Raw genomic sequence first — 132,642 nt, 5'->3', positions numbered from 1 at the left:
AATGCAGACAGAAAACCAAAAACAGATCTAGACAAGACAAAACGCCATAAAGACAGATCGTGACAAAGGCAACTTTATTGACTTACAGAAGGTAAATGTAAAGTAGTAGGCAACCATAATAGCCGCTTTCACACCAAGTATTACTGACATAAATGACATGGATATGGTGCCACCTTGTGTCATGTTTACAATGCAGATTATTGACATTAGGTCTGGCAATACAGTCAATCATTATCCTGGTGATTATTTCGCAGATAAACCTAGTAAACCTGCCCCCTCAACTGTAAACTGCTTTGGCTTAGTGGAAATGCACACCATGTCACTCACTCTGCCTGGTTTCACACCCTATTAATTACACAAAATAATTGTCAAATTAATTGAAAAGGTCGTTGATGCAACATACCAAATCAGCTCTTGGCACAAAAGAAATACTCATTATGTTGTAAATTAACCTTGTTTTCTTTAGTGTGCGTTGTATCGTTTGTGTTTTTTGGTCGGGCATATTTGGGGACAGCTGGAGTGGGCAGCTGCGGGTCCTCGAGCGGTTTGTTTACCATGTGCTTCAGTGAAGAAATTATGCAATCATTCTACATTCATTCATGATTCAATACTGCTATAGCTGTTGTAAGAAGCATTCAAGCTAATTAAAGTCCAAAGACTGTATTCCTTGTCTCCGTGTGAACTCTCTAACCGGAGTGCTGTTTCTGGATGAAGCGGCTCCGGCGCAAACATCGCACAACATAAGATTCCCCAATACATTACACCGTGGATTGGTTGTGAACACATACTGTACTTACCATGGTTCTTGGCTTGTGCCATCACTGCTCTGTTTCAGTGCAGCTAAGGACGGTAACGGCCCGTCTACACTACAGCGCCGACAGCGTCGAAAACTCCAATCTGCCCATTCACTTTCAATGGGGTGACGTCACGTAGCCTCGCTTTTTCGCCGAACTGAATTGTGGGTAGCAGAGCGGTCCGTCTCCGCCATCTCCGGCGTCAGAAGTTGAACATTGTTCAACGCCGGAGTAGCCAGCGCCAGCCAATCAAATCCAGTTTCCGAAATTCTGGCAGCTGAAGCCGTAGCCAATCAATGGAGGGAGGTGGCAGAGACAGTGGGTGAAACTGGTAGGTTTTCGCCTGTTTGGGGAGTTTATATATATATTGCTCCCATACAATCCCCGGGGTTTTTTGCTTTGTATGTCGGGGGCGGGAGATTCATGTGATTGGTTGTTGGCCGTGTTGCTTGAATAAAATCCCCAAGCTCCAGACACGCCCAGCTCCAAGCTATTTTTGAAGCTGTAGTGGACGCTCCGTAAGTGCGGTCTGGAACAGCAGTGCAACATTGTGGTCGCAGAGTAGGCCTACTGTTCCAGCTACACAGGAACACTTTGCCACTGCAATCTCCACAGGTGAGCAGTTCTCAAAGACAATCTACACATTAAAACAAAATGTCAGTTATTTTACATTTAGGACACTGCTTCAATACAACACAGAACAAGGAGAAAGCTGAGGGCAGGCTGATCAGGCAAGTAATAGGTGTGGGAAAAGGCTAAACCATGTCAGGTTGTCAGTCACATCACATACCAAAAAAAGATCATGCTCCAAATAAGTGGGGGTACGGCGTACCCCCGCGTCCAACGCCCACTACACCACTGGCCTTACATTCATAATTTCAGCAGAGGGAGGGGAACAGCAGAACAGCAGAGTGGCGAGGGAGAGCTGTCTTCTTCCCCTTACAAGCTTCAAAAATGTATTTATCGTGTGATTTTGGAAATAAAAGTTTCATATTCTGAAAGCCAAGACTTTGTTTATTTAAAAAAAACAAAAAAACATCCGAAATAAAAAACCTTTTTTTAGCCCAGGTCAGCCCGTGCATTAAGGCGGCCCTGCCCATAGACACACACACCCTCTCACATACAGAAACACCTCCGCTCAGCCAGATTTCCTATACATTCACAGTCCATGATATTGACAGAAATTGACTTAAACCTCTCCTACCAGTATTAAGACCAGAGGCCAGTTATTGTCGACAATTAATATTGTGTCTCACACACAAACTCTCAGTTCAAAACATTTGAAAAAAGTGTTATCTTAATATGCATGTTGTTGCTTCTTTGAAACGTGCAGAGGATGTGGAAGGGGCTCAAATGCATGAAAGGGCACATTTGCGATTTTTGTTAATAATTTATTAAAAATATGCCTGGAATTTTTTCTCCCTGTCTGTATCCAGCACACAGATTCAGTTATTTAAAAATAAATGAAGTGTATTTGAGTTAATTCTCCACTTTTTTTTGTTTTAAACCTTTATTTAACCAGGTGGTTCCATTGAGATCATCGATCTCTTTTTCAAGAGAGACCTATCCAACAAGGCAGCAAGTAGGTTACAACATGAACATAAAACAACAGAACACAAAAGGACATCGTATTTACAGGGCTACATTTACACACCCAGAGACATTGACAAGTACCAACAGTATATTTATATCTCGCCCTGTCAATAAGCCTCACCTTCTTGGCAAAAACGGTATTGTTGTTGAAGTGGTGGAGAGACAATGCACAGTTTGACCCACTGCTGTCACCCATGGCCAATGCATATCTCTCCGTCCCACTGAGGTGGCGTTAGACTTTTTCGCTGTCCGTCATTTTGACAGACAGGATCGTAAAATGTCCGTCATAATCCCTTATTACCCGTCGGGTCTGAACAGTTCACGAGAGAGCACGCTCGTGAAATGTCAACGGGGGGGGCGGTGTTATGCCGTGTGTGCATGCACCTCGCGGCAGCGCGCACAGCGTAAAGCAAAACCTCTCAGACACGTATTGATCTGTACGGCAAAGTACGGTTTGGAAACTATATAATTTCCTTTTGGAGGGCATGCATAACACGGCATAACACCAGAGCCTCGCTGCGGGGAAACGTTGGCACTGTTCCGAGTTTGTTCTAATCTGTCAAAATGACTGACTGCTTTCAGATTTTTCCGTCATTGTTAAATAAAATATTCGGTTAACGCGGCCACTGCTGTCCCAGCAACATCAGTACCAAGCGAGAACGTTTTTTGTGCTCAAAGTGCACCATATTGATGCATTTAACTTCAACATTTAAACAAAATATTTCCCGGGGGTGCATGCCCCCGGACCCCCAGAGAGGATGTGAGGTCCAATAAAGCAGGTTAAAATAATTAAATTGCATGTTCATCAGTGGCCCTCTACCGCCAATCAGAAGAGGAGTGGAGAGATTCAGCAGATTGTTTGCACTGAACACGTGGCTTTCAACTGTGTGTACTGACCATTCTGTCAATTTTATTGACAACTTTAACTTTTTCTGGGACCGCAGACATCTTTTAAGGCAAATGGAGTTTGCCTGAGTCAGGAAATAATGCATAAGAGAGGAGGTGGAGTTGCTATTCTGTTCAATGACTCCCTTCAATGCAGGAAGACATCTTATGGGAACTTTGCTTCTTTTGAATATGTGGCCCTTCAGCAGAAATGCTCCTCTTGAGCTCTGTTCCTAAATATCTATAGACCACCCAAATACTCTGCAAGCTTTTTTGATGATTTTACCGAACTGCTGTCTATAGTGTGTATTGACTTTGAGCGTCTAGTCATTGTTGGTGATTTTAACATTCATGTTGACAACCCCCAGGACAGAGGGGCAAAATAACTGTTTTGTGTTCTTGATAACTATGGACTGACTCAGCATCTGACGGAACCCACGCACAATAAGTAGGGATGCACGATAATTATCGGCCCGATAATTATCGGTCCGATATTAGGAATTATGATGTCATCCCGATAAACCGATAACAGTATTAATAGCCCCGATAATATACAATATATTTTTTGGGTAAAAAAAAAGAAAAAAATACTGGGGCGCTTGTTTTTCACTCGGCTCCTCCCGTGTTGCCAGTACTGTGGTGTTAGTGGTTTAGGAAGAGGGGAGTTCTTCACAAATCCAGCGCTCCCTAATACTTCGAACCTGATCAGTCACCTGAAACATCGCCATCGCTACGATGGTGTGTTAAAAGCGTACGAAGACAATAATACAATACAGTGTGTGTGTGTGTGTGTGTGTGTGTGTGTGTGTGTGTGTGTGTCTGCGCGCGCGTGTTGGAGCTATGTGCAACTCAAGGCATATGCTCGAACCGGAGCTGCCTGGACGCTGCAATCATGTTGCTGAGTGTGCTGACTTTTCGTACAATGTCCCGCTGTCTGGCTTCCTGCATAAAGTCAAGTGCTCGGCGCAGTTGTGTGAATAGAGCGCTCCTCTGTTTTCATTTAAACAGCTCCTTATATCCGTTAGCGCAGCTAGCTAGCACCAGATGCTAACAACAACAATGCACGTAAGGTCTCTCTCTTGCTTGCTCGGACCACACGTACACACACCCTCCCGGTCCTCCAGATGGCCAGTCGGTGCCTGCCGGTGAGCGTGGAAGTGTGGTCTGCCACAAGCGGGCGGCAGGAGCTGGGCTGTCAGCATCAGCTTGTAGATGGTATTTTAAACTCGATGCGCTCTGAAACTACGGGGCGGCCGAGGAAAAAAAATACACATGCGTTAATCGCGTTAAAATAATTAGTGGCGTAATTTTTATTTGTATTATCGGTTATCGGTATCGGTATCGGTCTTCAGAAGCAGGAAGTTATCGGTATCGGTTTCAAAAAACCAATATCGTGCATCCCTAACAATAAGGGGCACACTCTGGACTTAATTGTCTCAAAGGGTCTGAATATCTCTAAGGTTGTGGTGACTGATGTTGCGCTCTCATATTTCATAGTTTTTTATTGTTATATCAGTCAAATACTACTTTTTTGCATTTATTAGGCTATTTATTACATGATATAAAACTGTTAACCTCTAATAAGAAACAAAGAACTCTTATAAGGAGAATTAAAAAATAATACACAGGCCTACTTTAAAATAAATTAAACACAGCACTTGGGGAGTCCTCTGCACATTTGAAGGAAAAAAAAATATTATTAAAATGGGCCCACTATGAAATAAATAAAACATATAGCTGCACCCTAAAAAGAGTTAACGGTAGGGTAGGTAAGAATGGAGAAACCAGCTCGAGTGCGCTAGAATTTGAAAGTACACAACCGGAAAAAATATGCCTCTTCCTTCAGACTTTCTTACAGAGTCCCTCCTCCAACACACACAAACGCGCCCATGACCAATGAGGGCACGAGATAAGTTTGTGCCCAGATGGAAGGCTGACAGGCAGGTAGGCCATCCAGTTATTTTAGCCGGGCCGGCTCAGATGATTGGTCGTGCTTTTTACAGCGCTACGGTTTCCAGAGATTAATTTTTGTATGTATTTATTGTCAAAGCATTTAATATATTCATTGCTATCGGGACGTTAAGAGCATTCCATGGAATATAACAAAAAGTGTTTTCTGAAATAAATTATATACCCCATTGAATTATGACTGAAGATCGTCAGCTGTCTTCCTCTCCCTTGTTGTTCCTCGATACGTAAAGGCTGCACCACCGTTGACAACTTCTCTCTACATATCAAACATACCGGTAAACCAGCATTGTTTGCTGTGAAAGCATACAACTCTGTCCACGCAGAATTAAATCCTGTGTTCCTCCGGTACTTTTCTTTGATTTATGCATAGTTTGCTCATCGAGCCGGGGGTCAGGTTATTCGCCTCCAAGAAAATGCGCTCGCGTGGGACCGTAGCAGGATGTGACGCATATTTTAGTTGACCTAATTAAAACCGTTTTGTTTTTTATTTATGTGTCACAGTATCACCTCAAAATACAAGATACGAAACATTTTCAACCATGCAACAAAATATAAATAGTCCTACAAATACTTTTATTTTATTTCCTTCTTATTTTTGTTTAAGCTCAAGGGAGCCAGAGCAGAGGGCTTAAAGGGCCGCATGCGGCCCGTGGGCCGCGGGTTCCCGACCCCTAAGCTAGTAGATCATTTTAATTCAAAAATTAAAAATGTTATACAGTAGATGCCATTGCTCCAACTAGGGTAAAAGAAGTGACTGGGAAGAAAATATATCCATGGAGAAAGGCCATGACCGTGAGAACAGAGAAAAAAGAGTGTCGAAAACCTGAACGAAGGTGGCGAAAAACAAATCTCCAGGTGCACTTTGAAATCTATAAAGAGAGACTTGGCCTTTATAATTTGGAATTGAAATTTGCCCGACAGTGTTTCTTCTCTGATATCATTGCCAAAAACAAAAACAACGCACATGACTTGTTCGCTACCGTCGACAGACTAACTAACCCCCCAGTGTCAGTAGCCTCTGAATTTCTATCCACCAGGGCGTGCAATAATTTTGCCTCATTCTTCACTGACAAAATTCAGGAAATCAGACAAGCAGTCAGTGCCTCTGCATCAGGAACAGCAAATGTTTTGTCTCTGTCCACTTAAAATCCATTCAAACACCATGACACAATTCCATCAAATTAATGATAAAAACCTAGAGGACATTATACAACTTCTGAAATCCTCCTCCTGCTGCCTTGATATTATTCCAACAGGGTTTTTCAAAAATGTTTTTCCTTGCATGGCCTCAGATCGACTTCATAGTAAACAAGTCTCTTCACTCAGATGTTTTTCCACAGGCCCTGAAAACTGCAGTCATTAAACCGCTCTTAAAAAAGCATAATCTAGACGCTTCAGTAATGAACAATTACAGGCCCATATCAAACCTTCCATTTCTAGGTAAAATCATTGAAAAAGTTGTTTTTCAACAGTTGAGTAATTTCTTGCATTTAAATAACTGTTTTGATGTGTTCCAGTCAGACTTTCGTCCAAACCACAGCACTGAGACTGCTCTTGTAAAGGTCTTCAATGACATCGACTTAAACACAGACAGGGGCAGAACTTCAGTGTTAGTATTATTAGATCTCAGTGCTGCGTTTGACACTGTTGACCACAGCATATTACTAGACCGACTAGAAAACTGGGTGGGACTTTCGGAAACACTTCTAAATTGGTTTGAATCATACTTAAAGGACAGAAACAACTTTGTTTCTATAGGTAAATACAAATCTGAGTTGACAAATATGACATGTGGGGTTCCTCAAGACTCCATCTTGGGGCCTCTTCTCTTTAACGTCTACATGCTACCACTGGCTCAGATAATGAAAAACAACAAAATAAGTTACCATAGCTATGCGGATGACACACACATTTACATAACCATTTCACCAGGAGACTATGCTCCAATTCAAACACTGAGTAAGTGCATTGAACAAATCAATGACTGGATGTGTCAGAACTTTCTCCAATTAAACAAAGATAAAACTGAGGTAATGGTCTTTGGAGCCAAGGCAGAACGTATAAAAGTGAGCGCTGAGCTTCAGCCTGCAATTTTCAAAACAACAGATAAAGCCAGAAATCTAGGTGAAGTCATGGACTCTGGCCTGAGTTTCAACAGTCACATTAAAACAGTTACTAAATCAGCCTACTATCACCTAAAGAATATATCTAGGATTAAAAGACTAATGTCACAGCAGGATTTGGAAAAACTTGTCCATGCTTTTATCTTCAGTAGACTCGACTACTGTAATGGTGTCTTTACAGGTCTCACTAAAAAAAAATCTATTAGAAAGCTGCAGCTGATTCAGAACACCGCTGCTCTAGTCCTCACTAACACTAAGAAAGTGGATCAAACCACTCCTGTTTTGAAGTCTTTACACTGGCTTCCTGTATGTCAAAGAACAGATTTCAAAATACTGCTGCTGGTTTATAAAGCACTGAATGGTTTAGGCCCAAAATACATTTCTGATCTTCTGCTAAATTATGAACCATCCAGATCTCTCAGGTCTTCAGGGACTGGTCAGCTTTCTGTCCCCAGAGTCATAACTAAACATGGTAAAGCAGCGTTCAGTTATTATGCTCCAAATATCTGGAACAAACTCCCAGAAACCTGCAGGTCCGCTGCAACTCTTACTATTTTAAATCCAGGCTTAAGACTTATCTTTTTGTCGCTGCTTTTAATTGAAACTGAGCCGTTGTGATCATCAGTAAAGTGGAACTTCTGTGTGAACTATTCATATCTTAAACTGCACTGTAACTTTTTATTCATGTAGTTTTTCTTTTAATGTTTCTTTTATTATCTTTTACTGTTTTTAAATGCCTTTGTCTGAATGTCTTTCATTTTTGTAAAGCACCTTGAATTGCCTTGTGTTGAAAGGTGCTATATAGATAAACTTGCCCTGCCTTGCCTTGCATTTTCTTTTAATAAACACTGAAAACGGGTCCCACAGACCCAAACAGCACACAAAGTATAATGTTAAAATATATAAATATATAAAACATATATACACTGAAAAAAAGAGAAGTAAAAGTAGCTCACTACTTTTTTGAAAGTAGCTCTCATCCTAAAAAAGGTTGGAGACCCCTGCATTAGAGCGTAAACACTGTAACTATAAGTATCTGAAATAAATATGTGTACTGAAACAAATACCAATAACTGTATTGCATTGTTTTCTTATGCACAATTACTTCATACTGTCTTTGTCTTTTTCGTCCCGCATTTATTGTGCCCCCCTCAGAAAATAACTGGCCCCAGCCTGGCCCCCCCAGTCAAATTGGTCTAGAACCGCCACTGCTCCTCACATGACATCTCAACTTGTACCTAACCCTCTGACTGACAGAAGCTCTGCTGACAGAGATGCACTTTCTCTCTTGTTTATTTCTTTACCACGAATCACCAAATTCGGGAGTCCTTCCGTGTCAGTTTCCAGCTTTCCGATAGCAGCCAGGCCTTCTCACATACACACATACAACTGCCGGTTGATACCGTTTTGATTTGACAACATTATATTGAGTTATTACGGTTTTATCTGAGTTATATTTCTGTCGATCGGAAGCAGATCTCTCCCTTCACTGTTACATCGCGAGAGCAGTAAAGCCCGCCTCCAGTTCTGCAGGATCTGCATTCTGATTGGCTGAAGCACTTCTTTGTTGAAAACTCTGTGTAACGATTGGGCTGGAACTTGTGTGTTGTTAATTCTTTGTAAACTGGGATACATATGCGCAAAATTGTAAAAAACTGTAACTCTTCAACTGATTTAAGTTCATCCTCCCTCTCTCTCTTATCCTCCCTCTCTCTCCCTCTCTCTCTTAAAGGAATGGTCCACTCATTAGATAATTAATCAAAACTTCAGTATTTAGTGAAACGTTATGTTTAAACCATACCCTGAAGAAATCAGCGATATTCCCCGGTAAATAATGATATTATAGCTCTTTTTTATCAAAACCTGTATATTCCGTCTGGCCGCCGCCATGTTTGCCATTTTCAGTAGTCACGTGATGGTCGTGACGTCATCCATGCGTTCACTTTGTCAACACACAGAAACATGGCGGAGTATTTCAGTTCGGACTCGTCAGCAGAGGAACAAGTTTTGACCAATGTGAAGAGATTGGATGGGGGAATTCAGCCATACATATCAGTATGACAATACGACACCCTCTGTCCTAAGACCCTCACATCGTACAAGGAAAGACTTCCGAAGAAAACCCACAGTTTAAAGGGAACATGGGAGAAACCTCAGGGAGAGCAACAGAGGAGGGATCTCTCTCCCAGGACGGACAGACGTGCAATAGATGCCGTGTGTAAATTGAAAAGATAATACATTTGCAACATAGGTAGTCCAAATGTTTGGAAATGCATGTGTGTATAATAGGAAGATGATATAAGATACTATATGTATGCATGTAGTACCACCCTTGAAGCGATTCCCTCTCTAGTTTAGCATACTCAGCTTCGTTGTCCCTGGCCATAGAATCACGATTTTATGGGGCCGGAAAAAACTGGGGGAAAATACACACTAGCCGGTACTACGCTATATGGAAAGGCCACCAAAAACTGTCCTGGCCTGGACGCTAAAGGACGTTAAAATGCTGCAATGGAAATGCGCTATAACATACCTTATTCTTACTCCGAGCACTACTTCTGCTCCTCCGTCGCTTCACACTTGCAGAGGGCGATTTCTCAACTGGCCGAACTGGTGTCCTGGTCGGTGATGACACCAGAAAGACCGATGGTACTGCATCTCCATTAAGTAATGGTTGTTCCATAAATCCCATGTTATGTTTTATCATAGAGTAGTCGTCCGGACATTTGAAATGTTCGCTGCATACATGAGCCTGTGAATCTTTCGGTTCGGGCCGGCCACATTTCGCTAGCCACTGCCTCCGAATGTACTTCTTACGCTTACCTTTTGGCAACAGATGGAACCGAGCATTCCGTGGATTGTTCCTATCAGAATTGTGGCAATATTTCGCGATACAGTGAGGCATATTTGAAGAGAGAAACTACAGTAAATAACATGGAGATCAACGTGTCTTCGAAAACCAAACGCATGGTTTACGTTACGTCCGGAAAATGGCGGCGCCCACAGTGTTGATGTTATTTCGGTATATAATCAGTTTAAAATCACTGATAATGTCATCGGATTAAAAAAAAAAAAAAAAGAGACTGGCAGAGACTGGTCTGTTTTATCGGATGATAATTATTTAAAAATGAGTGTCATGAGCATACCATTCCTTTAACCTCCCTCTCTCTCTTATCCTCTGTCTCCCTACTCCTCTTGCTGCTGTCCATATATACATTGTTGTTATAAAAAGTTCTCACATGAAGACTTTTTCTAGTGCTTACATCCTGATTGCTGAGTCAGCAATAAAGCAGTTTGGTGTTTGCGGTCATGTGGCATGTGTATTTGTTGCTTGGTTCATGTGTGTAGCATTTTTAATGGCAGTGTTTTGAAAATGGCAAACAAGTGAATATGTCAGATGGCTGTGTCTTACTGAGAGAACCGTGTGCAGTGTTTTGCACAAAGTGCCGAGTTGAACTGCAAACTGGGTGCAGAGCTGAAAGTGTGTTTAGAGATTTGGAGATTTGAGCTGAGGTTTTGCTTTTTGAGTGAGAGTTTAAATGAGTATGCTTTATGTGAGATGTGTATGTTAGCAACTGAAAAAAAACGGTAACTGGACATTTTCTGATCAAACACATTTTATTAACATCAAAGTTCCTCATTTGTTAGTCGATTTGGAAACAGCAATAACATTTAATCTGTGAAAATACACGTCATTATAAATGTGTCTTCTTTTTTCCAGAGCAGTGAGAATAAAATATCTACAATGAAAGAAGCTCTGCTGCTTTCTCTCTAAAGACTCAGGCATTCAAAGAGAAAGAACTCAATATAAATGCATCAATGGAAATATTCAACAAATATTTAGAGCAAACTTTACATTTCCATGCAGAGAAATATGAGTTGAGGTGAACAGAAATCCTCCGGAGCAGTGACAGCCTCCATGGCTACACAGACACAGGAAGGAGCGCCGCCTGAAGAAACTCCAGCATCTACAGAACAACTCACGAGAAGAAGTTAAAGCACATCCCATCATGTTTGATTGACAGCTGATCTCAGTGCAGTGAAGACATGAACACTCAGCTCTCAGCAACAATGATGGACACACAATGAGTTTAAGAAGTACAAGAGTTCCTCAAATGACTTCAGGCTATTTCAGTTTACACAACTCAACTGTGGCTCCAACATAACAAAGCCGAACTCCAGAATGCAGCGGCTGAGTGAACGTGGTCTGGACTCTGTGGAGGAGAGTCATGGTTTCAGAGACGCTGTAGAAGGACAGAACACCTGCTCTGTGATCCAGGTACACTCCTACTCTGGAGGACGGAGGACCTGAGACGGGAGTTTGGATATTGTTGTAACAAAATGAATACCTGTTTAGGTAACAATCTAAAGACCAAGATTTGTCATTGTTTCCAAATCCACTTTCATCCCCCCCCCCTGATCTGCTGATATTCTTGTCTGCGACTGCTACACAAACTGCTTCCCCTCTCCACTCCACCTCCCAGTAACAACGTCCAGTCAGACTCTCTCTACTCAGGACCTGAGGATATAAAGTGAATCTGTCTGGGTGACTAGAATAAGAGTGATGTGGTCCCATGAGTGTTGCTTTTCTGCTCCCCTCAGATAATAACAGCTGTGTGTGTGCTGTGTTTGGATCCAGAGTGATCTCCTGTGAATATTGTAAGAACCCAGCTCTGGAGGCGGGCTCTGCTGCTGACAGTAAAACATCCACTTCAGTCGATGAGACGTTGGTCCATTCCTCTCTCAGGGCGTCCTGTAGTTTGTCTCTGACTGCTGACAGGCCCGCCGTCACGTCCTCAAAGTAGCTCAGAGGCCGGATGTTGGTGCTGGAGGAGTGTGTAGCTTCACTGAGGGGGGCTGGCAGTGAGGGGTAGCTGAGCAGAAACTGGTTGTGGTCCTCTGTGTGAGACAGCAGCTTGAGCTCAGCGTCTCTCCTCTTCAGCTCCCTGATCTCCTGCTCCAGCTTCTCCTGGAGCTCTCTGACTCGACTCACTTCTCTCTCCTGCTGGGATCTGAGCTGCTGCTTCACATCAGAGCTTCTCTTCTCCATGAGACGGATCAGCTCAGTGAACGTCTTCTCACTGTCCTCCACTGCTTTATCAGCAGAGCCATTGACGGCCTGCACCTCCTGCTGAAGCAGCTTCACCTCCTTCTCTCCGTCCTGGATTCTCTGCTGGATGTTCAGTCGACTCCCCTCCACCTCTCTCTGCCTCTCAGTCCTCTCTGCTGCAGCTGACACCGTGTCGTGGCCTTTGTGTTCGTCCACAGAGAAGAGAGAACAGATACTCTGCTGATCAGTGCGGCAGAACAGCTTCTTCACCTCGTCGTGACGAGAGCAGATGTTCTCCTGGAGCTTCTTGGAGGGCTCCACCAGCTTGTGTTTCTTAAAGACAGCTGATTCATAATGAGGCTGGAGGTGTTTGTCACAATAAGAGGTCAGACACACGAGGCAGGACTTACAGGCTCTCAGCTTCCTCCCAGTGCAGACATCACAGGCCACATCTCCAGCTCCAGCATAGCAGAGGTCAGCAGGAGCAGCTGGCGGTCCAGTCTTCTTCAGCTCCTCCTCTAAAGCTGCTAACATGGTGTTCTTCAGCAGGACAGGCCTCGGTGTGAAGCTCTGCCTACACTGAGGGCAGCTGTGGGTCTTCTTCTCATCCTCTCCGTCCCAGAAGCCTTTAATACACTTCATGCAGTAGCTGTGTCCACAGGAAGTCGTCACCGGATCCTTCAGTAGATCCAGACAGATGGAACAAGAGATTTTGCGGCCCAGCTGAACTCCTTTCTGCGCCATTTCAGCTCTCAGTGGGAGCGAGTGTGTGAGTTTCACTTCCTGAGAGCTGAAACTATGAGCTGTGATCTGAATACTTAATAGGAGCAAAAAAAAGGATTCAATATCTTACTGCAAAAGCTAAAATATCTATAACTGCTAAATTCAGTATTCAAGGATCTGTAACAAAAATATCTCCATACTGTAAGAAATTCCTTGAAATAAAAGGATAATTGAGAAGAGAATAATTCAGTTATGGCGCATTTCCACTGCAGCGCTTAGCACGGTTGAAGCGTGCTGTGCCAAACCCGCAGGGGCGCGGGAAGGGGGGGGTGCTAAGGGCGCTGCAGCACCCCCTAGCGGCAGGCAGGCAGTGCGGAGCTCCCCTGTCTGCACATGTATTTTATATATATTTATTTCATTTAATTGTGCCTGAGATTATATTTGATATTATGTGTTATTATTCAAATGATAATTTAAAACTATATAATAAATAATTTTGCTTCAGGGAAGAAAAATAAAAAGATGTGGAAAAAAAGTTTTTTTGTTTTTAGTTGGCTACTTTTAACGTGACGCACAACACCACAAGTAACTGACATGGCGCAAAAACGTATCTCGGAATTTTTTTCTCTAAAAACGCTAAATCTGCAAAATCATGTGCATAATCTGTATACTGGTTAATATCATGTTTGTGGTGTTTGAATTATTATTTTATTGTTATTGCTGCTGCAGCTGTGCATAATCTGTGTAATATGTAACCAATAAATTCCACATTGTTGGTAAAATAATATTTTACATCTTTGTAGTGTGTGTGCTAGTGCTTTTGGGCATGCTCTATAGTGCCTGTAATAGTGTTCACTGGAGTCCATTGTTATGCTGTATGTGTGGTTTTGCCAGCCACACAGTGATATATATATATATATATATATATATGCCATTTTCCTGGAGGTGCAAATATCCTGGGGCTGCTAATATAAACAGCTAGCTAAAGTAGCCAGGCAGAGCGCACTAGTTTTTTTTTCTAAATTAACGACCGAAGAAATCGCTGCATGTCTTCGGATTACATCTCTGGAATTCAGGGGTGTGCTCTAGGTCGTTACCAGCGTAAACTAGAGCTGTGTGGGTTGTCGGATTGCCCTTACAGACAGATGCAGATGTATGGAAAAACGACAGTGGCCTTCGTCGATTTTGGCTGCATCTACGTCTAATTTCTGGAAACACCAGGTGAATACCCCACTTGTCACAATAATATTATCATGCCATTGCATATATGTGGTATTTTAGAGTTGACTAGATATTGATTAAGGCAATAGACTATGATATTCTGTACAGGAAGCTTAGCAAAACCTAGATGGTTTACGGTTGCTTGCACCTCGCGTAATATGGCGGATACCGGAAGTACGGTGTCGCGCTCGGCCCAATACCCGTATGTGTGTGTGTGAAAGAATGCTAAGCTAGAGAGAGAATCGCTGGCAAGGGAGCTACAACTACAACAAAATGAACATATTTGACCGTGATTTAATTGTAATACACGTTTCAAAATGATGCCGAAGTAACAACATACTGATACCGGTTAGTAAAAACCATGAATTAATGCTTTGACAAGTCTGAAGACGGACGGCAGGCGAAAAACCCTTTTAAAATGCGTGTTTTTTTTGTTTTTTTTTTTAAATGGAGTTCGGCTAAGCTAACGCAGTATATGCTCCGACCGTCCACACTCACAACAGCGGCCTACAGACATGAATAAAACAGCGACTGTATTCGGCGTGACACAGGCAGTCTGTGGTTTGTACTCGTTTAACTTTTGTCTAGTTTCTGAACAGATATGAGGAGCTGTGAGCTCTGAGGGCTAAATCAAATCTCTATAGCACATTTAAAAACGATTTTCGGTCGAGCCAAAGTGCTGCACATGCAGATAATAAATAACACATTACTACCGATGTAAACAGAATACAATACATTACAACAGCAAATATAAAAAACACAGGGAAGTGTCATGAGTCGTGCTCTGCTATGATTAGAAGGCCGGGGTGAAGAGTTAGCTAAGAGCTAACGGCTGATGTTGTAGTGATATGTCGGTCGCGAACGAGCCGATTCTTTTGAACGGCTCTTTGGTACGAATGAGGGGAACCGAGTCGTACTTGGAGAGAGCTGTCCTTTTTATCGTTCAATCGTTGGTCTGCACTCACTGCCTGCCAAAATCCACTCGCCTTTTAAAAAGCTTGATTTTGTTCCCCAAACGTATGCTGTGAAGACCAGCCCCTACTCTGGTAGGTTTCAGCCATAGGTTTCAGCACGAGGAGTGAGATGGGATGGTGGGTCTTAACGGAATACGCGCGAGAGAGAAGTCATAACAAGTGACAGGACAGGTAGACGATGTGTTTTTCGGATGGAAAATGAGCCAAACGCGAAAACGCAGCAGCACTTGGATGCACTTCAACCAAAACCCAGGCAGTGTTAAAGCGCACCACTTGTAAAGGCAAAATATCCTTTAAAGCAGGGTCAACAAATAATCTCCATTGCCACTTAAAAACACAGTATCTAATATTAAGAGTTGCGTGAATTTCATTCAAGGCAAGACTGTTATGGTGTGTGCAGGAAGCAGGACCCAAATGCAGATTAAAGTGTCAAAAATATTTCCTTTATTTCAAGGCTAAAATATAAACTAATACAGAACAGAACACTCACCGAAGACCAGGTCATGACACAAGACGAACCGACAAAGACAGACAGAAAAACCAGAACCTAAATACACACAAGACTAATCAAACAAACAAGACACAGGTGAGGAGGGAGGAGAAAACACAGGGACACCAGATGAACACAATCGGGTATAAATTAGACACACCAGGGAAAATAACGACAGGAAACCACAGACAGATTTTAACAACACAAAATGCAGACAGAAAACCAAAAACAGATCTAGACAAGACAAAACACCATAAAGACAGATCGTGACAAAGGCAACTTTATTGACTTAGTAGTAGGCAACATTAACAGCCGCTTTCACACCAAGTATTACTGACATAAATTACATGGATATGGTGCCACCTTGTGTCATGTTTACAATGCAGATTATTGACATTAGGTCTGGCAATACAGTCAATCATTATCCTGGTGATTATTTCGCAGATAAACCTAGTAAACCTGCCCCCTCAACTGTAAACTGCTTTGGCTTAGTGGAAATGCACACCATGTCACTCACTCTGCCTGGTTTCACACCCTATTAATTACACAAAATAATTGTCAAATTAATTGAAAAGGTCGTTGATGCAACATACCAAATCAGCTCTTGGCACAAAAGAAATACTCATTATGTTGTAAATTAACCTTGTTTTCTTTAGTGTGCGTTGTATCGTTTGTGTTTTTTGGTCGGGCATATTTGGGGACAGCTGGAGTGGGCAGCTGCGGGTCCTCGAGCGGTTTGTTTACCATGTGCTTCAGTGAAGAAATTATGCAATCATTCTACATTCATTCATGATTCAATACTGCTATAGCTGTTGTAAGAAGCATTCAAGCTAATTAAAGTCCAAAGACTGTATTCCTTGTCTCCGTGTGAACTCTCTAACCGGAGTGCTGTTTCTGGATGAAGCGGCTCCGGCGCAAACATCGCACAACATAAGATTCCCCAATACATTACACCGTGGATTGGTTGTGAACACATACTGTACTTACCATGGTTCTTGGCTTGTGCCATCACTGCTCTGTTTCAGTGCAGCTAAGGACGGTAACGGCCCGTCTACACTACAGCGCCGACAGCGTCGAAAACTCCAATCTGCCCATTCACTTTCAATGGGGTGACGTCACGTAGCCTCGCTTTTTCGCCGAACTGAATTGTGGGTAGCAGAGCGGTCCGTCTCCGCCATCTCCGGCGTCAGAAGTTGAACATTGTTCAACGCCGGAGTAGCCAGCGCCAGCCAATCAAATCCAGTTTCCGAAATTCTGGCAGCTGAAGCCGTAGCCAATCAATGGAGGGAGGTGGCAGAGACAGTGGGTGAAACTGGTAGGTTTTCGCCTGTTTGGGGAGTTTATATATATATTGCTCCCATACAATCCCCGGGGTTTTTTGCTTTGTATGTCGGGGGCGGGAGATTCATGTGATTGGTTGTTGGCCGTGTTGCTTGAATAAAATCCCCAAGCTCCAGACACGCCCAGCTCCAAGCTATTTTTGAAGCTGTAGTGGACGCTCCGTAAGTGCGGTCTGGAACAGCAGTGCAACATTGTGGTCGCAGAGTAGGCCTACTGTTCCAGCTACACAGGAACACTTTGCCACTGCAATCTCCACAGGTGAGCAGTTCTCAAAGACAATCTACACATTAAAACAAAATGTCAGTTATTTTACATTTAGGACACTGCTTCAATACAACACAGAACAAGGAGAAAGCTGAGGGCAGGCTGATCAGGCAAGTAATAGGTGTGGGAAAAGGCTAAACCATGTCAGGTTGTCAGTCACATCACATACCAAAAAAAGATCATGCTCCAAATAAGTGGGGGTACGGCGTACCCCCGCGTCCAACGCCCACTACACCACTGGCCTTACATTCATAATTTCAGCAGAGGGAGGGGAACAGCAGAACAGCAGAGTGGCGAGGGAGAGCTGTCTTCTTCCCCTTACAAGCTTCAAAAATGTATTTATCGTGTGATTTTGGAAATAAAAGTTTCATATTCTGAAAGCCAAGACTTTGTTTATTTAAAAAAAACAAAAAAACATCCGAAATAAAAAACCTTTTTTTAGCCCAGGTCAGCCCGTGCATTAAGGCGGCCCTGCCCATAGACACACACACCCTCTCACATACAGAAACACCTCCGCTCAGCCAGATTTCCTATACATTCACAGTCCATGATATTGACAGAAATTGACTTAAACCTCTCCTACCAGTATTAAGACCAGAGGCCAGTTATTGTCGACAATTAATATTGTGTCTCACACACAAACTCTCAGTTCAAAACATTTGAAAAAAGTGTTATCTTAATATGCATGTTGTTGCTTCTTTGAAACGTGCAGAGGATGTGGAAGGGGCTCAAATGCATGAAAGGGCACATTTGCGATTTTTGTTAATAATTTATTAAAAATATGCCTGGAATTTTTTCTCCCTGTCTGTATCCAGCACACAGATTCAGTTATTTAAAAATAAATGAAGTGTATTTGAGTTAATTCTCCACTTTTTTTTGTTTTAAACCTTTATTTAACCAGGTGGTCCCATTGAGATCATCGATCTCTTTTTCAAGAGAGACCTATCCAACAAGGCAGCAAGTAGGTTACAACATGAACATAAAACAACAGAACACAAAAGGACATCGTATTTACAGGGCTACATTTACACACCCAGAGACATTGACAAGTACCAACAGTATATTTATATCTCGCCCTGTCAATAAGCCTCACCTTCTTGGCAAAAACGGTATTGTTGTTGAAGTGGTGGAGAGACAATGCACAGTTTGACCCACTGCTGTCACCCATGGCCAAAGCATATCTCTCCGTCCCACTGAGGTGGCGTTAGACTTTTTCGCTGTCCGTCATTTTGACAGACAGGATCGTAAAATGTCCGTCATAATCCCTTATTACCCGTCGGGTCTGAACAGTTCACGAGAGAGCACGCTCGTGAAATGTCAACGGGGGGGGCGGTGTTATGCCGGTGTTATGCCGATGCGCTCTGAAACTACGGGGCGGCCGAGGAAAAAAAATACACATGCGTTAATCGCGTTAAAATAATTAGTGGCGTAATATTTATTTTTATTATCGGTTATCGGTATCGGTATCGGTCTTCAGAAGCAGGAAGTTATCGGTATTGGTATCGGTTTCAAAAAACCAATATCGTGCATCCCTAACAATAAGGGGCACACTCTGGACTTAATTGTCTCAAAGGGTCTGAATATCTCTAAGGTTGTGGTGACTGATGTTGCGCTCTCATATTTCATAGTTTTTTATTGTTATATCAGACAAATACTACTTTTTTGCATTTATTAGGCTATTTATTACATGATATAAAACTGTTAACCTCTAATAAGAAACAAAGAACTCTTATAAGGAGAATTAAAAAATAATACACAGGCCTACTTTAAAATAAATTAAACACAGCACTTGGGGAGTCCGCTGCACATTTGAAGGAAAAAAAAATATTATTAAAATGGGCCCACTATGAAATAAATAAAACATATAGCTGCACCCTAAAAAGAGTTAACGGTAGGGTAGGTAAGAATGGAGAAACCAGCTCGAGTGCGCTAGAATTTGAAAGTACACAACCGGAAAAAATATGCCTCTTCCTTCAGACTTTCTTACAGAGTCCCTCCTCCAACACACACAAACGCGCCCATGACCAATGAGGGCACGAGATAAGTTTGTGCCCAGATGGAAGGCTGACAGGCAGGTAGGCCATCCAGTTATTTTAGCCGGGCCGGCTCAGATGATTGGTCGTGCTTTTTACAGCGCTACGGTTTCCAGAGATTAATTTTTGTATGTATTTATTGTCAAAGCATTTAATATATTCATTGCTATCGGGACGTTAAGAGCATTCCATGGAATATAACAAAAAGTGTTTTCTGAAATAAATTACATACCCCATTGAATTATGACTGAAGATCGTCAGCTGTCTTCCTCTCCCTTGTTGTTCCTCGATACGTAAAGGCTGCACCACCGTTGACAACTTCTCTCTACATATCAAACATACCGGTAAACCAGCATTGTTTGCTGTGAAAGCATACAACTCTGTCCACGCAGAATTAAATCCTGTGTTCCTCCGGTACTTTTCTTTGATTTATGCATAGTTCGCTCATCGAGCCGGGGGTCAGGTTATTCGCCTCCAAGAAAATGCGCTCGCGTGGGACCGTAGCAGGATGTGACGCATATTTTAGTTGACCTAATTAAAACCGTTTTGTTTTTTATTTATGTGTCACAGTATCACCTCAAAATACAAGATACGAAACATTTTCAACCATGCAACAAAATATAAATAGTCCTACAAATACTTTTATTTTATTTCCTTCTTATTTTTGTTTAAGCTCAAGGGAGCCAGAGCAGAGGGCTTAAAGGGCCGCATGCGGCCCGTGGGCCGCGGGTTCCCGACCCCTAAGCTAGTAGATCATTTTAATTCAAAAATTAAAAATGTTATACAGTAGATGCCATTGCTCCAACTAGGGTAAAAGAAGTGACTGGGAAGAAAATATATCCATGGAGAAAGGCCATGACCGTGAGAACAGAGAAAAAAGAGTGTCGAAAACCTGAACGAAGGTGGCGAAAAACAAATCTCCAGGTGCACTTTGAAATCTATAAAGAGAGACTTGGCCTTTATAATTTGGAATTGAAATTTGCCCGACAGTGTTTCTTCTCTGATATCATTGCCAAAAACAAAAACAACGCACATGACTTGTTCGCTACCGTCGACAGACTAACTAACCCCCCAGTGTCAGTAGCCTCTGAATTTCTATCCACCAGGGCGTGCAATAATTTTGCCTCATTCTTCACCCACAAAATTCAGGAAATCAGACAAGCAGTCAGTGCCTCTGCATCAGGAACAGCAAATGTTTTGTCTCTGTCCACTTAAAATCCATTCAAACACCATGACACAATTCCATCAAATTAATGATAAAAACCTAGAGGACATTATACAACTTCTGAAATCCTCCTCCTGCTGCCTTGATATTATTCCAACAGGGTTTTTCAAAAATGTTTTTCCTTGCATGGCCTCAGATCGACTTCATAGTAAACAAGTCTCTTCACTCAGATGTTTTTCCACAGGCCCTGAAAACTGCAGTCATTAAACCGCTCTTAAAAAAGCATAATCTAGACGCTTCAGTAATGAACAATTACAGGCCCATATCAAACCTTCCATTTCTAGGTAAAATCATTGAAAAAGTTGTTTTTCAACAGTTGAGTAATTTCTTGCATTTAAATAACTGTTTTGATGTGTTCCAGTCAGACTTTCGTCCAAACCACAGCACTGAGACTGCTCTTGTAAAGGTCTTCAATGACATCGACTTAAACACAGACAGGGGCAGAACTTCAGTGTTAGTATTATTAGATCTCAGTGCTGCGTTTGACACTGTTGACCACAGCATATTACTAGACCGACTAGAAAACTGGGTGGGACTTTCGGAAACACTTCTAAATTGGTTTGAATCATACTTAAAGGACAGAAACAACTTTGTTTCTATAGGTAAATACAAATCTGAGTTGACAAATATGACATGTGGGGTTCCTCAAGACTCCATCTTGGGGCCTCTTCTCTTTAACGTCTACATGCTACCACTGGCTCAGATAATGAAAAACAACAAAATAAGTTACCATAGCTATGCGGATGACACACACATTTACATAACCATTTCACCAGGAGACTATGCTCCAATTCAAACACTGAGTAAGTGCATTGAACAAATCAATGACTGGATGTGTCATAACTTTCTCCAATTAAACAAAGATAAAACTGAGGTAATGGTATTTGGAGCCAAGGCAGAACGTATAAAAGTGAGCGCTGAGCTTCAGCCTGCAATTTTCAAAACAACAGATAAAGCCAGAAATCTAGGTGAAGTCATGGACTCTGACCTGAGTTTCAACAGTCACATTAAAACAGTTACTAAATCAGCCTACTATCACCTAAAGAATATATCTAGGATTAAAAGACTAATGTCACAGCAGGATTTGGAAAAACTTGTCCATGCTTTTATCTTCAGTAGACTGGACTACTGTAATGGTGTCTTTACAGGTCTCACTAAAAAAAATCTATTAGAAAGCTGCAGCTGATTCAGAACACCGCTGCTCTAGTCCTCACTAACACTAAGAAAGTGGATCAAACCACTCCTGTTTTGAAGTCTGTACACTGGCTTCCTGTATGTCAAAGAACAGATTTCAAAATACTGCTGCTGGTTTATAAAGCACTGAATGGTTTAGGCCCAAAATACATTTCTGATCTTCTGCTAAATTATGAACCATCCAGATCTCTCAGGTCTTCAGGGACTGGTCAGCTTTCTGTCCCCAGAGTCATAACTAAACATGGTAAAGCAGCGTTCAGTTATTATGCTCCAAATATCTGGAACAAACTCCCAGAAACCTGCAGGTCCGCTGCAACTCTTACTACTTTTAAATCCAGGCTTAAGACTTATCTTTTTGTCGCTGCTTTTAATTGAAACTGAGCCGTTGTGATCATCAGTAAAGTGGAACTTCTGTGTGAACTATTCATATCTTAAACTGCACTGTAACTTTTTATTCATGTACTTTTTATTCATGTAGTTTTTCTTTTAATGTTTCTTTTATTATCTTTTACTGTTTTTAAATGCCTTTGTCTGAATGTCTTTCATTTTTGTAAAGCACCTTGAATTGCCTTGTGTTGAAAGGTGCTATATAGATAAACTTGACCTGCCTTGCCTTGCATTTTCTTTTAATAAACACTGAAAACGGGTCCCACAGACCCAAACAGCACACAAAGTATAATGTTAAAATATATAAATATATAAAACATATATACACTGAAAAAAAGAGAAGTAAAAGTAGCTCACAACTTTTTTGAAAGTAGCTCTCATCCTAAAAAAGGTTGGAGACCCCTGCATTAGAGCGTAAACACTGTAACTATAAGTATCTGAAATAAATATGTGTACTGAAACAAATACCAATAACTGTATTGCATTGTTTTCTTATGCACAATTACTTCATACTGTCTTTGTCTTTTTCGTCCCGCATTTATTGTGCCCCCCTCAGAAAATAACTGGCCCCAGCCTGGCCCCCCCAGTCAAATTGGTCTAGAACCGCCACTGCTCCTCACATAACATCTCAACTTGTACCTAACCCTCTGACTGACAGAAGCTCTGCTGACAGAGATGCACTTTCTCTCTTGTTTATTTCTTTACCACGAATCACCAAATTCGGGAGTCCTTCCGTGTCAGTTTCCAGCTTTCCGATAGCAGCCAGGCCTTCTCACATACACACATACAACTGCCGGTTGATACCGTTTTGATTTGACAACATTATATTGAGTTATTACGGTTTTATCTGAGTTATATTTCTGTCGATCGGAAGCAGATCTCTCCCTTCACTGTTACATCGCGAGAGCAGTAAAGCCCGCCTCCAGTTCTGCAGGATCTGCATTCTGATTGGCTGAAGCACTTCTTTGTTGAAAACTCTGTGTAACGATTGGGCTGGAACTTGTGTGATGTTAACTCTTTGTAAACTGGGATACATATGCGCAAAATTGTAAAAAACTGTAACTCTTCAACTGATTTAAGTTCATCCTCCCTCTCTCTCTTATCCTCCCTCTCTCCCTCTCTCTCTTCACCTCCCTCTCTCTTATCCTCTGTCTCCCTCTTCCTCTTGCTAATGTCTATATATCCATTGTTGTTATAAAAAGTTCTCACATGAAGCCTTTTTCTAGTGCTTACATCCTGATTGCTGAGTCAGCAATAAAGCAGTTTGGTGTTTGCGGTCATGTGGCATGTGTATTTGTTGCTTGGTTCATGTGTGTAGCATTTTTAATGGCAGTGTTTTGAAAATGGCAAACAAGTGAATATGTCAGATGTCTGTGTCTCACTTAGAGAACCGTGTGCAGTGTTTTGCACAAAGTGCCGAGTTGAACTGCAAACTGGGTGCAGAGCTGAAAGTGTGTTTAGAGTTTTGGAGATTTGAGCTGAGGTTTTGCTTTTTGAGTGAGAGTTTAAATGAGTATGCTTTATGTGAGATGTGTGTGTTAGCAACTGAAACAAACTAACTGGACATGTTCTGATCAAACACATTTTATTAACATCAAAGTTCCTCATTTGTTAGTCGATTTGGAAACAGCAATAACATTTAGTCTGTGAAAATACACGTCATTATAAATGTGTCTTCTTTTTTCCAGAGCAGTGAGAATAAAATATCTACAATGAAAGAAGCTCTGCTGCTTTCTCTCTAAAGACTCAGGCATTCAAAGAGAAATAACTCAATATAAATGCATCAATGGAAATATTCAACAAATATTTAGAGCAAAGTTTACATTTCCATGCAGAGAAATATGAGTTGAGGTGAACAGAAATCCTCCGGAGCAGTGACAGCCTCCATGGCTACACAGACACAGGAAGGAGCGCCGCCTGAAGAAACTCCAGCATCTACAGAACAACTCACGAGAAGAAGTTAAAGCACATCCCATCATGTTTGATTGACAGCTGATCTCAGTGCAGTGAAGACGTGAACACTCAGCTCTCAGCAACAATGATGGACACACAATGAGTTTAAGAAGTAGAAGAGTTCCTCAAATGACTTCAGGCTATTTCAGTTTACAGAACTCAGCTGTGGCTCCAAGATAACAAAGCCGAACTCCAGCATGCAGCGGCTGAGTGAACGTGGTCTGGACTCTGTGGAGGAGAGTCATGGTTTCAGAGACGCTGTAGAAGGACAGAACACCTGCTCTGTGATCCAGGTACACTCCTACTCTGGAGGACGGAGGACCTGAGACGGGAGTTTGGATATTGTTGTAACAAAATGAATACCCGTTTAGGTAACAATCTAAAGACCAAGATTTGTCATTGTTTCCAAATCCACTTTCATCCCCCCTCCCTGCTCTGCTGATATTCTTGTATGCGACTGCTACACAAACTGCTTCCCCTCTCCACTCCACCTCCCAGTAACAACGTCCAGTCAGACTCTCTCTACTCAGGACCTGAGGATATAAAGTGAATCTGTCTGGGTGACTAGAATAAGACTGTTCTTGTCCCATGAGTGTTGCTTTTCTGCTCCCCTCAGATAATAACAGCTGTGTGTGTGCTGTGTTTGGATCCAGAGTGATCTCCTGTGAATATTGTAAGAACCCAGCTCTGGAGGCGGGCTCTGCTGCTGACAGTAAAACATCCACTTCAGTCGATGAGACGTTGGTCCATTCCTCTCTCAGGACATCCTGTAGTTTGTCTCTGACTGCTGACAGGGCCGCCGTCACGTCCTCAAAGTAGCTCAGAGGCCGGATGTTGGTGCTGGAGGAGTGTGTAGCTTCACTGAGGGGGGCTGGCAGTGAGGGGTAGCTGAGCAGAAACTGGTTGTGGTCCTCTGTGTGAGACAGCAGCTTGAGCTCAGCATCTCTCCTCTTCAGCTCCCTGATCTCCTGCTCCAGCTTCTCCTGGAGCTCTCTGACTCGACTCACTTCTCTCTCCTGCTGGGATCTGAGCTGCTGCTTCACATCAGAGCTTCTCTTCTCCATGAGACGGATCAGCTCAGTGAACGTCTTCTCACTGTCCTCCACTGCTTTATCAGCAGAGCCATTGACGGCCTGCACCTCCTGCTGAAGCAGCTTCACCTCCTTCTCTCCGTCCTGGATTCTCTGCTGGATGTTCAGTCGACTCCCCTCCAGCTCTCTCTGCCTCTCAGACCTCTCTGCTGCAGCTGACACCGTGTCGTGGCCTTTGTGTTCGTCCACAGAGCAGAGAGAACAGATACTCTGCTGATCAGTGCGGCAGAACAGCTTCTTCACCTCGTCATGACGAGAGCAGATGTTCTCCTGGAGCTTCTTGGAGGGCTCCACAAGCTTGTGTTTCTTAAAGACAGCTGATTCATAATGAGGCTGGAGGTGTTTGTCACAATAAGAGGCCAGACACACGAGGCAGGACTTACAGGCTCTCAGCTTCCTCCCAGTGCAGACATCACAGGCCACATCTTCAGCTCCAGCATAGCAGAGATCAGCAGGAGCAGCTGGGGGTCCAGTCTTCTTCAGCTCCTCCACTAAAGCTGCGAGCATGGTGTTCTTCAGCAGGACAGGCCTCGGTGTAAAGCTCTGCCTGCACTGAGGGCAGCTGTGGGTCTTCTTCTCATCCTCTTTATCCCAGTGGGCTTTAATACACTTCATACAGTAGCTGTGTCCACAGGAAGTCGTCACCGGATCCTTCAGTAGATCCAGACAGATCGGACAAGATAAGATTTCCCGGTCCAGCTGAACTCCTTTCTGCGCCATTTCAGCTCTCAGTGAGAGCGAGTGTGTGAGTTTCACTTCCTGAGAGCTGAAACTATGAGCTGTGATCTGAACAACACGTGTGTGAGCGGTGAATGTGGCCTATCAGCTCTTGTACTTTACGTTTGGGTTACACCCAGCCTCCTCAGTGTGGATCTAAAGGGAGTAACCAGGACATACAGAGTGGAGCTGGCTGTGTCTGAGAGCAGGAAGAAGAGGGAGGGCTCATCAAACTCTGACTCATTCCAGGAGGAGGAGCAGACACTCTGAACTGTTTCCTCATTCACAAACGCAGCCTCGCTTACAACCTGCTCTACATTTGAAAACAGTCTTCAGCTGAAAAATATGTCCTGTCCCCTCAGGCTTTTGTAGCAGACAGCTCCGAACTACTAGAAAAGGTGTTACGGCCCGTCTACACTACAGCGTCGACAGCGTCGAAAGCTCCAAGCTGCTCCAAGCTGCCCATTCACTTTCAATGGGGTGACGTCACGTAGCCGCGCTTTTTCGCCGAACTGAATTGTGGGTAGCAGAGCGAGGCGTCTCAGGCGTCCCAGGCGACCAGAAGTTGAACATTGTTCAACTTCTGGTCGCCTGGACGCCGGAGTAGCCAGCGCCAGCCAATCAAATCCCGTTTCCCAAAATCTGACAGCTGAAGCTGTAGCCAATCAAACCGCGTCTAAGCTGGGAGAGATATCCCGCCGTTCATTTCTATATTTCAAAAAAAGTCGGAGGAGAAACTAACTATCGCCGTAGCAAATCACCCGGTTTTGTATGACCAGACCCTCTTCACCTACCGGGATACAAACCGGAGGAACCAGGCATGGAGGGAGGTGGCAGAGACAGTGGGGGAAACTGGTAGGTTTTCGCCTGTTTGGGGAGTTTATATATATATTGCTCCCATAAAATCCCCGGGGGTTTTTGTAGAGATGGGCGAGTTATTCATCCGGATCATTAACCCGGATCCTAGTAATGAGCCGGTCGTGACGAGTCTCCCTCTCAATTAACCCGAGTCCTTTGAGTCCTACACCTGATGTGACGTAACAATTAAAACTATAAATTGCGTCACTCTTTACTCTCTTTATAACGTGTACAATCACATTACAACGTTGTTGTATCCAGAGATCCAGCAGACTCGTCGCCATGCACGAATCAACAGCAAATGCAGCCCCTCCTCCGGCTCCCGCGAGAGTCCCGTGAGCCGTGAGTGAGCCGTGAGTCGTTGGACTCGCGGGAGCCGTGAGTGAGCCGTGAGCCGTGAGTGAGCCGTGAGTCCGCAAATCTCTGAGTCTGCTGCGACTCGTCGAGGGAGCCGTGGGACTCGCGGGAGCCGTGCGAGCCGGAGGAGGGGCTGAGTCTGCTGTAGATTCGTGCATGGGGACGAGTCTGCTGGATCTCTGGATCTGCTGCCTGCTATATGTTATGGCTCTGAGTCCTCGTAGGCTACTGGTCTCTCTCGATCATTGACCTGGATTCACGGATCCCGCGATTTTTCCGGCTCTAAATTAAGTTTCAGTGTAGACTTCTAACAAAATGGTCATGTTGTGCAACAGTCTCCTGTAATAATATCTGCATTTCCAATAAGGATCTTACTTGGAAACTCGTTTATTTTGAACATGGCACACAAAAAGAAACAAATGATAGAAAATTGCAAAACAGTTAGAATATATAAAATGTAATTATACAATTATTATTATTATTATTATTATTATTAAATGAAAACACAATTGTGCAAAATTAGCTTAAGTACAGGAACATATTAAAATAACTATTGTAGCGCCAGGAAAAGGGAGTCGGAGGCGGTGTATTCAGAACGGAGTTCCAATCTTTATTATCCATTTAGTTATAGAGAGGTCAACACATCGTCTGCTCTGCTTAACGAGCTAGCAGGAATGAGGGCTAACTCTACAGGTGTTCCCACTAAAGGGTCCGTGTGGCAACACAATAAGAGAGGTGAATTATGTCCCATGACGTGTCACCACACTATATACATATAATGCAAAACACTTATTTTTTAAAATGCACACACACACACATGTTTTATTAAAGCAAAAGACACTGTGTAGCGGAGGTTAATGTAACGTTAGTTTAATATGCTGGTTAAATGCAACAACTTTTCGGTTTCACCGGTCTTGGTCATGCTGACTCATATGCTGACTCATATGACTCAAATGACTCAAATGACTCGTATGATCCGGATCTCTTCAATGATTGACTCAGAAGACTCCGAGTCCATAAAATGATCCGGATTTGCCATCTCTATTTGTATGTTGGGGGCGGGAGATTCATGTGATTGGTTGTTGGCCGTGTTGCTTGAATAAAATCCCCAAGCTCCAGACACGCCCAGCTCCAAGCTATTTTTGAAGCTGTAGTGTGGACGCTCCGTTACAGTTTGTTTCAGTTGCTAACACACACATCTCACATAAAGCATAATCATTTGAACTCTCACTCAAAGAGCAAAACCTCAGCTCAAATCTCCAAAACTCTAAACACACGTTCAGCTCTGCACCCAGTTTGCAGTTCAACTCGGCACTTTGTGCAACACACTGCACACGGTTCTCTAAGTAAGACACAGACATCTGACATATTCACTTGTTTGCCATTTTCAAAACACTGCCATTAAAAATGCTACACACATGAACCAAGCAACAAATACACATGCCACATGACCGCACACACCAAACTGCTTTATTGCTGACTCAGCAACCAGGATGTAAGCACAAGAAAAAGGCTTCAAGTAATAACTTTTTATAACAACAATGGATATATGGACAGCAGCAAGAGGAAGAGGGAGAAAGAGGATAAGAGAGAGAGGGAGAGAGAGGGAGGACAAGAGAGAGAGGGAGGACAAGAGAGAGAGGTAGGATAAGAGAGAGAGGGAAGATAAGAGAGAGAGGGAGGATAAGAGAGAGAGGGAGGATAAGAGAGAGAGGGAGGATGAACTTAAATCAGTTGAAGAGTTACAGTTTCTTTAAATTGCTAAAACAAATGTTTTGCTCATTTTGTCAAAACCCTTAACACAATTCACAAAACCACACACCCAAAGAGCAAAACACCTCATGCATCTTTCAAAATGAAGCACTGCTCCCAGAACTACATAAACACTTACCAAAACCAAACTTCTGCACCAAATGGCACACACTTCACTTATAGTACACGACCAGAGCCGGCCCGACCCATTAAGTGACATAAGCGGCCGCTTGGGGCCCCTCAGCCACTAAGGGGCCCCTAGCAACAACAACAAAAAGATGAAAAAAAAGAAATGATCTCAGTACACCGTCGCCGTGATAAGTATGTTTAATTAATGTTGTTAATATGCCTAGATTGCCTACTCTCAAAGTCATGTATTATATTATTGAGTCAATAATATAATACATTAACCGTGCTTTACCTGAACCTCATCATGACACTAGAGAGGACGGCAGGGATGTAATTTCCCGTGTTCAGTGAATGCAACAGAGGCAAGACACCAGACCAACCAGAGAGTTGAATGGAAATAAACATCCGTCTTATTGGCTGACAGGTACCTATCTCAGCGGCTGATAGCATCGCCTCTAAGGTAGCAAGCCACCTGGGTTCATTCAGTGGTAACATAAGGGCAAACATAAAAAAACCTTGGTGTAATTTTCGATCAATCTATGCTACTACACAAACACATAAAACTTCTGACCCGTACCTGTTTTTTCCATCTCAGGAACATTGCCGAGCTCAGGGGGGTTCTATCCAACGCAGGAATGGAGATGGCTATCCATGCCTTTATTTCATCCCGGCTTGATTTGATAATGTTCTGTTCTCCTGCCTCAACAAAACCGGTTACAACAGGTCCAAAATGCTGCAGCCAGATTACTCACTCGGTCCAAAAGAACAAGCCATATCACTCCGATTCTTTCTGCCCTGCACTGGCTCCCTGTCCATCTCAGAACCCAATTCAAAGTATTGGTCTTCACATATAGAGCTGTCCATGGCCAAGCCCCAGCCTACATCAATGACCTGATCCACCCTCACATCACAAACCGGGCCCTGAGGTCCTCTGAGCAAGGCCTCCTAAGGGTGCCCCGAACCATGCAGGCTAAAGACTAAGCGGGACCGTGCCTTTGAGGTGGTGGCCCCAAGGCTTTGGAACAAACTCCCCCAGATAATAAAAACCTCTGCCTCAATAGAGATTTTTAAGGGGCAGTTAAAGACCCACCTTTTCCGACAGGCTTTTGGGTCGTCTGAGGAGGTGAGTTAGTAGCTGTCTTTTATTGGTGTTTTATCCTATGTTTTATCCTATGTATTACCTGCTGCTGTTTTATGCCTTTTATTCTACATTTTATAGTTGTACTTTGAATTGTGTCCTGTGTACTGTACTGTAAAGCACTTTGTACATCTGTGTTGAGAAGGGTGCTATATAAATAAAGTTGTATTTACTTACCTATCCTATGAGCTGTGACAATGTATAAACTGTCAGTCGGACTCAGAGTTTTTGAAGATGGACATAAGAACATTTTTTCTTAAAAAAGACGAAAATTCTCACCACTTGAGAATTTTTGTCTTTTTGAGCCAGGTAAACAAAATATGTAAATGTCAGTAAACTTCCAAGTTATGCGAACATGTAAGCAAAGCATAAATTACAGCTACGTTGACGTTACTTTGAATCGTGGGGTAAGCTAAAGCGTTAGCAAGTAGCTATAGCTAGCCAGATATATTAAATAAACACTTTGTCATACAATCTAAATGTTATGTTTTTTAGCGTTACCTGGTGATTTCAAAGGAAGCTCTCTGGGAAATGTTGACTTACTGTTCGACATGAAGCTAGAAGCTACCTTAGAGTACACAGTTGATCCAGAGTCCTGTCAGTTAAAGTGTTTCATAGTTAGCTTAGCTAAGCATCAACCTAGCACTGAAATATATGGATGTTATGTGACAGTATTTCTGAGGAAAAGTCAGCTGAAATGGTGGCATAGTTTAGGGTGACCATATTTTCCAAAAAAGAGGACTTGCTGCCCCCAGCCTCGAGATACTCAACGTTTACTCAAAGATGCCTTATTGTTTTAAAGTATGCCTCCTCTGTATGGATATACAATTATTATTTATATTATTTTACTGTATATAACACAATAATATCTCTCTATAACCAAAGACACACCAAACCAAGGTTACTCAACAATCAACTTTATTATGCCTAGAATTATCTCTGACAAATCTCAAATGCACAAGAATAACTTAAACATCAACCTGTAACAAAATAATAGCTCTCTTTTCAAGTCTTACTGGACAAAAATAAATAACAAAATATATGAAATAGTAGAAAATAGAAAATCCAGCTTTAAAAAATAATCTCTTTGTATCTTGTCAATGTAAACAATAAAACAGTAACCTCACAAAGATACTAATCTAATTATTTTAAAAGTGCACTATGCAGTTTTGGATTTGACATTTGCATAATTGCCATTAGTGAACATAACATAACATTTGATTACCTAAATCAAACCAAACACATTTTGAGGCACCATGAACCAAATATAAGCCTACTTTAAATGTTTGTAAACACAATTCCAGGCCCTGTCATTGTAAACAACAACAGTGAAACGACAACTTCTCACATATTTCTAGCTTCAAACAGTTTTCTAGGGTCCCAATTTAAAATTAAAAGTTTAAAGTTTCTCTCCCACAGCTACATAGCTTTCTTTCTCTGCATAGCTGCATACTTCAATCTTCTTCATCCTGCTTTTCTTCTTCATCCTCCTCGTCTGCCCATCGATATTTAACTGTGGAGCTGATCTTTCCCAGCTGTTTTCGGTTGCTCAACAAATAAGCATGAAAGTAATTTGAGATCCGCTGCTAGGCTGCAGCGGGGAGAAGAGGGGGACAAAAAGAGATCTCCGTCCCCCGTGTTTTATTCTTATAGAAGTAGAAGAGAAGTAATGGGGCAGAAACCCTCCTTTTTACGCAGCGGTCCAGACATAGACATCAAACGGCGACACATATTCAGTGTGCAGTTCATTTGGCATCAGGGCAGGGATATCTAGATACTCTCCAAGGTTTGACATAATGAATTGTGCTACTTTTAAAGCAAGCAACGATGTTTTCAACTCTGTAATCAAAAAGCTCCTGAAAAACACTATCGAAGCAGTTCCTGCCGTTGCTACGTTAGTTCAAACAGTAACAATGGACTACTTTTCTTAGCGGATGCATGTCAATTTAAATCAATACATAAAACTATTTTTTAAATCAATAAAATTATTTTCTAAATCCATAAAAGCATTTAAATTAATATTGGAAGTCATGTCGTTACTTTGTTGAGAATGTGGCCATGTGTAATAAGCGGGATAATGTGCACATTGCATAATGTGCCTTCATGCCAATCTAGATCCCTCCGCAAAAACAAAACAAAAAACGGCTCGTTCACGGGCGAGAGGCGGCTCCCGGGGACCTATCATGCAAAATGCACCTTTGTACGTCTTTTATACATGAATATGTGTCCCCGGTGTTCCAGGGAACTCACCAAGTGTCAGAAAACACAACCCTCTCTATTTCCTCCTTAGCCAAATCTCTAAAAAAAAGGGGCTGCAACAGATCTGAAAAAAAACGGATCCAGATTTCAACACTTTTCTACGTCACAAAGAGGTGCTCCGCTTATTGGTCAACTCTCCACCTATCAGGGGAATGAGCCACGGCCACGTGCATTGCCAAACCTCTCATTCGCATATAGGCTATCGGTAGGCTAAATCAACCCCAGTCACATCTGTGTTTTTGCCTGCTCTTGCCAGGATGTCTAATCTCAATCAATCTCAATCTTTATTTATTTATATAGCACATTTAAAACAACCTTCGGCTGACCAAAGTGCTGTACAGGGCAGGCATTAACTACAATAGTGAATAGCCCAATGGGAGTACGATAATAAAAACAATAATTAAAAACATAATAAAAAGCACAATAACTAGAAACATATAAAAAATAAATAAATAAAAAACACATACAAATATAAAAATGTAATGCTCAACTAGTATTAAAAGCCAGTGCAAAGAGGTGAGTTTTTAGCTGGGATTTAAAAAGTTCAATAGACTCAACAGTCCGGATATGTGCTGGGAGGATGTTCCACAGTCTGGGAGCTGCAACACTGAAGGCCCTGTCACCTCTGGTTTTTTTCCTGCTCCGAGGAACCACCAACATATTCTGCTGAGCTGAGCGCAATGCTCTAGCAGGAGTATGGGCATAGATATGTCTCATAATTATTTGTGTGAACATAAAAATAATTTGTGTGTAAATATGTGATTTGTAAATGTAAAACAACATCCACAAATGCATTTAAAAGATTTGCAAACTCACAAATACATTTGCAAGTGTAAAACGGATCTGCAAATACGCTAAATATGTTCACAAATAAAAAAAAAGATCTGTGAATATCTCTTTAACATTTATGAAGAAACACACTCCTCAATGTCAGTCTTGGTACTTTATTGACAAAGATGACGACACCCTGAAACAGAGCAATGCCGCAGGATAAGCTGACAAAGTATTACCTACATGCATGTCATGACCAATACACATATATTAAATTACATTTATTAAAGACACACTAAATAGTAGTGGAAACAGTCTTACATGAGTGAGTGGATGAACGTCTCAACTCGAGGCGGAGTGAATGAACCATAGACATATAAAGAGTAGACGCCGCATTGGCTGCTGGGGCGCAAGAAATACGGCCGCCATCTTGGACCGGTCATCCTACAGACATTCTACCCAGAGACAGCAGAGGTTTCAAGATGCCAGAGCACTGTGCAGCATATTGCTGTGCAAATCGGCGGACGATTGCGAACAGGGGTCGGGGGATTACTTTTCACAAGTAAGATTCAACATTATAATTGGTTGTATTTTGTAAATAGAATATTATTGTACTGTATTGATGTCCGCCAGCGAAATCGTAGCCAGCAAACATTATGTTCATGGCCAACTGAGACTTTATAAATCGCTGCTGTAACAAGTGAATTTCCCCGTTGTGGGATGAATAAAGTAAAATCTAATCTAATCTATCTAGGAAGAAGAAGGAAGAAAATAAGCTTGACCTCCTTCTTAAAATGTTTTTGTGTTGACTCTCAAATCTCCCGTTTTTATTTTGAAGGTTTCCCAAAGACAAAGATATGAGAAAGAAGTGGGAAGTTGCTTTGAGGAGGGAAGGGTTCACTGCAAGCGAGTAATCCGTGATTTGCAGTGAGCATTTTAAGCAGGACGAGTTTGACAGGACAGATTGTCCGACTCAGAGATGGTGTTATTCCCTCCATCTTCAGCTTCCCGGTTCACCTCCAAAGAGTAGGTGTATCATCATAAGGTTATTAGCATTCATAAATGTAAATATTCTATTATCAATAACAGGGCTGTGTGTGTGTGTGTGTGTGTGTGTGTGTGTGTGTGTGTGTGTGTGTGTGTGTGTGTGTGTGTGTGTGTGTGTGTGTGTGTGTGTGTGTGTGTGTGTGTGTGTGTGTGTGTGTGTGTGTGTGTGTTTCAAGTATTATGCTTTTTCATTTTAGCCAGAAAAGGGCAGGACTACGTCTCCTTCCAGAAAAGCTGAAGAGAGCCTGTCTGTGGCCCCTCAGGACGACCCAGAAGCTTCAACCTCACACTCACAACCTCAGCCTAATGATGTGAGTATTTCTATTTTCAACATCATATCATAATGGTCCTAGACAAAGTAAAATCTCTCTTGTTTGCTGCCACTCATATTAAACACACTCACAAATAAACACATACACACACAATTGAAGACATGTTGAACATGCATTCCTGGCACACTCACACACGCGCACACACACACACACACACACACACACACACACACACACACACACACACACACACACACACGCATGATGCTGGCAGTGGCTTTGACAGGTGATGACTATAAGAAATAATGTGGGCCATACTCTAGTTGTGTCAAAGTGATGTGTGTGAAGTGAAACATCACTCAAACCATGTTCATCCCTCTTTCTAGGATCATAGCTATGTCTCGCCTGCTTCTCCTACTGGCCAGAGTCAATGAAGCTTTAGCAAGAGTGGAGAGTCTCGAGCGAGAGAGGAAGAATGCCATGGCTAGAGAAAAGAGGGCAGAGACCACAGTGAGGACTCTTTTGGGGGATTTGAGGGAAAATAACCTCATTAATGAAGAACTCAAAGAGGCTTAATTTCTACTCAGGTAAAATTAAATTAGCACTTTGAAATTCATGTACATCTTACTCTTACACTCTTTATTAAACTCCTTTGTTATTATATGAAGGGGACTTATTAATTTTTTCTCATACAATTTCAGATCTTCAAATAGACTTGAAGGCAAAGCAGGGCCATGAGTACTCCAAGGACCACAGAGAGCTTGCCCTCACACTCCATCTACATGGTCCAAAGGCATACAAATACCTCAGAGAGACTACAACAAAAAGGTAGTCTTAATGTTGTTCAATTTCATTTTTGGAAATTACGGTTGCAAGTACGTTAAATAGCTACTTCTCAATTTTTTTACAGGTGGCTGTGTTCGGTGGATGGAAAGCCTGGCCTGAACAAGATGATGCTGGATATGCTGGAGAGAAGATGCCAGGACGACCAGGCTAAATATGGATGTGTTTCACTCATGTTGGATGACATGGCCATCAGAAAACATGTGCAATATAATCCACATAACCAGTCAATGTCTGCTTTTGTAGACATGGGTGATGGAAACAATGAGACCGATGCTGCTACTGAGGCTCTTGTGTTCATGGTGGTTGGCCTACACGGACATTGGAAGGCTCCCATTGCATATTACCTGACGAAGTCTTTGTCACCTGAAACACAAAGGGTCCTAATCTAAATCTAAAATCGAATCTAATCTATCTAGGAAGAAGAAGGAAGAAAATAAGCTTGACCTCCTTCTTAAAATGTTTTTGTGTTGACTCTCAAATCTCCCGTTTTTATTTTGATGGTTTCCCAAAGACAAAGATATGAGAAAGAGGTTCTCAGTCATGCTTTGGAGGAGCCGCATGCACGGGGCATTCGGGTGTCATGAGCAACTTTGTGTAAATATGGTTTGGGCGGGGTGGTGTCATGTTCTTGTGTTTAACTTGAACATTTACATTTTTTATATAGATGTAGAAGTACATTTTAATTTTTTATGACATAGATATTCATTTTTACTGATATATAACTTCTGTCTATGTATAATGTATTATTGTTTCTTCATTTTTCAACTTATTAAAATAGCTGAGTATAGGCCTACACAATATGCTTCTCTATCATATATAGACCATTAGTGTTTTTTTTTATGTGTGTGTGTGTATATATTATATATCGTGTGTCTTTTGCAAAATACCTATCATACATAACATAGGCTATCAAATACCAGAATATTCTATTGCTGTTAAGCCTACTATGAATATTAAAATACGCCGAATCATGTGTCCGGTATCATGCCTACATATATGACGTTTGCAGAAACCCCCCCCCCGTGAAAATCAGTTTTGTATTCAGCGAGTTATGATTGATAAAATGCGCTGACACTTCATTGCGCCTGCCAGACAGATTACACTGAGTGGAGCGGGTGACCGGTCCAAGATGGCGGCCCCACGGCTCGTCAGCGCCAATAGGCAGCAGCGGTCGATGCGGTGTCTACTCTTTATATGTCTATGGAATGAACAACATGTGAACTAAAATGGCCGCTAAGCACTACCGGGTCAAAGCACGGCATATCCGGGCAGCGACAGCAGTGACGCTGCCCTCTTGTGGCCGGCGATAAACTCTTCATCCCCTCCAGACCGGAAAGCTATGGGACGGAATAGGTTAACGGTCTAAATCCAGCTGCCGGACTCGGGCTCGTAACGTGCAGGCGGCCTCCTCACGCGGCCTGGCCGAGTAGGCTGGGGCAGCATCGGCGGCGACTGCGGCACCGGTGCGCCCAGGAAGGCACCCGTAGGAACGGTGAGGTCAGAGGACGCCTCACCGGCAGGTGCCGGTGGGGAAGTGCCCATAGCCGAGTCGCGGGGTCCAACAGCCGGCCGCTGAGCGATCCCCTGGGGCGTCGCCCAGCCCGGGTGGATAGGTGGGGGCTGATGGTCCAGAGCAGCGGGCGGCGGCAAGGGCGCAGCCGGCTGCTCACGGGCGCAGGGTGTGGCCGGCGTATAGGCACGGAGGAAGCGCCGGTTGCGCAGTGTCAAACGTCCCGAACCGTCAACCCTGATCCGATACTGGTCGTGGCCCGGCGACTCCACCACGATCCCTGACCTGTCCCATTTATGGGGGCTTGGGCCTTGCTGGTTCTGGAGGAATACACTTTCGCCGAGTGCCAATGGGCGGAGCGGTCTTGAGTGAGTCCCCAGAGACTCGGTGGTACGGGACATACGGGTCCGAAGGGCGTCCTCCTTCGCCGCCCATGCCTCGCGCCATAGCAGGCGGATGTGCGGGTTCGAGAACTTCTCGAGGCGGTTCACGAAGGAGAGCGAGCCACGAAGGGGGCGGCCGAAGATGATCTGCGCTGGCGAGAGGTTGCAGTCGGGGTCAGGCGTGTTTCGCAGCTGCAGCATAGCACGCAGGAAGCGGTCCTGATCAAGGCCCCCTCGATGGATATAGGGGAGCGGTTGGCGGCTGACAGGCTGAGGCTGACGGGTCGCAGGTCGTCCCGCGAGAAACCGCAGGCCAGGAACTCCTTCAGCGACCAAAGGTCCGACTGCGCGCCAGTGTCCGCGACGGCGGATATCCGAGCTCCGTCGGCCGAGCCCCGGTTGCCGGTGCCATCCCTCAGCCCGACTGGCATGTCCATCTAGATGGTGATTAATGCTCGGGGGTGGTCTCTCAGCCTGGCCCGTCTCCATTCGCCCTTGGAGAAGATGTGGTGCTCGAGTCTGATAGGTGCTTGTCTGTTGACACATCCGTGCGACGTCGGGGCGCAGCGTCGGCGATGGCTCCTGTGATGTCGGCCAGGACGGGCCCCAGCTTGCACCGATGAGACCTGGGAGACCGGCTCCGACCCCATGGCGGCCTGTTGACTGTCGGACGACGGCTGTTGACGCCTCTGTCGTCGGCGGGCCCTATAGCAGCCGATGCACACCTGGTGAGGCTTAGGATTCCACCCGCGAGGCCCCTCCGTGAAGACGTTAAAGACGCTCTTACATTCCGGGCACGAGGCACGTTTAGCCCCGTCCGCAGGGCTCGGGGCGGGGCTCGGGGCGGGGCTCGTCTGTGGAGTCGTCTTCAGGCGCCGGAATGACGACATGGCTGATAGGGAGGACGACGGGAGAGCGTTACGGGCCATGACAGGCGCTGCGTGCTGGTGGCTAAATCCATGAATCGTCAATATAGCAATGACGAGTGCTTCAGACAAGTCTTGGGATTCGAACTCGCAGCCGGGGACAGGGCATCCAACAATGACCATGGTGTCGTCATGAAGAAACACACTCCTCAATGTCAGTCTTGGTACTTTATTGACAAAGATGACGACACCCTGAAACAGAGCAATGCCGCAGGATAAGCTGACAAAGTATTACATACATGCATGTCATGACCAATACACATATATTAAATTACATTTATTAAAGACACACTAAATAGTAGTGGAAACAGTCTTACATGAGTGAGTGGATGAACGTCTCAACTCGAGGCGGAGTGAATGAACAACATGTGAACTAAAATGGCCGCTAAGCACTACCGGGTCAAAGCAAGGCATATCCGGGCAGCGACAGCAGTGACGCTGCCCTCTTGTGGCCGGCGATAAACTCTTCAATTTACAACTTTCGATCAGGCATTTGTGAATCCATTTTGTATTTGTGGACCAAAAATGCGCTCGCGGATCTCAACTCTCTGTTCACGGATCTCAAATCTCTGTTCGCGGATCGTCTTTTTACACACACGGAATTTTGAGACATATTTTCCGCCGGTCTCGGCTAAAATCTACTCGTGTCACTCGGTTATTTTCGGAAACCACGTGATGGCCAGCTGATGTCTGAACTCCTGGATGGCTTTAAGAGTGTACTCGGCCCCTTTGCCTCCTACAGCCGTCCCTCTGTCAGAAATCTTGGAGTCATCTTTGACAACTGTTTTACATTTGACAAACAGATAAGCTCAGTTGTCAAGACAAGCTTCTTCCAGCTGCGGCTTCTGGGGAAGGTAAAAGCCTATCTTCCTAGTAAGGAATTTGAACAGCTAATCCACTTATTTATCACGTCTCGTTTAGACTACTGTAACTCCCTCTATATTGGTGTTGACAAGTGCTTGATCCGTCGCCTGCAGCTGGTCCAAAATGCGGCTGCACGCCTTCTTACTGGGAAGAGACGTTATGACCACATCACACCCGTTCTGGCAGACCTTCATTGGCTTCCTGTCAGTTACAGGATCCAGTTCAAGTACTTACTTGTTGTTTTTAAATCATTGCATGGACTGGCACCACATTACCTGTCTGAGTTGTTGCACCGCCATGCTCCTGTATGGGCATAGATATGTCTCATAATTATTTGTGTGAACATAAAAATAATTTGTGTGTAAATATGTGATTTGTAAATGTAAAACAACATCCACAAATGCATTTAAAAGATTTGCAAACTCACAAATACATTTGCAAGTGTAAAACGGATCTGCAAATACGCTAAATATGTTCACAAATAAAAAAAAGATCTGTGAATATCTCTTTAACATTTACAACTTTCGATCAGGCATTTGTGAATCCATTTTGTATTTGTGGACCAAAAATGCGCTCGCGGATCTCAACTCTCTGTTCACGGATCTCAAATCTCTGTTCGCGGATCGTCTTTTTACACACACGGAATTTTGAGACATATTTTCCGCCGGTCTCGGCTAAAATCTACTCGTGTCACTCGGTTATTTTCGGAAACCACGTGATGGCCAGCTGATGACTACATTTCCGCATGATTTCAAAGTAAGAGCATGATGGTTTGTTTAATGCTCTGTTTTTGTATTATAATGAACAGCGGAACGTTAGATGCATTCTTCATCACCATCACCCTCATCATCATGTTATAGTGATACAGTTAGTTTGTGTTATTGGTCAATACAGCATATCTCGAGCACTTTCGTTGATGTTGAAGTGCAGGCGATACGCCACTTCCGGGTCCCGGGGGGGAGCAGCTGTCTGTCTGTCTGCCTACCTACCTACATACCTACCTACCAACTAGTTGTTTTGTTTGGAAAGGTTTAGTCATTGTATTGCTCTTTACCAGCACCTGCAGAGTACAGGACTTTACATTGTAAATATTATATCAATCCATTGGTTTCTAGCATATATCATTTGCAAGTGTTTAAAACAAATGTGGGATACTGATTTCATAAAAAGAAAGACATTCATGATTGTCATATTTTATTATGTAGGATACAGGACTGGAATTATTCTTACTTTTTACTCCACTTCATTTATGCAACAACTTTATTTAATTTTATGATTAGATTGTTTTGCTTGTATCATCCTTTGCAAATACATAGTCACAATGCTGGGAACAGGGCTGTTTCTCTGAGAAACGTAGATAATCACTTATGAGAATATAATGCATTGGTGTATATTAAACTAGCCAACAGTATGCAAAGCACTACAAAAGTTTGTCAATATTAACCATAAACATTTACATTAGTGAAATGACACATCAATCAATGTTTATTTGTATTTAATTTTTCACATCACATACACATTAATGCAGCTATATAATCAAAAGTGTTAACACATACAGAGAACCTTTTAAAGCATAATGAGTACTTCAAATGTAAGTCCATTTGGCTAGTACTTACATACCTTTACTTAAGTAAGACTATAAAGGCAAGACTTTTACTTCAGTCAAGTATCTGAATACTGTGTCTGCTGGTAGTCCATGGATCCATTGCTCTTAATTTCCAGTCGTAAAGAGAACCAACTGTAATGTGTTCAAGTAGATGTCCTTTCCAAATGAATCTGATGGTAACATTGGGTCAATATTAGCATTAAGGTGTTCCATCTGTTGATCACTCAGAGGACTCCGGGTGACAGGAACAACTATTCCCGAGTGTTCCTCACGCAGATGACCACTGGCCTCCCAGTCAATGTAGGGGATCTGTAATCTCTGTCACAAAAAACAAAACCGTTTTTAAAAATATGTATACTTTTCTTCCGCTGTTATGTACCGTTATAATTGTATACAAAAGAAGAATAAAGAAGTATCACTACATTCCTATGCATTAATATAATTACTTATATTGACTGTGCGTGGGCCTGACAGTGGGAGATTAATTTCAGGCAAAAGTGTGCACAATCAACGGTAGGGCATGTATTTTAATTGTTTTAATAATTTATATGGTTATAAAATATAACATTGAAACACTGACGCAAAGAACAATTATGTGGAATGTGTTATTAAGTAAGTTTGCTTGACTACAGTCCAGTTCTGTATCCTACATAATAAAATATGACAATCGTTAATTTCTTTGTCAATTAATTTTATCAAATGAATATCCCACATTTGTTTTAAGCACTTTAAATGTTAGAAACAAATATTATAGGATTGATATAATATGTACAATATTTAAGTCCTGTACTCTGCAGGTACAGATAGATAGATCGATCGATAGATAGATATATGGATAGATAGATAGATAGATATATGGATATATAGATGGATATCATATATAATAATAATAATAATAATACTACATTACATTTATAAAGCGCTTTTCCTGGTGCTCAAAGCGCTTACGAGCAAGTAAAACAAAATAACAACAAAAGTAGAAAGTGCTAAGCTCGGAGGAATAAGGGCAAGGGGTTATATAGATACTTCATTCATCCCAAATTGTGAAATGTGTGGAAACAAGTATAAACACAATAACATTAAATACAAATGAAAGCAATAGACAGGAATATATCAGTGGAAAGGACACGATGAATATTATAACATTTAATGTAGCCTTACTATGAAGGCTGTGTATGTGAAAAATTAAATACAAATAAACATTGATTGATGTGTCATTTCACTAATGTAAATGTTTATGGTTAATATTGACAAAACTTTTGTAGTGCTTTGCATACTGTTGGCTAGTTTAATATACACCAATGCATTATATTCTCATAAGTGATTATCTACGTTTCTCAGAGAAACAGCCCTGTTCCCAGCATTGTGACTATGTATTTGCAAAGGATGATACAAGCAAAACAATCTAATCATAAAATTAAATAAAGTTGTTGCATAAATGAAGTGGAGTAAAAAGTAAGAATAATTCCAGTCCTGTATCCTACATAATAAAATATGACAATCATGAATGTCTTTCTTTTTATGAAATCAGTATCCCACATTTGTTTTAAACACTTGCAAATGATATATGCTAGAAACCAATGGATTGATATAATATTTACAATGTAAAGTCCTGTACTCTGCAGGTGCTGGTAAAGAGCAATACAATGACTAAACCTTTCCAAACAAAACAACTAGTTGGTAGGTAGGTACGTAGGTAGGTAGGCAGACAGACAGACAGCTGCTCCCCCCCGGGACCCGGAAGTGGCGTATCGCCTGCACTTCAACATCAACGAAAGTGCTCGAGATATGCTGTATTGAACCAATAACACAAACTAACTGTATCACTATAACATGATGATGAGGGTGATGGTGATGAAGAATGCATCTAACGTTCCGCTGTTCATTATAATACAAAAACAGAGCATTAAACAAACCATCATGCTCTTACTTTGAAATCATGCGGAAATGTAGTCATCAGCTGGCCATCACGTGGTTTCCGAAAATAACCGAGTGACACGAGTAGATTTTAGCCGAGACCGGCGGAAAATATGTCTCAAAATTCCGTGTGTGTAAAAAGACGATCCGCGAACAGAGATTTGAGATCCGTGAACAGAGAGTTGAGATCCGCGAGCGCATTTTTGGTCCACAAATACAAAATGGATTCACAAATGCCTGATCGAAAGTTGTAAATGTTAAAGAGATATTCACAGATCTTTTTTTTATTTGTGAACATATTTAGCGTATTTGCAGATCCGTTTTACACTTGCAAATGTATTTGTGAGTTTGCAAATCTTTTAAATGCATTTGTGGATGTTGTTTTACATTTACAAATCACATATTTACACACAAATTATTTTTATGTTCACACAAATAATTATGAGACATATCTATGCCCATACAGGAGCATGGCGGTGCAACAACTCAGACAGGTAATGTGGTGCCAGTCCATGCAATGATTTAAAAACAACAAGTAAGTACTTGAACTGGATCCTGTAACTGACAGGAAGCCAATGAAGGTCTGCCAGAACGGGTGTGATGTGGTCATAACGTCTCTTCCCAGTAAGAAGGCGTGCAGCCGCATTTTGGACCAGCTGCAGGCGACGGATCAAGCACTTGTCAACACCAATATAGAGGGAGTTACAGTAGTCTAAACGAGACGTGATAAATAAGTGGATTAGCTGTTCAAATTCCTTACTAGGAAGATAGGCTTTTACCTTCCCCAGAAGCCGCAGCTGGAAGAAGCTTGTCTTGACAACTGAGCTTATCTGTTTGTCAAATGTAAAACAGTTGTCAAAGATGACTCCAAGATTTCTGACAGAGGGACGGCTGTAGGAGGCAAAGGGGCCGAGTACACTCTTAAAGCCATCCAGGAGTTCAGACTGTCCAAATATTATAATCTCTGTCTTCTTTTCATTAAGAATCAAGAAGTTGATTTCCATCCACGATTTTATGTCTTTCAGACAGCTAAGCAAGGCAATCCTAGATTCCTTATTTGCTGTTATAGGCAGGTATACCTGCAGATCATCTGCAAAGCAATGGTAAGAAATGTTGTGCTTTTTAAAAATTGACCCCAGAGGTAGTAAATACAGACTGAACAAAATGGGGCCCAGGACAGAGCCTTGTGGGACCCCATATGCTAGTGGGGCTGCAGCTGAAGAATACTGGCCAAGATGCACAGAAAAGATCCTTTCTGACAGATAGGATTTAGCTAGCGTCTAAGCCAGTTAAACGTTGTGCTGTTGACAAACTAATGCTAAACCCGGGATCAATACCAAACATCCGGGACCAGACCAGTGAGGACACATCCAATTTTGAAGCTGTACGTTTTTATTTAGCGGTGTTTTTCCTGATAAAGCTATCTCTAGCTTGTAGTATGTAGCATGTAGCTTCGCCGTATCAATGTCGCCTCAAACCCAAATAGTAATCGGTTAGGTGTTCATATGTTTTTGTAACATTTTATTTTGTACGCTCCGCAGTCTTTGCTTTGTCTTTTATTTTAATTATCAGGCATTTGCTAACATGTTCAGACCTACTGCCGTAATGGCGATCTGTGTGAAGGCTGTAAAGCCACGCCCTAGCCGATAACACAAGTATTTATTCTCCTATTTATTAGTATTTTGTATCCTCTAAAATCATATTGAGTAAGTTATAATAACGAACGTAATCTTCTGTAGGTAAGTGCTGTTTTTTCCAGCGTTATATGTAAAAGCTTTTGTGATTGTAGTCTGTAAGAACGATCAGATATCATCGATCTGTAAGCTAAGCTACGCCACGCTAATGAGGCATGCCGTTTTTTGCAGCGTTATATGTAAAAGCTTTTGTGTGTTTACTTATTTGCGCACATGAATATAAATGGGGATGTGTTAGGATACAACACTGTATGTATGCGAGGGGGGACACACACCACGGGTAAAACGGAGCTAAAGCCCCGTTGGTCTGTTGTTGTTGACGAGGCCTTACCTCTAGCAACAGGCTAATTAGTGGCTAGCACTCATTACAGTCAGTCTACTGAGCTCAGCCCCTCTCCAACACATCATCTGTATTGAGTCAGAAACACAGCATGCACGTTACGGTTCAAAACTAACTCAGATTGGAAAAGGCTAAGCAAAGAGCTTTGCTAAATAGAGAGTTTTGCTAAATAGAGAGTTTTAGCCCCATCTTTTGGGATTTCAGACTATATTTATCCAAATAGTATTTTCTCATCCTGAATACTAAGTTGAGATGATTTTGTTCTAACTATGTGTTCTTCTTTACAGGCCAGCACCTCACATACTTACTAAATAGTGACAATTTGTACATCCTTTGCTATTATTTACATTTTTTTTTTCTCATGGCGGAAATGAAAGACTGTACCTGGCAGCCCTGCACTACAATGAAAACGCTGAGCGTGCACAAGCCACTACATCCACTGGAAACCCTCTGTATAAACTGCAGTTCCCAAAGGCCAGTAAGGGAGAATGCAGAGCAAAACCAGTAAAGACTGACCCCACATTCCGTAACGGCCCCTACACACGGTGGCGTGCGTTGCCGCTTCAACGCTTCTACCCATTCACTTTGAATGGGGTGACGTCACGATTCGCCGAACTGCATTCTGGTAGTAAAGCGTAGCTTCTCTCGAGGTGCTCGCTGCAAAAGTAGAGCAATGTTCTACTTTTGCCGCCTCGACGGAGGCGTCAGCCAATCAAATCCCTCGTATGTAAATCTGACAGTACAAGCAGTAGCCAATCAAACCGGGTGTATGTTGGGAGAGCCAGACCGCAGTTATTTCCCATATGTCAACAAAAGGAGGAGAAAATTATCGTGGCGGTAGGGAACATACAGGGATACAAACCGGAGGAGCCAGGCATGGGGGGAGGTGGCAGAGACAGTGGGGGAAACTGGTAGGTTTTCGCTTGTTTGGGGAGTTTATATCCAGTGTATTTCGTTTGAATGGACAGCTAGCAAGCATAGACAGTATATTTAGCCAGCATGGATGTAGCTTGAATGCTTTGCTTTGTATGTCCGGGGCGGGACATTCATGTGGTTGGTTGTTGGTCGGGCTGCTCGCGTTGATTCCCCAAGCTCAAGACACGCCCACCGCCAAGCGGCAACGCACGCCGCCGTGTGTAGGGGCCGTAAGTGTTTAAAATATGTATTATACAACTATTTACAAATATAAAATAAAAAAATGTGAAAGAACTTTCAGTTTTTTACATGCATATACTAATCTAAACCACATTTTTTGTTGTGCTTTTTTTAACATTGCACAGGCTACGTGGCCAACTTGATGGACCTCATCTTCGACCAAGTCTTTGTGGACCCTGCACCATTATGAGCGACCTGACAGGGAGGAGGTCATCGCCGGGTATGCTACACGGTTCAATTTGGCTGCTGTCTGAACCCAACATAGACATTTTGCGGATCAGGAAACTCCCTGCGTACAAGGGAGAGGACAACGGACAACGCATGCCGGAATTACCACTCTGATCCTGCGTCCAAGGAAGCCCCAGCACCAGCTCACAAAGCTTCTGTAGGCTAGATACCTGTGATGCCTGAAATCATTAAAAAATATATTTATTGTCATTTATACAAAATACAAGTACATTTAGTTTTTTTTTATGGGTTCAAAGAACCGTTGACTTTGACAATAAAGTTCCGAGTTGATATCAAATGTGTCGTGATTATTCATGTTTGGATGGGTAAAGAATAGTCTGATTTCAAAAGCATAAGGTTGTGTGTGGACTTTTGTTGTCATACACATGGGTGTGTTATGCCATTGCTGTGTAGTATATAATATAATGGTACATGTACAATGAAAGATTGCATAAAGCCATATACACCAGTATTTATTTCCATGAACAATATTAGCATTCGTTTAACAATTTCAGTCAAAACAAACAAACCACTCACTGCTCTATTTGCCTCAACTGTAGTCCACCATGTTCAGCTCTGTAAATATTCAATGCATTCTGCAGGGAGAACACATTTAGGCACACAGGCTCCAATCCAGGATGGTCCACCATACAGGTTACAGAGTCCTCAAGTTCCTGCATCCGTCTTGAGACCTCGTGTGATAAACATATATTGAATGACATGTGAAAAATGTATTCTCTAAATAGACTTAGTGAAGCTATCAAAAATGTTACCTGTGGTATCTCCATGCAGCACACATTCTCCGTTCAGAAGGCATCGTGGCGCAATTTGCACAAAGAAGTCAATAACTGAGCTTTTAAAAACACATGAAAATGCACACATTGCTGACAACTGAGGTGTTGGAGTTATACTTTTTATCATCCTAAGTTATTCAACTTTCCAACGGTTGTTGCACGATGTTGGAAGAAAAGGACTGGAAACTATTAATAAACGCAATGAGGTCATTGTATATAGGCTATGCTGAAAATATGAATGTCTCCCTTTATAAATATATATATGTATCGCTGTTTTTGCGTTACAAGCTCTAAGTTATAAACTGTACACATTGCATTCTTGCTAATTAGCCAAAATATGAACGGAATAAGTAGCAAGCATCGTAAAAGAGTAAAATAAATAGGGACAACAGCTTGTCAGCTAACCATTCAGAAACGTCCTGCTGCAACCGAGATGTTTGCACCTCCACCAAAACCTCCGCTGCTTCAGGGTCAGTCTCTGGATCAAATTGATAATATGCTTGAACACATGCATTGCTCTGAGATGACATGTTTATTACACACTCGTAATCACAGCAAGCATGGTAACGTGACTCTCGCCGGCTCTGCAGGGGGGCTTGGTCAGCTGCTGCTCAGAATTGTCAAAGACGGGCTTGGAATAGAGCGAAAATGAGCGAAACGAGGCATGGCTAAAAAATTATCTGTTTGGTATTTTGAAAAATAAAATGCGGAAGCGAAATGCTTGATGGGAAACGGCTCGCTGGTATCTCGAGCTGAGCGCTCATTGGTGGTTTTTACCACGTGCTGCTGATGAAACTCTCCAATTGGCTGGCAAAAGTTTGTTGTTGTTTTGTGTCAGTTTTACGTCGCCACTTCCATTCCCATTTTTCATCATTGTTCCACAATGTTTATCATCATGAAATTAATATCTATATATTTTATACTATACTGCTTACCGTTTTCATACTTTATATATCTTAGCATATTCATACACACTGTTCATACTGCTCACAGGCTGATATCTAGTGTATTCATTCTTTTATTCTGTAGATTGTGTACATTACTTTTCACTTTACTGCTTGTTGCACCTGGTTAGAAGCTAAACTAAATGTGCAATAACAATAAAGTTTCTCTTTAAGTTAAACCAAATCATTAAAATAAAATCTATTGTAATGTAATGATTTGGTTTAACCTTATTTATTGAATACATCATTTAAAATGGCAAGATTAAATCAAATTACATCCATGTTGTACACATCATAAAGCTTAAAGTGGCAGCTAAAGAATTAACACAGCAGCTGGTATGTTCAATTCATGCTCATTAAGCTTCATGTGTTGCGGATCTGAAGGGACTGATCATTTGTAGCCTGTCCACCTATTAGTTTTGCAAACATTAAGAGGGAGGAGCATTTCTAATTATGGAACCCAGTCACTGGTGTGGTTCATCATCATGACTGAATTAACAAACCTATATAAAGCAATGGAGATCACCTTTGTCTACAGTGGGTAAAATAAATGTTCCGCCATTGCAAACCCAGCCAGTCAAGCCGACTCCGAGTCCGAGCTGTCCGACTTAAGACGAGCTTTTTGACACCTCCCCCGGCTGCGATCGGCTACTCTCGTCTACTTTCGAGGCGAGCCGCAATGTGTCTCAAACAAGCCTAATATGTGCGGGTAGCGGGGCGGGTTCGGTATTGCACGTCGCGGGTGCGGGGCGGGAGCGGGTCTTGAAAATCAGACCCGTGCAGGACTCTGGTAGGAGGTAAGGGGGTAAGGGGGTAGGAGGTGCACACATCTCCAGTTTGATGCAGACTATTGCAACGTTGGCTTTAAAACAGTGATTTATTAGCTGACGTCATTTTCTCCCTGATAATAAGCATGTTTGAATACACACACAGAATCCTGCAGATGAGGAATAACGTTAGCCTGCAAAGCTAGCTGCAGACAGACAGTTCACCTTCACCAGCCTCCATGCTGCAGCACGTCCTGAACCCTGCGTGGAGGAAAGGCTGACTTCGAGTTAATAACCTAGTTCAAGTGGGATTCAGAATGCATTTTAGCGTGCATTTGGAGAGAGAAGTGGCGTTAGATGTCAATAAATACACAGACAGCGTCAGAGAGGTCTTCCCACAATGCACATGTTCAGACCCGTCAAAGATCGTATATTGGAAAGATGGATTTTGGAAAAAACATGAATTCATATTTTGATACAACAGTTCTGGCCTTTTTGTTTTTCCACTATGAAGAGGAAATTCTAATTCCCTTACGAGAAACTGATAAATGAGTCTTGGACAAAGTGTATCTATTTAATAAATTAAAAAAGAATAACAATGTAAAAAATATACAATTGAAATGCAGGAACAGTGCAGCTTGATCCTCAGAGGATAAAGAGGTTCTGCTCACAGTTACATTATATAGTGGAGAGAGAATATCCAACTGGTCCCACCCATCAATTCCTTTAGTCAATATCTAAACATCCCTCTCATTAAACCCCAGTTCTTTAACCATTTGCAAATCCACCTTTTGCCCTTCCTGAAATGTAAATCCTCAACATATGTTAAACATATATAGGACTAAAAATACAATTTAACCGAGTAAAAGGCAATCAGAGTATAAAACATAATCTATATAAAGTGAAGGAAATCGTGATATGATCCCTTGCAGTTTTTCTAACTTTGCCCACAAGATATGAACAGTCTATCATTTTAATGGTAGGTTTATTTTAACAGTGAGAGTAAGAATGTCAAAAAGCAAATCCAGAAATGTACATTATATAAAAGATAAAAATGTATTTGCATTTAACGGTGGAATATAAGTATTTGATCCCCTTGCAAATTATAATCTGACACGACACACCACACACGAATAATTTAACCGTGTTCAATTAGGAAAATTATAAATATGCGTACCATAAATGAATAATCTATAGTACCTTCAGAACAAAAAGTCATGGCCTCTATGTAAACGGATCCCATCATACACAGAGTTAGTATGTAATGATCGTTAGAGATAGATCAGCAGAGATGGGGTTGTTACTAAAAAAAAGTAATATATTACATATTACTTTAAAAAAAAGTAATATATGACTTTACTTCGTTGCTCTCTACATAAAGTAATGCGTTACTTTACTCGCAGACTGCGGAGGGTGCTTCATTTTTGCGGACGGAGCCTCAAATGCGGCGCACCTACAGTGTAAGCGCACCCCAGTTTTCGCCGCTGCGAGGCTCCACTAGCCTTTCTTCAGACAAACTCAAAATAATGGGCATACCTCCACCCCTCGAAAGTTATCGCTGTTGACCCACTGCATGTGGACACGCAAAACGCGCAAATGTTACGTAAATATAAACCTGCGGCGTAAATCCCTCTTGTGGGTTACTTTGTAACGTGTTACACCCAACTCTGTAGATCAGTTATTCCCTGATTGTCAGATTCCACCCACACTGATGGAGGGTCACCATATTTCAAACGTCTTGTATTTCACAAAGGATGTCCTGGACACAATTTTGTTCCCGAACAGTCTAGAAAAATACAAAAGCAGAGAGCACAGACATCAGTCAGACAGAACAATACGTTGAATAGCAGTTTTATAATGATAAATGATTCCTCTATTAGCCTACGAGTACAAATGGTGCAGTAATTATGGTTTTCTCACCGCACGGTGTGAATGGAGGGGTTGATGGAGACCAGTTGGAGTAAGAGGTCAGTCGAAGCATCAGTGATGTTGTTGTGGCTCAGACTGTAACACAAACACAAACAGAGGAACTTTTAGTAATGTAATACATCAGCTGGGAAGTATAGGTACAGTCCAAACAAACATTATGTTCACTTGTATCTCTCCATTAGTTATGTCACTTTTCTGACACCGCTGTATGACTGCCTGAGTTCTGATTACAGCGTATCTTCAGACTGAAGTTGTACAACAACAGGTTTCAGTCAACAAAGCCCTGAATCAAATGATCAGACACAGAGAGATTCCCACCCCAAACTAATGATGACCTCCACTAAAACCTATTTTCCACATGAACACCTTTGCCACTCACTCGAGGACTTGTACTTTGTGCAGCTGCGCGCTGAGTGTGAGCAGCAGCTGGTCAGTGAGCTGACAGTGACTGAGGTCCAGCTCTGTCATCTCTTCAGAGAAGTCCAGCATCAGGGCCAAGGCTGCACAGGCCCTCTGATCCAGTGAGCTGTGACTGAGGTCCAGCTCTCCCTCCAGGGCTTTGCAGAGGGACACTGCCCGTTCCACTGTGTCCCTCTCACTGTTCACAGGAACCAGGGACACCAGCTGCAGGATGACAGCTTTACTGGCTCTGAACAGGAGAAACAGAGCAAAGAGCAAACTGATGTGATGCAGAAAGATGTATAAAAACAGCTTCTTCTCTAGTTTAAGTGTTAGTGGTCTACCTGAGTTTTACTGTGGGTAAGACAGGAAACAGCAGGTCTAATCCGCTGTCCTGAACCTCACAGTCCTGCAGGATGAGCAGTGTTCCCCGTCTGCTGTGTCTCAGGAAGGTGGAGACGGCCCTGCAGTCTTCAGTCGTGAGACGGAGAGTATCACTCTGATCTTTCTCTGGCAGCTCCACACAGGAGGAGCAGGACAGATCCAGCCTGTGCTGCACAGTCCTGAGCAGAGACTCTGCGGCCCCCGGCTGGGCATCAGAGGCAGCGCAGCCATGGACCATACTCAGCAGCAGATTCCTGTCAACACTGGGAGAACATGTATTAACAATTAAACAAAGCTTTTATCCATAAAGCTTAATTGACTGAAAAAACGTTTTATATAATTATGTTTCTCATCAACTTGGGTCTTATTGCAGTTTTGTCCTTCATTTCTCTCAGTAATAAGAACATAGTGCATATCACATTAATAATAGATCAAAAAGGTTGGAAACAAATGTCTAGTTAAGAAGAGAACATGTATGCATGTTTTTATTGCTGTTTGTTTGGCTTTGCAAAAATGTGCCTCTTTAACATTGAAAGATAAGTGGCTGAAAGTGTTGTGCTGTTCCACCCTGCTGTTTCCATTCACTAATATTGGTGTTTGACGGGTGGTAAAGTACAGCTGGGTCGAGATAAATACACGTTTAGAACTATATTTGTCTGACCTGAGCTGAGCAACTTTGTCCAGGTTCAAGAGGATGGACTGTGTTTGCACTGCTGGTATGGAGGTCCACAGGAGGTTCAGTTTGACTCCATCACTGTGTGCGAGGGTGTAGAGCAAAGCAACACAGTCCATAGGTGACATCACTCTGCAGGTCAGGTTGATCACATGATCCAAGGACCTCAGTAAACTGGGTATAATGGAACTGGCTCGAGCTTTGTAAATCTCCCCGATAGCAGTCAACACAAAGCTGGGACAGGGACTGAAAGAGTTTTAATGAACACACTTTAGTGAAAGAAGTAACAGCAAAATATATTTAAATGCTAAAACAGGATAAACGACTCTATTGATCACCTTTTAAACACAATCCTGTCCAGGTAGGGAAGCAGACGTGTGATGTTCTCCTGTAAGAAAAGGTTCTTCCTCATGTCCACAGTGAGGGTCTGAGCTGATGGATGCTGCAGTAGAAGGTGGAGAAGCTCCCAGTTCAGAGAGAAGGAGGTCAGGTCTCCTCCTAACTTACTCAAGAAGGACCAGGTCAAGTCCTGGTCCTGGAGTTCATGGAGCAGGGAGAGTAGCTGCTGGACATTATTCTCACTCAGTCTGCAGGAAGAAGTGTATGAATAAATGTCAACATTAATACATCTGCATTAATTATTGTGAGTTTATGAGGCTCCAGAGAGACTGTTACTTGATTTTAAGAGGGCCATCATGGAGCAGCAGTGGTGTGAGACCCAGAGCAGGAACACAGACCTTAGTCAGGTCTAACTGTCTCACTACCCAGTATCTCAGCAGGGAAGCCAAGCTACTGACAACCTTCAACAACACTCTGTGTGATGGTTGGGCGGTCTGAGGGGAGAGAGAAAGCTCTTCAACAGTCACCTGACAGACCACTCCCCATCTCCTCACCCAACCACACAGCAGCAAGGCCATATCGTTAGAAAGCCTGGAAACAAAGAAAGAGAATAGTATCATCATTTACCTTCACCCGTAACTGAACATACAAACTGGACACGATGGCATGATAACAATAAAAGAGAAACTGTTTAAATGCGCACTTGAGACTGTGTAGTTGTGTTGTTTGTTTAAAGAGAACAAAGGCTTCCTTGACAGACATCTTTCTGGGATTGAGGATGAGATCCACATTAGAGCCACACAGTTGGAGAACTCTCCCCACAGACAGGCAGGTTTTTCTGGGTAACTCTCCTGATAGCAGCAGGGTGAACCCTGAGAGCTGCAGCAGAGAGGCCAACCTCTCAGCCTCCTCTCTGGAACTGACAGATATGAGCGTACACACTCTCTGGAAGAACTCTGGACCACAGCTGAAACACAACAATATGGATGAACAGTGAGAAGGCAAAGGTCAAGTACAATAAATGCTGCACTGCAAACCATCTTATCTGCAAGGTCTTTAATCAAGAATGAGATTTAAAGAAAATACAATAGGATGAAATAGTCTAAGTGCATGTGTTTTATTCCATGTGATAAAGCATTGCTCTGTCTGTTGTGCCAATTGATTACTAAACTGAAAAATCTGACTTATTTATAGAATACCCATTTATACATGTCAGTTTATTAACTACTTCCAATGTACTGTTGATTTTTTACTGGATCTTTTTAACGAACCTTTCTGAGGAATCCATTTAATATTATAAATATAGATATGACTGACCTGATCTGTGAGATATAAGGCAGACACTGCAGCAAAGTCCTCACTTCACTCTCTCCATCTGAGCAGCCTCTCAGCTCCACTTGTTTCTTCTCTGGTTGGAGTCTCAGCACTTCCAGCAGGATGGAGGTCTTTCTCTGTGAGAGGTCTATGGTCCAGACTGCAGGAGCTGACTGGAGAACAGACTGTAATGATGGAAGGACACTCAGGCCTGTTTCAGTCTCATAGTCCTTTAGGTGGGAGTACAGATCCAGCAGGAAACCACCCTGATATTCTTCATCATCATCATCAGGATCAGATATGTGAGGAAGAGGGAATGTTGGATATGTGCACACTGATGATAAAAGCTCCAGTGTCTTCTCTCCTGTCTGCCGCTCTCTCTCTGCTGCTGCACAGAACAGAGTCCCAAAGAACTTGACTCCACCTGAGTCTCTCAAACAGCAACTGGAACGAGAATTGAACAGTTTGTTATCAGACGATGTCAACAGCAGAGAAAGACTCTGATAGGGAGTGTTTCTGCTAAATGTCTACAAATACCTGCCATTGAGCAAAACACAATAAAGTCAATCAACCTCACATTGAAGTAACTATGCCGTTAAAAGGATCATATTTGGAAGCTTTCAGTTAATGAACCTTTTCACAACACATGTCATCACTTAGCTCTTCTACTGACTCACAACACAGACACTAATCCTGTTTCTCCAATCACTTCTTATTTGCTTCCCAGCGATTCTGTTCACCTGAGGTGATTTTACTTTGTGAATGAGTTTTGTATGTAAAATAATACTCCCAATATAATAATGTGAAACGTGGAACAACAACATCTAGAGTCACTATCATGTAAAAGAGAACATCATTAAACTGTTGAGATAATACAAATGTGAATTAGAGTTTAGTAACACCTCCCAGAGTTTCCGTTAGCCGGAAATTACCGGACTTTGACCAGTAAAATATGCTGAAGACTGGCAAATCTAAATCTCTCCGGTCAAAATAATGTCCCCTTATGTACGTCGAAGCTTCTTCCCATTCACTTTAAATGGGGTGACGTCAGGCTTTGCCAAACTGCATTGTGGTTCCGTCGCTTCGCTTTGCTCGCTTCAAAAGTTGAGAAAAGTTCAACTTTTCAAGCTTCGACGGAAGCATCAGCCAATCACATCATATGCCAGTACAAGCTCTAGCCAATCAAACCGCGTGTTTGTGTGTCCGGGGCAGGAGATTAATGTGATTGGTTGTTGGTCGCGCTCCAGACACACCCACTGGCAAGCTTCAACTAGCTGGATCTGATCGATATGGACATAAACGCGAGTGAAGTCTAATCTGACGGGAGAGAGCGATCAGCTGCTGCTGACGAGTCGACACGCAGCTCTGCATGATCACCTGCAGCGGTGAGCGGAACAAAACACACACTTCAGGTTAGAATATCACTCGTAGCTATTTTAATTAGCTCTCACGCTACCTGAACTAGTTATAGATATTTTTAGTTTCACTGTCGGGTCACTCATTACTGATCCTCGAGCTGCATGATAGGGAGAGAGAGAGAGCGCTCCGTTTATTATTCCCGTGGTATTGTAAATTACTGAACACTTTTGAATAATGTAGTTAATCTACTATAATTAGTTTGTTTAATATCGAATCATATCAATTTGTTTTAAAGCTCAATAAATAACAAAGAAGACCTTTGACCGGCACTTTTCTCATTTTGTCCAGAAGATTTAAACTTTAACGGACATGTTGACCGGCGGAAACAAATTCTAACGGAAACTCTGGCGCCTCCTCTGTCTCTGACAGTTAAGTTATGATTGTTCATGTGTCTGAAATCTTTATTTAAAGCTCACTATACAGTCTTTAGAAGTTTCATTAGTGTCAGTAAAGTTGAAGCTAGTATCTGTTAAAGAGGCAGATGAATGTAGTATTACTTGTTGTGCCTTTCTATTTTGAATTGCTCTTTGATTAAATTAAAACAGAGATGATTTAAAAAGCTGATAGCAGTTTTATAAGCACATTTATTTATGTTTGTATGTGTCTTTATTTCTGAAGGAGGCATGAGCATGATGCTGTTGCTGTCTCAGAGCTTAAGTTGTCCCATTATGATTCACATCATTTCATTATTCTCAAACTGGTAGAAAACTGTGGTTTTAAATAATGACTGAACTGGGAAATTTTATTCATCTACATCATGTTCAGAAGTGAATGACTATTGTCTCTTTCTGAAACAATCAGATGTCATTCATTTTTGTATTTCTTAAAAGGTCCCATGTCATGCTTTTCCGGTTATCACCCGTCCCCTTGTGTGTTATCAAGGTGTTTCTGCATGTAAACGGTCTGCAGAGTCACAACCCCTCAAAATACACCCTGTAGCGAGTACAACTCTAACACAGAAAATACCTCCCCAAAAGGCCTCATTGGAGATTTCTAATTTTCTTCCTGGTGTAAGGGACTGAGAGGCAGAGTAGTGGGAGACACCTACATTCCCAATAGGTGGCTCCACCCGTTGCCAATTAACAGTATTGGGAGCAGGTGGGGAGACCTCACACCTGGTGCTAATCACTCCCTCAAGGGAGACAAAAGCACCTAGAGTTGCTCAGTTGTGTGTGGCACATGGAGGGAGCAGGAGACTCCCAGACTGAGGAAACAGTTTGTAAGCTGGCAAGTCGGTTAGCGGCCCGGCTACGTTAGCCTTTCTATCGTAAAAGGTATTTTTTAGTTGAACAGCAATAAAGCCTCTTTTTTGATTTGAACACTGCCTCTGTCGTGACTGCTTCACTACCACTTTTCCCTTTATCTGCCCCGGCCTGTTACACTGGTGGAGAATTCGAGCCTAAGGACTCTAGTGGTGGTGTTGCAGTTAGTGTATTTCGGTTTCAAGATGGAGGATGTACTAAGGGAGTTGGTGCGTATTTCTACTGAGCAGCAGACTCTGCAACGGCAGATGATACAGGAGCAGCAGAAACAGAATGCGCTTCTCCATGTGGAGGTAAAAAAATGCCTAACAGCAGCCTCTCCTACCCAGAGGGAAACAACCGTACAGCCTAACCCAGGTCGATTCATCCCCAAAATGATGGAGAGTGATGAGATAGAGACGTACTTAACAGCCTTTGAGCGCACTGCTGAAAGAGAGGGCTGGCCAAGGGATTCCTGGGCTGATCTGGTTGGACCATTCCTCCTGGGCCCGGCACAGCAAGCTTACTTCGACCTCCCTCCTGACCAAGCAAAGGTCTACGTCGTCTTGAAGAGGGAAATCCTGGCGAGGTATGGCTACAGCTTAGCAGCTAGAGCCCAGCGGTTCCATGACTGGAAATACAAGCCAGAGTTGTCAGCCAGGGCCCAGATGTATGACCTAGGCCGGGTAACCAGAGCCTGGCTGACCTGTGACCCCGAAAAGTTGGGTGTTTTAGAGAGGATAATGATGGACAAATATATTCGGTCTCTGCCCTATGAGACCAAGAAAATGTCAAGCCAGCAGAATCCAGCCAGTCTGGATGAGTTGGTTGACGTAGTGGAGAGCCACATGGTCACAGCGGACCTGCTTAAGTCCACACGACCAGACACCGAGTGGGGCCGGAAAGCCAGTGGGGAAGCATCACGGACTAGACGGGCACGAGAACCGCGATGGGAACCCGAAGAGGTAAGGCGACGACAGTCCTACCTGCCAGAGGGCCAACCGCGTTGCTACCAGTGTGGGGAGATAGGCCACATTGCCCGGGATTGCCCAGGGAAGGATGAGCTAATGCCGACCGCCCACTCATCTGGTGCAAGGCCCTGCCACCTTCTTGACTCTTGCTGGGTACAGGAAAGCTCCCTGGCTCAAATGATACCAGTCAAGGTAAATGGAAAAGATGCAGAGGCGCTAGTGGACTCAGGAAGTGTGGTGTCCCTCATTCAACCCCACCTCCTCGACCATTTGCCATCTGAAGAGACTGTGGCCGTCTCCTGTGTCCATGGGGACACTAAATTATACCCCACTTGCCTCATCCACCTTACCACAGTTAAAGGCAGCTGTGAGCTGAAAGTGGGGGTGGTTCCTTCCCTACCAGTCCCAGTCTTGGTGGGGCGAGACTGCCCACTATACAAGCGCCTGCGGCACCAGAGGGAGGGGAGGCCCAAAAATCCCAGGCGTGCCAAAGGAAAGCGAGAGAAAGGACAAATTGCCACCCCGGGTACGTCTCCTCAGCAGTTCCCCAAAGTTGTGTGTGCTGTGCCGGAGGAGCAGAGAGGCAACCAATCTTCCAGTGCAGACGAGGCAAATGATAACCCTTTTGTTGCTTTCCCTGGAGACCTAAGCACAGGGGAGGAGGGTGAAGTCACATTGATTCCAAGTTTGAAGGGCCAGTTCGGGACCGCCCAGATGGAAGACCCCAATCTGCTGCATGCACGCAGCAATGTTACGGAAATAGAGGGAAAACCTGTTCCAGGAGTAGGTGAGCTTACATGTCCTCATTTCCTCATCAAAAATAATCTGTTATACTATGCCAAAGAGGTTGAAGGTCAGCGAAGAGACTTGTTGGTTGTCCCAAAACAATATGTGTCCACAGTGTTGCATCTGGCTCACAGCCATGTCCTAGGGGCCCACCTAGGGGTTGAGAAGACAAGGCAGCGGATTGGGAGCCGGTTCCACTGGCCAGGGGTGGTAAGAGCTATAGAGGATTATTGCCGCACCTGTGTTGAATGTCAAAGATGAGTCCCAAGCCACACTTTAAAAATCCCCTAATACCTCTACTGATAATCGATGTACCGTTTTCTCGCATTGCCATGGACTTAGTGGGACCGCTGGTGAAGTCTGCCAGGGGACATCAGTATATTCTTGTGATCCTTGACTATGCAACCAGGTACCCGGAGGCCATTCCCTTGAGGAACATGACAACGAGAGTGATTGCACGGGAGCGGCTTCACCTGTTCAGCCAAGTTGGGATTCCTAAAGAGATACTAACAGACCAAGGCACTCCCTTCATGTCCAAGATAATGAAGGATCTCTGCAGGCTATTCAAGGTAAAGCAGCTTCGTACATCTGTCTACCATCCTCAGACAGACGGATTGGTAGAACGCTTTAACAAGACATTGAAATCCATGTTAAAGAAGGTTGTTGACAAGGATGGTCGTAACTGGGACCAGCTTCTGCCCTATGTCCTGTTTTCAATCAGGGAAGTTCCACAGGCTTCAACCGGTTTCTCCCCCTTCGAGCTGCTGTATGGCCGACAGCCCAGAGGACTTCTCGACATCGCGAAGGAAGCCTGGGAGGAGCAACCAAGCCCCCATCGGAGCCTGATTGAGCATGTAGAGACGATGCAGACGCATATGAAAGATGTTTGGCCCATGGTCAAAGAGCACATGGCTCAAGCCCAAGAAGCCCAGAGGAAAGTGTATAACAGAGGTGCCCAACCGCGTGAGTTCCTGCCCGGGGATAAAGTGCTTCTCCTGGTCCCCACCACAGAACACAGATTCCTGGCATCGTGGCAAGGTCCCTATGAAGTGGTAGAGAAGGTGGGACCAGTCAACTACAAGGTACGTCAACCTGGCCGTCGCAAACCATCCCAAATATACCATGTTAACCTGTTAAAGAAACGGTACGCCCGAGAGGCACTGCTGTGTTGTGGTTCCCCGGTTGTGTCACCTTCTTCTCCCGACCAGGAGGTGGCCGAAGTGGAATACGGTCCAGGGCTATCCAAATCTCAGTTACAACAAACCAAGGAACTGGTTCAGCAGACTTTGGACGTGTTCTCACTACGACCTGGACGCACAACGATGGTGGAACATCAAATCCACACAGAGCCTGGCCAAAAGGTAAAGATGCGGCCCTACCGGGTGCCGGAGGCAAGACGGGCAGCCATTGAGCAAGAAGTGCAGAAAATGCTGGCTATGGGGGTGATTGAAGAATCTCACAGTGAGTGGACCAGCCCTGTCATTCTGGTTCCTAAGCCCGACAAAACCAACAGGTTCTGTAATGATTTCAGAAAATTGAATGAAATCTCCAAGTTTGATGCGTATCCTATGCCCAGGATAGATGAGCTGATTGACCGGCTTGGGGAAGCCAGATATATCAGCACTCTGGACTTGACGAAAGGGTATTGGCAGGTCCCACTTGAAGCAGCCTCAAGAGAGAAGACGGCCTTCGCCACCCCCACAGGGCTGTACCAATATACTGTGCTTCCCTTCGGGCTTCATGGAGCACCAGCCATATTCCAGAGACTGATGGACAAGGTTCTGAGGCCACATCGTGAGTATGCAGCTGCCTATTTGGATGACGTTGTGATCCACAGTGACTCATGGGATAGCCATCTCATAAGGCTTGCAGCAGTGCTGGAATCTCTCCGAAGGGCGGTCTTGACAGCCAATCCAAGAAAATGCAAGCTTGGACTGGAGGAAGCCGAGTATCTGGGCTTCACCATTGGGCGGGGCAACGTTAGACCACAAGAAAGGAAGGTTCAGGCGATCCAGGACTGGCCACGGCCGTCAACAAAGAAACAGGTGAAAACCTTCTTGGGTCTGACGTCCTACTATTGCCGTTTCATCCCAAACTTCTCCACAATAGCCTCTCCCCTTACAGACCTGACCAGAGACTCACAGCCGCTAATGGTCAAGTGGACAGGAGAGGCTGAACACGCCTTTGAGGGACTTAAGAGGGCTCTCTGCGCACGGCCGGTGTTGGTGACCCCAGACTTCAGCCGGGGGATGATTGTGCAGACGGATGCGTCAGAGGTGGGCATAGGAGCAGTACTATCCCAGGAGGTTCACGGTGAGGAACACCCAGTCATGTACATCAGCCGGAAGCTGAACACAAGGGAACAAGGGTATGCTACTGTGGAGAAAGAAGGCCTAGCAATAAAATGGGCGCTTGAGCGCCTCCGGTATTACCTCTTGGGACGACACTTCACTCTGGTAACTGATCATGCCCCACTGATCTGGATGGCAAATAAAAAAGACACAAATACTAAAGTAGGAAGGTGGTTTGTCTCACTACAAGAGTTTAACTTCTCTATCATCCACAGAGCCGGAGCTAAGCATGGGAATGCAGATGCTCTGTCCCGTAGAGATGCCCTGTGGACCATGGTCACCTCTCCTCGGCCAGAACTGAAGGGGGGGGTGTAAGGGACTGAGAGGCAGAGTAGTGGGAGACACCTACATTCCCAATAGGTGGCTCCACCCGCTGCCAATTAACAGTATTGGGAGCTGGGGAGACCTCACACCTGGTGCTAATCACTCCCTCAAGGGAGACAAAAGCACCTAGAGTTGCTCAGTTGTGTGTGGCACATGGAGGGAGCAGGAGACTCCCAGACTGAGGAAACAGTTTGTAAGCTGGCAAGTCGGTTAGCGGCCCGGCTACGTTAGCCTTTCTATCGTAAAAGGTATTTTTTAGTTGAACAGCAATAAAGCCTCTTTTTTATTTGAACACTGCCTCTGTCGTGACTGCTTCACTACCACTTTTCCCTTTATCTGCCCCGGCCTGTTACACTGGGTATCACTATGTAGGGATACCCAGTAGCCCACGCCAAGAGCTATGGCCGCACCCTCTGCCAGCCTTTCACGAAACAAAGCTTCCTAAACCTTTTCAGCGATTCATGCCGGATATGTACAGCGTAGGGCACTGAAGAACGATGCTGTTCCTACTTTGTTTGGACCAGCGGGAGATTCGGGTACACAACCTGTAAGTATTCATTGTTGTTTGTGTATTTATGATGTTTAAAACAACAAGGTATCTACCACGACTGTTAAATGGGTAAACGTTTTTCTGACTACTACGTTGGGATCGCGGAGAAATTCTCTCAGCAGACCCATTCTCACAGCGTTATAAACCTTTTTCTTTCTCAATATCAAGCCACACTTATTGTTTTTACTTCGGCTGTGAGTGTTTGTGTGTGCTCAGGATGAGTTTCGCTTGTTCTAGCTGTATCGCAAGCCTGTCCTGCTGCAGCAGTGTGTGTGTGTGTCTGTGTGTGTGCGAGCAGCAACGAGCCTGTCAGCTTCTCGACCAATCAGAGCACACTGGGCTCACAGGGATGGGCAGCCGTTTAGGACAGAGAGTGAATACCGGTGAATAAAAATACTATACAGAGATGCTATACGAGAAACCAATTGAGTTTTGGAAAATTGCACAATATAAATCTATTTAGTAGACCTTCAACAATGGAATTGTGATCAGTAGAAATGGCCATGGCATGGGACCTTTTAAGAAACCCACATAGAAAAATCAATATCATAAAATAAACAGTATGTGCCACCAACCTGAGCTGTGAGATATAAGGCAGACACTGCAGCAAAGTCCTCACTTCACTCTCTCCATCTGAGCAGCCTCTCAAGCTCCACTTGTTTCTTCTCTGGTTGGAGTCTCAGCACTTCCAGCAGGTTGGGAGGTCTTTCTCTTGAGAGGTCTATGGTCCAGACTGCAAGGAGCTGACTGGAGAACAGACTGTAATGATGGAAGGACACTCAGACCTGTTTCAGTCTCATAGTCCTTCAGGTGGGAGGTACAGATCCAGCAGGAAACCACCCTGATATTCTTCATCATCAATCAGGATCAGTTATGTGAGGAAGAGGGAATGTTGATATGTGCACACTGATGATAACAGCTCCAGTGTCTTCTCTCCTGTCTGCCGCTCTCTCTCTGCTGCTGCACAGAACAGAGTCCCAAAGAACTCTGACTCCACCTGAGTCTCCAAAACAGCAAACTGGAACGAGAATTGACAGTTTGTTATCAGACGAGTGTCAACAGCAGAGAAAGACTCTGATAGGGAGTGTTCTGCTAAATGTCTACAATAACCTGCCATTGAGCAAAACACAGTAAAGTCAATCAACCTCATATTGAGAGTAACTATGCCGTTAAAAGGATCATATTGGAAGCTTTCAGTAAATGACCTTTTCACAACACGTGTCATCACTTAGCTCTTCTACTGACTCACAACACAGACACTAATCCTGTTTCTCCAATCACTTCTTATTTGCTTCCCAGCGATTCTGTTCACCTGAAGGTGATTTTACTTTGTGAATGAGTTTTGTATGTAAAATGATACTCCCAATATATAATGTGAAACGTGAACAACAACATCTAGAGTCACTATCATGTAGAAGAGAACATCATTAAACTGTTGAGATAATACAAATGTGAATTAGAAATTTAGTAACACCTCCTCTGTCGCTGATGACTATAAGTTATGATTGTTCATGTGTCTGAAATCTTTATTTTATGCTCACTATACAGTCTTTAGAAGTTTCATTAGTGTCAAGTAAAGTTTAATCTAGTAGCTGTTAAAGAGGTAGATGAATGTAGTATTACTTGTTATACCTTTATTTTGATTGTGCTCTTTGATTAAATTAAAAGAGATGCACCCTCTTCTATCTGTACAATAACATTTGTTTTGGTTACAGCTGATTATTGATAAGCTGCAGAGATGATTTAAAAAGCTGATAGCAGTTTTATCAGCACATTTATTTATGTTTGTATGTGTCTTTATTTCTGAAGGAGGCAATGAGCATGATGCTGTTGCTGTCTCAGAGCTTAAGTTGCTCTCATTATGATTCACATCATTTCATTATTCTCTAACTGGTAGAAGACTGTGGTTTAAAATAATGACTGAACTGGGAAATGTTATTCATCTACATCAGGTTCAGAAGGGAAGGACTATAGTCTCTTCCTGAAACACTGCCTATAATCAGATGTCATTAATTTTGTATTTCTTAAGAAATCCACGAAGAAAAATCAACATCATAAAATAAACAGTAATGGTCCCACCAACCTGAGCTGTGAGATGAAAGGCAGACACTGCAGCAAGGTCCTCACTTCACTCATCTCCTCTGAGCAGCCTCTCAGCTCCACTTGTTTCTTCTCTGGTTGGAGTCTCAGCACTTCCAGCAGGATGGGAGGTCTTTCTCTGTGAGAGGTCTATGAACCAGACTGCAGGAGCTGACTGAGAAACAGAGTGTAATTGATGGGAAGGACACTCAAGGGCCGTTCAGTCAGTCTCATAGTGTCCTTCAGGTGGGAGTACAGATCCAGCAGGAAACCACCCTGATTTCTTATACTTCAATCAATCATCAGGATCAGATATGTGAGTGAAAGAGGGAAATGGTGGATATGTGCACACTGATGATAGACAGCTCCAGTGTCTTCTCTCCTGTCTGCCGCTCTCGGTCTCGGCTGCTGCAGCAAACAGAGTCCCAAAGAACTTGACTGTCCCCTGAGACTCTCAAACAGCAACTAGGAACGAGAATTGGAAACAGTTTGTTATCAGATGTACGAGTTCAACAGCAGAGAAAGACTCTGATAGGGGAGTGTTGTCGTCTGCTAAATGCTACAAATACCATGCCTTGAGCAAACACAGTGAAAGTCAATCAACCTCATATTGAAGTAACTATGCCGGTTAAAAGGATCATATTTGGAAGCTTTCAGTAAATGAACCTTTTCACAACACATGTCATCACTTAGCTCTCTAACTTACTGACTCACAACACGACACTAATCCTGTTTCTCCAATCACTTCTTATTTGCTTCCCAGCGATTCTGTTCACCTGAGGTGATTTACTTTGTGAATGAGTTTTGCATGTAAAATGATACTCCCAATATAATAATGTAAAACGTGGAACAACAACATCTAGAGTCCCTTATCATGTAGAAGAAATCACATCCAGGGCTCAACGCTAACTTTTAAAAATGGTTGCCAGGCTGGCAACCAGGCATCAGGTTTTGGTTGCCAAACTGAAAATACGGTTGCCATTTCATTTTTTATAGAAGGGATTATGTTTGTATGCCAATATTTTCATATGGTAAAGTTTCGTTTAGCACTTTTATTTTGGTAGTAATAAGATCGGGACTCTTATTTTGAAGGAACTTTTACCTGAAGTGAATGGACAACGGAGCAGAATGTACTTATATATTTCGCCTTTCAAGACTTAACACATTTCCTCTTTGCTTTTTGTTCGGGTTCATCTTGCGCTTTATCAGTTGAATCACTTGAACATTCGTTTGAGATGTTGACGGGTTGGCCGAACGTTTTACCCCACAGTCAAACAACTTAATTTGCTTCGCCATTTTTTGTAAAACAAACACACGGCACACCGTGCACGCGAGTAAACGTGCATCGCTTTCTGGTTCCGTAATCACACCAATGCACGTGCAACTTAAGTATCAGGTTCCGAATGATTAAATATCACTCTTAATACAACAAATAATTAACATTCATCTATTTTGGGGTGCACATTTAGCTGTTTGCTGTCCTTATTTCTTTATGTTAAAAAATGGTTGCTGGTTTTTTCTGAATGGTTGCCAATGGCAACCTGGCAACCGTTACTGTCGAGCCCTGCATCATTAAACTCTTCACTTTGCTCCTGAGATATACAAATGTGAATTAGAGTTTAGTCACTCCTCTGTCTCGTATACCTCATTCACACCAACGGTGTTTCAGGGCCGGTTCGGAGCTGGCTTGAAAAGCACTGGGTTTTCCTGTTCACACACCAGAGCGGAGCAGCCTCTGATGCCCCTTTCACACCAGCGCCTTTTCAGCTCCGGCTCGGAGCTAGAGCCTGAAAAGCGCCGGGTTTTCCTGTTCACACCGCAGCACGGCGCCGGCTCTTAGCTCCGGAATCCGCTTCATTTCCAGCTCCAAAAAAATTGTCGGTCCAGAGGCAAGAGCTTCGGAGCTAAGGGCGACGTCGCTTACGTCGAGGCGTGCAGGAAACTAAACCCCCTCCCTGAAATGGGTCGACTGTTATGCCTGCCTACAAGCAGTAGTGCCTATAAAACACACTTTATAAAGTCAGGCAACACTAACCAGGCTTCGTGTGATGCTGTTTATTTTACCTTACTTTGACCATCCGTTCACTGCTATCGATCATTGTGGAGGGAGGTGTTGTTTTGTATTATTGCAGCTATCGGATGCAAGTAGTCAGTTTAGCTTCAGTTGCTATGCCAACATCACCGTTTATACCAGAGAAACTTTCATAACAGCGTTGTGATACCAAACAGTGTCAATTCAGACTGACACACATTCACTTAGGCTAAGGGGAACTGGGGATATGCATCAGCTCTTGTGTGAGTCGGCAGTGAATACTTTAGAGCGGCCGCTGCAGTGTGAGCTAACCGGGAGCTAACGGGAGAATAAACTCCCGTGGAAGAGCAGCCAGCACTGCAGCGGTCGGTAGATGCGCAGAAACACATTAATAAACAATGAACCACGGCACTCTGGAGCAAAGTATAAGGTTGGAGAAGTCGTTATTCAATTTATTCTGGCTTCGTGTGATTAAAAGCAACACGATCATCGACCCGACGCAGTTTGTTGTTGTTGTGTTGTGAGCGCCGTAATGGGTGCCGTTGGGGAGCAAATCAGCGATGTAAACGGTGACGTCATGACGCAGCAGGGGCAGCTCTGGGGCGCCAGTGGGCGGTGTGAACAGAGCGGGAGCTGAAAAGGGAAACCGGAGCTGAACCAGAAAAGCTCCCGCTCGGAGCTATAAAAAAAAGCACTGGTGTGAACAGAATCCTGCAGATGAGGAATAACGTTAGCCTGCAAAGCTAGCTGCAGACAGCTCACCTTCCCCAGCCTCCATGCTGCAGCCCGTCCTGAACGCTGCGTGGAGGAAAGGCTGACTTCCAGTTAATAACCTAGTTCAAGTGGGACTCAGAATGCATTTTAGCGTGCGCTTGGAGAGAGAAGTGGCGTTAGATGTCAAGAAATACACAGACAGCGTCAGAGAGGGCTTCCCACAATGCACCTGTTCAGACCCGTCAAAGATCGTATATTGGAAAGATGGATTTTGGAAAAAACATGAATTCATATTTTGATACAACAGTTCTGGCCTTTTTGTTTTTCCACTATGAAGAGGAAATTCTAATTCCCTTACGAGAAACTGATAAATGAGTCTTGGACAAAGTGTATCTATTTAATAAATTAAAAAAGAATAACAATGTAAAAAATATACAATTGAAAAGCAGGAGCAGAGCAGCTTGATCCTCAGAGGACAAAGAGGTTCTGCTCACAGTCACATTAGAGCAGAGAGAATATCCACCTGGTCCCACCCAACATTTCCTTCAGTCATTATCGAAACATCCCACCATTAACCCATTAAACCCCAGTTCTTTAACCATTTGCAAATCCACCTTTTGCCCTTCCTGAAATGTAAGTCCTCAACATGTCTGTTAAACACATAGGACTAAAAATACAATTTAACCGAGTAAAAGGCAATCAGAGTATAAAACATAATCTATATAAAGTGAAGGAAATCGTGATATGATCCCTTGCAGTTTTTCTAACTTTGCCCACAAGGTATGAACAGTCTGTCATTTTAATGGTAGGTTTATTTGAACAGTGAGAAAGAAAATCAAAAAGCTAATCCAGAAATAGACATTATATAAAAGATAAAAATTGATTTGCATTTAACGGTGGGATAAAGTATTTGATCCCCTTGCAAATTATAATCTGACACGACACACCACACACGAATAATTTAACCGTGTTCAATTAGGAAAATTATAAATATGCGTACCATAAATGAATATCTATAGTACCTTCAGAACAAAAAGTCATGGCCTCTATGTAAACGGATCCCATCATACACAGAGTTAGTATGTAATGATCGTTAGAGATAGATCAGCAGAGATGGGGTTGTTACTAAAAAAAAGTAATATATTACATATTACTCATTACTTTAAAAAAAAGTAATATATGACTTTACTTTGTTACTCTCTACATAAAGTAATGCGTTACTTTACTCGCAGACTGCGGAGGGTGCTTCATTTTTGCGGACGGAGCCTCAAATGCGGCGCACCTACAGTGTAAGCGCACCCCAGTTTTCGCCGCTGCGAGGCTCCACTAGCCTTTCTTCAGACAAACTCAAAATAATGGGCATACCTCCACCCCTCGAAAGTTATCGCTGTTGACCCACTGCATGTGGACACGCAAAACGCGCAAATGTTACGTAAATATAAACCTGCGGCGTAAATCCCTCTTGTGGGTTACTTTGTAACGTGTTACACCCAACTCTGTAGATCAGTTATTCCCTGATTGTCAGATTCCACCCACACTGATGGAGGGTCACCATATTTCAAACGTCTTGTATTTCACAAAGGATGTCCTGGACACAATTTTGTTCCCGAACAGTCTAGAAAAATACAAAAGCAGAGAGCACAGACATCAGTCAGACAGAACAATACGTTGAATAGCAGTTTTATAATGATAAATGATTCCTCTATTAGCCTACGAGTACAAATGGTGCAGTAATTATGGTTTTCTCACCGCACGGTGTGAATGGAGGGGTTGATGGAGACCAGTTGGAGTAAGAGGTCAGTCGAAGCATCAGTGATGTTGTTGTGGCTCAGACTGTAACACAAACACAAACAGAGGAACTTTTAGTAATGTAATACATCAGCTGGGAAGTATAGGTACAGTCCAAACAACATTATGTTCACTTGTATCTCTCCATTAGTTATGTCACTTTTCTGACACCGCTGTATGACTGCCTGAGTTCTGATTACAGCGTATCTTCAGACTGAAGTTGTACAACAACAGGTTTCAGTCAACAAAGCCCTGAATCAAATGATCAGACACAGAGAGATTCCCACCCCAAACTAATGATGACCTCCACTAAAACCTATTTTCCACATGAACACCTTTGCCACTCACTCGAGGACTTGTACTTTGTGCAGCTGCGCGCTGAGTGTGAGCAGCAGCTGGTCAGTGAGCTGACAGTGACTGAGGTCCAGCTCTGTCATCTCTTCAGAGAAGTCCAGCATCAGGGCCAAGGCTGCACAGGCCCTCTGATCCAGTGAGCTGTGACTGAGGTCCAGCTCTCCCTCCAGGGCTTTGCAGAGGGACACTGCCCGTTCCACTGTGTCCCTCTCACTGTTCACAGGAACCAGGGACACCAGCTGCAGGATGACAGCTTTACTGGCTCTGAACAGGAGAAACAGAGCAAAGAGCAAACTGATGTGATGCAGAAAGATGTATAAAAACAGCTTCTTCTCTAGTTTAAGTGTTAGTGGTCTACCTGAGTTTTACTGTGGGTAAGACAGGAAACAGCAGGTCTAATCCGCTGTCCTGAACCTCACAGTCCTGCAGGATGAGCAGTGTTCCCCGTCTGCTGTGTCTCAGGAAGGTGGAGACGGCCCTGCAGTCTTCAGTCGTGAGACGGAGAGTATCACTCTGATCTTTCTCTGGCAGCTCCACACAGGAGGAGCAGGACAGATCCAGCCTGTGCTGCACAGTCCTGAGCAGAGACTCTGCGGCCCCCGGCTGGGCATCAGAGGCAGCGCAGCCATGGACCATACTCCAGCAGATTCCTGTCAACACTGGGAGAACATGTATTAACAATTAAACAAAGCTTTTATCCATAAAGCTTAATTGACTGAAAAAACGTTTTATATAATTATGTTTCTCATCAACTTGGGTCTTATTGCAGTTTTGTCCTTCATTTCTCTCAGTAATAAGAACATAGTGCATATCACATTAATAATAGATCAAAAAGGTTGGAAACAAATGTCTAGTTAAGAACATGTATGCATGTTTTTATTGCTGTTTGTTTGGCTTTGCAAAAATGTGCCTCTTTAACATTGAAAGATAAGTGGCTGAAAGTGTTGTGCTGTTCCACCCTGCTGTTTCCATTCACTAATATTGGTGTTTGACGGGTGGTAAAGTACAGCTGGGTCGAGATAAATACACGTTTAGAACTATATTTGTCTGACCTGAGCTGAGCAACTTTGTCCAGGTTCAAGAGGATGGACTGTGTTTGCACTGCTGGTATGAGGTCCACAGGAGGTTCAGTTTGACTCCATCACTGTGTGCGAGGGTGTAGAGCAAAGCAACACAGTCCATAGGTGACATCACTCTGCAGGTCAGGTTGATCACATGATCCAAGGACCTCAGTAAACTGGGTATAATGGAACTGGCTCGAGCTTTGTAAATCTCCCCGATAGCAGTCAACACAAAGCTGGGACAGGGACTGAAAGAGTTTTAATGAACACACTTTAGTGAAAGAAGTAACAGCAAAATATATTTAAATGCTAAAACAGGATAAACGACTCTATTGATCACCTTTTAAACACAATCCTGTCCAGGTAGGGAAGCAGACGTGTGATGTTCTCCTGTAAGAAAAGGTTCTTCCTCATGTCCACAGTGAGGGTCTGAGCTGATGGATGCTGCAGTAGAAGGTGGAGAAGCTCCCAGTTCAGAGAGAAGGAGGTCAGGTCTCCTCCTAACTTACTCAAGAAGGACCAGGTCAAGTCCTGGTCCTGGAGTTCATGGAGCAGGGAGAGTAGCTGCTGGACATTATTCTCACTCAGTCTGCAGGAAGAAGTGTATGAATAAATGTCAACATTAATACATCTGCATTAATTATTGTGAGTTTATGAGGCTCCAGAGAGACTGTTACTTGATTTTAAGAGGGCCATCATGGAGCAGCAGTGGTGTGAGACCCAGAGCAGGAACACAGACCTTAGTCAGGTCTAACTGTCTCACTACCCAGTATCTCAGCAGGGAAGCCAAGCTACTGACAACCTTCAACAACACTCTGTGTGATGGTTGGGCGGTCTGAGGGGAGAGAGAAAGCTCTTCAACAGTCACCTGACAGACCACTCCCCATCTCCTCACCCAACCACACAGCAGCAAGGCCATATCGTTAGAAAGCCTGGAAACAAAGAAAGAGAATAGTATCATCATTTACCTTCACCCGTAACTGAACATACAAACTGGACACGATGGCATGATAACAATAAAGAGAAACTGTTTAAATGCGCACTTGAGACTGTGTAGTTGTGTTGTTTGTTTAAAGAGAACAAAGGCTTCCTTGACAGACATCTTTCTGGGATTGAGGATGAGATCCACATTAGAGCCACACAGTTGGAGAACTCTCCCCACAGACAGGCAGGTTTTTCTGGGTAACTCTCCTGATAGCAGCAGGGTGAACCCTGAGAGCCGCAGCAGAGAGGCCAACCTCTCAGCCTCCTCTCTGGGTCTGACAGAGAGGAGCGTACACACTCTCTGGAAGAACTCTGGACCACAGCTGAAACAATATGGATGAACAGTGAGAAGGCAAAGCTCAAGTACAATAAATGCTGCACCGCCAACCATCTTATCTGCAAGGTCTTTAATCAAGAAGGACATTCAAAGAAAATAAATAGTCTAAGTGCACGTGTGGCATTCCATGTGATAAAGCATTGCTCTGTCTGTTGTGCTAATTCATTACTAAACAGAAACATTTCATTTATCTACAGAATACCCGTTTATACATTTCAGTTAATTAACTGCTTCCAATGTGCTGTTGGTCTTTTTAATGAACCTTTCTGAGGAATCCATTTCATATTATAAATATAGAGTCTGACTGACCTGATCTGTGAGATATAAGGCAGACACTGCAGCAAGGTCCTCACTTCACTCTCTTCCTCTGAGCAGCCTGTCAGCTCCACTTGTTTCTTCTCTGGTTGGAGTCTCAGCACTTCCAGCAGGATGGAGGTCTTTCTCTCTGAGAGGTCTGTGATCCAGACTGCAGGAGCTGACTGGAGAACAGACTGTAACGATGGAAGGACACTCAGGCCTGTTTCAGTCTCATAGTCCTTCAGGTGGGAGTACAGATCCAGCAGGAAACCACTCTGATATTCTTCATCACCAACATCATCATATATGTGAGGAAGAGGGAATGTAGGATATGTGCACACTGATGATAACAGCTGCAGTGTCTTCTCTCCTGTCTGCTGCTCTCTCTCTGCTGCTGCACAGAACAGAGTCCCAAAGAGCTGGACTCCACCTGAGTCCAACCTGGAACTGGAACGAGAATTGAACAGTTTGTTATCAGATGATGTCAACAGCAGAGAGAGACTCTGAAAGAGAGCGTTTCTGCTAAATGTCTACAAATACCTGCAAGTGAGCAGAACACAGTAAAGTCAATCAACCTCATATTGAAGTAACTATGCCGTTAAAAGGATCATATTTGGAAGCTTTCAGTTAATGAACCTTTTCACAACACGTGTCATCACTCAGCTCTTCTGCTGACTCACGACACAGACACTAGTCCTGTTCCTCAAATCACTTCTTGTTTGCTTCCCAGGGATTCTGTTCGCCTGAGGGGATTTTACTTTGTGAATGAGTTTTGTATGTAAAATAACTCCCAATATAATAATGTGAAACGTGGAACAACAACATCTAGAGTCACTATCATGTAAAAGAGAACATCATTAAACTGTTGAGATAATACAAATGTGAATTAGAGTTTAGTAACACCTCCCAGAGTTTCCGTTAGCCGGAAATTACCGGACTTTGACCAGTAAAATATGCTGAAGACTGGCAAATCTAAATCTCTCCGGTCAAAATAATGTCCCCTTAGTACGTCGAAGCTTCTTCCCATTCACTTTAAATGGGGTGACGTCAGGCTTTGCCAAACTGCATTGTGGTTCCGTCGCTTCGCTTTGCTCGCTTCAAAGTTGAGAAAAGTTCAACTTTTCAAGCTTCGACGGAAGCATCAGCCAATCACATCATATGCCAGTACAAGCTCTAGCCAATCAAACCGCGTGTTTGTGTGTCCGGGGCAGGAGATTAATGTGATTGGTTGTGGTCGCGCTCCAGACACACCACTGGCAAGCTTCAACTAGCTGGATCTGATCGATATGGACATAAACGCGAGTGAAGTCTAATCTGGGGAGAGAGCGATCAGCTGCTGCTGACGAGTCGACACGCAGCTCTGCATGATCACCTGCAGCGGTGAGCGGAACAAAACACACACTTCAGGTTAGAATATCACTCGTAGCTATTTTAATTAGCTCTCACGCTACCTGAACTAGTTATAGATATTTTTAGTTTCACTGTCGGGTCACTCATTACTGATCCTCGAGCTGCATGATAGGGAGAGAGAGAGAGCGCTCCGTTTATTATTCCCGTGGTATTGTAAATTACTGAACACTTTTGAATAATGTAGTTAATCTACTATAATTAGTTTGTTTAATATCGAATCATATCAATTTGTTTTAAAGCTCAATAAATAACAAAGAAGACCTTTGACCGGCACTTTTCTCATTTTGTCCAGAAGATTTAAACTTTAACGGACATGTTGACCGGCGGAAACAAATTCTAACGGAAACTCTGGCGCCTCCTCTGTCTCTGACAGTTAAGTTATGATTGTTCATGTGTCTGAAATCTTTATTTAAAGCTCACTATACAGTCTTTAGAAGTTTCATTAGTGTCAGTAAAGTTGAAGCTAGTATCTGTTAAAGAGGTAGATACATGTAGTATTACTTGTTGTGCCTTTCTATTTTTAATTGCTCTTTGATTAAATTAAAACAGAAATGATTTAAAAAGCTGATAGCAGTTTTATCAGCAAGTCTATTTATGTTTGTGTGTGTCTTTATTTGTGAATGAGGCATGAGCATGATGGTGCTGCTGTCTCAGAGCTTAAGTTCTCTCATTAGGATTCACATCATTTCATTATTCTCAACTGGTAGAAAACTGTGGTTTTAAATAATGACTGAACTGGGAAATTTTATTCATCTACATCATGTTCAGAAGTGAATGACTATTGTCTCTTTCTGAAACAATCAGATGTCATTCATTTTTGTATTTCTTAAAAGGTCCCATGTCATGCTTTTCCGGTTATCACCCGTCCCCTTGTGTGTTATCAAGGTGTTTCTGCATGTAAACGGTCTGCAGAGTCACAACCCCTCAAAATACACCCTGTAGCGAGTACAACTCTAACACAGAAAATACCTCCCCAAAAGGCCTCATTGGAGATTTCTAATTTTCTTCCTGGTGTAAGGGACTGAGAGGCAGAGTAGTGGGGAGACACCTACATTCCCAATAGGTGGCTCCACCCGTTGCCAATTAACAGTATTGGGAGCAGGTGGGGAGACCTCACACCTGGTGCTAATCACTCCCTCAAGGGAGACAAAAGCACCTAGAGTTGCTCAGTTGTGTGTGGCACATGGAGGGAGCAGGAGACTCCCAGACTGAGGAGAACAGTTTGTAAGCTGGCAAGTCGGTTAGCGGCCCGGCTACGTTAGCCTTTCTAATCGTAAAAGGTATTTTTTAGTTGAACAGCAATAAAGCCTCTTTTTTGATTTGAACACTGCCTCTGTCGTGACTGCTTCACTACCACTTTTCCCTTTATCTGCCCCGGCCTGTTACACTGGTGGAGAATTCGAGCCTAAGGACTCTAGTGGTGGTGTTGCAGTTAGTGTATTTCGGTTTCAAGATGGAGGATGTACTAAGGGAGTTGGTGCGTATTTCTACTGAGCAGCAGACTCTGCAACGGCAGATGATACAGGAGCAGCAGAAACAGAATGCGCTTCTCCATGTGGAGGTAAAAAAATGCCTAACAGCAGCCTCTCCTACCCAGAGGGAAACAACCGTACAGCCTAACCCAGGTCGATTCATCCCCAAAATGATGGAGAGTGATGAGATAGAGACGTACTTAACAGCCTTTGAGCGCACTGCTGAAAGAGAGGGCTGGCCAAGGGATTCCTGGGCTGATCTGGTTGGACCATTCCTCCTGGGCCCGGCACAGCAAGCTTACTTCGACCTCCCTCCTGACCAAGCAAAGGTCTACGTCGTCTTGAAGAGGGAAATCCTGGCGAGGTATGGCTACAGCTTAGGCAGCTAGAGCCCAGCGGTTCATGACTGGAAATACAAGCCAGAGTTGTCAGCCAGGGCCCAGATGTATGACCTAGGCCGGGTAACCAGAGCCTGGCTGACCTGTGACCCCGAAAAGTTGGGTGTTTTAGAGAGGATAATGATGGACAAATATATTCGGTCTCTGCCCTATGAGACCAAGAAAATGTCAGCCAGCAGAATCCAGCCAGTCTGGATGAGTTGGTTGACGTAGTGGAGAGCCACATGGTCACAGCGGACCTGCTTAAGTCCACACGACCAGACACCGAGTGGGGCCGGAAAGCCAGTGGGGGAAGCATCACGGACTAGACGGGCACGAGAACCGCGATGGGAACCCGAAGAGGTAAGGCGACGACAGTCCTACCTGCCAGAGGGCCAACCGCGTTGCTACCAGTGTGGGGAGATAGGCACATTGCCGGGATTGCCCAGGGAAGGATGAGCTAATGCCGACCGCCCACTCATCTGGTGCAAGGCCCTGCCACCTTCTTGACTCTTGCTGGGGTACAGGAAAGCTCCCTGGCTCAAATGATACCAGTCAAGGTAAATGGAAAGATGCAGAGGCGCTAGTGGACTCAGGAAGTGTGGTGTCCCTCATTCAACCCCACCTCCTCGACCATTTGCCATCTGAAGAGACTGTGGCCGTCTCCTGTGTCCATGGGGACACTAATTATACCCCACTTGCCTCATCCACCTACCACAGTTAAAGGCAGCTGTGAGCTGAAAGTGGGGGTGGTTCCTTCCCTACCAGTCCCAGTCTTGGTGGGCGAGACTGCCCACTATACAAGCGCCTGCGGCACCAGAGGGAGGGGAGGCCCAAAAATCCCAGGCGTGCCAAAGGAAAGCGAGAGAAAGGACAAATTGCCACCCCGGGTACGTCTCCTCAGCAGTTTCCCCAAAGTTGTGTGTGCTGTGCCGGAGGAGCAGAGAGGCAACCAATCTTCCAGTGCAGACGAGGCAAATGATAACCCTTTTGTTGCTTCCCTGGAGACCTAAGCACAGGGGAGGAGGGTGAAGTCACATTGATTCCAAGTTTGAAGGGCCAGTTCGGGACCGCCCAGATGGAAGACCCCAATCTGCTGCATGCACGCAGCAATGTTACGGAAATAGAGGGAAAACCTGTTCCAGGAGTAGGTGAGCTTACATGTCCTCATTTCCTCATCAAAAATAATCTGTTATACTATGCCAAAGAGGTTGAAGGTCAGCGAAGAGACTTGTTGGTTGTCCCAAAACAATATGTGTCCACAGTGTTGCATCTGGCTCACAGCCATGTCCTAGGGGCCCACCTAGGGGTTGAGAAGACAAGGCAGCGGATTGGGAGCCGGTTCCACTGGCCAGGGGTGGTAAGAGCTATAGAGGATTATTGCCGCACCTGTGTTGAATGTCAAAAGATGAGTCCCAAGCCACACTTTAAAAATCCCCTAATACCTCTACTGATAATCGATGTACCGTTTTCTCGCATTGCCATGGACTTAGTGGGACCGCTGGTGAAGTCTGCCAGGGGACATCAGTATATTCTTGTGATCCTTGACTATGCAACCAGGTACCCGGAGGCCATTCCCTTGAGGAACATGACAACGAGAGTGATTGCACGGGAGCGGCTTCACCTGTTCAGCCAAGTTGGGATTCCTAAAGAGATACTAACAGACCAAGGCACTCCCTTCATGTCCAAGATAATGAAGGATCTCTGCAGGCTATTCAAGGTAAAGCAGCTTCGTACATCTGTCTACCATCCTCAGACAGACGGATTGGTAGAACGCTTTAACAAGACATTGAATCCATGTTAAAGAAGGTTGTTGACAAGGATGGTCGTAACTGGGACCAGCTTCTGCCCTATGTCCTGTTTTCAATCAGGGAAGTTCCACAGGCTTCAACGGTTTCTCCCCCTTCGAGCTGCTGTATGGCCGACAGCCCAGAGGACTTCTCGACATCGCGAAGGAAGCCTGGGAGGAGCAACCAAGCCCCCATCGGAGCCTGATTGAGCATGTAGAGACGATGCAGACGCATATGAAAGATGTTTGGCCCATGGTCAAAGAGCACATGGCTCAAGCCCAAGAAGCCCAGAGGAAAGTGTATAACAGAGGTGCCCAACCGCGTGAGTTCCTGCCCGGGGATAAAGTGCTTCTTCCTGGTCCCCACCACAGAACACAGATTCCTGGCATCGTGGCAAGGTCCCTATGAAGTGGTAGAGAAGGTGGGACCAGTCAACTACAAGGTACGTCAACCTGGCCGTCGCAAAACCATCCCAAATATACCATGTTAACCTGTTAAAGAAACGGTACGCCCGAGAGGCACTGCTGTGTTGTGGTTCCCCGGTTGTGTCACCTTCTTCTCCCGACCAGGAGGTGGCCGAAGTGGAATACGGTCCAGGGCTATCCAAATCTCAGTTACAACAAACCAAGGAACTGGTTCAGCAGACTTTGGACGTGTTCTCACTACGACCTGGACGCACAACGATGGTGGAACATCAAATCCACACAGAGCCTGGCCAAAAGGTAAAGATGCGGCCCTACCGGGTGCCGGAGGCAAGACGGGCAGCCATTGAGCAAGAAGTGCAGAAAATGCTGGCTATGGGGGGTGATTGAAGAATCTCACAGTGAGTGGACCAGCCCTGTCATTCTGGTTCCTAAGCCCGACAAAACCAACAGGTTCTGTAATGATTTCAGAAAATTGAATGAAATCTCCAAGTTTGATGCGTATCCTATGCCCAGGATAGATGAGCTGATTGACCGGCTTGGGGAAGCCAGATATATCAGCACTCTGGACTTGACGAAAGGGTATTGGCAGGTCCCACTTGAAGCAGCCTCAAGAGAGAAGACGGCCTTCGCCACCCCCACAGGGCTGTACCAATATACTGTGCTTCCCTTCGGGCTTCATGGAGCACCAGCCATATTCCAGAGGACTGATGGACAAGGTTCTGAGGCCACATCGTGAGTATGCAGCTGCCTATTTGGATGACGTTGTGATCCACAGTGACTCATGGGATAGCCATCTCATAAGGCTTGCAGCAGTGCTGGAATCTCTCCGAAGGGCGGGTCTTGACAGCCAATCCAAGAAAATGCAAGCTTGGACTGGAGGGAAGCCGAGTATCTGGGCTTCACCATTGGGCGGGGCAACGTTAGACCACAAGAAAGGAAGGTTCAGGCGATCCAGGACTGGCCACGGCCGTCAACAAAGAAACAGGTGAAAACCTTCTTGGGTCTGACGTCCTACTATTGCCGTTTCATCCCAAACTTCTCCACAATAGCCTCTCCCCTTACAGACCTGACCAGAGACTCACAGCCGCTAATGGTCAAGTGGACAGGAGAGGCTGAACACGCCTTTGAGGGACTTAAGAGGGCTCTCTGCGCACGGCCGGTGTTGGTGACCCCAGACTTCAGCCGGGGGATGATTGTGCAGACGGATGCGTCAGAGGTGGGCATAGGAGCAAGTACTATCCCAGGAGGTTCACGGTGAGGAACACCCAGTCATGTACATCAGCCGGAAGCTGAACACAAGGGAACAAGGGTATGCTACTGTGGAGAAAGAAGGCCTAGCAATAAAATGGGCGCTTGAGCGCCTCCGGTATTACCTCTTGGGACGACACTTCACTCTGGTAACTGATCATGCCCCACTGATCTGGATGGCAAATAAAAAAGACACAAATACTAAAGTAGGAAAGTGGTTTGTCTCACTACAAGAGTTTAACTTCTCTATCATCCACAGAGCCGGAGCTAAGCATGGGAATGCAGATGCTCTGTCCCGTAGAGATGCCCTGTGGACCATGGTCACCTCTCCTCGGCCAGAACTGAAGGGGGGGGTGTGTAAGGGACTGAGAGGCAGAGTAGTGGGAGACACCTACATTCCCAATAGGTGGCTCCACCCGCTGCCAATTAACAGTATTGGGAGCCGGTGGGGAGACCTCACACCTGGTGCTAATCACTCCCTCAAGGGAGACAAAAGCACCTAGAGTTGCTCAGTTGTGTGTGGCACATGGAGGGAGCAGGAGACTCCCAGACTGAGGAAACAGTTTGTAAGCTGGCAAGTCGGTTAGCGGCCCGGCTACGTTAGCCTTTCTATCGTAAAAGGTATTTTTTAGTTGAACAGCAATAAAGCCTCTTTTTTTATTTGAACACTGCCTCTGTCGTGACTGCTTCACTACCACTTTTCCCTTTATCTGCCCCGGCCTGTTACACTGGGTATCACTATGTAGGGATACCCAGTAGCCACGCCAAGAGCTATGGCCGCACCCTCTGCCAGCCTTTCACGAAACAAAGCTTCCTAAACCTTTCAGCGATTCATGCCGGATATGTACAGCGTAGGGCACTGAAGAACGATGCTGTTCCTACTTTGTTTGGACCAGCGGAGATTCGGGTACACAACCTGTAAGTATTCATTGTTGTTTGTGTATTTATGATGTTTAAAACAAACAAGGTATCTACCACGACTGTTTAAATGGGTAAACGTTTTTCTGACTACTACGTTGGGATCGCGGAGAAATTCTCTCAGCAGACCCATTCTCACAGCGTTATAAACCTTTTTCTTTCTCAATATCAAGCCACACTTATTGTTTTTACTTCGGCTGTGAGTGTTTGTGTGTGCTCAGGATGAGTTTCGCTTGTTCTAGCTGTATCGCCAAGCCTGTCTGCTGCAGCAGTGTGTGTGTGTGTCTGTGTGTGTGCGAGCAGCAACGAGCCTGTCAGCTTCTCGACCAATCAGAGCACACTGGGCTCACAGGGAGGGCAGCCGTTTAGGACAGAGAGTGAATACCGGTGAATAAAAATACTATACAGAGATGCTATACGAGAAACCAATGTGAGTTTGGAAAATTGCACAATATAAATCTATTTTAGTAGACCTCAACAATGGAATTGTGATCAGTAGAAATGGCCATGGCATGGGACCTTTTAAGAAACCCACATAGAAAAATCAATATCATAAAATAAACAGTAATGGTGCCACCAACCTGAGCTGTGAGATATAAGGCAGACACTGCAGCAAAGTCCTCACTTCACTCTCTCCATCTGAGCAGCCTCTCAGCTCCACTTGTTTCTTCTCTGGTTGGAGTCTCAGCACTTCCAGCAGGTTGGAGGTCTTTCTCTGTGAGAGGTCTATGGTCCAGACTGCAGGAGCTGACTGGAGAACAGACTGTAATGATGGAAGGACACTCAGACCTGTTTCAGTCTCATAGTCCTTCAGGTGGGAGTACAGATCCAGCAGGAAACCACCCTGATATTCTTCATCATCATCAGGATCAGATATGTGAGGAAGAGGGAATGTTGGATATGTGCACACTGATGATAACAGCTCCAGTGTCTTCTCTCCTGTCTGCCGCTCTCTCTCTGCTGCTGCACAGAACAGAGTCCCAAAGAACTTGACTCCACCTGAGTCTCTCAAACAGCAACTGGAACGAGAATTGAACAGTTTGTTATCAGACGATGTCAACAGCAGAGAAAGACTCTGATAGGGAGTGTTTCTGCTAAATGTCTACAAATACCTGCCATTGAGCAAAACACAGTAAAGTCAATCAACCTCATATTGAAGTAACTATGCCGTTAAAAGGATCATATTTGGAAGCTTTCAGTAAATGAACCTTTTCACAACACGTGTCATCACTTAGCTCTTCTACTGACTCACAACACAGACACTAATCCTGTTTCTCCAATCACTTCTTATTTGCTTCCCAGCGATTCTGTTCACCTGAGGTGATTTTACTTTGTGAATGAGTTTTGTATGTAAAATGATACTCCCAATATAATAATGTGAAACGTGGAACAACAACATCTAGAGTCACTATCATGTAGAAGAGAACATCATTAAACTGTTGAGATAATACAAATGTGAATTAGAAATTTAGTAACACCTCCTCTGTCTCTGATGACTATAAGTTATGATTGTTCATGTGTCTGAAATCTTTATTTTATGCTCACTATACAGTCTTTAGAAGTTTCATTAGTGTCAGTAAAGTTTAATCTAGTAGCTGTTAAAGAGGTAGATGAATGTAGTATTACTTGTTATACCTTTATTTTTTGATTTGCTCTTTGTTTAAATTAAAAGAGATGCAACCTCTTCTATCTGTGCAATAACATTTGTCTTTGTTACAACTGATTATTGATAAGCTGCAGAGATGATTTAAAAAGCTGATAGCAGTTTAATCAGCAAGTTATTTATGTTTGTGTGTGTCTTTATTTGTGAATGAGGCATGAGCATGATGGTGCTGCTGTCTCAGAGCTTAAGTTCTCTCATTAGGATTCACATCAAGTCATTATTCTCTAACTGGTAGAAGACTGTGGTTTTAAATAATGACTGAACTGGGAAATGTTATTCATCTACATCATGTTCAGAAGTGAATGACTATTGTCTCTTTCTGAAACACTGCCCATAATCAGATGACATTCATTTTGTATTTCTTAAGAAATCAACTTCATAAAATAAACAGTAATGGTCCCACCAACCTGAGCTGTGAGATATAAGGCAGACACTGCAGCAAAGTCCTCACTTCACTCTCTCCATCTGAGCAGCCTCTCAGCTCCACTTGTTTCTTCTCTGGTTGGAGTCTCAGCACTTCCAGCAGGATGGAGGTCTTTCTCTGTGAGAGGTCTATGGTCCAGACTGCAGGAGCTGACTGGAGAACAGACTGTAATGATGGAAGGACACTCAGGCCTGTTTCAGTCTCATAGTCCTTCAGGTGGGAGTACAGATCCAGCAGGAAACCACCCTGATTTTCTCCCTCACCCTGTTTGTCAGTAAGAGGGAATGTTGGATATGTGCACACTGATGATAACAGCTCCAGTGTCTTCTCTCCTGTCTGCCGCTCTCTCTCTGCTGCTGCACAGAACAGAGTCCCAAAGAACTTGACTTCACCTGAGAATCCAAACCAGAAACTGGAAAGAGAATTGAACAGTTTGTTATCAGACGATGTCAACAGCAGAGAAAGACTCTGATAGGGAGTGTTTCTGCTAAATGTCTACAAATACCTGCCATTGAGCAAAACACAGTAAAGTCAATCAACCTCATATTGAAGTAACTATGCCGTTAAAAGGATCATATTTGGAAGCTTTCAGTAAATGAACCTTTTCACAACACGTGTCATCACTTAGCTCTTCTACTGACTCACAACACAGACACTAATCCTGTTTCTCCAATCACTTCTTATTTGCTTCCCAGCGATTCTGTTCACCTGAGGTGATTTTACTTTGTGAATGAGTTTTGCATGTAAAATTATATTCCCAATATAATCATATAAAAAGTGGAACAACAACATCTAGAGTCACTATCATGTAGAAGAGAACATCACATCCAGGGCTCAACGCTAACTTTTAAAAATGGTTGCCAGGCTGGCAACCAGGCATCAGGTTTTGGTTGCCAAAACTGAAAATACGGTTGCCATTTCATTTTTTATAGAAGGGATTATGTTTGTATGCCAATATTTTCATATGGTAAAGTTTCGTTTAGCACTTTTATTTTGGTAGTAATAAGATCGGGACTCTTATTTTGAAGGAACTTTTACCTGAAGTGAATGGACAACGGAGCAGAATGTACTTATATATTTCGCCTTTCAAGACTTAACACATTTCCTCTTTGCTTTTTGTTCGGGTTCATCTTGCGCTTTATCAGTTGAATCACTTTGAACATTCGTTTGAGATGTTGACGGGTTGGCCGAACGTTTTACCCCACAGTCAAACAACTTAATTTGCTTCGCCATTTTTTGTAAAACAAACACACGGCACACCGTGCACGCGAGTAAACGTGCATCGCTTTCTGGTTCCGTAATCACACCAATGCACGTGCAACTTAAGTATCAGGTTCCGAATGATTAAATATCACTCTTAATACAACAAATAATTAACATTCATCTATTTTGGGGTGCACATTTAGCTGTTTGCTGTCCTTATTTCTTTATGTTAAAAACTGGTTGCTGGTTTTTTCTGAATGGTTGCCAATGGCAACCTGGCAACCGTTACTGTCGAGCCCTGCATCATTAAACTCTTCACTTTGCTCCTGAGATAATACAAATGTGAATTAGAGTTTAGTAACACCTCCTCTGTCTCGTATACCTCATTCACACCAACGGTGTTTCAGGGCCGGTTCGGAGCTGGAGCTTGAAAAGCACTGGGTTTTCCTGTTCACACCGCAGCGGAGCAGCCTCTGATGCCCCTTTCACACCAGCGCCTTTTCAGCTCCGGCTCGGAGCTAGAGCCTGAAAAGCGCCGGGTTTTCCTGTTCACACCGCAGCGGCGCCGGCTCTTAGCTCCGGAATCCGCTTCATTTCCAGCTCCAAAAAATTGTCGGTCCAGAGGCAAGAGCTTCGGAGCTAAGAGGCGACGTCGCTTACGTCGAGGCGTGCAGGAAACTAAACCCACCTCCCCTGAACATGGGTCGACTGTTATGCCTGCCTACAAGCAGTAGTGCCTATAAACACACTTTATAAAGTCAGGCAACACTAACCAGGCTTCGTGTGATGCTGTTTATTTGTACCTTACTTTGACCATCCGTTCACTGCTATCGATCATTGTGGAGGGAGGTGTTGTTTTGTATTATTGCAGCTATCGGATGCAAGTAGTCAGTTTAGCTTCAGTTGCTATGCCAACATCACCCGTTTTATACCAGAGAAACTTTCATAACAGCGTTGTGATACCAAACAGTGTCAATTCAGACTGACACACATTCACTTAGGCTAAGGGGAACTGGGGATATGCATCAGCTGCTTGTGTGAGTCGGACAGTGAATACTTTAGAGCGGCCGCTGCAGTGTGAGCTAACCGGGAGCTAACGGGAGAATAAACTCCCGTGGAAGAGCAGCCAGCACTGCAGCGGTCGGTAGATGCTGCAGAAACACATTAATAAACAATGAACCACGGCACTCTGGAGCAAAGTATAAGGTTGGAGAAGTCGTTATTCAATTTATTCTGGCTTCGTGTGATTAAAAGCAACACGATCATCGACCCGACGCAGTTGTTGTTGTTGTTGTTGTTGTGAGCGCCGTAATGGGTGCCGTTGGGGAGCAAATCAGCGATGTAAACGGTGACGTCATGACGCAGCAGGGGCAGCTCTGGGGCGCCAGTGGGCGGTGTGAACAGAGCGGGAGCTGAAAAGGGAAACCGGAGCTGAACCAGAAAAGCTCCCGCTCGGAGCTATAAACTGAAAAGCACTGGTGTGAAAGCCGCATTAGCTCCGGAATCCGGTTCATTTCAAGCACCAACATTTTTTCCGGATAGAGCAAAAGCACCGCATACGTCACGCCTACGTCGAGGCGGGGGCAGGATAAACTCCTGAACAACAACAAAAAGCCCGTGTTTTATCCAGTTTGTACACAACGATGGAGAAACTTAACAAGCAGCAGTGGTCCACTGAAGAGACCAGCTACCTACTGGGAATATGGTATTCCGAAGAGGTACAGAGGAAGCTGGAGCACAATCGGCCATTGTTGTTGTTGTCGTCGGTGTGAGCATACAGTCTATGGCAGGCATCCTCAAAGTCCGGACTCTGGTCCGGATCCGGACCGAACCACAACTGTCTCTGGACTCTGAGCAAATTATACTTTTCATATGTATTATCTGTGTTATCTGCGAGACATCGCCACGAGTCAAAATTCTCCACTATGTCCACTGCAAACATGCTCTGCATGTCCTGTTCCACTGTCTGTGTGTGTCTGTCAACGCATTGGTCCAATCACATTCAGCATCCCGTCAGCGTTTTTTTCCCCCGCCAACAGTCTGCAAATCAGAGGCACAGTAGGGCGGGTCTTCGCGGAATGCGGGTGGGAAAAATGCATGTGTGTTTAAAAAAAAAAAGTCAGAGCGAGAGTTAACAGCTCATCTAGTTGCATCTGTACTGTAGCTAGTAGCCTAGTTTAACCTACCGGGGTGGCATGGGGTGGCAACTGCCACCCTAAAAATAGGCCTTGCCACCCCAGTTGGTAGCTTTGTTTTGAAAGAAAAGTTGTGGCTCATCAGACCACATGAGAGAAAGTCTCTAATGTCCGAGTGCAAGTGAATGCAGCACAAGACGCACGCCTTGTAACCCCTCCCCCGGCCCTGGCGCGAGCGTGGAAATATGATTGGCGGCGATTTCATTTGAACGGCGCAAAACGAGAAGCATTCGGACCCAAGTACTGAAGGAATGAGGTATTTGCGGTCTACAATAACAGAGAAGAGACTCTCAGTTTGGCTGGACTCAGCATTGAATCAAAACGCTCTAAAGCTGTTGATCTTAATAAGTTTGTGAGGCGTTTGGTTAACAAAATGGTAATCGCTGCATTCAGCTGTAATAGACATGTCAACTTGATGCTCTGCTCACAGATGAGCATACAAAACTGTTAAGATGATGACCTTACATGTGTAAATATATTTTTTTCTTTGAGGGGGTCTGCCCCCAAAAAACTGTTTTAAGTAAAGTAAAGTAAAATAAGACGGTGTGTAAAACTTCACTGCCCAGCCAAAAAAAGTAACCACTTTGATTTAACTTGGCCAGTAGGTAAGGACTTTCCACTGGATAATAACTGAAGTATAAAAGAATGCATGACTGAAGTGATGGAGACCATGTTTGAAGGCAAACAAAAAGAGGAAATAACAGGTCAAATCAAGCAAATCCCCCTCTCAGATTCCACAGCAACCAGAAGAACATAAATACTGGCTGGTGATTTGATTAATCAGTGTGGCAGCGGGGTGTGGTTAGGGCGCCGGCTGCTGGAGTGAAGGGAGTGGCTCGGCCGGAGGCCAGACAGCTGATCGGAATCAGGTAATCAGTGCGGGAATAAAAGCATGTCGTAACCTGGTTCTGGGCTGTTGCAGTAGGCGGGATCCTGGAAGGTGGCAAAAGGACATGTGAAGGTTGCCACACGGGCAACGTTGGAGACCCGTGGATACTTTTGTTTGGAGCTAATAAACGCCTGTGTTACACAAACCTGCTCTTTCCGTCCATATTTGAACTCTGTGTGAGCGGAGAGGCTCAAAGTGGCGCCTGAACAGGGACTTCATGGCGGAAGTTGAAACCCCGCTGGGGCAGGCCCTCCAACGTCTCGCTCACATGCAGGAGACCACCACGGCATTACAGCGACAGCAGAGCGAGGCTCTGCTCGGGATCGCCTCGAGCCAGCGCGAGGACCGGGCAGGTGGCGCTGGAGCAGTTAATCGCCGGCCTGCCATCTTCGACGGCGAATTGGGTCCAGTGCCATCGCCCCGCCAACCTGGAAGCAGCCGCCGTCCTCGCGGAGGACCACCTCTCGCTTCCCCGGCGGAGCATGAAAGAGGAGCCCCCGACCACCAGCCGTTTCAGCGGGCCGACCCGTCCCAGCCCCGAGGAGGAGGTTTCCGGGAGCAGCTGCCCTTCCCTCCCCACCACCACATGACTAGTGCTGCGTACCGGTACGCCGAACCGGTACTGGACTTGTAAAAAGTTTCGGTTCAAGTCCGGTTAAAACCGGAACGTCAGGAACCGGTACTTGGACTCGCAAAAAAACTAGCACTTACGTATATTCTGGTGTCTGTGATTATTTAAACATTCCCTGATAAACGTTATTCAGCGTCAATAAATGAGTGCTAATCCCAGTGTGCTCAGTGTACAACATCACATGTCATTTCACCTTCGATTTACGGTTTGAAAACGTAGAATTTCGCCACATGCTAATGCTAACCGGAAGTGAAGAATTTTCAGAATAAAAGTTTTAAGTTAATAGTGTGAACTTTCAGTTTTTTCAGAATAAAAGTGATTTAAATTAGTGTTTTTAATTCAAAATTACGCCATATCAACATTGATTTTAATTTCTAACAGTATGTATTGTAGAGTTGTAGAAAATACATGGTGCACAGACAGTACAGTACACTCTGACTGTACAGTCACTAGAGTGTAGCCTATACTGTATATTAGGTGTGTAACAGTGTGATGCGTATAGTCTACTCTACACTCTACCTTTCAGCAACGTTTTAGGGATTTAGGCTCAGTCAGCTCAGGGACTGTTTGGTTACTTTAGTTTGGTAAATGAAATAAATGTTTGAACTTTGTAGTAGTTCACTGTAGTTGCTGTCATAAGTCATTTGTAGACTAAGTGGCACATTTGTACTTTGTAGAGAAATGTAGACACAAGTTGGAAGGGAGCACAATAAACCTGATGAGTTTGAATTTGAGTTGATTATGAGTTAATTTTCAATTGATAATTAGCTCACAATAAGTTCACTTTAGTTACTCACACAACTTGACACAAGCCATGGGTTCAGGTCCGGACTTATAAGTCCGGACCTGAACCTGAATGTGAGTCCAGGTACGCAGCACTACACATGACCCCAACCCCGCAGCCCCGACACTTTCCCCACCAGCCCTACCTTACCCTCCTGTTTTTATCTCTCCCCAGGGTCCGGCCTATGCTTCTGGTCGTTCGGCACCACGGGGGGCTCCTCAGACGTCAGGGCAGGATTGCTGGCGGTGCGGGCAGCCCAGCCACTTCCGACGGGAGTGTCCTCTCATGGAGGTTGGACAGCTGGTTCGGGTTGCGGGACCGCCAGTTGCCTCCCCCGATTTGGAAGGGACGTACCATATACCGGTATGTATACAGGTGACTGTCACTACCCGATCTGCAGCCCTGCCCGATCTGCAGTGCGCATGTGCAAGATGGTCCGCCATATTGGACAACTCCAGAGGGACTTCGCCACTCTATTACGCTCTATGACGCGTTGAAATTACACTGAACGCTGCGTTCCAGAAGCCCCGGAGCATGGGCTGCAGGAACATGCTATACTCGAACGCTGCGACGCAGCACCTGAGATTACTTCCAAAATGTTTTTCACGCTCTCAATTTTTTACGTTTAATGTTATATTCGTTCGGTACACTTCGGTACACATGTGTACCAAACCGAAGGGCCCATATCGTATATATTTCGGTACGAATATGTAAACCGTTACACCCCTAGTCTCTGATGACTATAAGTTATGATTGTTCATGTGTCTGAAATCTTTATTTAAAGCTCACTATACAGTCTTTAGAAGTTTCATTAGTGTCAGTAAAGTTGAAGCTAGTATCTGTTAAAGAGATAGATAAATGTAGTATTACTTGTTGTGCCTTTATACTTTTAATGGCACTATATTTAAATTAAAAGAGATGCAACTCTTCTATTTGTGCAATAACATTTGTTCTTTTTAAAACTGATTATTGATAAGCTGCAGAGATATGTTAAAAAGCTGATAGCAGTTTTATCAGCAAGTTTATTTATGTGTGTCCATGTGTCTTTATTTCTGAATGATAATGATGCTGTTGTAGTAATGGTCCCACCAACCTGAGCTTTGAGATATAAGGCAGACACTGCAGGAAAGTCCTCACTTCACTCTCTTCATATGAGCAGCCTCTCAGCTCCACTTGTTTCTTCTCTGGTTGGAGTCTCAGCACTTCCAGCAGGATGGAGGTCTTTCTCTGTGAGAGGTCTATGGTCCAGACTGCAGGAGCTGACTGGAGAACAGACTGTAATGATGGAAGGACACTCAGGCCTGTTTCAGTCTCATAGTCCTTCAGATGGGAGGCCAGATCCAGCAGGAAACCACACTGATATTCTTCATAACCCCATTTGTCAATAAGAGGAAATGTTGGATATGTGCACAATGATGATAACAGCTCCAGTGTCTTCTCTCCTGTCTGCCGCTCTCTCTCTGCTGCTGCACAGAACAGAGTCCCAAAGAACTTGACTTCACCTAACTCGCCAAACCAGTAACTGGAACGAGAATTGAACAGTTTGTTATCAGATTATGTCAACAGCAGAGAAAGACTCTGATAGGGAGTGTTTCTGCTAAATGTCTACAAATTCCTGCCATTGAGCAAAACACAGTAAAGTCAATCAACCTCATATTGAAGTAACTATGCCGTTAAGGCAAGGCAAGGCAAGTTTATTTATATAGCACTTTTCAACACAAGGCAATTAAAAGTGCTTTACAAAAAATGAAAGACATTAAGCATTAAAAAAGAAAAGCTAATAAAATAAACATTAAAAGAAAATACATGGATAAAAGTTACAGTGCAGTCTAAGATGTGATTAGTTCAATTAAAAGCAGCGACAAAAAGAAAAGTCTTCAGCCTGGATTTAAAAGTAATAAGAGTTGCAGCGGACCTGCAGGTTTCTGGGAGTTTGTTCCAGATATTTGGAGCATAATAACTGAACGCTGCTTTACCATGTTTAGTTCTGACTCTGGGGACAGAAAGCTGACCAGTCCCTGAAGACCTGAGAGATCTGGACGGTTCATAATTTAGCAGATCAGAAATGTATGTTGGGCCTAAACCATTCAGTGCTTTATAAACCAGCAGCAGTATTTTTGAAATCTATTCTTTGACACACAGGAAGCCAGTGTAAAGACTTCAGAACAGGAGTGATGTGATCCACTTTCTTAGTGTTAGTGAGGACTCGAGCAGCGGCGTTCTGAATCAGCGGCGTTCTGAATCAGCTGCAGCTGAAGAACATGTTTTTATGAACCACACAGCTTCCGGTCTCCCACGACCCGACCGGAGAAAAAGACGTGCTGCAGGCAGTAGAAATACATTGCTTATAAAATCGTGCTGTGCAACACGAAAAAAAGGGGCAAATCGTGTTGGTGAACACGAATCAATAGATTAAAAATCGTGTTGGTGAACACGAAATGCCGTGAGACTGGTTTGCACTGTCCAGCCTTGTTGGGGATGGCTCTGTGTCCGGCTCAAAGAGCCTTAGGTTTGCCCGAATGTCAACCAGTTTTTCCACTCTCACATTTGTGAGCCTGTTGCGACCCTTTGTGTGGTCTCAATAGCCATGCAGTGAGCAGTGTGCTATGGCATGGATACTCAAGTGTACTTGAATGGCATCTGTTTGTTTTAGTCAAGATTATGCTAAAATATACTTTCCCCAACTATATTTAAGTTCCCTATGAAGAGCCAACCTTCAATTTAGAAAATTCCCAGTTTATTCCCATAAATTCCCGTGGAGAGTTTCCATCTTTGAAAATTCCCGGAATTTTGCAACCCTACTCACAACACAGACATTAATCCTGTTTCTCCAATCACTTCTTATTTGCTTCCCAGCGATTCTGTTCACCTGAGGTGATTTTACTTTGTGAATGAGTTTTGTATGTAAAATGATACTCCCAATATAATAATGTGAAACGTGGAACAACAACATCTAGAGTCACTATCATGTAGAAGAGAACATCATTAAACTGTTGAGATAATACAAATGTGAATTAGAAATTTAGTAACACCTCCTCTGTCTCTGATGACTATAAGTTATGATTGTTCATGTGTCTGAAATCTTTATTTTATGCTCACTATACAGTCTTTAGAAGTTTCATTAGTGTCAGTAAAGTTTAATCTAGTAGCTGTTAAAGAGGTAGATGAATGTAGTATTACTTGTTATACCTTTATTTTTTGATTTGCTCTTTGATTAAATTAAAAGAGATGCAACCTCTTCTATCTGTACAATAACATTTGTTTTTGTTACAGCTGATTATTGATAAGCTGCAGAGATGATTTAAAAAGCTGATAGCAGTTTTATCAGCACATTTATTTATGTTTGTATGTGTCTTTATTTCTGAAGGAGGCATGAGCATGATGCTGTTGCTGTCTCAGAGCTTAAGTTGTCTCATTATGATTCACATCATTTCATTATTCTCAAACTGGTAGAAAACTGTGGTTTTAAATAATGACTGAACTGGGAAATGTTATTCATCTACATCATGTTCAGAAGTGAATGACTATTGTCTCTTTCTGAAACACTGCCCATAATCAGATGACATTCATTTTGTATTTCTTAAGAAATCAACTTCATAAAATAAACAGTAATGGTGCCACCAACCTGATCTGTGAGATATAAGGCAGACACTGCAGGAAAGTCCTCACTTCACTCTCTCCATCTGAGCAGCCTCTCAGCTCCACTTGTTTCTTCTCTGGTTGGAGTCTCAGCACTTCCAGCAGGATGGAGGTCTTTCTCTGTGAGAGGTCTATGGTCCAGACTGCAGGAGCGGACTGGAGAACAGAGTGTAATGATGGAAGGACACTCAGGCCTGTTTCAGTCTCATAGTCCTTCAGATGGGAGTACAGATCCAGCAGGAAACCACCCTGATTTTCTTTATCATCATCATCAGGATCAGATATGTGAGGAAGAGGGAATGTTGGATATGTGCACACTGATGATAACAGCTCCAGTGTCTTCTCTCCTGTCTGCCGCTCTCTCTCTGCTGCTGCACAGAACAGAGTCCCAAAGAACTTGACTCCACCTGAGACTCTCAAACAGCAACTGGAACGAGAATTGAACAGTTTGTTATCAGACGATGTCAACAGCAGAGAAAGACTCTGATAGGGAGTGTTTCTGCTAAATGTCTACAAATACCTGCCATTGAGCAAAACACAGTAAAGTCAATCAACCTCATATTGAAGTAACTATGCCGTTAAAAGGATCATATTTGGAAGCTTTCAGTAAATGAACCTTTTCACAACACATGTCATCACTTAGCTCTTCTACTGACTCACAACACAGACACTAATCCTGTTTCTCCAATCACTTCTTATTTGCTTCCCAGCGATTCTGTTCACCTGAGGTGATTTTACTTTGTGAATGAGTTTTGTATGTAAAATGATACTCCCAATATAATAATGTAAAACGTGGAACAACAACATCTAGAGTCACTATCATGTAGAAGAGAACATCATTAAACTCTTCACTTTGCTGCTGAGATAATACAAATGTGAATCAGAGTTTAGTAACCCCTTCAAGGTTCAAGGCTTTTATTGGTCATACAGTGTATTTATGACGATGAAAATCTTAGGTCACAGGCTCCTCCAACAGTGCAACACAATAAAACAGAAACAAATAGTGCAAGTATATAGTAAATAATAAAAGAAAAATAGTAAAAAAAAAAGTGAAATAGTTACATAGTGCAATAAGAGTCTATACAAGTTATTGGAATATGATGTATTAGATAAATAATTTCTAAGTAGCAGCCAGTAGACACCTCCTCTGTCTCTGATGACTATAAGTTATGATTTTTCATGTGTCTGTTATAGTGAGCTTTAAATAAAGATTTCAGAGATGATTTAAAAAGCTGATAGCAGTTTTATCAGCACATTTATTTATGTTTGTATGTGTCTTTATTTCTGAATGAGGCATGAGCATGATGCTGTTGCTGTCTCAGAGCTTAAGTTGTCTCATTATGATTCAATTCATTTCATTATTCTCAACTGGTAGAAGACTGTGCTTTTAAATAATGACTGAACTGGGAAATATTATTCACCTCCATCATTGTTACGGCCGCCGCCTCCCTGGTCCTGTTAATTCTGTTTTGCCTGAGTTATATGTAAATGAGCTGTGCGGTTGCCCTGATCTGAGCTATCAGCCATTGGAGTGTTGCTTGTGGAAGACATTCTCAAGCAACCGTTTCACTTCTCATGCACTGATTCGCTAGATGAACAGCCAATCAGAGTGATTTCTTTGTCCGACTGCCTGTGGCCGACAGGCCATGAAAGGCCAAATAAGGCGTGTCACGGCCGACGGTGCGGGACACACCAAATTGAGTTTGGGAGATAGGGCATACTTCGTCGTCCGACTAACGAAAACGGCCGATTTCGGCCTGGTGTGTCAGGGCTTTTAAGGTCCGCCTTGCACGTCTCCAGTTAGAGGCAAAATACGAAGTGCAGAGCAGGCAGACACAGTTGTAAAATTCATGGGAAAGCTCAGGAAGCGGTTGCTGCTCTTTCGTTGGAGGATAGTCTGGATTATGACTCGGTTAAAGTTGCCATCCTCAGAGTGTATGAACTAGTTCCAGAAGCATACCGACAGAAATGTAGACACCATAGGAAGGGTCCAAATAAAACACACGTAGAGTTTGCTAGGGAAAAGGGAATGTTGTTTGCTAAGTGGATAGCCTCATTTAAAGATGCAGATTATTCTGCTCTGAGGGAATGGATCATGATGGAGGAGTTCAAGAAATGTTTGCCTGATCGCATTGTTGTGTATTTAAATGAGCAAAAGGTAAATTCACTCTCTCCTGCTGCTGTGTTAGCTGATGAATATGTGCTGACTCATAAATCTCTGTTTTCCTCTCTCTTTACTGAGGTCACGCCGACGCCGTGTGTCAGCCGTACCCTTTACTCAGCCATTAAATGTGACTAATGTAACAAGAGAGGAGAGAGAGTGCTTTTACTGTCACCAACCTGGACATGTCATTGCGAACTGTGTATCTCTGAAGCGTAAAGAACAGCCGCAAAACATGTCACCGCCAAAAGGCATTGGCCTGATTAAAGCAGAGTCATCCACTGGCCTGCATCGGACACTGAAGACAGTGGGATAGATCCCTGTTTTAAGCCTTTTGTATTTGACGGGTTAGTATCTTTAACTGGTGAGTCTGCCGATCAGAGACCTGTGCACATTTTGCGAGACACGGGAGGCTCACAGTCTCTGATTGTTGACTCTGCGCTGCCCTTTTCTGAACAGTCAGCCTGTGGCTACGGCTCCACATTATGCGGCATTGAGATGGGTTATATCCCACGGCCCGTACACAACGTACATGTACAATCAAAACTAATCCCCCTTTTTTCCCTGTCGCTGTGTGTCCCGCGTTACATGAGGTATAGTGTTTCTGATGGGAAATGACATTGCGGGCGGTAAGATGACTCCTGCAGTATTGGACTCTCCTCAGTCCGCAGAGTCACCCGACTCGAGGTAACAGAAACAAATCACAACATGTTCCCTAGTGCACAGGCGCGTAATAGTGACTCTGAGGTCTCATTGTCTGATCCTGTATTTGTGTCGATGCTTTCAGATGAAGCTGTGTCAGAGGAAAAGCCAGAAATTGTGGCTTCCCCTCCTCCTGAGGATGCCGCTGAGCCAGCACAACCCGCCGGCTCAGACAAGCCTCCCAACAGTCCGACTCTCCCGGTAACCCGAGAGCGTCTGCTAGTCTATCGGATATTCATCCTTGTTTTGGTGTTAGCTCTACAGCATTTTGAGATTTAAGTTGGATCCAGCCTTTGGCCAATTGTTGTGTTTACTTGTCACGATCCCTTCGTATTCTGGTCTCGCATGTACAAGACAATCAGCGTCTCATGCGATGGGCTCTGATCGTGCGGGACTACCACATTACATATCCGTCATAAAAAGGGCTCAGAGAATGTGTTGGCAGATGCTTTGTCCAGGTTGGTTTAGTGATGTTCGTGTGTGTGTGTGTGTGTTATTAGGTAGGTTCGTTAGTGTGTATGGTTTCACAAAACCTGTGGGTTTTTGTCTTAAGGGAGGGGGTGTTACGGCCGCCGCCTCCCCGGTCCTGTTAATTATGTTTTGCCTGGGTTATATGTAAATGAGCTGTGCGGTTGCCCTGATTGTTGGCATTAGCTACCCATCTCCTGGTCCGCCCCGAAGAATGTGATTGGAGCTACCGGGCCCGACGCGCTCCAATCCCAGTACACCTCCAGCATGCACCTTCCGGGAGACGACTACAAAGCCTGGGGACAACGATCAGTCGGCAGGCTCTGCTGTGTGAACAGACACCTCTCGCTACTTGCTCTTTGACTGTGATAATTCTGTTAAAAGTGGTTAACTTGTGTGGTCCGTATTAGTATTGTTGTGATTAGATGTGCCTAGGTTAGTTTAGTATTATGTTGACTGTTGTCCTATAGCAGGGGTGGGGAACCTCCGGCACCCGGGCCGTTTACAGCCCGCGAGACCATTTGGTACGGCCCTCGAGGTAATTTATAAACACACGCAAAAAATTAAGAAATCTAGACCTCAAAAAAATTAAACAAGCGAGTGCCTGTTTTTCCTGGCCAAGGTCAGGGTCCTTGAACACAACACGAGCCTAACATGTCATCACGTGGTATATGTCTCGTCTGACAGGGGTGCAGTTCTGACGGAGAGCACCAGAACGCCGCTCCGGCACTTCCAAACATTGCAGTTGCCATGGAGCCGTACACATGCTGCAGTTTTTGCGTGGCGGTGTCTTTAGTTGAAAGCCCGGTGGCGATCTGTTCATCGGTCATACTGATCATACAGTCAATAACTTTGTTGTTATTAGCATCTGGTTAGCTAGCTATGCTAACGAATATAAGAAGCTTTTTCTCCAACCAGTGAGGTAAAGGCACATCTTTATATGATCATTATAGTTATAAAAAAATAAGAGAATAAAGTAAACAGGTATAAAATACTATGACAGTAAAATAAAAGTTGTTATTAATAAACAAGAATACAGTTTGAAAGGGGAGTGATTTGTAAAGCACATCACTCCCACCCTCATCCACCTCCACTGGTTGCCGGTCAAGTTCCGCAGAACTTATAAAGTCCTCCTCCTGACCTACAAGTCCCTCCATGCCCTTGCCCCCCAGTACCTATCGGACATCCTCCACCCACATGCCCCACCCCGGAACCTGCGGTCTTCAGACTCTGGCCTGCTCACCACCCCCCGCACCAAACTGAGAACCTTCAGTGTGGCAGCCCCCACCCTCTGGAACGCTCTCCCTGCAGAGATTCGCAACATCCCCACACTGGACGCCTTCAAAAGGGCCCTCAAGTCCCATCTGTTTATCAAGGCTTTCGGTCCTTAAATCGATCTGTTGTTTTGTCTGTCTGACCTTTGTTTTGTTTTGTTTGTGCTTGCCCTATTCCTGTAAAGCGACCTTGGGTCCCTTGAAAGGCGCTATAGAAATATCAGTTATTATTATTATTATTAAAGTATCCATAAAGAAAAAGCTGCTTACAGTTCTGTTTCATATGGGTGTTGAGAGATGTATCCATAGATCTCTTAATGTTGCTCTCAAAGTGCACCAGATTGATGCTTTTAACTTCAACATTTAAAAAAAAAATCTTCCCGGGGGAGCAGACCAGACCCCCCTAGAGGATGTTAGGGTCCCCCCCCACTTTAAATCATGTGCACACATCTTGTGTCCATATATTTCTGTTTTGGTGGTCATGCCACAACCGTGCACGTGCATGCATACGCGAGTCATGGTGAGATATCTGGATTAAGAGGTTGCTTTTTCTTTGCACAGCCTGAAAGAAAGGCAAAATGAATGGGCTGTGATTTCTGTATTTTTAAGCAGAGGTCAATAATTAGTACGGCCATCGGAGGATGTTGAAAAATTGAAATGGCCCTTGAGAGGAAAAAGGATCCCCATCCCTGTCCTATAGTATAGCTGTGTTTTCATACAGTCTCCTTTCGTTAGTCTGTACCACTTGGATAGTGAGGGTTGTTTTGTTGTTGTTGTTTGTTTGTTAGTCTATATTTCTTTGTATTTAATTAGGCTCCCTTATTAGAGTCCTCTCTTTGTTGGTTCCTCATTGAAACCGGCGCCCTTTTGGCCCTTTTGTTTGTTTCAGGCTGCATGCCTTCCATCTTTGTTACAACATTATTTAATAAACTCATTATAATTATTACCAATTCCAACTGGTGTGTGTTACATTTCCTCATCCCCCAGTGGGGACGTAACAATCATGTTCAGAAGTGAATGATTATTCTCTATTTCCGAAACACTGGCCACAATCAGATGCCATTCATTTTGTATTTCTTAAGAAATCCACATAGAAAAACTAATATCATAAAATAAACAGTAATGGTCCCACCAACCTGAGCTGTGAGATATAAGGCAGACACTGCAGCAAAGTCCTCACTTCACTCTCTCCATCTGAGCAGCCTCTCAGCTCCACTTGTTTCTTCTCTGGTTGGAGTCTCAGCACTTCCAGCAGGATGGAGGTCTTTCTCTGTGAGAGGTCTATGGTCCAGACTGCAGGAGCTGACTGGAGAACAGACTGTAATGATGGAAGGACACTCAGGCCTGTTTCAGTCTCATAGTCCTTCAGGTGGGAGGCCAGATCCAGCAGGAAATCACACTGATATTCTTCATAACCCTGTTTGTCAGTAAAAGGGAATGTTGGATATGTGCACACTGATGATAACAGCTCCAGTGTCTTCTCTCCTGTCTGCCGCTCTCTCTCTGCTGCTGCACAGAACAGAGTCCCAAAGAACTGGATTCCACCTGAGTCTCCAAACCACGGACAGTAACTAGAACAAGAATTAAGATAACATTTAGTTTATTGATCAAAATTTGGGATTTGTATTTATTTGTATTGATGTAAGGGTTGAACATGTTATCAGATGATGTCAACAGTACACAAAGAGCCATGCTTTACTGATAAGGAGTGTATTGGCTAAAAGCTTACAAGTACCGTTAATGGGAATCATTTAGTAAAATTAATTAATTGAACATTAAAGTGAACATGCTGTTAACAGGGCTGTAAGTGAGTCTTTGAGGAACTTTAGGAAATTAGATACTTAACAAAATGTTTAATGAACCAAGAGTCAGATTTCAAAGGTGTTTCCTCAGCTCTGTATTAAAGGATGTATTTTATACTGGAAAACCACTCCTAAACCAACAAGTGGGACTGAAAGGGAAACTTTACCGAAACATTTTTCATCACTTAGCAGAAAAGCTGTAAATACTGGATCACACATTTTAACATCTATCATTATTTAAAACTCCATGAAAATTAAACAGCGCTTATTGTACATAATCATCTCTTCATAGTGATAACATTTTCACTTCCTGATGACAGAGAGTTTTCTTTAATTGCTAATAAGCCACTTAGGTAAAATCCCCTCATTCAGTCGTCTTAACCAATCATTGTTCAAACATCCTGCTCAGTTACACGACATTTATTGGCTGAACACAATATTTTGGCCGGATAATGAATCTATCAATCAGCTCCTAAGTCTATTACAGTTAATCCCGAATATACTTTATTCAGATAGCTCCAGTATGAGGAGGTATTATCAGGACTGTCTTGTTGTATTAGAGCAACATTATGCTTTTTATGATTCACATTATTTCATTATTCCAAACAGGAAGAAGACTGTGATAAGTGATACTGATTTGATTCAGCTTTATCTAAATCATCTTTATTTGTGAATGACAATAATGTATTTTTTGAAACACTGTCGATTACCAGTTTATTTATATTTCAGAATCTGAATAAATATACACAATATTAATACAAGTAGATTATCTGTCTAATTTACCTGAGCTGTGAGATATAAGGCAGACACTGCAGCAAAGTCCTCACTTCACTCTCTTCATCTGAACAGCCTGTCAGCTCCACTTGTTTCTTCTCTGGTTGGAGTCTCAGCACTTCCAGCAGGATGGAGGTCTTTCTCTGTGAGAGGTCTATGAACCAGACTGCAGAAGATGACTGGAGAACAGACTGTAAGGATGGAAGGACACTCAGGCCTGTTTCAGTCTCATAGTCCTTCAGGTGGGAGTACAGATCCAGCAGGAAATCACACTGAGGGTTCCTCTTAAAATAATAAGAAACTATGTTGGTTAAAGCTATTGTTTGATATGTGCACACTGATAACAACAGCTGCAGTGTCTTCTCTCCTGTCTGCTGCTCTCTCTCTGCTGCTGCACAGAACAAAGTCCCAAAGAACTGGAGTTCACCTGAAGGTTCTGATATCTGAGGCACAAAACTGAAAACACAAGGAATCAAGAGATTGTGATGTTAGGTTTCTATCAAATACAAACTTTTCTCCATCAGCTGTGGTTTAACTTATGTTAAATTGAATCTGCATGCACCAAGAATCAAAATAAATGAAGCAGCTTATTTTGAGAAAGATGACCATTTACCTGATCTGTGAGATATAAGGCAGACACTGCAGCAAAGTCCTCACTTCACTCTCTCCATCTGAGCAGCCTCTCAGCTCCACTTGTTTCTTCTCTGGTTGGAGTCTCAGCACTTCCAGCAGGATGGAGGTCTTTCTCTGTGAGAGGTCTATGGACCAGACTGCAGGAACTGACTGGAAAAATGGCTTCAGTTGAATGACAGCTGAATTCTCTTGAGTTTTGACATGTTGATACAAATCCAGAAGGATGTTATGCATATCACAGTTAAAAGAAAACAGAGAGATGAGGTTTTTCACTTCATTGTGAACGCTTTCTCCTTGAATGAGAGTAGCTGCTTTCAGGCATAAATCCAGAAACAGCTGCTTTTCTTGTCTCTTCAGTGTCTCATAGCATCGCTCCTGGTCCTGTAATCCTGGACCTCTGTAGGTCCTCCTGAAGCTGCATGATAACAAACATGTGTCATTGCATGTACCATAGAACTGTATAAACTTTAAATGTAAAACAAAGTTACAGCTGTTAACACTGTGCTAATTATGTTAAATATCAAATGCAATTGCAATATTTAATTCTCCACAGCTTTTGAAGAATTTCTGAGAGAGTACAATTCTGGATGTCAACATAAGAGATCAAAGTTCAGATTCAACTGAAACAAAGATCCCTGCCTGTTTCTAAAAAAATACTGATGCAGTACTTCTTGTTTTATTCAAACTAACTAACTATGTTTATTTTTTGTTTTTAAGTATGCTGACTAATAAGTGATAAAAAGAAAGGGTGAAAAAAACATCAGCATTTAAATTGCTGCATTGAATAAATATAAGACATACATTAAATCTGACCTATTTTCTGCTGTGATTAGGCTGAGTTTAACCTTAATGCTGATCCACATTTCAGAATGCAATGAAGACTTTCCCACCAAAAAACAAAGATTTAGATTTCAACATCCACACTTACACAAGGATAAAATGGGCAGTGGTTCCCAAAGTGGGGGGGAGGGGGGGGCAAATGAATGAGCAGAGTTGGGTGTAATAATATTACTTTTGTCGGTAACGGAGTTGTGTAACGCCTTACTTTTATAATTCAGTAATCACACTACAGTTACTAACATTGCGTTACTTCGTTACTTTTATAAAATCAGTAATCACACTACACCTACTAGCCTACTAACATAAAGAATGACTAGATTCTCCCAGAGCCGTGGATTCTCCCTTTGACAGAGGGATTTCCGCCGCAGGAAGATATGTACGTAACATTTGGACGACTTGTGCGTCCACATGCAGTGCATAAATATGACTCAGTCAACAGCGAAACTTTTGCGGGGTGGAGGTATTCCCATTATTTTGAGTGTGTCCGAAGAAAGGACAGTAATGTGACGGTGAGGTGCAAACTGTACACTCACACCTACGCTGTCATTGGAGGCAGTCGCAATCTCTACAGGCTCGCACTTACCTGTTTATTCTGTTAGCATCTGTTAGCATCTAGCAGCATCTAGCTCTCCTGCTTACAAACTTTTAGCCATCCCTATACAAGTAGTAGTTTTAGTTGTCTGCAATCTGCGGAGGCCTACTCCCACCTGTCGAGTGCGGCTGTACTGAGGTGTTTTTCCTCCGGAGACGTCGCGAAGAGACGGAGCGGCTCCACCTGTTGCTGCATGCGATCTGCGATTTACGGAGGCCTGCTCGTCGCGAAGAGACGGAGCGGCTCCACCTGTTTGCTGCCTGCGATCTGCGATCTATGGAGGCCTGCTCCCACCTGTAGAGGCTGTACTGGAGAGGTTTTTACCCCGGAGTCGATTTTACCACCGCTGGGGCCTGCTTTCCACCTGTCCTGGTTCTGCTGTTGCAGAGGCCTGCTTTCACCTCGGGGATACCACGGAGGGACCGGAGCGCTTCCACGCTGCTGTTTTCGCCTGTCCTTTGCTGCTGTGCTGATTTTGCTCCAGGAACATCGCGGATACTGTGTGCTGGTCTTGGAAAATGGCCCATATCGGGATTCTGCTGTGCCTGTTAACTGTGTTGGACTATGAGAATATCTCTAGTCATTCTGAGAAGTCTACTGGATTCAGGTCTGTTCTGCCACCCGCAGTGGGCATCCCCTGCAAAGGTTCGGATGTGTTGCTCAAACAATTACCGGTTGCCTTGTCACAGTCAATCTGCTCGACAAAATATGTTTGTCTTTTTTAATTTCCTGCGATGATGGTTCTTCAGTACTGCTTCTTAAGCTCTAATCACACTCTCGCAGACTTTTCCGGTGTTTCTAAATTAGATGACAATGTATTTGTGTCGTTTAAGAGGAAAAGATGCCTGTTTTTTTTGTTGTTATTACTGTCAGGAAATGTACAACCTAACCCTGGTCCGCCCAGTAGTAGTAGTCAGATCGCTACTCCTGCTGATTTTAAAGCTAGATCTGGCTTGGGTTTCATCCACTTGAATGTGCGCAGTCTGTTAGGTAAACTAGATTTTGTCCGTATCTGGGCGAGGTCGACTGACGCTGACGTCATTGTCTTATCTGAAACATGGCTAAACAAGTCTATTTTGGCCTCTGACATTGCCTTAAATGGTTTTAATGTATATCGTACCGACCGGCCTAATAAAGGTGGTGGCATTGCCATTTATGTTAAGAATAAGTTCAGTGTAACCACATTAGTTTCCAAATCGATCAGTAAGCAATTTGACTTTGTAGCCATAAATATAGAAGTGGCAAAGGGTCAACAGGTCATGGTGGTGAGTTGTTACAGACCCCCCTCAGCTGTCAAAGACGCCTTGTCTTCACTAGCAAATCTTTTATCACAACTAGACTACAAGGAAATAGTGTTACTTGGAGATTTAAACTGGGACTGGTTAACTGCAGTGTCAGAAGATTTTAAAAACCTTTGTATCTCATTAAATGTTACTCAGATTGTTGACAGTCCTACTCGCCCAAATATTAAGTCCCCTAATAAATCCTCCCTAATTGATCTCATTTTAACTAATGTTCCCCATAAATATTCATCTGTGGTAGTATTTGCAAATGATCTGAGCGATCACTGTATTGTAGCCACAATTAGGGACACTGAGGTCCAAAAGGTTAAACCTATACTTACTTACGTAACCCCAGTTCTCAGAGTAACATGAAGTGAGATGTCTCACTATGGGATGCGCCTCATCGCGGAGCAAACAGAAGCATCAATCTCATTACGCCAATCCTGATTGGCTGGTGATCTTGACGTCAGAGTCAGGGGAATTCACCCCCTATAAGTAGCTTGCGCCACGACGCATGCATCATTCAAAATAAGCACCTCGTCTCGCTTCACCATAGCAAGGAGGGCCGTCTGGTGAGACATCTCACTTCATGTTACTCTGAGAAATGGGGTTACGTAAGTAACCTATAGTTCTCATTCATAACACTCCGTTCGATGTCTCACTATGGGATATTGTAGCTCCCGTATTGCCAGACGAGCTTATCTCGAAGATCACCGATCAACCAGAATTTAACAGGTGGAGTCCCGACTCAACAAGGTGCCCAGCACTGCTCTAGCCTGTAAAAGCGGACAAAAGTGAGTGGCGAAGACCAGCTTGCCGCTGCACAGATGTCTTGGATGGAAACACCCTTGAACAAAGCCCAGGATGTAGCCAGGCCCCGAGTCGAGTGAGCCCGCAGACCCGAAGGTGCTTGCAAATTCTGACTCGTATAGGCCAAAGCAATTGCCTCCACAATCCAGTGGGAGAGCCGTTGCTTAGTAACAGGCTTACCCTTGTGAGGGTTAGCCCAGGACACGAAGAGTTGGTCATTAAGACGAAGCTCTTTTGATCTGTTCATATATGTGTGTAAAGCCCGGACTGGACACAACAGATCCTGCTGCTGCTCCCCGGAGGAAACCAGCAGCGGAGGAAATGCCTCAATGTCAATCTGGGTACACGAACCAACCACCCTTGGTGTAAAGGCAGGGTTGGGTTTCAACAACACTCTCGTTTGCCCTGGGGCGAACTGAGTGCATGAGGGATGTACAGACAGTGCATGGATATCGCTGACCCGCTTGGCGGATGCCAGGGCCAGTAACAGCACTGTCTTGAGTGACAGATGTTTCATGTCAGCTCCTTCCAGGGGTTCAAATGGGGTCATTTTGAGCCCATTTAAAACCACTGCCAGGTCCCATAAGGGCACCAGTGACCTGGAGACAGGGAGGAGCCTGCGCGCTCCCTTCATAAAACGGCAAACCAAAGGATGTTGGCTAGCCGTCTTACCCTCAAAGCCCACATGGCATGCAGCAATAGCAGCCAGGTACACCTTGATCGTGGAGAAAGCTCTGTGTTTATCGATCAAGTCCTGTAGAAATGATAAAATAACCCTGACAGGACATTGAAAAGAGATGTGTCCTTCTTGAAGGCACCACTCCTCAAACACCCTCCACTTACAGTCGTAAAGAGACCTGGTGGAGGAAGCTCTCACACTCTGAATAGTGTTTATCACCTTCTGAGGGAGTCCCACTGTATTCAGATTGTACCACTCACGGGTCAGGCCCATAGTGCCCCGCGTTCTGGGCGTGGGTGAAGGATCGCCCCCCCCGCCTGAGACAATCTGTCCCTGCGTGGTGGGGGCTGCCATGGCTGCCCGCACAACAGCTGATATATCTCCGCCAGCCCGTACATTGCGGGCTAGGGCGGAAACATCAGAGTAAGTGTGTGGCGTTGCTCCTTCGCTCTGGCCAGAGTTGGGGGTAACAGAGCCAGGGGTGGGAACGCGTACAGAGGACCCGGAGGTCAATCGTGTACGAGTGCGTCCCCGCCTAACATTGCATTTAAATCGTGCATTAAAGAGAACAGCTGTCATTGAGCATTTTTTCTTTATGCGAACAGATTTAACGCGGCTCCGCCGTAACGCACCCACAGCGGACTCCCGATCCTTGGATGAGGAGTCCAGTCTGCATAGAGTGGTGCACCTCTGGACAGTAGTTCTGTCCCGAGGTGCATCCCTCTCGGTACCTGTGTCGCTCTCAGAGAGAGGAGACGTCTGCCGCTCCAAGGGATCAGTTTGTGTGCCAGTGTGTGTGACTGGAGACAACGCAACCTCCCTTGGCGGTTCATACACAATATCGTGTTGTCTATCCTCACGAGGACATGGTGTCCTCTGAGAGAAGGCAGGAAGCGTTTTAGGGTGGGAAACACCGCTAAAAGCTCCGGGTAATTTACGTGCCTCTCTCTCCAGAATATGGGTTGACTCTCTCTGGGTTTGTGAGAACAGATAAAGTATAACTGTTTTGAGGAGCCCAGGTAGATGTCGTGAGTATCTCCTGCTGTATGCTCCTTAGAGCCAGCTGAGATGTCACGCTTACGGCTCCAGTCGGCACTGCGCATGCGTGTGACGGTGGAGCCCTTACGGCCCCAGACGGCACTGCGCATTCGCGTGACGGTGGTGCCCTTAAAGCGCCAGCCGGCACTGCGCGTGTGCGTGGCGGTGGTGCCTTCACAGACCCGTCAATAATCCGCCTTTTGAGAGATGCCGTAGCTGCTCTCAAAAGGGGAAGAATTGGCGGGCTGTTTATTGGTTTTATTGATTTTCTTTTGATTTTTTTGAGCTGCGCCCTCGGCCTGAAGCCTGGATGCGTCAGCGGCAAATGTTTTATGACAGAGGAATCAATCAGCATGTGACATGTGTTTGTGCGGACTTGAGGATGGTGTTTAGGCATCTCTCGAGGCGGCGGGAACACAGTCACGGAGGGGAGAAGGAGGGGCTGTCACGCCGCTCACTTCTTCTTCCTCGACTGCTGGCCGAAATTCTGGGTTGGCTGAGCCTGAGCTGCAGCCGGAACCGGAGATTTTCTCGGCCAACTTGCCCTTGTCTCCAGCCTGGGCTGGGGACTCGGGGTGGGCTGCGACCTCTGCTTGACCAGTGCTTTGAACCGGGCAGAGTTGGCTTGGGTGAAGGACTGCTGCTGCGAGGGCAGCGGCTGGACCCTTCGAGGGAGGCAGAGGTGGAGTGCCTCGTCCTCCTTCTTCTTCGTCTCGCACCTCCTTTGCATGGAGGCGAGAGCGGAGCCGAAAATTCCCTCGGGAACGATGGGCATATCCAGCACATCTTCCCTTTCTCGGTCCGGGAGGTTGGTGAGGTTGAGCCATCTCGCTCTTTCCTGCACCACCATGATCCCCATGACCTTGCCCCGTGGCCTGGACGGCGCAGCGCTGGACACGGAGGCAAATGTCCGTGACTGCTGCTATCTCGTCCAGAGTGGCTGCTCCCGGGCTACCCAACAGGTCCTCGCAGAGCTCCGCTTGGTAGGCAGATAGCAGCGAGGACACGTTCACGGCCCTGGCGGACAGCGCTGCAGCTTTATAGGACTTTTCAGTCATTGTGGACTGAAAGCGGTCCGCCTTTGCTGGCAGCGTGGGGTTCCTGCAGGGAGGAGGCACCCTGGATTGGGACCTTGTTGCTGGAGGGCCGGTCTCTCCACGAGACCGACACTTCATCCAACATTTCCGGAAACACCGGGAGGAGTTGCCTCCCTTTGCCCACTGTTTGGGGAAGATGCTTCCCCTCGTAGCGGGACCTGGAGGTCTCCTTGGCCATTTCAGGCCACAGAACGTTGAGTCTGACCGCAGCGCGTTTGCACACGGCCTGCAGGTCCATGCTCAGACCGGGCGAAGCTGGTGTGCTGTCGCCCGGGAGAGCAGCCCTCGCTCCAGGCTTTGCAGCCTGGGCCGATGACATGAAGGTGTCCTCTTCTTGTCATCCGACTCGGACAGGAGGAACGCCAGGGCGTCCCCCTCCTCGTCCTCCTCATAGTCCAACTCAAGGACATCCTCCACGGGTGAGACCATGGTGAGGTCTAACCGGGAGCCCCAGCTTGGTAAAGCTGGTAAAGTGTCTTGTCGTCACCGGGTCCCGGCCTGTCAGGGCGCGGGATCCCGGTTCTGTGAAGCGGACACAATGACCGCATGAGCCGGGGTTGTCGATAGCGCCTCGGGCGTGTTCCAGCCCGAGGCAGGACGAACAGACCTGGTGTGTGTCTGTGCCCGAGATCTTCGCAGAGTCGAGCCACCGAGTCCCTGACTCCTCTGGTGTGAGGGAGAGGGGCGTCCATCTCTGTCGCCTCGTGGCGTGGAGAGGGCCCGCTCTCGACAGGTGGGACGGGAAAAAATGTATTACCACCTTGTCCTTAATCCGGGGAAAGAGGACGGTGTGGGTCTTTTAATCCCGGAGAATACTGACTGATGTGGCAGTATGCTCCTCTTTTAATCCTTTTCCCCTCCGTGGGGAAGAGAAAAGAAAAAACGTCCTCGCTACCGTGGTGTCAGTAGAGAGAGAGCGAGCTAGGAACAGGTGTGTTGCTAGCATGAAAAAATCGGACCTACCTTACTTTCTCGTAGAGAAGGGCGAGGTCGATTTATTTCCAAGTACTAACAGCGTTAGTACTACCGTCTTCCTGCGAAGCAGAAGGAGTAGCCGGCTAGCGCCCGTCGACCGAAAAAGTATTTGGGTTCAGTCTGTGGACAGTGAAGCTTGCCCGGCTACTGTAGAGATGTGCTCTGAAGCAAGAAGAGGTGTTTGAATGACGCATGCGTTGTGGCACAAGCTACTTATAGGGGGTGATTTCCCCTGACTCTGACGTCAAGATCACCAGCCAATCGGGATTGGCGTAATGAGATTGATGCTTCCGTTTGCTCCGCGATGAGGTGCATCCCATAGTGAGACATCGAACGGAGTGTTATGAATGAGAACTCGCATTATCATTAAGAGAGACAAAAAACATTTTGTGGAGCAGGGTTTTGTGCATGATCTGGTAAAATCGATCTGTGTGCTGATGTGGAAACCGCATGGTCTTATTTTTATCTTGGTGTTATGGAGATCATTGATAGACATGTACCCCTGCGTAAATTTAGAGTGAAGGGACGAGACAATCCTTGGTTTTCTGCTGAGCTATCCAGTCTCCTTCATGAGAGAAACAAGGCCTGGGCAAAGGCTAGGCAATCAGGCTCAGAGGTAGAATGGCTGCGTTTTAGGCAGCTAAGGAATAGCTTCACTTCAAATGTCACAAGTGCAAAGTCGAAGTACTATTTGTCAGTTACCACAGAAAACCTAAATAATCCTAGGAAATGTTGGAAAGCAATACAATCGATATCCACCGGTGAGATCCGTAATGAGCTACCTCCGTGCCTTACCACAGCATCTGGCACTATATCGGACAGGGCTACTATGCTAAATTGCTTTAATGAGCATTTTGTGTCCTGCGGTTCTATGTTTGATTCTGTCACTAACTCTGCTTCTGTGAACACCCCAATCTGTGACTCTGAACAATGTGGTCTGGAAAACCCTTTCAGTTTTACTCCTTTTACTGTCAATGTTGTTCATGAAGTCTTAACCAAGCTAGATCCTAGGAAACCGGCTGGCCCGGACAACGTAGAACCTTTCTTTTTAAAGATAGCTGCAGATTTTATTGCTCCACCTCTTACTTCTCTTTTTAACCTCTCCCTCAGCACAAGTACAATTCCAAAAGTATGGAAGTCTGCTTATGTCTTGCCTTTACTGAAAGGAGGGGAGGCAACTATTTTAAATAACTATAGGCCAATCTCTAAATTGTCAGTTCTGGCTAAGGTGCTCGAACGACTTGTGAGTGAACAAGTAAAGGAGTTTTTATGTATAAATGACATCCTGTCTAAACATCAGTCAGGATTCAGAAAGAAACACAGCACCATCACTGCCACAATGAAAGTGGTGAATGACATTACTACTATTTTAGATAATAAGCAGAGTTGTGCAGCTCTGTTTATTGACCTTTCCAAAGTGTTTGACACCGTTGATCATCTCATCTTAAAGCAGAGGCTAGCCAGTATTGGCATATCCAGCCTTGCAGTGGGTGGTTTGTGAACTACCTCTCTGAAAGGTCCCAATGTGTTCATTTTGATGGACTGTCTTCTGAGTGGTTAAACATTTCTAATGGTGTACCACAAGGTTCTGTTTTAGGTCCACTTTTATTCTCCATATATATTAACAGTGTAGGTGATAATGTGGATGAAGCTACTTTACATTTTTATGCGGATGATACTGTGATGTATTGTGCAGGTCCCTCCATTCAGGAGGCTGTTATTAAATTACAGGCTGTTTTTAACATTATTCAGACTCAGCTCTCTGAATTAAAGCTTCTTTTAAATGTGGATAAAACCAAGGTAATGCTCTTTTCAAAAGCAAAAAAGACACCAGAGCCTGTTTTGATATTGTAACTACGCAAGGAACAAAACTTGAAGTTGTTGCCTGTTACAAATATCTTGGTATCTGGCTTGATGATTGTCTTACTTTTAAACTTCAGGTCACTAATCTGCTTAAAAAGCTGAGGGTTAGGCTAGGTTTCTTTTTCAGAAACAAGTCCTGTTTCTCGCTTGAGGCCAGGAAAAGGCTAGTCACTGTGACCTTTTTACCTGTGCTGGACTATGGGGATCTGATGTATATGAATGCACCTGCCAATTACCTGGAAAAGTTAGATGCTGCGTATCACAGTGCTCTGAGATTTGTTACTAACTGTAAAGCACTTACTCATCACTGTACCCTGTATACCAAGGCAGGTCTGCCTTCACTAACTGTACGGAGGCTCAGTCACTGGTACATGTTCATTTATAAAGCCATGTTGGGTAACTACCTTTTTATATCTGCTCTGTGATCTCTCGACAAATTGAAAGTATGTATTGCCTGAGATCTCATGATGTTGTTTTATTAAATGTGCCATGTGCTAGGACTGTCTTAGGGAAGAACGTTTTTAGATGTGCAGCTCCACTAAATTGGAACAGTCTGCAAACCTGTTTAAAACTGAGCACTTTGGTTCCCCTGCATCATTTTAAAACTCGGCTGGGTGACATGCTGTTTGATACTCATGGTACCTGTCACTGTAAATAGAGTTTTGTAAACTGTACCCTGTACATTATGTTGTATGTCATCCTTATTGTTGTTCTGTTGTTTTTATGTTACATGTGTAACTAATGTCCTGCAGGTCACCCTTGAAAAAGAGATCTTTTGATCTCAAGGGGCTTTCACCTGGTTAAATAAAGGCTACAAACAAACAAACAAACTGTGTCCAGGACAGCAGCTTTTATCCACTGCTGCAAACAACGTCAAACCTCAACAAAGCAAAGACAACATGCTAACGTGAAGCTAATAGCTAAGGACCCCCGAACCCAGAGTGAGGATGGAAACAGGGCCGCCCCCTCCCGCTCCCTCCGCAAAATGAAGCACCCTCCGCAGTCTGCGTGATCTGCCTGTAGGGAGGAGTGGCCCTGCGAGTAAAGTAACGAGTAATGTACTAGTAAACGCGTTTATGTAGAGAGTAACAAAGTAAAGTAATATATTACTTTTTGTTAAAGTAATATGTAATATATTACTTTTTTTGAGTAACGACCCCATCTCTGTGAATGAGGCATGCTTGAGCTCACAGCTGCAATGCCGATTTGAAAATATCTGCAGCACAAGGCAAGCCCACACCAGTCACTGAAAATATGTGGTGGTTAAAGGTGTATTCTTTGCAAAGAAAATGTTCGGGTCCCCTTTTTCTCTCTCAAGGAGCTGGTTTAGTGAGCTGATCAATGCACATCAGCATCTCTTTCTCTCTCGGTACACACACTGCTGCTCGTTAAATGCCTGTCATCTTTATCGTAATGAAACCTATTAAAATGTTTAGATCCTATGTTGTTTGACCACCATTTCCGCTATTTTACTAAAGGTTCATAAAACAATTGATTGTATCTGTTACATTGGCATGTGACTTGTTTTTACCCTCAAAGAACCGGAATCTGAACCGGAATCTCTCAAATCCAAACGATCCCCAACCCAAAGTATTACACAGTTAGACTTTTAATAATTCCACTGTGAAGGTGATTCGTCACTTTATTATGTATTTAGTTTTCTTAAATAAGAAGTTGCAGTTTTATAAATGATAATGTTTAAATAAATTCCAGTGAAGTTTGGAAGCTAAAGATGTGTACGTGGTTCGTAGGGGGGGTGAATCCCACCACACAGAAACACAAGCTACATACCTGAGTGAGCTGACGTAGGGCAAAGCCTCTGGCAGAGTCTCACACAGACTGTGGCAGTCAGGGTTCTCCCTTTCCCAGTGGAGGCAGATTTTAACCTTCTTTCTTATCTTCTGCAGGACTGTCACTGCTCTTTCCAACAGCTTTCTGGGCCCCTCCACTGGAAGGTGCAACTGATTTCCATCAAGACCAAGTAAGGTGATGTAGTCCATCTCCCCTTCGCTGAGAAGGAAGATCTCCCACAGCTGCCGTGCCAGAGAATCACACCTGCAATATGAAGAATAATCAGCTATCACTTTCTCATTATTTCTGTATATATATTAAAGGTTACAACTTTGAACAATTCAATTCTACCTAATTAGATGTGTTGTAATCTTGGCAGTAATAATAAATGCTCATCCATACCATTGGACATTTTGAAGGCATCCTAATAGTGGTCTCATTCCGTGTTGTGATATCATGACGTCCTCAAGGTTCAGCGATATTTTCCTCTCCTTAGACTGAGTGATCACATAGGCCACAGCACAGCAGGGGTAAGGATCGAGACTCTCTTCACTGAGGTCAAGATGGAAATCCAGTTTTTCCAGAAGGTCGATGCATGCTTCAGGACACTGGGACTCATACAAGCACTGGCATAGGAACAGTAAGTGCCCACTGTCCTCAGTATCAGTATCAGGCTCATTGTTTCCACACAGACTAGGAAGGAATGTGGATATCACTTCCTTGAAGAACCAGTTTGATGTATTCTTGAGCTCCTCAGCAGGAATCAGATACTCCATCAAACTAGGGCTCTTCTCAGTCAACAATCTACACATGTAAGGGATCAGATGTTTCATGTGTTTCTTCTCCTCAGTGAGGCATTGCTGAAAAACATTAGTGATTAAATCTGGATTCTTCAAGAGCCACAGTGCTGCAAAAAACTCCTGCATTGTGTAATGGAGAAATGCACAAGTGGTTATTCTCTCGTCTTTGATAACAAGTTGTTTGAGCAAGAAGAGGACACAGCTGTCTCCAAACGGAGGTAGTGTCAAGTTCACAGTTTTTCCTTCAGTTGCACGAAAAGCAACCTCAGCCAAAGACAGTATCTCCTTGCTCTTGCTTTCGATGAAGTCATCTAGATGAATGTATTTTGTTTTGTTGCTGTTTCTTTTGAGGCAAAAACGGAAAATGTTGATGTAGATATCAGTTATACAGCAAGGCTTTTGAAAGTCCTCTGATGTCTCAGATGAAAAGCATGCAGCCACCAACAGTGCAAACATCGGTACATGGCAAAGCGTAAACAACTCCAAGTTGCTCAAAACACTCTCCTTTCTTTCATGTAGCATCCTAGATATGTATGTTTTTATGGTCTGCTCACTAAAGCCTTTCACTTCCACTCTGAGAAAGTCCTCAGAAGGAAGGTGGTCTTCATCAGCTGGTCTGCAAGTCAAAACGACCTTGGAGTCCTGTAGCAAATCTTTATTTACAAGTTTCCACACTACTGGTGAAGACCGATCTGTGATTCCATCAAAAATGAGTGTAACATTTTCAGAGTTATTCTTTATGTCCTGTAAGACCTCGCCTTTGCCTTCATCTGGCTCACTGAACTTATTGAAAAGAAGGTCCTCCAGGCTCTTGATGTTGGATATGTTTCTCATGTCAAAGTAAAACATGTAGTTTAGCTCCTTGTCATCTTTTTCTGTCCAGAGTTTTAACATTTCATGAGTGAGTGCTGTCTTTCCAATCCCAGACTTACCAACCAAGAGTATGTTCTTATCGCTTTTAAGCAGGTCACTGGGAGAAATGTCTGCTTTGTCCTTAGGGATGTAGGTCCCTAGCTTTTTAGAACGGCTCATCTTGCTTTTCCTGCCCTTAAATAATTTTATTTTAGAGGGAGAAACACTTTCTTGTGTGTCCAATACAAGAGACATGTACAACAGATCAGGCTTGTTGTTTTTTAACAGATCTTTGTTTGCCGTCCAAAACTCTTTTGATATTTCTTGTGCTTTTGACTTCAACTTTGCCTGGTAACGGTGGCGTGGTGTTGGGGCTAAAATAAAAACAACAGTGAGTAAGTCAATAAATATTGTAAATTGCATGCTGTACCCTCATACTAAATAGTGGGTGCATATTTCCAGATGACACAGCCCATCAAACATCAGCAATTAAGACGTGACACACTTTATATATTAGTTATATAACTATATAACATACCTTGTAGGTAGTTGTTTCCCATTTGTGTGTCTTCCTTGAAAGGGAAGCAGCTGATCCAGTGGTGCAGGTCAAACGTCTCACTCTCAGCAGAAGCTACAGTCTGTTTCTCAGGGAGAAGGGATGTCCTCTTCCTCGTTATTTCAATAATTTCGAGGAATGTATAGCTGGCTGCTTCCCCTTTTTTTATAACCAAGTCTAGAAGTTTTCTGTTTTTATTGTAGTCATTCCCTTCTGCTTGTATTATGCTGACCTCTTCATCGCGTAACACTCCTCGCAGTTTCAACTTCTCTAGAATCACTGACAGATTCTTTAATGTTTTCACAAGATGGGTTCTGGCCCTCCTGACGTACTTTACAGCTGACTCTGTTGTAGAAGCCATGTTGCATTACTTCGGTGTCTTCTGCTTCAACTGCAATGATCTAGAGAACAAAAGAATGGTTGAATGAAATGTAATATGAACTCTTATGTTTAACATCCAAAAAATTACAGAAATCTGTAGATCTAAAAGGAATCAAATAAATTCAGGGCAGATAAGAACAGCAGGGGAGGAGGATTTGGCGTTATTTATAACGTTTTTCTCACTTCTTTAACCTGTTTAGCCCGAGAGCCCCCGGTGGAGGGGGCTGCAGGTTTTTTTTTCACGAAACTGTGTCTATTTAAAAACCTATTAATGTGTCATACCAGATTAATGGGAAGAAACTCAGCTAACTGACGATACGAACCATTTCTACCAATACAACACACAAGTCTCATAAGAAGCGTCTAAATGACCCATGAGCGGAAAAATGCTAACGCATTTGGCCCAGAACTCAAGGTAAAGATACCCTTATTACTTATCGTAACTGCACATACAAGATATCCGATTAAAGCTGGGATTCCACAGATTATATATGTATTAGTATTTTTAACGTTTTTTATAAAACGTTCCTTTAATTTAATATGTTAACAAAGGTGGAACGTTTTGCCTGCAACATTCTAAGGATGTGTTTTGGACATTGTTGGGGTAACACATTAAAGATGTTCTTTATAAAACGTTCCCTCAATCTTACATGATAACAAATGAAGAACATTTTCAAAGCAACATTCGGATGATGTTTACAGGAGATTATTCTATTTTTATAAAACGTTCCTGTGATGGCAAATATTAACACGGTCATGGTTAACGTCAGATTTATTTCTAGGGCTGTTACGACCCTGGGTCGTTAGGTCATTTGTGTGTACATTTTTCCCTCCTCCTGTGTCTGTGAGTGTGTGTCTGTGAGTGTGTGTGTGTGTGTGTGTGTGTGTGTGTGTGTGTGTGTGTGTGTGTGTGTGTGTGTGTGTGTGTGTGTGTGTGTGTGTGTGTGTGTGTGTGTGTGTGTGTGTGTGTGTGTGTGTGTGTGTGTGTGTGTGTGTGTGTGTGTGGAGAACAGAGGGTTAACAAACAGACGCACAAGGGCCGAGAGAGACGGACAAGAGAGGCAGAGTGGAGGAGGGGAGCACAGACACATTGTGATGGCTGCTGATGAAGGAATGAACTGCAGACATGCAGCAGTGCAGGCTGGGAGGACGGAGGATCAGGGTCCAGTCCAGATTTTGCCAATGTCCAGGCAGGGAGAGGAAGCAGAGGGAGGAAGGGAGGGAAGGAGGGAGGGAGGAAGGGAGGGAGGGAGAGAGAGAGAGAGAGAGGCAACAGTGAATCTGGAAATGCTGCACTCCAAACACACCAGCGTTTCGCCTTCTTACCGTTTAGCTGCCTGATGCTGCACTGAATACTGATGGGCTGCCTTTAAACACACCACCTGGACGTGTGTGTGTGTGTGTGTGTGTGTGTGTGTGTGTGTGTGTGTGTGTGTGTGTGTGTGAGAGTGAGTGAGCAAACAGGTGGTGTCCGTTAGCTGATTAGCTACCTTCTGCATGCTGATTGGTCCACCTGGGGAGACGGGAGGATATTAAGCTGCAGCCGTGCAGTTCCTCGGCCGCTCTCACTGACTCAACTTCTCCTACTCCCAATGCGGCGCTCGATTAGATATTTTGTTCTGTGGTGCTGTGTTCGCACTTTGGTAACGTTTTGTCCTTCTCCTCTGGCTGCGAGCTCGTTTCACATTACCTGTCTTTGTAAGACAGATTTATTTTCTCAGGAGTACAAACCCTTTTGTTTTCTTTTCCCTTTTGGGTTGTTCGTTTTCTCCTGTTTAAGTTAGAGTAGGTAAGAAGCTTGTATATTTATTTTCTCGGTTAGGTAAGATTTTGTGTTTAAAGGTTTGATTGTTTTTTGTTGGTTTTGCTACTCCTGTTTGTGTATAATTTGTGGTAAATAAATTTACCAAACGCTTTCTCTGACTCTGTGTTCTTGGGAGTGGGGAGAGTGCACATGTTGTGCTGCGCCTAGGTTCCCCTAGACCTGGGCGTAACAAGGGCGCTTTAAAAAACAAACTTATTGCATTTGTTTGAAAAGGATGTTTTAAAAAATCTGATTTCACCATATTTTCCTTTTGAATAAAACAATCAAGCACGTAATGCATGATAACCTGTAAACTGATATTGCATGTTTGCAGTGGCATGTGTGAGTTCCCAGTTAGACATTTTTGGTTCTCAAAAAATTCTGAGAATGTTACTATTCATTGTTCTAGGAATGTTTTCAGGGGGAAGTTTTATTCTGGTTCCCAGAATGTTCTTCTGAAAGGTAGGGTAACGTTCTTTAAAAACATTCTTGAAATGTTTGGTGATAACGTTCTTAAGATGTTATTGATAACCTTCTTAAACAGTCTTGACCTTCTCTTAACTCTATGTGTAATGGTAACAACTGTTTCATCACATCTCTTTTGCACATATGAAAATTAAGTAACTCACACAAAACATTGAATTCATGCCAACAAGATGTTATGTGTCAATAAACGTGCTAATCCAAACAAAATGGATAGCTGTTTTGTCCTAGTGTGAACAGTACTAGTAAAAACAGTAAGATGCTTTTTCACCACCAGTCAACAACACTTGAGATGCTCAAACATACAAGTCTCTGAACATATAAATCATGCATACATTACAACATGCAAGCTGCATATCAGAGACACTTACACTTTAGGCCTTTAGGTCCACACTGATGACAGACGTAATCAGATGTTGAGAGCCTTTAATACATGATTTTTCCTGATGACAAAAACAACAAAAAAATCAGTAAAATATAATCGAGTCAAAGCAGCCTGAGAAAAAGACTAAACAGTACTTTAACCTCTTGTGCATGTTTTCCAGATAAGAACAAAACCCTATGTAATTTGAAGTGAATATTATTTCATAAATGTACAGTAACAAACCTTAAGCTCTGTCCTGGGGAGACACTGTGGAGGTGGTGGGGGACAGGAGAATGGCAGCCAAGCTGTCCTCCCTGCTGGACAATGTGTCCCCCCCCCTCCAGGACACCCTGTCCCCACCGTGCAGCTCCTTCAGCGACAGGCTGCTGCCCCGCGATGTCTCACAGGGAGAGAGAGAGACACCGCAAATCCTTCCTGCCTGCAACGGTCAGGCTGTACAACCACCATGGCCTCTGGTAGACCCCACACACACACATATAACAAAGACTATAAACTCCTGTTGTGCAATAATACTTATGTGCAATATATATTTACCGTAAATAGCTGTGAAATGTAATGTATACTACCACCTTTTATACTTTCACCTGGCTGCTATATCGCTAAACTGTTATTGTTGCTGGATGTAGATCATGTAAATTGTGTATTTCTAGTTTTTTATCTTTTTTTATGCATGCTTCTTGATAGAGATTAAGCTACCTTTGTCTCTTAGTTAGCTAACTTATCACATCAAAAACACAAGCATATTCTGAAAATACTTACGTTACATATTATATTTTTGGCTTCTATTACCCTACATTTATTAGCTTGTATGGTTCTTTTTTTTGTGTTAATTTAAATTGGGTGTAGATGCTTGCTAAAGAAAAAGCTATTTTTCGAAGCTAAATTGCGCGAGCATCAAGAGGGTTTTAACCGTTAAGGAAAACCGTTAGCTGTCTGTTACAAGTACAAACTAGTATCTTTACTTTAACGTTTATTATCCGTAAACCTAAAATACAAGGTACACATTTACAAATATGAGTTAATAAGTAGTATAATTTCCTCTTTAAATAAATAGGAAACTGTTAGCTTGGCAGTTTGTAAATCCATCAGTGACGTCATTAGAACCGTTAACTTTATGCTATATTGCTTACAGCTACTACACAGATATACCCAACTTATCACATCAAAAATATTCTGAAAATACTTACATTTAAATGAGTCATGTACACCTTCTTTGGTTGTTTTTCGACGCAGGTAAAACAATAAGACCACATTAACCTCCCATTAAACTGAATAATTTAACAGCGTGAGTTCCGTCCGTTAACGTTTTGGTTATTGTTTCCGTTACTGTCACATCCGGCTATTTCTTTGAAAAATAAACCGGTGTAGGCATAGATATAAACACTAGATGGCTCATGGGAGATTTTCCAGCGTAGCTGACCGGCCGCCATCTTGCTACAGTTAACAATTACTCTGATTCGCGTTATGGTAGCTGTTGTAAGGTGAGTGATCTGCACAAAAATACTCTTAACTCACTGAAATCTTGACTGATTTACAAACGGTTTGGTTTATTATAAACTAGTGCTGTCAAAATTATCGCGTTAACGGCAGTAATTAATTTTTTGAATTAATTGCGTTAAAATGCATTTAACACATGTGCAGAATGGCCCGCCCCATACGTGCCACCAGTGGCAGCGCCAGGGTATTATGGGCTCAGAACAGTCTCATAATACACACATGCACACAAAAGGATTCAAACTTGTATTTCCGGATCCATACTTGTGTTTTTCAATGCACACACAAATGTATTCCGTTTCATATACATGTAAATAAAATCCAAATACAGAAAAAAGTTTTACATATGTATTTTTGATCCGCACTTATTAGTTTCCCGTTTAAATCCCCTGAACCTGCAAACACAAACAGCTTTCTGTGCACGGATCGCTTTGCATTCGTGTGTGTGTTTTTTGAGACTCCCCTGACGGTCAGCCGATTCGTACTTGTAATGTTTTCTATCTATAGCCAATCAGATGTCTCCTTCATTCTAAGCCAATCACATGAGCGCGCCCCCACGAGGGGAAGATTACTTCATATACGCATTTTGCGCAGTCCGGTCAGCTCGCTAAACAGAGGGTGGAGCTTCAGGTGATCATGCAGAGCAGCGTGTCTCGGTCAGACTCAGCAGCTGATCTGATCTCTCTCTCGCGTCCGGTTAGACTTCACTCGCGTTTATGTCCATATCGATCAGATCCAGCCCTCCTGATCGGCCTTTATAGAGAGCACCAATCAAACTATTAAGAGTGAATATCGGCCGATAATGACCGGCGGGGCTCCCCCCCGTTGACAGTTGTCTAGCACTGGCTTCGTAGTGCACTGATCGATTAGGCTAAGCTAACCTGTAGCTGCTCCCTCCACACTCACAACAACTTCATACAGACATAAATAAAGCAGCTGTATTCGCCACACAGGAAACACACATTTAAAACGGTTTTGCCTGCCGTTTTTGTGTACACAAGCATTCATCAATGGTTTGGAAAGTGGCGCTGTACCTTAATAATATAAAGGCTTGTATTTGCGTGCATTTCCTCTTCTGAAAGTGGCGCTTTACTGAGAGTGAAGGGTGTCCTGAGATTAGCGCCTGCAGGCAGGCTCCATGGACCTCTCAGCTCCGGACTGCGCAAAATGCGTACATAAAGCACTACGTCATGAACGCAAGAAATCTACCCTCGTGGGGGCGCGCTCATGTGATTGGCTTAGAATTGAGGAGACATCTGATTGGCTATAGATAGAAATAATTACAAGTACGAATCGGCTGACCGTCAGGGGAGTCTCAAAAAACCCACACACGAATGCACAGCGATCCGTGCACAGGAAGCGGTTTGTGTTTGCAGGTTCAGGGGTTTTAAACGGAAAACAAATATGTGAGGATCAAAAATACACATGTAAAACTTTGTTCTGTATTTGGATTTTATTTACATGTATATGAAACGGAATACATTTGTGTGTGCATTGAAAAACACAAGTGTGGATCATGAAATACAAGTGTGAATCCTTTTGCGGATCATGAAATACAAGTGTGAATCCTTCTGTGCCCATGTGTGTATTATGAGACTGTTCTGAGCCCATAGGGTATGGCTGGGGTAGGCTACACCCATACCAAGAAATCCACCATGAAAAATGATGTTAAAGTTAGCAAAATAAAGTCTGCCAACTCGCGCGGAGTAAATTGCACAGACAGCAGTTAGTAAGATTGATTTCAGTAGCCACGGTTTTGAAAACTTTTGTCACGTAGTGATCGTCTTCTCAATAGAACATCTTTGATAACGGCGTGGTGTTGTTGCAGGAAGTCCCGACGGAGAATACTCTTGCTGTAGTACAGGGCAGAGCCATATAATAGTAATAATATGGCTCTGGTACAGGGGTGCACATAACTGGTACGCAGGTTATGTGCGTAATCTGAAATGCGTACCGTCACTTGTGTCACAAAACGCATTTGCGTACCGACGTACTTGTGAAGCTTTTCCAGAAGGCGGTTAGATCACCGGACGACAGAGTCGGTCTCCGTGTGCACAGACAGGGCTGCTGTTAACGTCGGTCTGTACAACGGAACTGTGCCAAAACTACGCCAACCGGCTGCGGAGGGAGACTCTCCCCTTCACTGGAGAACTGTGCTAAAACAGCTGATCACAACGTTCACACTCTGTGGTCACGAAGTACTCCACTAGCCCCCCCTCTGTCGACTTTCCTGAAGTACTCCCCCGTTGATAGAAATCAACACGTAATGAATTAAGACCCCACGGTTTGATGATTGATAGGTGTGTGGGTTGTCTTTCATTTTGACATGCAGAAAAATGTTATAATAAACATAGATACTGTATGTTAAATGGATATATCCGCCTTCTTTCATTTATCTTTCCATTCCCACAACAATATACATAAATAAATGGCATATTTTGGACATAGTTCGAATGGTGATTAATCATGATTAATTAATTTTTAAGCTGTGATTAATCTGATTAAAAATTGTAATCGTTTGACAGCCCTATTATAAACATGATTAGCATGGCTATGATACAGGATGCTTGGACATGTTGAAATTGCAGCTTTTCTTTGTGTATGTGGTTGTATTTATTAGCTGGCTAATAACAAGAGGCTGTCAGTGAGACCTAGTATTACAAAGTTGACCCAGCAACTTTACACCAGTGGGAGAGGCAGAACTGCTCTTTCTTTTCAACACAACTTAAGTTACACATGATTTCTTCCAAGTGGTTTGGCTTGTTAAAAACATCTTGCATTATGATACAGGAATTTGCTGGCTTTGTGTTTACAGAAGTACCTGACTATGCCGGACTTTTGTGCAGCCTACGGATGCTCTAATCGCCGCAGTCTGGAAACAAAAACCCGTGGGATCACCTTTCACGTGTAAGATATGACAATATTATGACTAAAATTAGGATAATCGTTAATTACTTAGTGGATGTATGTACATTACAAGTCCTGCTACACAGGATCAGTGGGGCTATGTGAGATAATAGTATTGCAAGATTGTTGTTGACCCAGCCTCTTTAGAATATGTTGTTACCATTTCTTTACACAATTATTTAATGTTTCTATTGGACACCTTTTTTATTACTCTTAGTGTGGTTGTCTTATTCTTAAAGTAGGCTATACATACATGCATAGGCCTACATACCAAAAATATGATAACTTCGGTGTGTATTTTTGTCCTACCCTTAATGTTAAAGGAAAGAAGGGAGGAACATATTGACAATAATTTATATATCTGGCTACCTTTCTCATGTTTTTAAGGTTTCCCAAAACCAAAGAGAGGAGGAGGCAGTGGGAACTCGCCCTAAGAAGGGACAGTTTTGTTTCCTGTGACAGGACACTGCTATGCAGTGAGCACTTCAGGAGTGAGGAATTTGACCGGACAGGAGACGCAGCACTATGTTCCCCACATATGTTTATGTTTGCTCAGTCTAATAAACCCATAACATGGTTGTGAAAGAATACCAAAACTGAGGCTGGACGATGATTGATTGTTGGTGTGCCATGTGTCACCGTGTGTCTTTTTGGTTTTGTGTTATACTGTATTTTATTGTCTCCAAGACACATTTAAAACAAATAACCTTGAAGTCCCATCTCTCCCCACCTGCTCCTGCTTCCTACATCCCCTCCACACCACACCAAGTTGTTCTTCTTAATAATAATAAAACATTTATTTTGGGGGGCCGCCTTTCATAACACATAGGATAGTTTATGTTTAAATTGTTCCCTATATTGCATAGGGGCAATATAGGGAACAATTTAAACAGTGGATTTTGTGATATATCAGCCGGGGTGAGACAAGACAAACCACAAATGGACTACAGAAGGACACAAAAGGACACATGGTACAGTTTATATTATTCTTGGTCTTTTTTCAATAACATATTTCAAAGGTTCTGGATTTGTTTACAAATCTAGAAACTAAATACAAAACTAGGATGATATGAAGATCTCATGTCAAAAATAATTGTGATAAATTAGACATAACTGGCCTGTCTGTGAGCACATTTTATGTTGGTTTGGTTCTTCTGATAAAGGTGTGAATATCTAAATAATATACCAACATATGCTATTGTCATTAGTTGTGTCCCTGTTCTTAAAACTAAGGCATTGCTAAATTAACAACTCTTGGATTACAGAGTGGTAACATGAGAACGATTTTTATATATAAAATATAAATGTATTTTAATTTTATAATTTATTTTAAATATTAACAATATAATAAAATAAATGGAAATATATACACCGGCAAATATTTAATATAAATACCTTGTGTGTGTGTGTAGCTATTGCTTTATCTGATTAATGTTATTTTCATATGAAAGTCCATGATTATAAGTATGCAGTATCATAACTACATCTTTGATGTTTATAAAAAACCAAACCGTTTGAACATTGGTTGAAAATTGAGCAAGCTATGGTTATTTAAATAGTAAACCATAATGTTATGAATGAGAGCACTGCCTGTAGCAGGATGGCGGCCAAGTGGCAACGTCGGTCTCCATTGGCCAGCAGCGCGGGTGAGTCATCTAGTGTTTATATATATCTATGGTGACAACAGCTGTCAGTTGCTGTACAATATGACGGATATGACGATGACGACAGCGACGGAAATACACTCGAGCAGATAGTGACACCACCGACTACCGACACCGGCCTTACGGGACGTTACCAAAGTAAAAGCCTTTAAACAAAAAAGCCAATTTATCACATTTTCTTCACAAATCAAACGTTATGGGCCATTTTCACAAGTTTGGTGCTGGATTAATGCTCTGCTTTGATACCTGAGATAATATACATGTTTCTGATACACTTTGAGCATAGTTGGGAAATAAGTTAACTAAAATACACTGAAATCTTAAAACAGGGTGAAGAGCTAACTAAAGTAATACAAGTTGAAAACATAATTATCATCCACAGGTGTTGTCTTTAAATTAATGAATCCTTGTGCGATGATATCGGGAACACAAGAGTAGGCCTGTATGCTCGGTTCATATGCATGATAGCTGAAAGCTGTTTGTCCTGTTTTTCTTTATTAAACTTACCTATGAGGCACAGAGAGAGCTTCCGTGACTTCTCTCTGAGGTAAGATGTCGAAGTTTTTCATGAATCCAACGGCACAGCGTCGTGCTCAATGTCTGAATCCTCCCTGGCTTGCATTACTTTCACTTTTGATGCACATTGCACAACCACACACATCTGCAGATTATCTCTGAATGCTCGTAGCGTCCTCTATCCACAAGATGCCACCATTGGACCAGAAAAGAATCAAGTTGTTGAGCTGATATTTTAAAAGTATAAGTAGCCTACTCAGACCTTGTACTTGAGTAAAAGTAGAAGTAGCCTACTCAGATCTTGTTTTTGAGTAAAAGTAGAAGTAGCCTCAGATCTTGTACTTGAGTAAAAGTAGAAGTAGGCTACTCAGAACTTGTACTTGAGTACAAGTACTCAGATCTTGTAGGCCTACTTGAGTACAAGTATATGTACTCAGATCTTATACTTGAGTAAAAGTAGAAGTACTCAGATCTTGTAGGCTACTTGAGTACAAGTAGAAGCATTGGTGTAGTGGGCGTTGGACGCGGGGGTACACCGTACCCCCACTTATTTGGATCATGATCTTTTTTTTAATAGTCTAATAAATCTAAAATCATTGCCAGTGTTATCAGTTGCAAGTGTGTATTTTTTGTAATAATGACAAAACATAATACATTTCACAGTAATTATAATAAAAAATAAAAACGATTTCCTTAAAAAATGAAGATTCGTCAGTGGCACGACATCCAAAGATGTGGATAATGCTAGCACTAACGTTAACGTTAGCTGCGCTAGCAACGTTCCCCTAGCTAGCTCAAGCTCACCTTTCCCAGAGGTATGGACGGAGGAGATGTGGCGGAGTGTGTGTGTGTGTGTGTGTGTGTGTGTGTGTGTGTGTGTGTGTGTGTGTGTGTGTGTGTGTGTGTGTGTGTGTGTGTGTGTGTGTGTGTGTGTGTGTGTGTGTGTGTGTGTGTGTGTGTGTGTGTGTGCGTGCGTGCGTGTGGTGTGTGTGTGTGTGTGTGAAAAGCAGCGCTGTGAGAGAGAGAGAGAGAGAGAGAGAGAGAGAGAGAGAGAGAGAGAGAGAGAGAGAGAGAGAGAGAGAGAGCTGTCTGCTTAGTTGCAATACTGTAGCTTATGCAATGTAGGCCTATAAATAGTTTATGTAACTTATGGGCCAGTGTGTCCATGGTTTTGAGTCTGTGTGTGTTGAGCGCAGCGCCGTCTGCTTTTTGCAGTACAGTAACTAAAGTAGGACTAAGTATACCGGTAGTTTATGTGGACCTGTCTGCCCATGTTGTGAGTGCACTGTGCGCGTGCGCACTTGTGTGGCATTGTTTAGGATGACCTAATTAAAATAGCGTCCCCCCAGTAAAAAAAAAAATCCCCACTACACCACTGAGTAGAAGTACTCAATATCGTACTTGAGTAAAAGTAGAAGTAGTCACATCTTGTCCTTGAGTAAAAGTATATAAGTAGCCTACTCAGATCTTGTACTTGAGTAAAAGTAGAAGTACTCAGAACTTGTACTTGAGTAAAAGTATAAGTAGATCTTGTACTTGAGTACAAGTAGAAGTACTCAGATCTTGTAGGCTACTTGAGTACAAGTAGAAGTACTCAATATTGTACTTGAGTAAAAGTAGAAGTAGTCACATCTTGTCCTTGAGTAAAAGTATAAGTACTCAGATCTTATACTTGAGTAAAAGTAGAAGTACTTAGATCTTGTACTTGAGTAAAAGTAGAAGTACTCAGATCTTGATTTTGAGTAAAAGTAGAAGTACTAAGATCTTGTACTTGAAAAAGGTAGAAGTACTCAGATCTTGTACTTGAGTAAAAGTAGCAGTACCAGAGTGTAGGAAAAGAGCCGTTTCTTTTTAAGGGGAAGGTGTTGATGACTTTATCTGCGAAAAATCCCCATGATAATGATTGACTGTATTGCCAGCAATCTACTTTTTTCACAGAAACATGTATAACTTACTACATCTCTCTGCCAGCCAAACTACTACTCAAGCAGCATGCGTTATGCCATCATCTATGGCTGATGATTTCTGAGAGCAAGTTCCCGTAGAGGAGAGTGGATTTACGGCAGGCAGTGAACCAACGATAAAAAGAACGGGGCTAAAGTCCAATAGTCCATTTAGCTTAGGAACCTTCCTAAAGGAATGAAATGACCCAGAAGTCCCTCAGTGGCAGCCATGACAAGTGATGTTCGAATTCTCTAGAGATGATTGGAAAGGAGGATTGCGGTCGGATAATCCAAAAATCAGCTCTTAAATTCTAACCCTATCGTCTATCCCTTGACCTCTGATGCGGCTTTCACACCAGCGCTTTTCCCTTTCTAGCTCCGTGCTAGAGCTTTTCTGGTTCAGCTCCGGTTTCCCTTTTCTGCTCACGCTCTGTTCACACCGCCCAGAGCCCGACTGGTGCTGCCGCTGCCGTCATGACGTCACCGTTTACATCGCTGATTTGCTCCCCAACGGCATTACGGTGCTCACAACAACAACAACTGCGTCGGGTCGATGATCGTGTTGCTTTTAATCACACGAAGCCAGATTAAATTAAATAACGACTTCTCCAACCTTATGCTTTGCTCCAGAGTGCCGTGGTTCATTGTTGTTCATGTGTTCATGTGTTTCTGCGGCATTTACCGACCGCTGCAGTGCTGGCTGCTCTTCCACGGGAGTTTATTCTCCCGGTTAGCTCACACGGCTCTAAAGTATTCACTGTCTGACTCACACAAGCAGCTGATAAATATCCCCAGTTCCCCTTAGCCTAAGTGAATGTGTGTCAGTCTGAATTTACGCTGTTTGGCATCACAACGCTTCAATGAAATGTTCTCTTATGATATAAAATGGGTGATGTGTGCATAGCAACCGAAGCTAAACTGACTACTTGCTATTGCTATCCTATTGTGGCATAAACCGTTTTCTACAGGCACATTTTACCGGCGTATTTTTATTATGATTCTAGGCTACTTGTGATAGTCGGACACGACAACCTGTGCAGCCCATGTATTGATTCCATCCGATAGCCGCTATAATACAAAACAACACGTCTGCCTCTCTCCACAATGATCAATAACAGTGAACGGATGGTCAAAGTAAGGTACAAATAAATAGAATCACACAAAGCCTGGTTAGTGTTGCCTGACTTTATAAAGTGTGTTTATAAGCACTACTGCTTGTAGGCAGGCATGACAGTCGACCCATGTTCAGGGGAGGTGGGTCATAAGCGACGCCACCTCTTAGCTCCGAAGCTCTTGCCTCTAGACCGACAATTTTTTGGAGCTGGAAGTGAACCCGATTCCGGAGCTAAGAGGCGGCGCCGCTGCGATGTGAACAGGAACAACCGGCACTTTTCAGGCTCCAGCTCCGAGCCGGAGCTGAAAACGCGTTGGTGTGAAAGGGGCATGAGTGAAACGTCACGGGGTTAAGGGATAGTGGACAGGAGAATTCAAAAGGACTTAGGAGAAGAGACTGCGGTACTTTAGAGCAGTGGTTCCCAAACTTTTTGTGCCAAGGCACACCAAAGGACAAGTAAAAATCTCAAGGCACACCTATTGTGCAAAATAGCCCTTATAACACGTGTTATCACTCATATCATGTAAAATATCTGTAAATGTGCATAATTATTTACTAATGCCAAATAAAATGTGACAAGACAACTATATTACTCATGAAATATTTATTAACGAAATATTTCAGAAATTAATTTGAAACTTTATCAAATTAGGCTTCATCAAAGCAGCAACACACTCATTTAAACCAGACAGGTCACAACATTAAAAATGAGACAAAGGAAATTCAGCACAGAGAACTGTCAATGCAAGGAAGCTGCATTGTCCATGGTCCTGAACTACAAATTATAAATGTAACATTTCAGCAGAGATGGGGTCGTTATTAAAAAAAAGTAATATATTACATATTACATATTACTTTAAAAAAGTAATATATTACACTACTTCGTTACTCTCTACATAAAGTAACTCGTTACTGTACTCGTTACTTTACTCGTTACTTTACTCGCAGGGCCGGCCCGCCCCTCCCTGCAAGCAGATCACGCAGACTGCTAAAGTTTCAAATGTTCTCTTTAGTTCAGTTTCCATTGTCGCATAAGACTGATCCAGATCCTGAATGTTATTCCCATGGCTGTCCTCTGTCTCCTGCTATCTGTATATTTTGTGCAGTCTATCTCTGCTCACTCTGTTGCGTCGGCGTGTTCTCCTGCGTGTTGGCCATGTGTTGCAATGGAACCAGACACCGCAAAGACTTCAGCCGAGCACGTACGAACTGCGCATGCGTGAGTGGCAATAACTCTCTTACCAGCAGGTGGCGGTAGTGTGTATTCGTCATTCAAAACAGGCAACAACCGGAAGACAGAGAAGAAGAACAGACTGTGATATAAACAAACAACAAATAGCGTGTGCGGTAGCTCCACCTTAGCATGTGTTCTTTGCAGGTGCTTGTTGAGGTTTGACGTGGTGTTTACAGCAGTGGATAACAGCTTCTGGCCTGGACACAGTTTGTACCTCACCGTCACATTCCTGTCTATTCTTCGGATAAACTCAAAATAATGGGCATACCTCCACCCCTCGAGAGTTATCGCTGACTCAGCCATGTGTATGCAGCACTGCACGTGGAGATGTGGACGCGCAAGTCGCGCAGATTACGTACATATAAACCTACAAAGTACTGATATAGTAAATTACATTTTTTTTATTTTTGTGTATTGCAATAATAACGTATGGTTGTCACAAAATCCCACGGCACACCCGGACTTGCCTCACGGCACACCGTTTGGGAACCACTGCTTTAGAGAATCCGACTGCACTTTCACTATCCGACGTGTTTATGATGCGCCAGTGGACGTCATAAATGTGCGTCTGCTGCAGTTTTCTATACAGCGGACTACAACATGGATGTATAATAAGAACGAGGGACTACTGTGAACTCATCTAGAGACTCTGCACCGTGCTCTGATGCTGCTGCTTTGCTTTATGAACGTGGACAACAGAGAAACATATTCTTCATGACCAAAGTTGGAATTGAAATAAAAAAAGAAAGTGAAACGTATGCTCGTCACCCTCTCCCTCCGGTCCACATTAATACCAATGATCCCAATACGTATGATTGTATGATGAAAAGATCTTAAAATCAATACAAATGTATTTATTATAAACGTTAGTCCTTAACATCTATCGCTGTGTATATCACCATTCAAACATCTTTTAAAAGTTGAACAAACTCCACACAGCTCAGTAAAGACTGTGAAATGTTGACTTTATTTGATCATTTCAGTAAAAACTAACGTTCATATTTCTCTTTTTGATTACAATACTGATGAACGTTCAAAACAAAGCACTTTGGCAAGTTGCTACCTACGTTTTAAAATGCTTAATACGCACCGTAACTTTCATAATTTCTCGGTCATAATAGTTTGTTTCCGTGAACGGCCGACTGTTGTGTGACGGCAAATGCTGCAGCTGCAAGGCATTGTGGGGCAGCATTTTCTCCTCTCCTTTCGTCAAGGGAGGTCCAGTGCTCCTAAGCTAAAGGAGGCCGTTCACGGAAACAACCGATTATGACCGAGAAATTATATCATGAAAGTAACGTGGCGTGTCTGGTGGAATAGCACCCATTGACTAGAGTGGCCGCGATCTTAACAAACGCCGCGGCACAGCCGCAAGGCAGCCGTAACGCGGCCGAAACGCGACGCAGACGGACCCGGTGGAATCTAGGGGGTAACCATGGAATATAACAATATATTTGGATCACTTACTTTTCTTTGTCAGTATACATAGCCTATTCTACCTTAATTATGTAGACCTACCCTCCTTTGAGCTGAGACCATAATATAAATCAGCCTGCCTCCAGCAGTAGTCTCTTGTTAGAAATTAAAATCAATGTTTTGATAGCATATGTACCTTAAACATACCTTCAGTTTAAATGCTGTTTTATACTGAAAAACCAGAAGTTCTTGTGCACAACCAGTTGTTAAGCTTTTATTCTGAAAATCTTCATCTCCGGTTAGCATTTAGCATGAGGCTAATATACCATTTACTACAGAGGTGAATTTAGCAGCGATATGATATGATATGATGTTGGCACACCAAACCCCTAACTGATTTCGACACTACAACTATAGACTTGAGATAATTATATTGTTGAAATATTAAATAAGGTACAGTTTATTTGAGTACGTTATTGTTTACAGATGTGGGTAGCATGTGACAACATCAGGAACGACTGGAAACTAATCTGCCGTGGAGTATTTCCTGTATTTTTTGGAGTATTGATTACAGCGTTTAGAATGTGTTAAATGAAAAGTCATGAAAGAGTTAAGGAAGAGAAAAGGCGTGTTTAGATATATATATTGAATGTACAATGTCTGTATCCTCTGATATGCGAAACAACGGACATTAAAACGTCGAGAGCCGGTGTTGCAGTATAACGTGAGTCATGACAACTGGGGACATTCTATTATTTTCGTCATAGGAATCCGGGGCCCTTTCTCATTTCATCAAATCCCCCTCCTCGACTCCTCGACTCCTCTGTCCTCCGGTAGTGACCCGGAAATGAATTTTAGCGCGCCATGTTGAAGGACATCCCATTTCTCTAAATGCACGTCGAGGACCGAGCATCGAGCATCGAGGAGGCTCTCTGGAGGAGCTCTAACCGAGGATACACTGATGCAGGCCCGGACTGGCCATCGGGAGGACCGGGAGGTTTCCCGATGGCCTGGCCTGTTAAGTGGCCTGCTGGCCTGAGGATTTCTTTTTGTATACGTATGTATTGGAACGCTAACGCTTGCGCAAATGTGGGTCTGACTCTGCCTCACAGAGGGTGACTGGCTGTCTACATGATGTGGCCTGCCGACATGGCCACTTTCATACAGATCATACTCGATTGGTCTCTGTGTGTCATTCAAGCTCGGGAGGGTGTGTGTTGTGTGGCGCGAGCGAGTGAGATAAACCGCCCACACCGGTTACGTGTATTGTTGTTGTTGTTAGCATCTGGTGCTAGCTAGCTGCGCTAACGGATATAAGGAGCTGTTTCAACAACAAGGTGGAGGAGAGTCCTCTCCTGTCAGACTGAGAGGCTGATAACTACAGCTCAGGTGAGGTAAAGGACTCTTGAGTGTTTAGTTTAGTGTTTACTCTGTGGGTCTCAAACGGTTTGGTCACCATTTATGTAAACACATATTTCCATTTGAGGGGGGAGTGATTAGTAAAATATGCATGAATAATAAAAAAAAAACGTTAACTAGGTGAAAAAAGGTAAGATAAACAATTAAAACTTGTTGAGAGCTAAAACTAGTCTTTGCTGCTGCCTCAGGGTTAGGAGGAGGAGAGGGAGACAGGTGAGGCTGATTCAGGAGCACATACACACTCACAACTATAAATGAACCAAAAACAAATAAATAAACAAGTTTCAATGTTTTTTCATATTGGATATGGTATGTTATTGGTTATGGCCATGTTATTATGATTTTATGATTATTTAAATGTATACAGTTATGTTTCATATGGGTGTAGTCTCTTTATTTCCCCCTCAAAATGCACCAGATTGATGCATTTAAGTCCAACATTAAAAAACAAATCTTACCGGGGGAGCATGCCCCCGGACCCCCCTATAGGATTTGAGGTCCACCCCCGCTTAAAATATGTTCACATAGGTTCCTAAATAGATTTGCAATTTTTTTTAAATAGTAACCCATGTCCATATGTTTATTTTGAGGTAGTAGATTTAGAGCGCTATCATTATGGGCAGCAACGCTGTAAAAATTGACAAATAAATCCAGCAAAATGGCACAAAAAACTGGTAGTGGCCTGGCTGGGTGTATAATTCCCGGCCTGACTTATTGTCCCAGTCCGGCCCTGCACTGATGGGTCCTCCATGGTCCTCCACGGCTCCTTCGCGGATGCATTTCAGGGAACAGAGATGTTTCAAAGAGTCGTGACGCACGGCCGGACTTATCTCAGCCAATGACAGCTCTGCATGCATCCCCTGGATATTATTTTAGAAACTGCTTTCATCGCGACGCGATGTTTACAGAGAGAACAGCTGTGAGGTCCTTGCAGAAAGCAGAGCAGTGTGTATATATATATCGCTCAGTATAACAGGCCTACTCTCTTTATTTGCTTTAGTTTAGTAGTAGATTCTACAAACAAAGAGTCGATATTTTTCTAAAACCATTCAGTGCTTCACAATAAAATACACAACGGCTGCAGCCTGTTTTAGGAGCTGTATGTGTGTGTGTGTGTGTGTGTGTGTTGTGTGGTGTGTGTGTGTGTGTGTGGTGTGTGTGTGTGTGTGTGTGTGTGTGTGTGTGTGTGTGTGTGTGTGTGTGTGTGTGTGTGTGTGTGTGTGTGTGTGTGTGTGTGTGTGTGTGTGTGTGTGTGTGTGTGTGTGGTACAGTGTGTAGGTGTGTGTGGTACAGTGTGTGCGTAGATGCAGCGGACAGACAGGTCTGTTGGTTTGGTGTCCTCTGCTTACTTTTAATACTTGTAAATACAACTTTTGGCCCGTAATTTATTTTCCTCATTGTAGCGACCAAAGGGGAGAGGGGGGGATATATCCAGTCTCTGATAGTGTTACGAGTTATGAGAGTGCTCTGTTTGATTCTGAAATTGTATTTATTTATATAAATATATACACATATATATGTGTGTGTGCGTGTCCGCATCTGTAGCCTGTTATTGTCTCATTATACCGCACTGTGAATGAATCAAAGTAAATATATAAGTCATCATGAACACATCTGTCCATCAGACAGAGGCTGCTGTGCCTTCTGTCATCATTAATGGACGTCTCTTTAAAATGACCGCTCAGAGGAGAGGAGTTCTCATTTCTCTAACCGCCTGCTAAAATGAATTTTAGCGCGCCATGTTGAAGGACATCCCATTTCTCTAAATGCACGTCGAGGACCGAGCATCGAGCATCGAGGAGGCTCTCTGGAGGAGCTCTAACCGAGGATACACTGATGGGTCCTCCATGGTCCTCCACGGCTCCTTCGCGGATGCATTTCCGGGAACAGAGATGTTTCAAAGAGTCGTGACGCACGGCCGGACTTATCTCAGCCAATGACAGCTCTGCATGCATCCCCTGGATATTATTTTAGAAACTGCTTTCATCGCGACGCGATGTTTACAGAGAGAACAGCTGTGAGGTCCTTGCAGAAAGCAGAGCAGTGTGTATAATATATATCGCTCAGTATAACAGGCCTACTCTCTTTATTTGCTTTAGTTTAGTAGTAGATATCTACAAACAAAGAGTCGATATTTTTCTAAAACCATTCAGTGCTTCACAATAAAATACACAACGGCTGTAGCCTGTTTTAGGAGCTGTATGTGCGTGTGTGTGTGTGTGTGTGTGTGTGTGTGTTGTGTGTGTGTGTGTGTGTGTGTGTGTGTGGTGTGCTGTGTGTGTGGTGTGTGTGTGTGTGTGTGTGTGTGTGTGTGTGTGTGTGTGTGTGTGTGTGGTACAGTGTGTAGGGTGTGTGTGGTACAGTGTGTGCGTAGATGCAGCGGACAGACAGGTCTGTTTGGTTTGGTGTCCTCTGCTTACTTTTAATACTTGTAAATACAACTTTTGGCCCGTAATTTATTTTCCTCATTGTAGCGACCAAAGGGGAGAGGGGGGGATATATCCAGTCTCTGATAGTGTTACGAGTTATGAGAGTGCTCTGTTTGATTCTGAAATTGTATTTATTTATATAAATATATACACATATATATGTGTGTGTGTGCGTGTCCGCATCTGTAGCCTGTTATTGTCTCATTATACCGCACTGTGAATGAATCAAAATAAATATATAAGTCGTCATGAACACATCTGTCCATCAGACAGAGGCTGCTGTGCCTTCTGTCATCATTAATGGACGTCTCTTTAAAATGACCGCTCAGAGGAGAGGAGTTCTCATTTCTCTAACCGCCTGCTGCTTCCCCCTCCTCTCTCCTCGGTTCCCCTCCTCGGCTCCTCCGCTCGCATCTCCTGTGGGCGGGACTAAGTATCGAGGATAGGAGTCGAGGAGGGGAGTCGAGGAGGGGAGTTCGAGAAATGAGAAAGGGCCCGGGGCGTGTACGAGGACCCATTGTTGACTTGCCATGTCGATCGCCTCGTTTGTCGTTTACGTTCATCTTTTGCTATATCTGCCTTCCTAAGATCACTTTGATGCACATTCAGTACTCGTATGTGAGGTTGTGGGTGAGAGGTGGATATCGTGACGCTTACAGGGAGGTATCGAACATTACAAAGTAGGTGACTGTGTGGATGCCTGTTCAAAACATAGCGAACTTGAATAAATCATTTAAATTATATATTTGTGTCTGACTTTCATTTGTACATCTTTCTTAATGTGATTTATAGTAGCTCTGATAGCGGTCCATACCTTCAGACAGCCTCAAAGTAAAACACAAGTCGTTTATTCACAGCCCAAACGCTCATCGAGATGACTGGATCACTCATGACAGGTTGTGATCAGCTCCGATTAAATTGTGATATCAATGCTGTAGCTATTCTCCAGGGAGCACGTTTTTTTATGAATTACCTGTATCCCTCTCATCACAACAAGACTCTACACTGTGCAGGAAAAACAATTACAGACATGAAAATAACCTTGATGCATGGGAATGAATGGGTAATAAGTTGTATTTATTTCCTGACCAACATTTGGCTGGAAGACTGGGATACACCCTGGATTGGTTACCTCTACATCACTGGGTGAACACTCTCTATAACAGATATTATAAATGTTTACTTTAATTCACCAAACGTGCATGTCTTTGCACTATGGGAGGACACTGGAGCAGTTGAAGAAACTTCTGAGCATGGACTCTAAACAGAAAGGAAAACAGCTAAGATCTAAAACTATACATTGCTTGCTTAATGAAATGTAAACAACTTCATTACTGCTTACTCTGGATGAGTGATGTAAAATGTTTGTCAATATTCTAACATGTCTTCTGTTTATTTTAAGATCGAGTGCACTGGGTGCGCTATGTGGTACCACACGTACTGTGTTGGGGAGCCCTCTGTCAATGCAGATTTATTTTGTAAAGGCTGCACTTCTTAGACACACACACACACACACACACACACACACACACACACACACACACACACACACACACACACACACACACACACACACACACACACACACACACACACACACACACACACACACACACACACACACACACACACACACACACACACACACACACAGTGTATTATTTCTGTTGGCAAAATCCTGAATGTCCTCTTCCAACATGAGAGTAACATGATAACAAAGGTATCCCAGCTGTAGCTGTGTACATGACAGGATGTGTGATGACCTGGAAGAGCATCAGGACTGTTTGAGGCATGTGATAGCTATGTGATTAACATGATGATTCAGCCTCTATGGAGATAGACATATGACAAGCATGCTCATTTCTGAAGTGGAGCTAATCTGAAGTAAACATTGAAGACTGCTTTCTATTCCTCCATCTTGTGACTGTGTAACTCCCTCTCTTGGATATCAGCCTGTGAAGGACACTGCTCAGGAACTAGTTGATGCTCTGTATGTGACGACTCCTTCCATTCTGGAGAGGATCACAGATACATGGATCCTGAGGTTGAAGCTCAAGCCCGTGACGAGTGAGATTGTTCTAACAATTTCCAATAAAGGTTATTCTGAAACATAACTATCACTGTTATCTTTCCTTCTATAAATGAAGCCAACAATATGTCAAGCTGGGGCTTAGCCCACCAAAAAGTGCATAGTTGCAACTTAGAGGGTTAAGCATTTTATATCAGTGGGTCCTAATGGTGCAACACGGAAGGCAGACAGAATTGCAGACACAGGTGTCACATGAACTTTAAATGTTCTGGAAAGTTCCTTATACAGCTTCAGCCTTTTTTATCTCATGAAGTCCCCAAGTGACACACACTGAACAGTCTGGTGGGTCATGGTCCTTGTCATTTGCTTTTGTGTTCCCATAACAAGATGTCCATGTGCCAGGCTAACACATGTGACAGAACTAGCTACATTTGGAAAGGTTTTTTGTTGCTAAAGT

The 132,642-nt window shown here is 43.5% G+C and overlaps 6 protein-coding genes and 1 long non-coding RNA gene across 9 annotated transcripts; 1 reads left to right on the top strand and 6 right to left on the bottom strand.

The window, feature by feature from the left end:
• Positions 1-10,976: 10,976 nt before the first annotated feature.
• On the bottom strand, positions 10,977-15,914 carry LOC117448879 (tripartite motif-containing protein 16-like). The gene is made up of 2 exons (XM_034086179.2): positions 15,825-15,914; positions 10,977-13,233 (listed from the first exon to the last, which is right to left on the bottom strand). Exon 2 carries the CDS (start codon positions 13,158-13,160, stop codon positions 11,493-11,495), a length of 1,668 nt encoding a protein of 555 aa, XP_033942070.1. The 5' UTR covers positions 13,161-13,233; positions 15,825-15,914; the 3' UTR covers positions 10,977-11,492.
• Positions 15,915-23,842: 7,928 nt separating this feature from the next.
• Positions 23,843-26,067, bottom strand: LOC117448878 (tripartite motif-containing protein 16-like). Its single transcript, XM_034086178.2, has one exon. The coding sequence runs from the start codon at positions 26,030-26,032 to the stop codon at positions 24,362-24,364; it is 1,671 nt and encodes a 556-aa protein (XP_033942069.1). The 5' UTR covers positions 26,033-26,067; the 3' UTR covers positions 23,843-24,361.
• Positions 26,068-33,462: 7,395 nt separating this feature from the next.
• On the top strand, positions 33,463-35,937 carry LOC139434173 (uncharacterized). 2 transcript variants are annotated; one of them, XR_011643587.1, is made up of 6 exons: positions 33,463-33,855; positions 34,132-34,319; positions 34,538-34,651; positions 34,999-35,199; positions 35,314-35,440; positions 35,523-35,937. It is a non-coding gene; the product is annotated as an uncharacterized lncRNA (long non-coding RNA). The 2 variants fall into 2 exon arrangements; XR_011643588.1 differs by lacking the exon at positions 34,132-34,319.
• A 585-nt stretch (positions 35,938-36,522) lies between these two features.
• LOC139434172 (uncharacterized) lies at positions 36,523-47,095 on the bottom strand. Of its 2 annotated transcripts, XM_071203705.1 has the most exons (4): positions 46,855-47,095; positions 46,619-46,773; positions 46,188-46,260; positions 36,523-38,469 (listed from the first exon to the last, which is right to left on the bottom strand). In XM_071203705.1, exon 4 carries the CDS (start codon positions 37,895-37,897, stop codon positions 36,821-36,823), a length of 1,077 nt encoding a protein of 358 aa, XP_071059806.1. In that variant the 5' UTR covers positions 37,898-38,469; positions 46,188-46,260; positions 46,619-46,773; positions 46,855-47,095; the 3' UTR covers positions 36,523-36,820. The 2 variants fall into 2 exon arrangements, with proteins under 2 accessions (XP_071059806.1, XP_071059807.1); XM_071203706.1 differs by lacking the exons at positions 46,188-46,260; positions 46,619-46,773; positions 46,855-47,095 and adding an exon at positions 38,595-38,636.
• A 2,051-nt stretch (positions 47,096-49,146) lies between these two features.
• LOC117449657 (uncharacterized) lies at positions 49,147-120,713 on the bottom strand. Its single transcript, XM_071203667.1, has 27 exons — positions 120,596-120,713; positions 114,246-114,475; positions 114,010-114,081; positions 112,842-112,864; positions 110,953-111,371; positions 109,165-110,788; positions 108,763-109,026; positions 97,775-98,209; positions 97,171-97,617; positions 95,722-96,156; positions 89,967-90,407; positions 87,435-87,863; positions 80,623-81,051; positions 79,134-79,571; positions 63,696-63,810; positions 63,394-63,495; positions 62,174-62,284; positions 61,842-61,933; positions 53,628-54,068; positions 53,014-53,277; positions 52,647-52,901; positions 52,310-52,558; positions 51,960-52,217; positions 51,259-51,561; positions 50,895-51,164; positions 50,507-50,590; positions 49,147-50,372 (listed from the first exon to the last, which is right to left on the bottom strand). Exons 5-27 carry the CDS (start codon positions 111,329-111,331, stop codon positions 50,306-50,308), a joined length of 7,932 nt encoding a protein of 2,643 aa, XP_071059768.1. The 5' UTR covers positions 111,332-111,371; positions 112,842-112,864; positions 114,010-114,081; positions 114,246-114,475; positions 120,596-120,713; the 3' UTR covers positions 49,147-50,305.
• Positions 67,291-68,869, bottom strand: LOC117448880 (NACHT, LRR and PYD domains-containing protein 14-like). Its single transcript, XM_034086180.2, has 4 exons — positions 68,592-68,869; positions 68,228-68,497; positions 67,841-67,924; positions 67,291-67,706 (listed from the first exon to the last, which is right to left on the bottom strand). Exons 1-4 carry the CDS (start codon positions 68,867-68,869, stop codon positions 67,640-67,642), a joined length of 699 nt encoding a protein of 232 aa, XP_033942071.1. The 3' UTR covers positions 67,291-67,639.
• On the bottom strand, positions 68,874-70,722 carry LOC139434171 (uncharacterized). Its single transcript, XM_071203704.1, has 5 exons — positions 70,338-70,722; positions 69,972-70,226; positions 69,635-69,883; positions 69,286-69,542; positions 68,874-68,892 (listed from the first exon to the last, which is right to left on the bottom strand). The coding sequence occupies exons 1-4, from the start codon at positions 70,700-70,702 to the stop codon at positions 69,311-69,313; spliced, it is 1,101 nt and encodes a 366-aa protein (XP_071059805.1). The 5' UTR covers positions 70,703-70,722; the 3' UTR covers positions 68,874-68,892; positions 69,286-69,310.
• Positions 120,714-132,642: the final 11,929 nt, after the last annotated feature.

This window comes from Pseudochaenichthys georgianus, chromosome 7 (genome assembly GCF_902827115.2).
Source record: "Pseudochaenichthys georgianus chromosome 7, fPseGeo1.2, whole genome shotgun sequence".
In the NCBI taxonomy this organism is placed as follows: Eukaryota; Metazoa; Chordata; class Actinopteri; order Perciformes; family Channichthyidae; genus Pseudochaenichthys; species Pseudochaenichthys georgianus.
Note: the sequence above shows the minus strand (reverse complement) of the source record. Positions and strands in the feature narration are given on the sequence as shown.

What these genes read in the sequence shown, in the direction of transcription:
- LOC117448879 (XM_034086179.2), bottom strand. Translation starts at nt 13,160, where the DNA reads ATGGCGCAGAAAGGAGTTCAGCTGGGCCGCAAAATCTCTTGTTCCATC.
- LOC117448878 (XM_034086178.2), bottom strand. Translation starts at nt 26,032, where the DNA reads ATGGCGCAGAAAGGAGTTCAGCTGGACCGGGAAATCTTATCTTGTCCG.
- LOC139434172 (XM_071203705.1), bottom strand. Translation starts at nt 37,897, where the DNA reads ATGTGTCAACAGACAAGCACCTATCAGACTCGAGCACCACATCTTCTC.
- LOC117448880 (XM_034086180.2), bottom strand. Translation starts at nt 68,869, where the DNA reads ATGGTCCATGGCTGCGCTGCCTCTGATGCCCAGCCGGGGGCCGCAGAG. An exon ending in CACAAAGTACAAGTCCTCGA is followed by an intron (nt 67,925 to 68,227) that starts GTGAGTGGCAAA and finishes TTTGTGTTACAG; the next exon opens with TCTGAGCCACAACAACATCA. An exon ending in CCCTCCATTCACACCGTGCG is followed by an intron (nt 67,707 to 67,840) that starts GTGAGAAAACCA and finishes GTATTTTTCTAG; the next exon opens with ACTGTTCGGGAACAAAATTG.
- LOC139434171 (XM_071203704.1), bottom strand. Translation starts at nt 70,702, where the DNA reads ATGTCCTTCTTGATTAAAGACCTTGCAGATAAGATGGTTGGCGGTGCA. An exon ending in ACACAACTACACAGTCTCAA is followed by an intron (nt 70,227 to 70,337) that starts GTGCGCATTTAA and finishes CTTTGTTTCCAG; the next exon opens with GCTTTCTAACGATATGGCCT. An exon ending in GACAGGATTGTGTTTAAAAG is followed by an intron (nt 69,543 to 69,634) that starts GTGATCAATAGA and finishes AAACTCTTTCAG; the next exon opens with TCCCTGTCCCAGCTTTGTGT.
- LOC117449657 (XM_071203667.1), bottom strand. Translation starts at nt 111,331, where the DNA reads ATGGCTTCTACAACAGAGTCAGCTGTAAAGTACGTCAGGAGGGCCAGA. An exon ending in CCTTATATCTCACAGCTCAG is followed by an intron (nt 90,408 to 95,721) that starts GTTGGTGGGACC and finishes TTCTCGTTCCAG; the next exon opens with TTGCTGTTTGAGAGTCTCAG. An exon ending in CCTTATATCTCAAAGCTCAG is followed by an intron (nt 81,052 to 87,434) that starts GTTGGTGGGACC and finishes TTCTCTTTCCAG; the next exon opens with TTTCTGGTTTGGATTCTCAG.